The sequence below is a fragment of the Papio anubis genome, chromosome 4 (assembly GCF_008728515.1).
Source record: "Papio anubis isolate 15944 chromosome 4, Panubis1.0, whole genome shotgun sequence".
Taxonomy (NCBI): domain Eukaryota; kingdom Metazoa; phylum Chordata; class Mammalia; order Primates; family Cercopithecidae; genus Papio; species Papio anubis.
In genome coordinates, this window is record NC_044979.1 from 173,714,001 (window position 1) to 173,858,179 (window position 144,179).

General features: G+C 42.1%; 1 protein-coding gene and 1 long non-coding RNA gene across 14 annotated transcripts; one reads left to right on the top strand and one right to left on the bottom strand.

The window, feature by feature from the left end:
- The first annotated feature begins 13,180 nt into the window (after window positions 1–13,180).
- Window positions 13,181–92,555, top strand: KCNJ15 (potassium inwardly rectifying channel subfamily J member 15). 13 transcript variants are annotated; one of them, XM_031665745.1, is made up of 4 exons: window positions 13,181–13,399; window positions 40,443–40,524; window positions 82,288–82,385; window positions 84,609–87,614. In XM_031665745.1, the coding sequence occupies exon 4, from the start codon at window positions 84,627–84,629 to the stop codon at window positions 85,752–85,754; it is 1,128 nt and encodes a 375-aa protein (XP_031521605.1). In that variant the 5' UTR covers window positions 13,181–13,399; window positions 40,443–40,524; window positions 82,288–82,385; window positions 84,609–84,626; the 3' UTR covers window positions 85,755–87,614. The 13 variants fall into 13 exon arrangements, with proteins under 13 accessions (XP_031521605.1, XP_031521606.1, XP_031521604.1 ...); XM_031665744.1 differs by having other exon boundaries at window positions 13,296–13,399; window positions 40,385–40,524; XM_021935511.2 differs by lacking the exon at window positions 13,181–13,399 and adding an exon at window positions 83,505–83,643 and having other exon boundaries at window positions 35,718–40,524.
- A 25,056-nt stretch (window positions 92,556–117,611) lies between these two features.
- Window positions 117,612–126,862, bottom strand: LOC110742769. Its single transcript, XR_002520816.2, has 3 exons — window positions 126,742–126,862; window positions 118,182–118,242; window positions 117,612–117,905 (listed from the first exon to the last, which is right to left on the bottom strand). It is a non-coding gene; the product is annotated as an uncharacterized LOC110742769 (long non-coding RNA).
- Between the last annotated feature and the right edge of the window lie 17,317 nt (window positions 126,863–144,179).

Genomic DNA, 144,179 nt, shown 5'->3' on the forward strand with positions numbered 1-144,179 from the left:
CTATGCAAACAAGTAGGCTTGCTCTAAGTCCAATCATTCTTTCCCACCTTCTATGATGTAGCTATGTAATAGTTTAGTTAAACCTCATTTTAATATTTTTTACTTACTTGGAACTTTTTAATGGTCTCTAAGTCAATTGTAGTTATTTTACATAATCAAATCTTGTTAGATTTACACGTGTTTAATAATTATTTACTACTATTTCTTGTGATATATATTTTCCTCTGTAGGTTTATTTTTTGCTAAAATGCATACTTTTTAAGTTTATGGTTCTTATTCAGGTTTTCTATGAATTAAGATGTTATTATTTCATCCTTATTCTTGAATAACAGCTTCGTTATATATATACTTTTATATTGGTATTTTTCCCTCAGCAATTTAACTTCATTAATTCATTATCTTCTGATCTCTATAATTGTTTTTAAGAACTTTTCTGTGCACTAATTTTTCTTTTGGAGTTGATCTGCTTTGCTCTCTGGTAGTTTTTAATATTTTATCTTTAATATTCTGTGATTCACTGTAATGTGTTCAGGTATGGATTTAAATTCACATCTTCCTGCTCATGACTCAGTATACTCCTTGAATCTGAGGGATCTGTCTTTAAAGACTTCTGAAAAACTCATAGCAATTATTTCCTTAAAATTTGTCTCTTCCTTATTTATTTTAATGTTTTTATGGGATATTTATGAAACACATATGAAAGTTATCCTCTCATATTTTCCAGTTCTGTCTCTATACACTGCATTATTAGTAATTTCCTCATATTCGTCTTTCAATTCACTAATTTTTTCTTTAGTCATATCTCTTCTGTTATTTAAACTGCCAACTGAGTTTTTAATTTCAATGACTGTATTTCATTTTTCAAAAATATTGGTTTTTACCAGTATCTTATATTACTACTTTCTCATGCTGCTATGAAGACATACCCAAGACTGGGTAATTTATAAAGAAAAGAGGCTTAACAGACTCACAGTTCTGCATGGCCGGAGAGGTCTCAGGAAACTTACAGTCATGGCAAAAGGCATGTCTTCACAGGGTAGCAGGAGAGAGAATGAGTGTCAAGCAAAGAGGAAAGCCCCTTATAAAACCATCAGGTCCTGTGAGAACTCACTCACTATCAGGAGAACAGAATGGGGGAAACCACCCCCATGATTCCAATTATCTCCACCTGGTCCCACCCTTGACATGTGGGGATAATTACAATTCAAGGTGATATTTGGGTAGGGACAGAGAGACAAACCATATCATATCTGTTTTTTGCCTATGTCTTTCATCATGTTAAACATTTATTTTATATTCTCTTTCAGATTGGCTTCTTATTAACCCAGGTTACTGAGGTTCTAATTCTATTTATTTTGTTCCTGCTGACTCTTAAGTGGAATATATTGTGTCCAGGTATATTTTTACATACCAGGTTTTATATTTGCTTCTGCTAAGATTCCAAAGAGGCTTATTTGTCTGGGAAAATTTGCAAGTTAATTTCTTAGCTAGGGAATTCCTGAACAAAGAAGGAAGTGAAAATCTGAGCCCTAACTTTGTGTCTGGAAATGGGCTGCACTAATGCATTCTTAAGGACATTCCTGCCTTCACACCTAAACCAGGCAGAAAGGGATAGGCTTACCTGTTACAATCCTGTGCTAATATGCAAGTAATTTTCTGGTCTTACCTTCAGAGTTCTGTCCTAATGGAGGAAATCTCACTTCTCACTCTTGCTTTGTATGGTTCCAAGACCTCAACTTCTGTCCATGTATGGACATTGAAAATTTAGGTTTCTGGCTGGCATGGTGGCTCCATGCTTTGGGAGGTAATCTCACTACTTTCAGAGGATAAGGAAGGAGGATTGCTTGTGGCCAACAGTTTGAGACACAGCTGGGCAACCAAGCAAGACCCCATCTCTACAAAAAATTTAAAGAAATTAGCTGAGCACAGTGGCATATGCCTGTAGTCTCAGCTACTCTGGAGGCTGAGGCAGGAGTATTTATTGAGCTCAGGAGTTTGAGGCTGCAATGAGCTATGATTCAGCCTGGGAAACAGGGTAAGACCCTGTCTCTATAAAAAAAGAAAGAAAAATTAGTCTTACATGTTTCCGAAACCCAAATCCACTCCATTCCCACCTGCAAGCATTTGGTCACATGTTTCCCACACCTTGATTGAAAGCATTGTTTTTAATGCTATACAGCCTTTCTAAACATTTGCAGCATGAACATTTTCAGGTTATCCAGATTGTTGTCACGCTGACCACATACTCTGACATTTCCACATCAGCATTTATAACCTCACCTGGGCTGTTTTTGAAGCTGAACTCAACAATATTTCCTTAGATTCGGCATAAAGAATTGGAGAGCCAAAATATGAAACGTATCATTTTCTAAGAAATACCCCTAAAAGTAAAACTAACGTCTCAGGTGTCCCTCTTGGTGTCCTAAATGATGAATGGCATATCTGTATTTCTTCAATTAGTCCACCAATACCAAGGCCTCCGTTTTCTAGGAGGACTTGGGCACAGAACCATAGTACTGGGGCTTACAGCAGCAAGTGCAGTCCCACTAACAACCAGCAGATGGCGTAAGTATAACCAGTCCCTCGGGAAGGGCCCAGCGCTCCTGAGATCAGGAATAAGAAAGGAGGGAGTCCTTTGTCATTTAAAAGACAGTTTTGAGGACGGGCTTGAGCTGTGTGAAATTTGAGATATTCAGGGAAGCTGATATGTGTTAATCCGTTCCAAGTGACACATGAAAATATATTCTGCCAACCCAACTCTGTTTACTTTTTTAATTTCCTCAAAAGAAAAAAAGAACTGATTGTATCAACAGTGGGACAGGAGGAAAAACAAGGAAAATATCCAAAGTCAGGGACAGAAGTCTGCAGGTTATATTAATGTAACATTTTAAGCAGGTGGGTCTTTCTTTGAAGGCAAAGCACCTTTCATTTGCTTGCCACTCTGAATAAAAATTACCCTCCCCAAAGAAAACAAAATAAACACAACATTTACCATGCCCAGCCAACTTTGACTTTGCATGGAGTTACCATGGACTTTCCTCGTTGTGAAAGGAACTCCAGCCCCTTCTGAACCTTCAACTGCAACTCTAAGCGGGTAAGAGTGCATCCCTACTTTCCCCACTGTTCTGGGATGTGGTAAGACAGGCTTGTCTAAATCCTGTCGATTCCAAGGACTTGTAGAATTCCTTGTGAGACAAGAATGTCTGTGGAGAAGAGTGGTTTGATAAATAATTCTATCGCAAAGACACGTGCAAGTGAATGTTCATTGCAGCCCTATTCACAATAGCAAAGACATGGAGTCAACCTAAATGCCCATCAAGGACAGATTGGATAAATAAAATGTGGTCCACATATACCACGGAATACTGCGCAGCCTTAACAAACTAATGAGATCATATCCTTTGCAAGAACATAGATGAAGCTGGAGACCATTATCCTTAGCAAACTAACCAGGAACAGACATCCAAATACCACGTTTTCAGTTGTAAGTGTGAGCTAAATGTTGAGAATTCATGAACACAAAGAAGCAAAGAACAGACACTGGGGTCTACTTGAGGGTACAGGGAGGGAGGAGGGAGACAAGCAGAAAAGATAACAATTGAGTATTAGGCTTTTAATACCTTGAAGCAGAAGTTAAAAAGAGAAAAACAAGTTTTCCTATACTTGGCTGACTCACTCCAAGGCTAGCAATAGGCAGGGCCCTAGCAGGGCCTTGATAACACTATCTGAAAAGCCAGAGCCCAAAGGAATGAGCTCCAGAGACTCTCCCAACACCCCCCACCCCCAGGCAAGGATAAGAAAAACAGTTTCTTCTTATCAGTTTCCCCCTTTGAAATTCTTTCCCTATACCATTATCCTTTGAGCTGTTCTCACAACTACTTTTGTAACTATTTCTGCAAGTTTGCAAGGATTTTGTAAGTTGCTGTTTTCCAGCTGTGCAGTATGGCGAAGGTCACAAGATAAGCCTGAGTTGTAAAACATGTCGCTGTTTGATACTCTGCCTTTGTTCTGCTTCTGTGAAGCTTGCTTGCCCACCCTGCAGGTTCCATGCCACTAGCTGGCCAACCCCCTTCAGTTGCATGTATAAAAGTCAAGCCCTGTCTTTGTTCAGGGCTCAGCCTTTGAATGTTAATCTGCTGGGCCAGTGGCCACCTAAATAAAATCCTCCTGTTCCACCCATTGGTCTCTCCTGTCCCTTAATTCCCACAACAACCTGAGTGATGAAATAATTTGTACAAGAAATCCCCATGACATGCATTCACCTAAGTAACAAACCTTCACATGTACCCCCAAACCTAAAATAAAAGTTTAAAAAACTTTATGGTTTGGCTGCCTCAATTATCAAGGCTCTCATCCTACCTCACGTGCTCCACATAGCAATAGAGAGGCACCCAGGTACAGGAGCACCCATGCACTCAGGCACCCACACACACTACATGGAGGACTGCTTCAGCCTCTCCTTCCCTCAGCACCAGTGTCCTGGGATTTCCCAGAGGAACAAAACAGAAGCCAGTCTGAGTGGTCAATGTTGAAGCACAGAGGGTTCAGAATGGATGTGCACAACAGGTAGCTCTGTGTCTAGGAACATCCTGGTCTCCTTAACTTATGGCCCAGATCATCTGGCTTTTGGGACAAGGGGCGCTACATGACACACAGGGCAGGATGTCAAGGTGAAAAAGTCCAGTGTAGAATTTAGTATCAGAAGAGAGAAAAAAAAGAAAAAAAAGTGTTCAGATGGGGGTGTGATGACTTTGATGATGACCATTTCTTTGAATTGGGCAGGTTGAAAAAGAAAAATTAGCATTGGGTGGGGCAAGTGCAGGCTAATCTGGGGGAATGTGGAAAGGCACAATACAAAGTAAACGACTGTATATTGATCCCTGGAGATGTTTCTGAGGACACAGGGAATACTTCATTCGCACGTAGGCTCAGTGATAGAAATGATTCATCTATTTTGTTGCAGAGGAAAAGTTCATTGCTATGAGATATCCAATTTTCATAATATGAAAGGAGCATATGACAGTGAGTATTACTACTCAATGATGAGTAATATGTGTTTATGAATATGCATGTGTAAAACTGAGGTTTTTTTTTATCATTATGTTGAAGGTGGTTTTCCTTACTCCCTCTTATTGCTGCAACTCTTTGTGAAAGTGATGCATTTCCCTTTATGAGTTACTGATTCAACACCCTCTTGTCCAATTTGTCACATTTTTCTCATTTCTGGACTCACAGTTCTAATTCAGTTTTCTCCTGGGGTTTCAACATGGTTAATTTTTTTCATTTGTTCCTTATTAACCTTTGTTTTAAATAGTGGTAGAATAAATCACACATCCACTTGCTTTGCTTGAAAATTAACTTTTGCATCTTCCAATCAGTAGAATTTTTGTTTAGGTCTTTGAATACAGATTGAGAAATGTGATGGCTAAGTTACCAAAATCAACTAAATTCAGGTAAAACATTTTTGTTTTAATTCCATTAAATCTTGTTTGGGTTTCTTTTTCTTTTGTATAGGTATTAATAGTACTTATTCTATTTCCAATCTAACATTGATAAAAGATAAATGTACTTTTATTTCTCTGAATACTTTTATTTAGGAAAACCTTCTTCCAAATGTGCAGTGAGTAATTTTAATATTCTATTGAACACTCACTAAAGTTATAGTGCTGAGTATGATACTTACATGGAGACCCAGAGGAGGCCCCATCTGTGGACAGTTATAATAATACTTAGACCATTTTCCTAACTTGGTTCTCCTTTAGCTCCAGGATATAAGCTTAAAGTAACAGTAGTAATCTACTCTTTAGATTTAATGTGAAAAATAAGGGCAAATGTTTAAGCTTCTAGAAATATAAAGTTGTCGAGGTTGTTAATGCTAACTTTGGTCATTTAAGAATAATTTGCAAGACAGAATCCCAAACCAGCTTTCTTACCTAGTGATAGGGCCCCAACTGAAAACTGCTCCCTGCTGAGGCAGAAGCAGACAGGCTCACCCTTTTTGATCGAAGGAGTTTTTTAAATAGCAACCAAACCTCAACCCCCAACTGAAAAATGCTGGAAGATCAGGGATTCCTGGAGGAAAGAGGTCCTGGACTTCAGCAATCGTCCTATTGGTTTAGGCTACAAGGTGCCCAAGACAGCACCAGGCACCAATAGGCAAACTGCTGCAGGCCAGGTCACCTTCACTCAGGATCCCTTTGTGGTTACCAGATGTCAATTGAGGAACATGGTGAGACAAGTCTCAATCATTTTAGGAGGTTTATTCGCCAAAGTTAAGGATGTGTGCCTGTGACACAGCCTCAGGAAGTCCTGACGACATGTGCCCAAGGTGACTGGGGCACAGCTTGGTTTAATACATTTTAGGGAGACATGAGATATTAATCAATAAATGTAAGAAGTACACTGGTTCCTTCCAGAAAGGTGAGGACAACTCAAAGCAGGGAGGGAACTTCCAGGTCACAGGTAGGTGAGAGGCAAAAGGTTGCATTCTTTTGAGTTTCTGATAAGCCTTTCCAAAAGGAGACAATCAGAATATGCATCTATCTCAGCGAGCAGAAGGATGACTTTCAAATAGAATGAGAAGCAGATTTGCCCTGAGCAGTTCCCAATTTGAAGGGGCACAAGATATCTTCCTTTTGCAAAGTCTTAATAGAAGCTGAAGGCTTCAGATTTAACCCAATTACTGCTGTGAAACATTGCATACAATGGTTCCCAACTAGGGGTGATTTTGACCCCCAAAGGACATTTGTCAAAGTCTAGAAACAGTTTGATGATCACAGCTGAGGGAGGGGACGCTGTGAAATCTAGTTGGTAAAGGCCAAGGGTGCAGCATTCTGAAATACACAGAACAGCCTCCTGTCCCACCCAACAAATAATGATTTGGCCCAAAATATCAACAGTGACAACACTGATAAATGCTGCTACATTGAATCATTTTTCTAAAAGTACTAAGAGATTAAAACTTATATCACATGACTAATTTGTGGGGATTAGAACTTTTTTTAACAGCTTTGTTAACATATAATTCACATACCAAACAATTCAGCATTTGAAGTATACAATGGTTTTAGTTTGTTTAGAGTTATGCAATTGCTACATTATGTTTTATATTTTAATGACCCCAAAAATACAACCAGTACATTTTAGTCATCATCTCTCCATCCTCCCTCTGCTCCCCACCCTAAGCCTTAGCAACCATTCATCTACTTTCTATATCTGTAGTTCTGCCTATTCTGTACATTTCACATTGATGAAATTATACAGTGTGTGGTCTTTTGCATCTGGTTTCTTTCACCTTGCATAATGTTTTCAAAGTTCATCCATGTTCTCATCTGTATCAGTATTTCATTCCATTTTATTGCTGAATAATGGGATTTATAACTATACTGCTTGAGAATCAGGAGAATGGAGAGACCGCTGGGTGGAATAGGAGGATTTTATTGAGTGCACTCCAGCCCAGTGGATTAATATCCAAAGGCTGAGCCCTGAACAAAGGCAGGGCTTAACTTTTACACACACTTCTGAAAGGGGGCTGACGTTTGAAACAAGCTTACAGTAGCGCAAAATGCAGTGGCACAAAAGCAGGTAACAAAGGCAGTTTATCAAACAATGACAGGCTTGTAACTCAGGCTTGTTTAAGCACATCATATGACTCCTGCTATGTGACCTAGGTGGCTGTAATTGCTGTAATATAGGTTTGCTGAAGCCTATCTTGTGTCTTTCGCTGTGCTGCCTGGATGGAAAGCAGGAACTTACAGAAACCAGCCACAGAAAATAGGAATTTGCAAACTTATGAAACATGCCAGGGCACAATAGCACACGGGGTGGGGAGGGGGATGGGACTCGAGCTGCCTAAAAGAGAAAAATCAGTTTTTCCTCTTTTTAACTTCTGCTTCATTCCCCTCTTTGATGCTTTTTATAAATAAGGTTTAATGGAAAGCATCAGTATTATTTAATTCTTCATGTGAAGGTAGTAGCTCTTTATTTGGCAAGGGTTGATATTTAGTTACAGCCATTAGTCAAGTGGTAGTTTGTTTATCTACAAGAGCCTCTGTAGCTATTTGGATGTTCTTAACAAGGAGAGGTAGGAGACAAGCGAGTATGAGGCAGACTCCCAGTATGGCTAAAACTATTACTACTAAGGTTTAAAATCCTCCAAGGGATAAAAACCAGCCCCCAAAGAGGGAATCTGAAGACCATCCTTTCCAAGCCTGTACTGGAACATGGGCTAATTTTTGGATTTTTACAGTTATATTCTCGATGACCTTTCCATTGTCATCAATCTCTAGGCAGCAGTTAATTAAATTGAACTTCCCACACATCCCTCCTTCCTGGGCTAGGAGGTAGTTTAGGGCTAATCTATTTTGATAAATAGCATTCCTTATTTTTGTGGCTTGCTGGGCTAGCAGATTTAAGGCCTTTGCTGTATCACTTGCAATAATTTTAAGTACTGCTTGTAACCTTATGATATGGTTGAGCATGTAAATAGCGCTGTGGTATCCCTGCATTCCACCTTCTGCCCAGGTGGCTGGGCCATAATATTGGATTATTCTTTCGGGAGGCCATTCATCGTCCTTCCACTTCCCTATGGTTATGCCCCTTTTATTTCTCCTTTTAGTTTCATCATAGATAGGGTACCCTAAGCCTTCTCCTTGTTTTAAAGGGATTAGAAAGAAGGACCGTCTAATTGTTCCTAATACGCAGGCCCTTGACCATTTAGTTGGCAGTTGCCAATATGCCCACAGTCCACAGATTCAGTAGACGCCTGAGGGTGCCTGCCAGGCATTTGGAGCTTCAAGTTGGTACCAAGAGTAGCATATTTATACCCAGCAAGCAAGGACAAAAGAGGTCTTTACCCAGGGAAGGGGGCTGAGCAAAGTGGCAAAACAGCAGTAAAATAACTAATATTATAAGGAAAGCTACTGGACTTAAGATTTCTAACCATATTGACTTCCCTGATGATGTCTTAAGCTTCAGCCATGCATAGACTAGTCAGCTTCCAGGGTGACTAGAGCAGAGCTGTTGCCTCCTCAAGCTTCGGTCATGCGTCGACTGGTCAGCTTCCAGAGTGACCAGAGCAGGGCTGTCAATGTCTTCAATGGCAATTTGGTCCTGTTGTAGGATTGGCCGGCACAGGTGGTCTGGATCCTGTTGACTGGTCCATTTGTCTAAGGCAGCTGGCTTCAGCTGACTGTGGTGGACCCATGGCACAATTACTGCAACTTTAATGTGTGAGTGGACAAGTGTGAGTGGACAAGATTACAGTATGTGGCCCATCCCATATGGGTCCCAAAGTGGTTGGATTCCATTTTTTGACCCAAATAGCATCCCTGGGTTTGAAGGGGTGTGCCGGGTCTGTCAGGCTTATGGGCATTCTTTCCCGTACCTTGCCATGGACACCCTACATGGCTATCCCTAAAGCCTGTATTTGCCTTCTTAAAGTTAGTTCCCCTCGTTCACGGAGATCACCCTTAACTTGACCTATGATTGGGGTTGCCGGCCAAACAAGATTTCATAGGGTGAATACCTGGTTTGTTTGGTGGGGGTGCACCTTACTCGGAGGAGGACCATGGGCAAGACCTGATATCATCTTAGGTGGGTCTCTTGGCAATATTTTATTTTAGTAGTTGTTTGAGCGTCCAGTTCATGCGCTCTACCTTTTTTGAGCTCTGCAACTGGTAGACTGTGTGTAATTTCCATTTATTTTTAATAGTCATACCAGTTCTTGAACTATTTCAGCTACAAATGCTGGTCCATTGTCTGACCCAAGAGTCAGGGGCAGTCCAACTCTGGGGATAATGTCTCTTAGCATTGCTTTAGTTACCTCCCATGCTTTTTCTCTTTGGGTAGGGAAAGCTTTGACTCATCCTGACAAGGTGCAGACAAGTACTAGCATGTACTAATAGCCCCCTGCTCAGGGCAGCTTTGTGAAGTCCATAAGCAGGTTTTCACAGGGTGTGGCTCCCATTTCCTGAATTCCCAGGGGCCGAGTAGGTTATTATGGGTTATTCTGGGCACATGTTAGACATTGTTCGCAAATGGCTTGGGTGAGGGCGGTGAGCTGTGGCACATAGAAGTGGCATCCCAGTAGTGTTTGTAGTGCCGTTTTCCCCATGTGAGTCTCTTGGTGGAAATGTTTTACACACTTAGGGGCCACCATTTCAGGGATGGCTAGCCTCCCATCAGAGAATTTCCACCATCCTCCTTCAGTGCATTTTCCAGTTTCTCAGGCAAACCAGGCCTTCTCGTTCGGAGAGTAACTTGGGATCTTGGGGAGGGGAGGCTCTGGGAGGACAGGCATAGCTAGGGATTCCTTTTCAAAGCGTGGAGTAGTCATTGCTGCCCGTTTTGCCTCCCTGTCTGCCTTTCTGTTTCCTTTGGTCTCTAGTGTTCTTGCCTTTTGGTGCCCTCTGCAGTGCATAATAGCTACCTTCTTTGGGGCCTATACAGTGCCTAAGAGCTATAAAATCTCCTGTTTGTACTTTATTTCTTTTTTCCCCAGTAATTAAGGGTCCTCTCTCCTTGTATATAGCTCCATGAACATGCAATGTGGCAAAGACACATTTGGAATCAGTGTAAATATTGACCTTTTTGTCTCTCACCAGCAAAAGAGCCCTTGTTAGGGCTATTAGCTCTGCCTTCTGGGCTGATGTTCCGGTGGGCAGAGGCTGAGCCTCTACCACTGAGTCCAATGTTACCACTGCATGACCTGCCCAACAGACCCCTTCCATTGTGAAACTGCTCCCATCTGCAAAGTAACAAGTGGGTCCCTGAGGGGTTGGTTTGTAAGATCTCCCCTGCTCGAGAATACTTCATCTACCATTTTCACAGTCATGTAGGGGGGTTCCTGGTTCAATCGGGAGCAAGGTGGCCGGGTTAAGGGTGTTTACTGTTTCTAAAGTTATGTGGGGATTTTCGCATGGGTGTCCCTGGTACTGAGTCATTCCCGGATTTGATAACCAGTGATGCCCTCTCTGGTTCATTAGAGTTATAACTGAATGCATTAACTGGATGATCAGCTGCTGCCCTAGAGTCAGTTTGTTAGCTTCTTGTGCCAGTAGGGCAGTGGTAGCTAGTGCCTTAAAGCAAGGAGGCTACCTTAGTGCCACTGAGTCTAGTTGCTTGGATAAGTATGCCACCAGGCGATGCCACAATCCTGTGTATTGAGTCAGGATTCCTGTAGCCATTCCCTTTTGTTCATGGAAATATAGAAAGAAAGGCGCAGTTATGTCAGGCAGTCCTAAGTCTGGGGCCTGTGTTAAGGCTTCTTTGATTTGTTTAAATGCTTTCTCCTGGTAGCCACAGGAGGGGTTCCTTTTCTCTCCCCTTGAATCTGGCCATGTTCATCGTAATAGAGGGGTCCCGGAGTTTCCCAGGGATGCATCTGCAAAGCCTGGGCTTGGCCAGGCCGGAGGTAGCTGGCTTGATCATCCTGACTTTCCTCTTGACCTCCTGTGGCAGTGGTTTTTATTTTTCTTTTTGAGCCCAGGCCGGGGTTCGTTACCATTTGAATTTGACTCCTCAGGGGCCAGCCTCGGTAAAGGGGGGTAGATTGGAGTGTAGGGAGGAGGAATTCCTATCTCCTCTGGTGATTCCTGCAGAACTTGTTTTTCCTGTGGCTTTCCCTTTGTTTCTGTAGCTGATAGGGAAGCTGATTTTTCTTTCACTTTAAGTTCGGCTCAAGCCACAGCTATGAGGCAGGGCTGCCACCATGCAGGTCGGTTTTGGACTATATATAAGAAATTGGTCTGGATGCCCTGGCTGTCTGCCCACCCCAGTCACCACCTTAAATACACGGCCAATTGTTTCCCGATCTATAGTTCCTTCTACCAGCCATGTGACACCAAAAGAGGGCCATTCTATTTCACAGAGAGTTCTCAACCTCTTGGGGGTCAACTTGATCCCATAACCCTCTGCATAACCTTTCTTGAAGTTCTTTAACATACATTGTAATGGGGTGGCTTTCGACAGCTTCCCTCCCATTTCCTCCCAGTTGTGACGGAACTTATTCACTCTTTTACTTTCACTTCAGACCGATTAGACCGTCTCCCTCATGGGAGTTTTCAGATGCCACTTAGCTTTAATGGAGGGTTCATATGAGTCCCGAACCTGGACCAACACAATTGCTAAATTGTGAGGTGCCTCCCTCCCTAAACCATATGCAGTAGCCCTGGAGGAAGTTCACCACTAGTCCTGGTTGGTCCCACACTTCACTAGGGGTGTACGGTCTATGCTAATAGACCTGTGGCCCTACACACTTCACTCCCCACATTAGCTCCTTTTAGAATTTAGAACTACCTCTTTCACATGCATTCACACACTTCCCCGCTCCCAGTTCCTTTTCTCTGGGTGGGATGTAGGTTTCATCCGACTTTGTGAGCCACTCTCGCATCCTGGGTTGGACTACTCAGTACACCATGGGTGCAGGTTTCATCCAACTTTGTGAGCCACTCTCACGTCCTGGGTCAGACTACTTGGTGCACCCCTGGAAGTTGATCAGGCTCCCCTTCTGTCTTTGTGGGATGGGTCCTGCCTTGGGCCTCAAACCTTACCGTGGTCCTGTAGCGCACTATCTGTGGAATCATCCTGTAATCCCTTAGGTTCTGTTGTGCTGTCAGGGAGGGGCACTGGATCACAGGAGAGCTGATCCCTTCTCTGGGTTTAAGTTCCCCAATGGCATGCCTGAGGTCATGGTTCTCCCCCAGCTCGGGGCCCCAGACCCACAGGCAAAGGAGACAGCAATCCTTTCATCTCCATTCCTGGCTGGCTCACCAAAATGTTGCAGGAATCAGGAGACTGGAGAGACCACTGAGTGGAACAGGAGGATTTTAGTGAGTGCACTCAAGCCCAGCAGATTAACAACCAAAGGCTGAGCCCCGAACAAAGGCAGGGCTTGACTTTTATACACACTTCTGAAAGGGGGTTGGCTAGTTTGAAACAAGCTTACAGTGGAGTGAAACGCAGTGGCATGAAAACAGGTAACAAAGACAGCTTATCAAACAGTGACAGACCTGTAACTCAGGCTTGTTTAAGCATGTCATGTGACTCCTGCTATGTGGCCCAAGTGGCTGTAATCTAGGCTTGCTCAAGCTTATCTTGTGTCCTTCACTGTGCCACCCAGATAGAAAGCAGGAACTTACAGAAACCAGCCACAGAAAACAGGAATTTGCAAACTTACAAAACTTCCCAGGGTACCATAGCTTACGGGGTTGGGGGAGGGGTGGGGTGGGTCTCGAGCTGCCTAATGGAGAAAAATTTGTTTTTCCTCTTTTTAACTTTTGCTTCAATACAACATTTTGTTTATACACTCAGCAGCTGATGGGCATTTGGGTTGCATCCACTTTTTGACTATTCTGAATAGTGCTACTATGAATATTCATGCACAAATTTTTATGTGGAGGTATGTTTTTATTTCTCTTGGGTATATATCTAAGAATAGAATGATCATATAATAACTCTGTGTTTAACATTTTGAGAAATTGCCAAAATTTTTCTTTTTTTTTATGTTACCTCCCATAATGGATGAACATTCCAATTTCTTTGCATCCTTGCCAACACATGTTATTATCTGTCTTTTCATTGTAACTATCCTCGTGGTTTTGAAGTGGTATCTCATTGTGGTTTTGATTTGCATTTCCCTAGTGGCTAAAGATGTTGAACATCTTTTCATGTTTTTATTGACAAGTTGTTTCTCTTCTTTGGGTAAATGTCTTTTTAGATCCATTATCCTTTTTTAAACTCAGCTATTTATATTTTTATTGTTGAGTTGTTAAGAATTCTTCATGCAGTCTGGATATAAGCCCATTATCAGATATGTAATTTGCAAACATTTTCTCCCATTCTGTGGATTGTCTTCTTTTCACTTTCCTGATTGTATTATTTGCAGCACAAAAATGTTTAATTATACTAATGTCCAAATTATCTATTTTTCTCTCTTGTCCATTTTTGTTTGTTTGTTTATTTTTACTGTCATCTGTAACAGCAGTTCACAAAGTTTGCTTTCATGTTTCCTCTTAAGAGTTTCATAGATTTAGCTCTTCTATTTAGGTTTATGACCTATCTCAAGTTAATGCAATGTCCTTAGTGAATTATCTTGGCACTACTGATTGAAATGAACTAGTTTACTTTTGGACTTTCAATTTTATTCAAATTTATTTATTGATCTATATGTTTATTTTTATGTCCATACCATACTGTCTTGTTTATTGTAGCTTTGAAATAAGTTTTGAAATCAGTGTGAGATCTTCAATTTAGTTCTTTTTCAATATTCTTTTGGCTACTCTGGTTCCTTTGAATTCCCATATAAATTATAGAATCACCATGTCAGTTTCTACAAAATAGCCATTTGGAATTTTGATAGGTATTGCATTGAATGTATAGATCAATTTGATGAATGTTGCCATTTTAACAATACCAATTCTTCCAATCCATGAACATGGGATGTCTTTCCCTTTATTTTGGTCTTTTAAAATTTCTTTCAACAACGTTTTGTAGTGTACAAAGTGTTACATTGCCACATCATAGTTGTTCACTGTACAAGTCTTATAATTTTTCATTAAATTTATTCCCAAGTATCTTATTCTTTTAGGATGTTATAAATAAAATTGTTTTCTTAATTTCTTTTCAGATTCTTCATTGTTAGCATATAACAATGCAATTAATTTGTGTATAGTGATCTTGTATAATGCAACCTTTCTAAATTAATTTATTCTAATTATTAATAGTAGATTACTTAAATTTTCTACATACCAAATCATGTCATATGTAAATATAAGAACTTTTCCTTTTGTTTTTGCAAACTTAATTTTTAAGATTTATCTTGTTTACCCAATTTCCCAAGCCAGAACCTCCAGAATATTGTTAAATAGAAGTAGTGAGAGTGGACATACTTATGCTGTACCTGATCTTTGGGGAAAAGCATTCGGTCTTTCACCATTAAGTATGATATGAGCTGAGATTTTGTATTGTTTGTTTTGTTTTTGTAGATACCCTTCATCAAGTTGAAGAAGTTTTCTTCTATTCCTGGTTTATTGAGCCTTTTTTTAAAAAATCATAAATGAATTTTGGATTTTGTTGCATGCTTTTTCTGCTCTATTGAAATGACCACAATTTTTTTGTCCTTCTTTCTATTGATATGGGGCATTACATTGATCGATTTTTTTGGATGTTAAACCAGCATTATATTTCTGAGATATATCCCACTTTGTCATAGTGAGTGTATAATCCTTTTTGTATGTATCAATATTTAATTTACTTGTATTTTGTTGATGACTTTTGTGTTTTATATTCATAATAGATGTAGGTCTGGTTTTCTTGTGATATCTTTTGTTTTTGTGTCTATATAAAACTGACCTCATAAAATGAGCTAGGAATTGTTTTCTATTTTTTCAAATAATTTTTGAATAATTATAATAATCATTTGAATAAATAATGATTCTTTAAGTAACTGGTAGAATGGGTCTGGGCTTTTCTTCTGGGAAGTTTTAAAATTACTCATTCATTAGAGGTTTTTCTTTAAGATTTTCTATTTCCTTTCGAGTCAGTTGTAGTAGTTTATGTATTTTTAGAAATTTGTCCATTTCATTTATGTCCATGGCATGCAATCTTTCATACTAGTCCCTTATAATATTTTTTATTTCTGTAAGGTTAGTAATAATATTCCCTCTTTAATTCTTGATTTTAATAATTTGAGTCTTCTCTCTTTTTTTCTTAGTCAATCTAGCTGAAATTTGGTCAACTGTGTTGGTTTGGTCAAGGAATTAATCTTTATTGCATCAATTAGTGCTCTATTTTTTATGTATTACTTTCTTTGGCTTACTTTAGAATTCATTTTCTCTCATTTTTCCAGTGTTTTAAGGTCGAAGTTTGGGAAATTGAGATCTTTCTTCTTTTATAATGTAAATATTTATGGCTATACATTTTCCTCTAAACATTGCTTTAAGTGCATCCAATTCACTTTAGTTTGGTGTGTTTTTGTGTTAATTTATCTCAAAGGATTTCTGAATTTCCTATATGACTTCTTATTTAATCACTGGTTATTTATGAATGTATTATTTAATTTCCAAATATTTATACATTTTTAAAATTTTCATCTTTTATTATTTCTGATTTGACTCCAATGTCATTGGAGAATACACTTTGCATTATTCAAACCTTTTAACTGTACTGAGGCTTGTTTTATGGCCTAGCATATGGCCTGTCCTGAAGAAAGCTCCATGTGCACTTGTAAAGAAGATGTGTATTCTACTGTTTGTGGGTGGATGGTCTATAGATGTTTGTTAGTAGTTTGTTTATAGTGTTGTTTGTTTATAATTATATATCCTTTATAATCTTCTTCCCATGCTATACATTGTGGAAAGTGAGGTTTTGAAGTCCCTAACTATTATTGTCGAATTGTCTGTTTCTGTTTCTTCCTTCAATTCCATAAGTTTTTGCTTTATGTACTTTGGGACATTGTTGTTAGGTATTTATATGATTATAATTATTACATTTTTCTCATAGATTGTCCCTTTTATCATTATTATGCGTCTTCCATATCTCCACTAACATTTTCTGGTCTTAAAGTTGATTTTGTTTGATATTAGCATAACCACTCTGGCTCTCTATAGTTACTAGTGGCATGACATATCTTTTTTCATTCTTTTACTTTCAACCTATCATCTGTGGACAATATATAGCTGAATCTTGTTTCTTTTTATCTAATTTAACAACTTACGACTTTTGATTTGACTATTTAATCCATTCACATTGCATAATTATTACTATGATTGGATATATGTCGACAATTTTACTCTTTGCTTTCTGTATGTCTTATATCACATTTTGTTCCTCTGTGCTACCTTTATTACTTTTTTTGTATTAAATTAATGTTTATAATATAATATTTTAATTTTTAGTGATTTTTACTATACTTTTTAGCTGTTTTCTTAGTGGTTGCCCCAGGGCTGACTAAGAAAAAAGTGAGATGACTCAAATTATGAAAATCAAGAATGAAAGAGGGAATATCATTACTAATTTTACAGAAATAAAAAGTATCATAAGGGAATAGTATGAACAATGTATATATTAATTTATCAGAATGATGTGTACTACCTTAATGTGAGTAAAATAGAGACACTTTACTCTTACGTAGCTCTATTCTGTCTTCCTCTTTTTAAATATTATTATTATGCATGTTACCTATATATGTAACAAACCTTGTTATAATTGTTACTTTATATAGTTTTATGTCTTTTAAAGAAGCTGAGAGAAGAAAGGAGAGAAATACATACTTATAGAATTTCTTACATTAATCTTATTTATCCTTTCTGAATCTTTTCATTTTTTGCTATGCATTCAGGTTACCAACAGGTGTCAACTTCCTCCAACACAGCTCTACTCCCTTTCACCTCCTTTGGGCTATTTTTTATAAATATGTTAGATTTATATTTGTTATAAGCCCTAGATTATATTTTGAATGAAAAGTCTGTACCAGGCTTGTCCAACCTGCGGCCTGGGGACCACATGCAGCCCAGGATGGCTTTGAATGTGGCCCAACACAAATTCATAAACTTTCTTAAAACATTGAGGGTTTTTTTTTTCTCATGAGCTATTGTTAGTGTTAGTGTATTTTATGTGGCCCAAGACAATTCTTCTTCCAATGTGGCCCAGGGAAGCCAAAAGGGTGGACAGCCTTGTGTCCAATTATTCTACACAATATAGAAAAATGATTAGTTACTGCAGCCCTGGGTTCCTGGCAGACTAAAGAGAAACACCCAATAGAAACAACTTCCTTCTAGCAAGATTTAGCAATGGTAATTAAGAGACTTCATAACTTTGTGATCTGTTCAAAAGACTGCCCAAAGCTAAGCCTAAAGGAACTCTCCAAGTTATTAAAGAGAGTTTCACAACTCTGGAGCCTTTTGTGAACAGGACAGCAATGCACTGAAACTATCAGAACTGCTTTAATGTCTGATATTCCTATGGTTATAGAGAACCAACATGAATATTGCCATTAGAATTACTAGAGAGCTCCTTTTTCTTATATAAATACTTCAACAAATATGAGTTTATGCATAAAGACATCTTTTTTCAGAAGCTGAATAATGAGCGAATGCTTTTTTACAATGTTTTATATTTTTGACTTTTAAAATTTGTTCAGCATCCTGAGTGAGACAAGTCTAAGAATGAAATCAAATGCAAATCTGGCAACAGAGATGTTTTGTGACTCATGAGTAAGCCATTCAGGTACAGACAATACCTGTCAGGCAGGTTAGGTGTGTTGCTAGATCACTTTCTCCAAGCTCAAACACAGATGTGATGTCTAGACACCCACATAAGGTATTTCATGCTAAAATCAAGAAATACTGGGAGTTCCACTGAGACCTTAACTTTCAGGAAAAAAGAAATCAGTGTGCTCAAAGAAGAGTAGCTATAATCAGTCTTTGAACACAGAAATGTTGCACTCTTTTTGGGGGGTCCTTTCTTGAAGCAGACGTTTCTTTCCATTTCTTTTTTTCTTTGTCAGAAAATCATTTCACAAAGCGCTTTGAGATTTAACTAAATTTTCTTATTTTGTTTAAAAAGTTGAGCTGGGGCCGGGCATGGTGGCTCACTCCTGTAATCCCAGCATTTTGGGAGGCCGAGGTGGGTGGATCAAATGAGGTCAGGAGTTTCAGACCAGCCTGGCCAACATGGTGAATCCCCGTCTCTACTAAAAATACAAAACTTAGCCACGCATTGTGGCATGTGCCTGTAATCCCAGCTACTCAGGAGGCTGAGGCAGGAGAATGGCTTGAACCCGGGAGGTGGAGGTTGCAGTGAGCCAAGGTCGTGCCACTGCACTCCAGTCTGGGCAGTAGAGCGAGATTTCATCTCAAACAAACAAACAAACAAACAAAAAAAGTTAAGTTGGAATTTGAGCTTATTTATTATTCCTTGAAAATAAAGTGTAGATACCCTCAGTTGCTACCGTCGGGAGTGCAAGAGCTCACAGCAAGAGCTCAGTGAGTATAATTTGTCCTCCTGGGTTTTTGTTTGTTTGTTTTGATTGCACATTCACTCTATCAATAATATGAATGTTTCACATTTTGTCTTTGAAATGTGGACTAGCAAAATTACTAAGATACTGAGTACTTAAAGTTACTTATAAAATACTGCTTAAAGATATCAATAATTGTTGGTCTGTAAAGCACTCTAGAAGTTGTTTACAATTTTTACTGACAACTACGTGAAATATAAACATAAAACATTTGGATCTTGGATGAGCTTCAATTAGAGATGGTTTTTTCCAGAATATGTCATTTTTCCAATGATAAATGGTTTAGATTGTGTTAATATTTCTGTTCCACAATTGTAGTATTTCCTCTTGCCCATTGGCTTTTTATTCATTCATTTCTTCAAAAAATAAATATTATATTGTTTCATCCCAATGCTTATATGGAAGCTCAGGAGGCTCTGTATCTCAACCCCTCCGCTTTCTGTCTTACCTGCCAGGTCAGGATGAGAAATGCCATTGGGTTTATTGAGGCAGGGATGGTGAGTCTAGCTTTCAGTTTCCTGTACCTGGCTGACATGATTTTCTTCACCATCACTTGCTCTGGCTGATACTTGTATCCATATAGAAAAATATAGATATAACAAAAGCTTTGAACAAATGAAATCAAATTCTAATTCTACTAGAAGGCACCTGATGTCATTCTCTTAATGACTTTTTAGAGTATTACTGCGCTGATACCCTCCACCAGGGGGTAGGGGAGGAAGCCTATATTCTACTCTGTCTGCATATCTAGTACTTTGCTAGTGGCCGATTTGGTGCTCTGTAAACAGGTCCTTTCTTCCTGATACTTCCATATTCTTAAGCCCATTAACAGCATGAGGTAGACACATATGGGTGGATTCCCAAGTCAGATGCTTGGTTCTGAAACTATCTCTAAAATCTACTGTAGATTGATTTTCAGACCATTTTCCAGTGATGGAAACAGGCTCTCCCTGTGAGTTTATACAGGCTTGTTTCCCCTAATGTTTCACCCAAAATGAGGTTAACCCTGGAAATTCCAGTGCCCCTTAGCTACAGGGGCCCTCCACTGAGAATGGCTTACTCCTAGGTAGGGTACAAATATTATGCTTGTTGCCTGTTCACATCCCAGGAAAAATACTGATTTCTGCTCCTGAAGTCATAAAAGATTATTCAGTCATAAGCCCTATGTTTGAGACTATCTTCAACTATAAGCGGCTGCACACATTCAGCTTGTTCTTCCTGACTGAGGAGGTCCAGAAGCAGACAGTCTGTGGGTGGGAGTGTAACTCACAATGTCATCAGGGACCCAGTTCCTTTTCATTTCTACTCAGTCATCCTTGGCACAGATGTGTTGCTCTGCATTACAAGAGGGATGTTTGGTCCACCAGCAGCAGGAGGAAGGGAAAGAGGCAATGGGCAAAGATAACATATCCATTAACAAACCCTTCTAAAGAGATTTCCCAGAGGCAGGACGAACTTCTCACCCAAAATTTGGTTCAGATGTTGAGACTGATGATACCACACATGCATCCACTAAGAAAGTATGGAAAGGTTTATTACTCACATAATGATCCAAAAATAGCTTTAGAGACCAGAGAAGAGAGACTGACTTGGCATTTATTGTGGGTAGAGGTGAAGCTGGGGTGAAGGCTCTTGCACATGAGTGGAGGCTTGTGGGGTTTAAATTTCCCACCAATTCCAAAGGAGGGAGCACTTGGGCTTTCTTATCAGCTTCCTGGATGTGGAACAAAAGGAGAAGAGGGAGTAATGGGATTTGAATGCAGCCAGACATCAGAAATGTAGTCAGACTCTTTATTGCACTGTCTCAATACCCTTCTCCTGGCATCTTAACGCAGGCTGAGAAATGCGGTGTTTTAGTGGCCACAATGGAGGGCTGTTAGCACAGAAGGAGTGCAGGATGGAGGTGAGCAGAGGGAAGGCAGCAGGCTTTGCCAGCCCAGCCATCTCATCTTTCCTGCTGACCTCCATTCAGAGATGAAAAGTGACCTTGGCTGCCCACCAGGATCAATGGTGTTGAGGCACTTGGCTCACTTTTGTTACATAACCAAATCCAGTGAACTACAGTAATATGGCCTTTTCCAAAGCATGGAGGAGCAAGAGGAAAACCACGAGAAGGAAGAAAAGAGCTACCCTTTGGGACAGAGCAGAGCCCAGTGAGTGTGTTCAGCTATAAATACGGGCATCCTAAAGATCCATCGCAATGGTATGTCCTTCTGATAATTGCAAAGAAAAAGGGAACACACAAGTTAAAAACAACAACAATAACAATAACAATAGAAAGCAAAACAGCCTAATTCTGTCCTCTAGACTGGAGACTGTAATTTCCACCGACCCCTTTGGGACACTATTAAGTTTATTCTAGGGTGAGTGGGTGCGCAAGGGAGGCAGTGAGTATGGCTGAGATCACCTGGTGGCAGGGTGCTCAGGCACGGCCACGGGTTCTACAGGGCCCTACATGGCCTGAGTCTCTAGATAGTTGGGAAGCTCCACCTTCTGCCCCAGCCCAAGGGGGCTGGGGCAGTCATGGATATAGCAATTTTCATAATTCTCAGGGATCAATGATGAGCATTGAGCAGGCTTGATTCTCACACACATACGCAGTGGCCTGGTCTTCCAGTCATCGGAGGGTACTCAGGAAAGGCAGCCAGTGGGATAGGAAGCTCGAGGGGTCCCCATCAGCCAGAATCAGCACCTTGTTAGGAATGTAGACAGGGTGGACACACTGCACCAGAACTTTGGTGTCCTTGGCCTGGCGGTCTCCACAGATCGCGATCTGCCTGAGGGTCTGCTGCTGTACTGAGAGGGCACGGACCATCTCCAGCAATGCCACTGGGACATGGTGCATGTGCTGGGAGAAGGCGGTCAATAGGCACACACACTTGTCCATCCAGTCCTTGTGACCCATGAAGCCGTGCAGCCAGGGCAGGTTGTGGGCTGATCCAGAACTGGCGCTGGACTCTGAAGACTGTAATGTTTTAAACTCTAGGAGGAATGTCCTCTGAAAGATTGTTCAGAAGAGGAAGTATTTTTCCCCACTGGAAGGAAAAGAGGGGAGAAGAGTCAGAATGATTAGATAAAAGTGCTTTCTAATATGTTATTGTTCAGAGTAAAGTGTAGAAAAACAAAAGTATAGTAAAAAATGATTCTCCCTTTCAGTTCTCTCTTTTACCTTTCTCTCTCTCACATTTTTGTACTCAGATGTTGCTCCCTGGTTGAAAATAATTCTGCAGTTGAAAAGCAAGTCACTTGGGAAGATCTGGAAGTTAAAGCCCTATCAATACTTTTCAAATATGACAATAAATATCTGGGCAATGATGAAGGGCGACTTGCAGAAACACCATTTTCCATTGAGAAGGTGGTTATTGGCTTGCTATTAGAGGAGGAAGAAAGATCTATGTTTATGGAGCTGATGGAGAAGCATTCAGAACTAGCTGTTTTTGTGTTTAATATTTCAGTGAGGCAGGTATCCCTGAAGGTATGTTGACACTTACCTCTAAGGATTCAACCAGAAATCTCTTTGATTTGACATTTATTTTACAACTCTGATGGTTGTGACCGCTGCTCAGTTCCCACAGGTTGCTGTTTGACCACCCCAAGGTCACAAAGCCACGAAGTCAAAAAATATGTTCAATTCAGTAGCCAGTTATGGCTCTGGGCTCAGGGACCCCATCTCCCCAAAAACTAGCAGTCTAGAGGACTCCCTTGGCAGAGAATCTGAGCACATGCGTTCTGAGAAGCCTCTTCTGGGGTCCTGATTTATTTTTATTTTTCCCCTTTTTCCCCTTTATTCTCTTGATGAGCTTCAAAAAAAAAAAAAAAAATTCCATTGCAGCTGGAAAGGCAGAAAAGGCACTTAACTTCAACTATATTTTTGATACCCTAGGAAAACTAATTAGAAAGAATACACAGAGAACAAGGTATGGCATAGATGCACAAGATCTTTGCAGGCCAGTGAGTAAACCGAAGACACGATAAATCGTGGGTCTGCCAACCTTATCTTAAAGTGAAAAATTTAGCTACAAACAAAATACAAGTGCCACCACTCCTAATGTGAAGAAGTCGGCTTGGGCCCATATCCCAACTTTAAGTAAAGTAGAAAACATTTCTTTTATGTCTGCTTTGCCGTGACTGCCCTGCAGTGGAAACAGGACATTTTTGCCATGCATTTATCATTTGATGCAGATGTTTGGCTCAAGTTTCCTGATCTTGTCAGCAAAGTTGACGTTAAAACATTAGAACAAGAATTGTGGTTTATTTACGTTTTCTTACGAGGCGCAAATTTGCATATAGGAGCATTGTTTTTATTGCAGCTTCTTAGAGAGCCTCTAGTTTTGGAGTATATGCCCTATTTTTTCTCCATGAATAGTTTGATAGTTATACTTAAATTTATGGATTCTTTCTACCTCTTTCTACCTTTATTTCTCCAAGTACCAGCACATTTTATTACAGTGATTGCTGCTTTCCTGTTTTTTTTTTTAATAGCCATCAAGAAATATAGACTCCCACCATAGCATTGCAGGTGGCTAACCCCATCTTGACCTCTAGACTTTTCTAAGTCTGCAAAGAATAAAAACAAGGAGGAATTTGCAAAGTTCATCAAGTCTAGACCTTCCTTCGAGGCTTAATGACTATATTTGAAGCCACTCTGGCCAGTTTTCCTGATTGGAAATGGTTAAAAAGTAGCTAGGAAGTTCTGAAAAAGCAAAAGTGGTTAAGATAACAAGTTAAGCATTAGCAAGGAAGTTTTTCTTGAGCTCAAGTATTAATACATGGTCTGGGCTTTAGGAGTAATTTTACACCAGTTGTCTGTTTTCCTTTTAGAGTTGGATGGAAAGTTGTTCTCAAAATGCATCTGAGTTGTTGAATATCCATTATGTTACAGGGAAGCCATTCCTCCTTCCAAAACAGTTTTAATTTTTATGGAGTCTAAGTTAAAACAGGAACATTTATTTTCTTATGGGTAAAGTTCCTGGAATGCTCTATTACGTGGATTTAGTACATTTTTTGACCAAATAACACTTGACCAAACATTATTTTCAAAATTGACTTCTCTAAAAAAAAAAAGATTTAAAAATACGATTCCTTTTGCTGATGAGCGTCATACTTTGGCATTTAGTCTGTAAAACCTTGGCGTTTAGTCTGTCTTCCTGGAGCTCAGTTCTTGAAATGCGTGTCTCGCATTCAGGGCTTTCATAGTCAACAGGTGGAACCAGCCACTGGTGTTCTACTTATAATAAAAATTATACATGTGTATTAACATTGCTCTTGAAGTTAATAAACACACCCAAATCTGGTTAATTTGTTCAAGTTATTGACAGATTCTCTGTGATTTACTGGGATTAATGAGTATGCAAATACAAGGAAAAATGCCCAGGATAGAGAACATCATGGAACATATTGTACCTTATTGTAAAATAAAAATAGCCCTGGACAGCCCATGGAATGCGTTCTAACAGCATAATCAGTTCTTTACTGTGGTTTTCCTGCCAGCCGGGGAGCCCTGCGTCACAGAGGGTGGGTGCCAAGTGTCTGGTTTGCGCTTTGGTAAGATTTTTCTTTTTCTTCCTGATAATTTTCAGGTTTGCAGTTTCTCCAAATGCAAAACATCCAAGCCACCTCCCTCTGCAGTGGAGTATTGATTTTGTTCTAGATTTCTCAGCAAAGGTTGGGATATTAGAGTTGAAAACACAAGTGGGTAGGGTGAGCCCACAGTCTCTGTGGCGGGGCCTGCTGGACACTCCCAGTCTGCTGGCGAATGGCAGAGGCCTGGGACAGCATGGTGGAATTTTCGTCTTGTACAAATGAGCTTGGCGTCTTAAATCCAGGTCCTCTGCTACCAACAGCGAATTTGTTACAGTGTGAAGTGTTGAGGCAACTACCTAAATAAATCTGGGCAAAATATACTATCAAATCAATCAGGGATTTCCACCCTTCATGAATTATCTCACATTTTAGTCTAAATTGTTTAAGAATGACTGACTCACAGCTGGGCGCAGAGGCTCATGCCTGTAATCCTAGCACTTTGGGAGGCCGAGGCAGGCAGATTGCCTGAGCTTTGGAGTTCAAGACCAGCCTGGGCAACACAGTGAAATTCAGTCTCCACTAAAATACAAAAAAATTAGCTAGGCATTGTGGCGGGCGCCTGTAATCCCAGCTACTTGGGAGACTGAGGCAGGAGAATTGCTTGAACTAGGGAGGTGGAAGTTGCAGTGAGCCAAGATTGTGCCACTGCCTTCCAGCCTGGGCAACAGTGTGAGACTCCATCTCCAAAAAAAAAAAAAAATGACTTGCTCCCTTGCTCCCTTTTTGCCCTCTATACATATGGCCCTAGAGTCAGTGTTTGAAAAACTGCTTTCCACTGTCCAGAGAGGATTATTCTTAATAGGCTGATTATCCTGCAGCCCATGGCCACCCTTCTGGGCTCTAGTCACCTCTAGTCCACGTCGTGTTAATTGGTCATTTTGTTTTGTGCAGGCAAGACTTGGATGTGCAGTTTTCATGCCATCTCTTGATTGTTTACCCAAACATAAAATGTAACCAGGGAACCAGCAATATGGTAGTTATGCGCTTCCCAAATCAACTTGAAGTTGATCCTAAATGCTGTTTCCACTACTGCTTCTCTCATGCGGGTTCTGCCCCAGTGATAGTGAGCTGGCATTACTGTGAACCAGGATTGCACATGGGGGCTATATGTGGAAACTCCGACCCCATGGTGCCTGCCACACACTAACACACATACTCTTTGAGACCCAACCAAAACAGCACTCAGGGGCAAAGAGTTTAAAGAGACGGGGCTTTATCCAACATTGGAACTATTTTAAATGCCCGAAGTAGCTCCATTTCAAGTTCTTCAGATGGTCTATGAAGCTCTATAGGACACCTTTCCCTAAGCCCTTGCCCTCGCACCTCCCCTGACACGCCCAGCATCTCTCTTCTGGAGGCCTTCCCCGCTAAAGCTTTCTGTGCAACTTCTTGGCTGACTCATCTATCCCCACCAGGCTGTATCTAACAGCAGCCTCATCAGGGACACCTTCCCCTCCTGCCATCACCCTCACCTGCTCTGTGCTCCCCCAGCCCATATCTTCATTACATAAACTATTTATTTGTATGCTCACTTATAAGCTTAAGGGAAAGAGACAGTAAGCTTGTCAGGGTAGGAAGTCTGTTTTGTTTATTGCAGTCTCCATATCCTACGGAAGGGTGCCGGGCCCACTGTAGATGCTAAATTAAAACCTGGTAAATGTTGAACAAATAAAATGATTAAATCAAATGGTGTAGTATGCAAGGAAGAAACAAAGATAGGGATTCAAGTCCCCGCCTCTCTACCTGGCTGTGTGACTTCAGTCCAGTTATTGAACTTCTCTTGCTTTTAATCTTCTTATCATTATAATTATTGAGATTTGGGCCACGTTTTTAGAAAGTTAAGATTTTGGGTGGCTTTTCGAGCTTTACCACTTTAAAATTGTTTATCTTCTTTTCTGAATTTTTTTTTTTTTTTTTCCCTGCTGGGCTGTAATTTTCTTAAGGGCAGGATTATAAAAGATGCATCGTTTTATTTCCTGAAATTCACAGGATAACACTTACACGAAGGTGCTCAATAATCACTTGTTGGAAATAACCTTTTTTTCCCCCCTAGAAAGGCTATTTCAAAATGTGTATTTTATAGTATTTGATTTGCTAGATCGAGGGTTGGCAAACATTTTCTGAAAGAAGTCCAGCTAGTAAATATTTTGAGCTTTGCGGCCATACTTCTTCTTCTTTTTTTTTTTTTTTTGAGGCGGAATCTCACTCTGTTGCCCAGACTGGAGTGCAGTGGTGTGATCTCATGATTTCAGCTCACTGCAACCTCCACCTCCCAGGTTCAAGCGTTTCTACTGCCTCAGCCTCCCAAGTAGCTGGGATTACCTGCCACCACACCCTGCTAATTTTTGTATTTTTCGTAGAGACAGAGTTTTGTCATGTTGGCCAGACTAGTCTCGAGCTCCTTACCTCAGGTGATCTGCCCGCCTCAGACTTCCAAAGTGCTGGGATTACAGGCGTGAGCCACCACGCCCGGCCTATATTTCTTTATCACAACTCTGCAACTCTGCCATTTTAGCCTGAAAACAGCCATAACAATTTGTGAATGAATGGGCATGGCTGTCTTGAAATGAAACTTTATTTGCAAAAAACAAATGGCAGGCTGCGTTTGACCTGTGAGCTATAGTTTGCTCGCCTGGCACTAGAGAGTTATTGTCATAAAATAACCATTTTCTAAAAACAAACTCTTTGGTTCCACTATGTTTCCGAGTAAGTTACATGAGATCATTTAAGTTTCACTTCTATTGTTGGGAATTTGTTATTTGAATAAAGATTTTCTGAGTGACCCTCAAGCTTGGGTCTTTATTTCATTTTTAGGTTATGTAAGGCTTGACCCACTTAAGAAATGTAACCGTCTTTTTTTTTTTCTCCTATTAAAAAAGTTGTGGTTTTTTTTGTCTTTGTGACTATCTTGTTTACACAAACTGAACCTGAGACAAAGCCTCTAGTGACTGCTTTTTGTGGTTAAACTGGTTTCTTACCCACCAAAGTCTAGAAGAGGGAAAGAAAGAATTGTACCAGTTTGATGTGTTTTGTGTAACAAAAGCCAGATTGTATCTCCTTCTCTCTCCCCAGGTCTGTATACAACTTAGGACCAAGAGGTGGACTTTGGTTTCTTAGTTCAAGCTAAAAAAACAATACCAGGGGAGCAGGAACCATGGGACATCCCAGGCTTGGTGCAGAAACCTGACCTGAACTGGACCTTAAGATCAGAATATAGACCTATTGTCTTTCCTCACCTGACTATTACCAAACTAACTTCCGCATCTCCTGGGAGTGCTTTCTATTTCATCCATGCAGTGCCCTTATCTGATCTGGAGTGGGTTTATCTCTGGGAGAGCTATTGATGTGCCTGACAGGAGAGGACACTGAGAGTACCTCCAGTCTCCAACTGCCCCCTCCGGCAGAACTGAGCAAGCCCTAACCATGCCCAAACCATCATTATCTCTGGTTCCATCTTAGTCCCTGCACACCCTAGGATTCAACAACTCAAGTAAGTGGGGGAGGGGAACATCTTTTCTCCCCTGGGAAACCTTGTCTCCTCCCAAGCCCTGGGAGGAGAGGACTGCTGCTAATGAGACAGTGATGGTTAGTCTTACAATTTTTACAGTATTATCTGCAGAACAAATGACTGCCAGCAGGTACTCTGAATCTCTTTTCTTTCTAATAAGATGTAATCAACGAAACAGACTGTGGTCTGGGAGCTGACCAAAGGATCAGCTAAAGGAACTGGACACATCCTGAGTTAGTTAACACGTCAGTGTTGTCGGTCTAAGATGCTCTTTAGGGGCTGGTGACTCATTCATGATGTGCAGGAAACAGCAGAGACACCTCCATGACCACAGAAGGTTTCTACAGGCGCCGTCATCACAGGGTCTACAAACAGAAGGAAGTCAGAGAGAGAGACTCAGGGGAAGGCAAGGCGGGGCTGGAGACCTGGATTCTGCATCAGAGTTTACCTCATCCTGGTTCTATTCCCAAAGTCCTCTCTGTGTGGCCATATCCCTGATTCTCAACCTGGCTTCATTCCAGTCATCTCAGGATCTCACAGACAACATTGATGTCCAGGCCCTACCACAGACGAATGAAATCAGAATCTCTTGGACATTTAAAAAATGAGTGATTCTTTCTTGGTGATTCTAATGTGTAGTCAGGGTTGGGGCCACTGCTTTACTTCATGACATCATGACACTAAAAATAGTACTGGAAAGAAAGAAGGAAGGCTACCATGTGCCTTCCAATATCTTCAGCTGGGAACCTCTTCATAAGACTGTATCTGAAACCAGGATATGAGATCCTTATAAGTAATTCCATTTAAAAGAAAGAAAGAGAGAGAGAGAAGGAAGGAAGGAAGGAAGGAAGGAAGGAAGGAAGGAAGGAAGGAAGGAAGGAAGGAAGGAAGGAGGGAGGGAGGGAGGGAGGGAGGGAGGAAGGAAGGAAGGAAGGGAAAGAGGAAGGAAGGGAAGGGACAGGAAGGGAAGGGAAGGAAAAGAGAGAGAGAGAAAGGAAAGAAAAAGAAAAGAAAGAGAAAAAGGAAGGAAGAGAGAAAGAGAAAGAGAAGGGAGAAGGAAGAAAGAAAGGAAAGAAAAAGAAAGGATGAAAGGGGTGTTTACAGCTGGAAATCAAGCAGAACTTTGCCTGACACGTGTTCATTTTTGGCCATTTTAGCCTTTTCTTTTGTGGTGTGAACCATTACTTCAGCCCAGTTAACCCTGAGATCACCCACAAAGACTGAATTCACAGTTGGCTGTCCAGTACAGCGATTCAAGGTGAGGACTGTGAAGTGAGATCAGGATTTGAATTTCTGCTTCTCAAATCACCAACTATTTGACCTTGGGCAAGTGACTTAAGACTTAGTTTTATCATTTATAAAGTAAGAATAATACCTATCTCACATACTCTGAAGTATGATAGTCAATGTGCTATAAAAATGAATTCATAATTAAATGACATGGTAGACATAAGGCATTTAAATCAAATTCCTGATCTATAGCAAACCTTCAACATATAGCAGCTGTTGTCATTAGAGCTAAAACGAATCATGTATCTAGGCTAGGGTCTGGTTTCTTTGCTGTTTTGGATAACGGCTCAAGAATGAGAATAAAGCCCACTGAAGAAGTCTTGATTTTCCTTAAAGCTGTAAGCTCACTAGAGTTTTTTGTGTGTTGCCAATTTCAATCAGGTCCAGGAGTATTGGTTACTGTTGGCCTATATGTTGAAGATTAACTTTGAGGAATCTTTCTGTGGAATTCAGGCCAAAAAAAAAAAAAAAAAAAAAATTCTGAGACTGCTTTTGATTTGCTTTGAGTTCATTGCAGCTCATGTGAAGGATGCAAATATTTCCATATTCCCTGCTATCTGCTAGGGGTCTTCAAGAGATGAGTCATAGTGACCTGGAGGTAACATTTTTAGAATGCTAGTTAAGATTAGTGTTAAGAACATAGACAAAGTCTGAATCTCTCCAATGCTTGATTTTAATTAAAAAGAAGAGGAAACATATTATAAAGCAAGCAGAATTTCAACATGATCTTTAGATGGTAAATTATGCTTTACCTTAGTCTGCATTATTACCACAATACTTGCACCTGGCTAGTATGTGGGGTGTGTGTGTGTGGGTTAAAGGGACCTGTTATTTACCTGCTTATCTATCAGATTGGTAATACCAATCCTACTCTGCAAATTTAACATCAGGGATTTACTGTTCATAATAGAATAAATGCATATTGAGAACCACACTTGAACTTAGCTCTTATGACAGGAAACTTTCAAAGTTAGAAGTTACACTGAGCTTGAATTTTAAGAGAGAGGCAAAGTCATTTAATAAAAGTAAAAAGTGAAGGGTGGATGGCTGTATAAGTGGATGGATGGATGGATGGATGGATAGATGCATGGATGCATAGGTATATGGATGGATGGATGGATGAATGGATGGATGGATGCATAGGTGGATGGATGATGGATGGATGGATGGATGGATGGATGGATGGATGGATGAATAAATGGATGGATGGATGGATGGATGGATGGATGGATGGATGGATGGACGGATGGATACATGGATGGATGGATGGATGGATGATGGATAAATGGATGGATGGATGGATGGATGGATAAATGGATGGATGGATGAATAATTGGATGTATGAATAAACGGATGGATGGATGGGTGGATGGATGGATCCATAGGTAGATGAATGGATGGATAAATGGATGTATGGATAAACGGATGGATGGATAGATGCATAGGTGGGTGGATGGATGGATGGATGGAATGATGGATGGATGGATAAATGGATGTATGGATAAATGGATAGATGAATAAATGGATGGATGGATAAATGGATGGATGGTAGATGCATAGGTAGATGGAGGGATGGATAGATGGATGGATGGATGGATGGATGCATGCATGCATAGGTAGATAGATAGATGAATGGATATATAGGTAGATGGATTGACTGATTAAATAAAATGCTGAAGTTAATAGAATTCTCTGTTACTCTGTATGCCCATATGTTCTTCATGGCCACAGTAAGGTTAGCCTTATGATGGAAGATTGGCATTAGTATTGTTATTTTTATTTCAGCTTGTGCCTAGGTTCTGTGTTCTCACATGTTCCCCATAAACATTCACATGGTCCAGTGTGCAACTATGAAAGAAGCTTCCCATCACCTGTGCCTCCCAACCTCACCCCACTCACTGCAATCTGAGGAAGAAATCCAACACCAAACAAACACTAGAAAGTACCTTGCTGGCATGGGCTTCCCTGTTAACTGAACTAAAATTCCATCTCTAGGACTCAGTGAACTGACAAGTGTTATTGTTTCCAAACTTGAGCTATGTTCACCCCGTCCAGGTGCATTTCTACCAGCAATAAACTTATTGCTAGTAAGAGCACACCACATCACAAGGAACAGCAAATAGCAGACATATCTTTGCACCTTCACACAGCAGCACAGAAATTATATCTGGTACTCGATTCAGTGTCAGGTGGTGTAAGCACTTCATCAACAAATGAATAACAGAAGGGGTAACCGAGCAGCGACAAATATTTCGTTAAGTTCTGTAACCAAGATAGGAGATAGATTCTCACACTTGATTGCTGGGAATACATACATCCTATAAAAGCCAAGAGAGTTAACTAAGTGGCACAAACCTTATAGCTTATCAGTACAATGCAAGGCACTTCAGGAAAACTGGCCTGATAAAACTTGGTTTCCTAGGAACAAACTAATTAAATTATATTTATTCAAGTAATCTAAACTATTTGACTACCCAAGTGGTTGGACAATAAAATAACTAGAATAAGATTCAGAAAAGCCTAGTGCCTACATTGCTCTCCCTGGGAGGTGCAGCAGCACTTCGAGGGCATGCAAATTGTTTAAGATATTTTAAGGCAGCTCAGGATCTCTGCATACGTTCTAGTGAAAACAGCAGATCTTGAAGGAACTGAAGTGCATGGCTTCTGTGTCCCACAATTCAAACATGAGAGGAGATGAGAACTCCCGTATTATACGATGACTTTGCACATGATCCTTCCTAGAGGTGAGTTTTCAGGTAAAACAGAGGGAGCTCCCTGTCGGAGTGCAACCATCAGGAAGAGGACCTTGATGTGGGCCACCTTGGCCCCTCACCATGGAACTTCATTCCCTGATATCTTCTGACAGAACACACGTGGTGCATGTGTGTTCCTCCCTTCTCCAAACTGTGTAAGGACCCTGGGAGGTAAACTGTTTTTCTCAGTTCACTGGTGCAAAACCATCTCAGATAAGTCAATCCGCTTGCCTTAGGTCATTGAATTAGTAAGTAGCAGCTCTAGAATTTGAATCCACAGCTAAGACTAAACCTACTTTTCTCCCTCACACCCCCAATGGACTTTACTCCTTGCCAGGAAGAAAGAATGTAACAATTCAGTGTCCCAAGGCAAGAATTACAACTTCAGTTCAATTTTGCTGTTGGTGTCCACACTGTAAAATGAGATTTGACTGGCAAGATAAGACATACCAATTTGAAAAACTAAGCAATTTGAAAAACAAAACATAATGACGTTTGCCCAAGAGATTGCAATGATTGTTTAAATTGATAACCCAAGTATTCTTTCTGATGTGTGTACTAGTTGATACATGTTATTTACTGATTGATACATGGTAAGGCTGCACCTTTAGATTTACTGCTGCCTACTAAGTACACACAGATTTCAGAAGGGAAGTGAGCAGAGGTGAGTTTTCAGTCATAACTTTCACTCTGAGTTAGGGTAACCACAAGGGCAAACCAAAGCCAGTGGAACAGAATGAATGACAGACAGGAAATATTCTCCAGCATGTGATCAGGAATAAATCCATGGGGGTGAAACAACTCCAGGAATTTTTCTTAATGAAGAAGGAAAGAAAATACAGTCGCTGCATGTCTAGTCCATATAGGTGTGATCACACACCGAGGAAACTGAAGCCTGACCTTGGCTCAGTCATAATTCTCTAGCTTTTATTCTTCAGGTCAGACCGTCAAGGAGAAGAAAAATAAGAAAAACCAGTACCCTGTTATTAGGCACTCTTTATCATCTCTTTTTCAGCTGGAGTCTCTGTCATCTCTACGTGCGCATTTGATAAGCTGAAGCGCAATGATAGAATAAGATGATCTTGGACAGCTTTCTCTTCGAATTCATTTTTAGCTTAATATATTTGCTGTGGCTTCTCTAGGAAATGTTTGTTGAATTAGCCCCTGTGCCTTGCTAGGGCTGATAAGGAATAGGTGAGATTTAGTAGTCGAGAGTTTGAGTTCACAACACCCTCTTTCTATACTCCTGCTAGTCCTTCAGTGTGAAGTCTCTTAGATTTTTATGACAACTCAGCTGAGATCTTTCACTTTACATAACTTAGCCAATTTGCATTGCTCAGTTTTTCCACAATAACTAGAATATTTGGCAAAAGGGTACAATTTTGCAAAGGGAAACCTTCCAAAGTGAAAAACCTAGTTGTTTACCCAGTTCTCCTGCTAATAATAAATACCAAAGATGAGACCTGGGACTTCTCCTAGGCCCTCTTGCATTGATGCCAGGTAGAAAGAGGGGTATTGGTGCAGAATTAGGGTTTGAATGACATTCTTCTGTGTGGATATTAGAGGGATAAACTATATGGATTGATAAGGAAGTGGTTCAGGATGTTACAAATGAGGACGTTGTAGCCTAATAATATCACTACATGCTGGAGCAAATAAAGGGCCGTAAAACATGCAGTGTGCACCCAGCTAGCTCTTCCAGAGGCCAAGAACTAAACTTGGAAAAGGGTGAAAGAGGCCTGATCTATGCTCAGGAATTGAAATGTCATAGCAAGAAATCTCAGGACAGGAGAGATCTGGAGGCTCACATTCTTCAGACAGTTTGATGGAACTTGGTGATGAAGGACATGCCTGAATCCAGCAGGTAGAATCAAACACCTGGCCTGTCCACTGATATTGTCAACTTGAAGGGCAGATATTCCATTGGCTCGGTGATTTGTTTTTAAAGCTGAAATGTGTGATTGATCATCAATCAAGCACCAATTGCTAAAATATGAAAATGGAAAGAAATGTAGAATGAATCACTACTTTTGTTTTCCCCAATTGATCTTTGAAATTATTCAGGGTGATAATCACATTTTCTGTAATATTCTATTTCAAATATTGTAAAGTGGGTCTTGGAGTGTTGGGTTCAAAGTCAATCTGTTGTATGTAAGACAATGTGTCTGGTCATCTGGTAGAGATAGGGTCCACGGCACACATACCTCACCGTCTGGCCTAGGAGGCTTAAACCACAATAAGACAACAATAGAAGAGGTGGGGGTAATACAAGCCAGCACGCCACACATTGCCTGATGAATGATCCGGTGAGGCTTTCAAAGCAAGGCGGGATTTCTCTGGTTGCAGTGGGCTGGAGAAGGTAACTATACTTAGCAGATATTGCTTTTCTATTTGCCAGCCCACACTGTCAACGGTGGCAAACAGTCATTATCATATCCCTTCTTTGACGGGAATTGCCACAAAATAGTTCACTTGGTAAAAGCCTGTCTGAGGTGAACCAGGCACAAACGGTGTGTATTTAACATGTGGTGTAAGGTTGCACCAACAACAGTAAAGGAATAAAGTTCAATTTGAATAAGGCAAGAGGAAACCGGATCACCCTTGGGTTCATCTCAGGGTTGCTTCACAGTTTCTCAATTCTGAAGCCATGCTGCTGATAGGGACCTAGAATCACCAACTAACTCCAGTAGAAGTTTAAAGGACACTTCCATACGGAGCCCCTATAGAGTGAGGCGGGCACTTCATGCACCCAACTTTTAAGTATATACATTCCCACCTGACAAAGTTAGATTTTACAGATGCCGAGGCACATGTGCACTCAGTGCTAACAAATTAGGATATCAGGCCTGTATTAATGCTTTCATTTTCCAATTATTTTTTATTACATTTAACAGCCAACTTCAAAAGAGCTGAGGACACACAGAGGAATAGGGTGACCCAGCATCGCAATTTGCCAGCGAGTAGGGGATTTCTTAGGATGCGGGACTTTAAGTGTTAAAACCAGGGCAGTCAGTGGAAAACCAGGATCGTTGGTCACCTTACACAGGGATGACTTGAAGGTAACATTTTTATTAAGTAAGTTTTGCACTTTTGGATAATTTTTGAACCATCTCATTTAAGGAGAACTTCGGTAAAATAATTTCCATGTCTTCCTGAGGAGGAACGCTTTGTGTTGAGGACGGTGGGTGGTGGGAAGATGGGGAAGCCTCCAGTGGGAGGCTGGAGGTTGCTTTCAGCCCCATTTGCTTCTCCCAAGGGAAAGCTAAGGGACAAGGGGAGACAGGCGATTCTATAACCAAAGCCATTTTTCTTGTGATTTCTGGCTGTTTAAACTCCATGAGGCTAAGGCTAGAGTTACATTGCTAAGCTGTCCCAGAGGTCAGATCACTTGGCTCTTTTAATCTTTACTTAAATAATCTTTAATTATTTGCTCTTCATTTTTCCTGGAATGTCAACAACCCTACTTTGTCTCCACCTATGGAAATCTTGTGGCCTGCACTCAATTGTTCCCACCCCTGGAAGGCTACCTTCAAACTCCCAGGTAGAGTCAATTCCCCTTCCTGTGGGCTTCTAGAATATTATGGTCCTATAACACTTATCACACTATATCGTGGTTAGCTATTTGTCCATCTTTCTGCTGAACTATACAATTTACTCCAGTTTAGGAACTGGAGGGTCTTTGGAACTCAGCAAAGAGGAGGCATCTGATTTAGTTACTAATCAAACTAAATTGACATGATACCAATAACAAAAGTTTCTATTAGTAACAAGAAAGCCCTGCTAGGATTCTCCTGGCATTTTGAGGAAAAGACCATATGCATAATAAAATCTCGTGCATCTTAAATGGAATTCCACATTTTAGTGCTGAAATTCATGATTTCCCAATCACAACTGGGAACCTGACAGAGTGGAGGAGGATGGGAATATTGAGGGAGTGGGGAGCGATGGTTAGGGATAGTGACAGCACCCGCACCATGGATTGGAAAACACTCACAGGATTAGCCATCGTAGCCAGTGCTGCTGGGAGTCTGGCCCAAGCCCTGTGAATGTTCTGCATTGCTTCTGAGAGCCCATTCCGGTGCTTCTGTGTGTGTTTTAATTTTAACAGCCTGCTGCCCCTACCACCATCTTCATAAGATTGCCCTTGGGCTATGGGAGCCGCTTCCACTTCCGTTGCGGATGCAGGAAGCCAGAGCCCTTGGGAAATTGCATGTTTCCTTTCTACTCTCAGTCAAAGACTGATGGGCAGCATCACGGAAGCCCAGCTCTCTTACCAAGGATGCTATTTTCACTCCAGAACTCCCTCCCCAGGATTAGGCAGGGACTGAGTCTTGTCCTTGTCCTAAAATTGTACCCTGGCTTCTTCCCTTGCTGACTTGCTTTCCCCACACCACTTTGGGTTCCTCCTGGGAGTACTACTTTAACAAATTGCGTGTGCATTTTTGTTTCAACGTCTACTTCCATATAATCTAACCCCAGACAAGATTTTAATTTTGTGGCTTCCTAGGGCAAGCTTCTTGCTAGAAAGACCCAAAGGCAAGTAGGTCCTCACTTCTGGCCTGTGAAGTCTGGCAATGGGTACACGTTATTCTTCAAGACTCACCTATATTTCAAGGGATCATTTTCAATACCTCCAGGATAAGGATGGTGAGAACAAACTGGAGACAGCTGGCCATATCATGCTGCACCTGTGGAGGGCTCTTTAAGCTGCTAGATTCACGGGAGAGTCTGATGAAGTTTTAAGAACTATTGTAAGCTTCCATAAATAGCTCCATATCTAACCCAACTTAAATAGAATTTATTCCAAGGTAAAAATATTTTTTTCCCTCTCATCACACTTTAAGGTTTTTTATGTCTTGATTCAAGCCAAGATGAGGATTGGAAACATTATAGCAATTTTTTTTTTCTTTTTTGGAAATTATTCTTGGGAAACAGTTCTCTTGAAAAAGTTGGTTCTTATGAACTCTTCTGCCCGGTATTCAGATGTTTTTTCAGATCTTTGTAGAAAGATTTAGACTTCTATGTATTTTCTATGCAAATTTGACACATGTAAGAGTATTTCTTTCAGTTAACTGTGGAGATGGGGGTAGGGGAGCAGAAAGAAAGAAACACAATTTGCTGAACAGTCATTTATATTTGTTTTTATTTTCGGCTAAAAGGTCAGTAAAATTAACCATGTTCAATTGTGAAATGATTAGCTATGTTATTTCATGTAATCTTATACAGTCGATTTCCCGCTCTACTCCTTAGAACCAGATTGTGAAACAGATTTTACTCATTGGATGAGAGAGCGATTGGATGGTAGAAAATATTATTTTGTCAGGATTAACAGTTTGTCATATTTCCCTTAGTCAGCTTCAGAAATTTCCAGAAATACTTAGATCATTCAGTTGTTAAAGCATGCTAAACAAAGCCTGGCCTTTATGACAGAAGTCACATAGACCCACATTTTAGAATTTCCCCACTCACCGCTCAACCCTGCAGTCATACATTTATAATGTCTCATCTCCTTTGGTAAACTGTCAGATCTGCAGACTCAAAATCTAATTGTTGACATATCACCAAATGAAAAGTAACAAAAAGAGGTAAACATCACCAAAATCAAGAACATTGTCTTAGCATTTAAACTTTAAAATGTATTTATACTACTCTGGACTCATTTTCTCCTTCCATCATCTTTAAGATTGTTATGAGTATCTGCTCTACTGCTTATGGTCCTGCAAGAACTAAAACTTCCAGGAGTATTAAACTATGGTTATAATCCATGCGGTGTGTAACTCAATGCTGAGAAGAAGCTACGCATGCATATGTATGCTCAAAATGTAAGAATTTAAGAAAAATGTATGATGATGAAAAATGCATGGACTGAAAGTGAAAAGAGCTCAAAACAGCTCTGTAGCTGTGTGACTTTGCACAAATCACTTACATTCTTTGGCTTCCATCTCCTTGCCCTTAAAATACAACTAATCAAGCCTACATTTTGGTCTGAGCATGGAATTAACAACATTTCTGGCAGTGTTTTACAAATTGAAAAAAGGTGTTCAAATGTTAGTTTATTAAGTAAAGCTGAGGCTGGAAATACAGATTAAATATAAGGAGATAGCTAAAGTTCCATGGTAACAAATCATATCTTCCATATGTAATCTTTTATCAACCCACTTGACAAATATGCATATTTTTTGAGGGACTATGATGTGCCAGATATTGCTGGAAAGATGTTTGGTGAAAGAGACAGGTACCATTGAGCTCTAGACTGGAACACAGACGGTAAACGGAAAAGCTTTAGGGCCGCTTCAGGCAGTGGTAAGTGAGATACACAACAAAAGGGAGTCTTGGGGCACGGAGTTGGATCGGGACCAGATCAGGTAAGGACCTCCCACAGGAGGTGCCATTCGGGCTAGGACCTGAACAATGAGTCAGCTCGGTGAATGAAGGCCAGAGGGGACCATTCCAGGCTGAGGAAACAGCCCCTGCAAATCATCCCACCAGAGCAGCTGGTATATACTCAGATCCTTTACTTCTCAGTTTTCCCTCTTTCGTCGTTCTTCACCTCTGTGCTTACCCATTTTCTATGAGACTTTTAGCATATCCTCGCGGAAGAACTGATTCTAGACTGCTGGAGTAAAGCTGCACCAGCTTTAAGAAGTCCAAATCTTGTGTGGCTTCTTCATCCTCCTGCCCTAAATCCCTGGGAGCCCAGTGTCTGCTTTCCAGGGCCACCATTTAAGCTCCCAGGCTGAAAAGGAATCTCTTGCTTCCAGGGAAAGGGCAAAAGAGAAGGAGACTGAGGCATACCATCTCCACTGGGAAAACAGAAATGGAATGATTAGGGGGAGAAAATGAGGAGGTCTCAGCCCTTCCTTCCTGAAGGCAGAATGACACCCCATCCCTTCCAGCTCCCATTTAGTTCAAGCACCCAGAGCAGCAGCAGCTGCACTTGGGGTGAATTGAGGAGCCCAGTACTCTGGTGAGAGGAAGTATCATTCATTTCCAACAGAAGCAAGGCGTTCCTCACCCTGTCTGCTCTATGTCAAACCAGATGCAGTGGCCTGGCCCCACCGAGGTGCCTGGGCAGGGGACGTGTGGGTGTATCATTGTCTCCCATGGGAAAGAAACCCTTTGTGTCTCTTGGCATTGCCTTTGGACCAGTGTAGAGGGCTCTCTCTAGGGGAAGTACTTGTGAAAAATCCATTCCATCTCTTAGGATTGAACACTGTCCCCATGCACTCTGGCCGTGAGAAGGCCAGGAGAGCACATGAGCCTTGGGCTGGCCTCCCTTGATGTGGTGGCTGCAAGAGTCACTTTGCGTAGGATGGACATATAACCCCATTCCCGAAAGAAGCTTCCTGCTTCTGCTTCCAGAGATCTTCCATTAGAAGCCTGCTTCAAGGATGGAATTCTGACCATTTCTCATAAAGATGTCAGACTATGCAAGAATGCTGGAACCCAGATTCCAACACATATCCCCAAGCCCAATTTCCACGATCCAGAAGAACCAATTTTGCCCGTGTCTATTCAACTTCTTCATATATACACACACACACACACACACACGCACACATATATATATAATATATTTATCAGGGAAAATAGGGGTGATGGAAGAAAAATCAGCTCAATAAGGGGGTTGAGCTAAAAACATGAGTTTCCCTCTGTGGCACTTTGCTTAAGTATGTTTAATATAGGTATAGTCTATATGGGTTCGTTCTGATTCCCCCAGGAGGCAAGAGGTTTTGTTAATATTCATTTGGGGAGGAGAGAGGAAAGAGAAAAAGAAAACATGGGATAAAGGAGAGATTGTTAGAAAAGGTAATCTGGTTATTTATTTATAGTTTACTTAGCCAAAGGGACCTTAAAAAAGCTTTGATAAGAATGGCCCAAGTTTCTTCAAAGATTAACTGGCATTCTTTAAAAAGGCATCAGTTTTCTTTCGCACAGGTGTTTGGAGAGCCTGGACTGGATGCCCACTAGAATCCTGTGCTGGTCTGCAGATTTCCTGAAGACCTTAAGACATGCTGACATCATGGTCTCCTTTCTCAGATTCCTTCTCTCTCTCTTTCTCCCCCACTCTCTCTCTCTCTCTGTCTCTCACTTTCTCTCCTTTCCTCCCTCCCTCCCTCCTTCCCTGTCCCTCCCTCCTCTGCCCAATGTCTCCCAATCTCTTTCTTTCTCTCTTTAGTTCCTCCAGGTAATTCTTACTTAAACTTGTACCAACTTGTTTTTGACTGACAGTGAACAGTGAGAGAGTTTTCTTCATTTTGAGGAACCCTAAACACCTATCTTTCCCAAGGCAACCTGTCTGGACTGAGCATTTCTGTGACTTGACATAACTCCCCATCCAGCCAGGAGTCTGCACTCTTCCGTCTTTGCAGGTAAGAGGTACACGGTGCTTATGTCAACTCTGGGGCATGTGGCATGCTGGAGGTAGTTTTGAAAAACTTTACTTCTAAAGGTAATGAAAACATTTGATTCTTTTAAAACTTATTTAAATCATTCAAGACGCCTGTGCTTATCTGGGGGAATTTACAAGTGCTGTTTGCATGTGGAAAATGGGATTTTACTTAATGATGGGACAAAAAAAGTGTTTTATTCTTGCTCGTGAAACAATATCCAGATGTTGTCTTGTTTGCTGTGGGTCTATGGGGGTCTAGCTCGCGGGAGAATTACTCCGACTTCCCTTTGCAAGGGTCTGTCAGAGCAAGTTTGTTATTGATTTTCAGCGATTGCATAGTTCTTTGGCTAATTCTGAAGCAGTTACTTTCCTTTGTCAGTGGGGAAATCAGTTTGGATTGCCGTAAGGCGAAACCTCGCTGGAATATTTTAAAATCTGTTACCTATCCTTATAAGAAAAGTTATGTAAGTTTTCTGTGGTAGGTGTATGGAATGTAAACAATCCTGACTTTGGAAACATTATGAACTGTGTTCACGACCCATGATTAATCTGTTTTTTAATCTGTGTGTAATTTCGTGAGAGTTTAGACTATCCTCAGCTAATAAATGTTATACTGGGTGAAATTTCCACATTGCTCCTGTAACGCCAACGTTTGTCTCCTCTGTACTTCCGCATTTAGTCGCTTGAAGGAAATAAGAATTTATTGTTCAATAGACGTTTATTGACCTCATAATTTCTTTAACCCACAGGTTAGAAAACTTACAACGAATGTAGTATTTAACTGTGGAAAACTAAAGACCAAAAATGTGTACCATTAATTCAAATGTTTAGATTTATTTTTATCTGAACATATCTTAATCTTTTTCCCTTTAACCTGTAAGAGGGATTTTGAAAAAAAAATCCAAGTGATTCTTAATATCCATTTTTTTTGCAACCTCAGGATCACATGCACACACTCACACTCATGCATGATCAACTGTTATCCCCAATCCTATCTTATTTTGTCCTCTCATGAATGTTTAAACAAATATGAAACAATCAGTAGTAATAGCCTTAGGTGACAAATTCTGTCCTATTTAAAATTGTCCTAAAAATCAAAAGAAAAGTGTCCCATAAAGGTATAATACATTTTTAAATACCATCATTTTGTGAAAACTAAATACAGTATCAGAGACACTTCCAGCCGAGTAATTAAGTAAGTCAGCACTTACCTCACACACAGCTTTCCCGGGCGCTGTTCTTTCTTTCCATACCTTCTAGGATTTTACTTTTTAGCAGTTTTTCTCCTTCTCTAACTGTTAATATAATAAATGACCATCCACCCAGAGGTAACAAGGCAAGTCTTCCCAAAATACTGAAGAGTAGAAGAGTTTAACCAAATTGTCGGTAGCAGCATGTCAGAAACGCTCATCAAATAACGGAACAGACTTTTCTTCACTGAATTAAATAAACGTATAAATAGTCTGGGGATTTTAGAGAAATTGCCTTAGTTGAACTTTGTGATTCTGGTTGCTTAAGGAAAACACATTTTTCTAAAACGTCCCTTCTCCATCTTTCCACTCCTTCCTCCCACTAACAGTTGTGGTCATTTTACAGAAAGTCTTATTTCCCCAATTTCCTCTCCTCACACTTCTCAACAGTGCAGACAGCCAGTGTTTTGGGGGGAAAGAGAGCAAGACCCCAGGCTGCATATGCCAGCAAACCTGAGAAGCCAACAAAAGCAGGTCTCCGGGCTCTTTCCCACAAGGCTCAGCACAACCTCACTCTGCTTCTGCCTCGAGGAAATCTCGAAAGGGCTGTGCTTTCTTGGGGCGTGTGTGTGTGTGTGTGTGTGTGTGTGTGTGTGTGTAGTGTGCGCATTTATATACCTGAATAACAATGACATACTCGGTACAAGAAAACCCACCAATATGTGACTTTAGACATGGAATAGAGAGGCAAAGTTATTCGGATTTAATCAGTACATGCCAAATCCTTGAAATATCCTTTCCTGTCCAATCTCCTCTCATCTGTTTAGAGACTCGAAGCAACCCACGAACTTTTTTGCATACTTTACCTCAGAGTTCAGGGTTGCTTATGAAATGTAGTTGCATGGTGGATGCGTCAGAGTCTTAGAGCCAACCTAACAGTCCAGAGACTGAGCTGTAAGCATGACAAAGCTGTAAATGACTGGTCCTTGGGAATGCGTGTTGAGGGCATATACACCTCCCTAATCATTTTCTTCAGTCTTTAATATGTAAGTCATACAGTTATCGTTACTTTTTTCCCTGCAACAATTCAACCATTGCACCACAGATTAAATCGTGTATCTCTAAATGTGTTGTTTTAATTCTTTAATTCTTTCAATCTCACACTGAAAATTGTCAGAAAGCTATTACATGAGTTAATATTAACTTTTATATCCGCAAAGATGAGTTTGTTGCTTATTCATGGACAAATACAAGAGGCAAGTCAGTCAGAGGTTATTGTCTATCTTCTCTCTTTTCTGTCCTTTACCTTTATCTCATAAAAGCCACCTCAGGAGTGGGACTTTTGGTGCAGTTGATGGTGGGATAAGGCCGGGCAGGTCTGGATCTAGAACAAAGTGAACCAAGGGTGGGCCTTACTCTGTGCTCCTCAAGGATGCAGTGCCCTGGAGGGAGACAGGTCTGACCCAACACACCTGGCTCAGGTAACTTCCTGGTGCCAGTTTTGCAGACAGGTGAAGGAGCAGTGTGACCCAGTAGTAGCTCCAGAGACAAGCAATCTAAGAAGTGCTAAATCTTCCCCAAAGGAACACAAGGAGCCTGCTCCCACCTTTAAAAGGAGAACTAAGGACAGAGAGGGAGAGAAACTAAGTTATAATTTATAAATAAGGGTTTATAAACATTTAGGAAATGCAAATTCTTTCTTGGAACCTTTATTTATAAGTTATAACTTAGTTTCTCTCCCTCTATGTCCTTGATTCTCCATTTAAGAAGTTTTATTTGCTAAATATTACTCTGTTGAAATGAAAGAAGAAAAATGAGAGAACAGATATTTCTGATAAAAAGGCCAAGCAAGAAAGTTGAACTTGACAAGTGTAGCCTCTGGAACACATCTCTGGATTAATTCAGATGATAGTAGGGGGATCTCCACTCGTCGTAATGCAGCCGAAATACACATAGTGAATTCTGTCACATTCCCAGGGAGAATTTCAGTCAGAAACACCTGTGCTGTTCTCACAAGGGAAAGGTCAGAGCTCCATGAGGAGTTTGTGTATCTGCATTTGTCTTGATGGGCATTGTGCCTTAACTAGAGAAGAGATCAATAAACCAATGCCACCACCATCCAATTTGAATCCAGAAGTTCACAGTTGACCTAATTCCAGAATACAGTTCGTGCTTCTAGAAGTAAAATTCTAAAGCACACAATTCCAGATATTTTAGCCACTATACAAAGATGAATCAGGGTCACATGATCATGCTCACATCAGAACATGCAGGAGAAGGACAAAGGTTTGCATTTTGATACAAAACACGCACGTGCCAGCCACCCGATCGTTTACAGTAGGGAGCAGTTGAGTGGAAGGGTATGTCTGTACTACCTTAGGACTGAGGACCTACAGAGAGAACACTGGAAAGAATTAGCAACAGAATAACCCAGGTTTTGTTTGATTCCGTCTCTACCACCCCACAGCTCGAATTCAGAGCAGTCAATGTGTAGGGATCCACATTGAACCAGCCAAGCAGGCCCTCTCGTAGTAGCCTGGCCAGAAGTCACAGCAGCTGTGTTGGCCGCTGATTCCCTCATTCAGAGTTCAGACATCCTGAGCCTGTCCACGTCCCTGGGATTACAGATAACAGGGATCCTCAGAGTCACCGCTGGGCCATCAAACAAAAACGAGGGTGATGCAGAGAAGGAACACTGCAGCGAGGAGTGCAATTCTTAGGATGCCTGGGTTTTGGTTTCACTCGCATCCTGCTTCAGTCGGAGCTGCCCTGGTGTCAGGCGGATGGCTATGGAACTCGTGTGCATTTTCTCTAGTGTCTGTACTGGAGGCTGGTGAAGATTTTACGGACCCTTAACACTGCACAATTTGGGGGCTTTCTTTAGAGAAAAAAATGCAAAATTAGGACTGTACTATTAGGTACAAAGATTTGGATACGACCTGAGCAAGTGAGGAACCCTGAAACTGAAGTTTCATTAACTTCTTGATAAATTCACTCTGTGTCATACATAGCAAAGGCCTGATACTTGTCTCTTGAATGAATGGTTGAATTAATTTATGTAAATTTTAGCTGCTGGCTGCCCTCTCAATAACTGAAAAATGATAAGCAAAAAATACCAATCATGCTTATCCATATCTAGTGATCAGTGATATATGGAAAACTGATCTCAATGCTGTCTAGAATGTTTCTCGCTTCATTGGTACCTTACCATGAAAGGTAGATCCTTGTACTTGAATCTTTAGGTCATATCTCAGCCCAAGGGTAAGATGCTATCAAAGCCGCATTTCCTGTGGTAGAGTATGTGAGTACTGAAATTAACTGTGCACTTTTTCCACTTGAGGAGCCCCCAACTTAAAACTTAAAGAACGTTATGCTAGTTGTGCCACTAGACCCTAGAATGGTATTGAATGCATGAATAATAAGCATCTTCTCGAGCAGACTTGAGGGCTTGCCCCAGTGGAATATCTGTGTCTCTGGTGAGAAGCCTTCCTCTTTATTCCTTAGTTTCTATTAACGCTGTTTCCAATTTTTGATAGCAGTTAATTGTGTCATTTCTTGGTAGAAATGCTGGCTAAACCCATGCTTACCAGGACAAATAATGTTCTCACTCAGTGATGTTTACATTTTCAAATATTTGCAGATTGATATCTTGCTTCATCTTAGACCTCTTTGCCAAAAAATGCAAGGTCAGCTCCCTGAATCTTGCTTTCTTATTTCCTAAGTTATCCTTCATATCTATTCCAACCTTTAAAGGACAAATTTGAAAAGTTTATCCTTTGCTTTGAAAGTTCACGAAATTTGGCATCATGTGTACTCTTCCTACCAATGCCATTCCCACATGTCTGCTAGGAGGTAAAGAAAATGTAATGAACCCTGGAGCACCTGGCTGCTGCAACCAGCATACTCTGAATACTAAGAAATGGGAACCCTGCCCTGTCTTTTTTATATTGTCAGAAGTTCGTGGAAAGAATTTATATATGGACAGTGAGCTGTATTACATATGGACATACACATACAAGTGACAAAGGCAGTGTGGGTGTGTATTTAGCTAGGACATTAATAACAAAACTGACTGTGTAGGTATAGAGAGGCTATCCCAATGTCAACAACATCAGAATACAATGGTGCTGTATTTTGAACATCTTGTTTAACATATTTCAAGTCTATGATTTTGACTTATAGCCCATATTAAAGGTTAAGTGCAGGCCGGGCGCGGTGGCTCATGCCTGTAATCCCAGCACTTTGGGAGGTCGAGGCGGGTGGATCACGAGGTCAGGAGATCGAGACCATCCTGGCTAATATGGTGAAACCCCATCTCTACTAAAAATCCAAAAAATTAGCCGGGCGTGGTGGCGGATGCCTGTAGTCCCAGTTACTCAGGAGGCTAAGGCAGGAGAACAGCTTGAACCTGGGAGGAGGAGGTTGCAGTGAGCTGAGATCACACCACTGCACTCTAGCCTGGGCAACAGAGCAAGACTCCGTCAAAAAAAAACACAAAATTACGTGCACACAAAACAATTGTCCTCTAAACAGTGTTTTTAAAAAGTGATGTTGTAGTGACACTGATATCTGACATTTTTTTTTTTTTTTTTTTTTTTGAGATGGAGTCTTGGTCTGTCACCCAGGCTGAAGTGCAGTGACATGACCTTGGTTCACTGCAACCTCCACCTCCCAAATTCAAGCGATTCTCCTGTCTTAGTCTCCCAAATAGCTGGAATTACAGGCACCTGCCACCACACCTGCCTAATTTTTATATTTTCAGTAGAGATGGAGTTTCACCATGTTGGCCAGGAGGATCTTGAACTCCTGACCTCAAGTGATCCACCCACCTGAACCTCCCAAAGTGCTGGGATTACAGGCATGAGCTACTGTGCCTGGCCGACATTGACATCTTAACGTCACTCCTTAAAAAGAGTTTGATGTAATGTCACATGACTTGATTCTTATCAACAGGAATGCTGTGATAGTCCGATTAAGAAATACTCAGTGTCTTGGTTCCTGGGCCCTATGAACAGAAGAAGGCTAGCTTCTCCCAGGCAGGCCAAAGCTGCTTTGAGGAGGGAAAGGGGAGGTGAAGTCTCCACTCCATAGCCACCAGGATACAGCTGCCTGGGAAGTGGGGAGGACTCTCAGAGGCTGACCCTATACTTCCTGTCTCAGGAGTCGGGGGACAGGGGTGATTCTGCTGGTGAGAAGGCAGGAGGGAGTGTCCTGAAACACAGTTGAATTTGACAGCAAAGCACTGTCTTTCTATCCTGGGAAGTTCTGTGGTGAGCGGAGTCCTGTGAGGGTCCTGGTAACTCCATCCCTGCAAGAAATAAGAAGGTCTGCACTCAAATACGTTCAGAAAACCCTTCCTAGTTTAGGCCCCTCTTGAACCTTCAAAGCAATCATTAACATTTAAAAAACCCCAAGAAGTTCTGCAGCAAAGACGTTCTTTAACTTTGAATCTGAGTTGTACATCCATTTTGGACCACAGAACTGTCCACCACTTCCTCCCTGACCACAACTATGATTCCCTGCTCTGACTAACGTTTCACACAACCCCGCTGGGGATGCTTTGGCCAAGTGTGATGGGTGTGGGGTGGCAAGGCATCATGCGATCCAAGAAAGAACATGTGTGATGTCCACGTTCCATTTAGGTGTAAGTTGTACTACCGGGGCCTGACTACCCCTGCATGTGACTGGCCAGCCTTCAGGTTTGCAAAGTGGCTGCTTACAGTCAGCCCCAAAGAATTTTTTTTTTTTACTTTCTTTCTCTTCATTTCTTCATATCCACCTTATTCCTAAAAGAATTTAAGTGAATTTACAAAGATACACACACACACATCATGAAATAAAAGAAAAGAAAAAAAAGAGTAAATCTCAAAAAGGCCATTTGATTAAATCATTTACTTACAAATCCGATCTATTTTTAAAAATCACAATTAAATGCACACAGATCCACAGTGGCAGAATCTTACTTTTGAGCTCAACATTAAATAGAGATCTTAACTACGTTTGAACTTAACTTAGCTTCCTACTTGAACCTAGGAATCAACTGGGCACTCACTGAATGTCATTTTACGTGCACTATATTTTACAATTCTTTTGAAAGACAATGTCCATTTTCCTCTGTGGATCTTTTAAATTTTATTTCACCTTTTACACCCCTTTATGTATAATTTGTTTATGCTGAGTTTGTAAACTTTCTTCACTGGCTTAGACTCAGGTCTGGCACTAGCCTAAGGGAATAATCTCTGGTCCATCAGGCCTGGGCTGGGAACCCTCTGTGGGATTCCTTCCCCATTCCTGGAGATAGCTGGTTCGCCCTGCTTGGCCCCGCTTTACAACGGCCTGCTTACTTGTCCCTTTTCCCTACAGGGCTACAAACTCTTTGACAATGGAGATTTTACGTAATTATTTCTTTGTGCTTTCAGTGCATGGCCCAAGGTATTCCTCAAGCAATATGTATTGAATCCACATGCACTGACATGAAAGGCATAATTTTTGCTATAATTACGTCTTCACTTTCACCATGAACTTACATCTACCTCGTCCTGCAAATGCACAGCAGAGACCTTTTTATCTGAAGTCTTTTGAAAATATGTGTGTGTGAAAACGGCTAACTGGTGTGTTCTCTCCCTTGGTGAACATTACAAAGTGACAGATTGGCTGCTAGAATTGTGTAAGTGAGGTTATTAAGGAGGGAGACATCTTATTAAGGAGTGAAAAGAAACAGGGAACCATGTGCTTAAGATATAGTAGTTGTGTAAACCCAATAGAGGAAAAATAGAAAACATGCAGGTCATTTTGGAAAGAAGAAAATGAAGAAACTTGAAATAAAACAGAAAAGTAAATACAGAGCCAGCAGGGTTCAGCCTGGGAGTGTGGGCTGGAAGTTTGATTCTGAGGAAGAAAACAAGGAGAAAAAATAAAAGGAAGAATATACTGCAATCCCAGACTACAAAGGGGTAATTTGATCTATGGAGCAGCAAATGCAGAAAACAACAAAATTAGCATCAATTCAGTCTCCTTCAAACACTATGTCTAGATCTGGCTTGTGTTAGCATACCTGTGGCAATAAAGGTATTTGGCTCTGAATGTGTTTTACATTTTAAATTGAGAGAATTTTCTAACATTTGCCCATTTAAAAGATGAAATATTATAGGACTAAAACTTGTAAGGGCCACTTTTCTGTGATTACGGTCAAGTGCATTTCGTTGCAGCTGGGAGCAGCTTATGCCAGTATATGACATTCAGAGTCTAGGGCTGCATGAGGATATGTACATTTAAACATGAATTTTATAATTATGAATATTAACCTATCTAGTCCAATATCCTGGGAATGTTCCCTAAACGATACTTTCTGCACAGCACTTTGTTTAGTTTTCAGTATCTGAAGAAATGGTCTGACTTGCTAGCCCTGTGGTTGGTAGAAATGTATATTTAATGAGTTTTTAAATCAACTCTCACTCAGATTTTGGATAGTCAGGCTTTAACCCTCAGTGATCTTCACCAAGCACATTCTTGCCAAGGGCTTACTCTGCAGGAGGCTGGGAGGTCAGTCTTATGTCGATTTAGAAGATATAAGCGGAGAAGACTTAGTCCTTGATCTCAAGGAGCCTCCAGGCTGCTGCTGGACAGAGGTGTGGATAGGAAGACATGGAAGTAGAGAAACTGTAAAGAAAAACACCCAAAGCACAAAAAGTCTCCAGTGCCCAGCAGAATGTGATGACATTGACATGAGAGACCCTGATAAAGTTCCAGCGAAAGTCAGAGAGGGAAAGACCAGATCCCTTTGGGATGATTGTAAGAGGCACTGGGACATTTGAGACGTGCCTTGCAGAACAAGAGGACTTCCAGGGTCAGGACGGGGAGAAGCCGTCAGAGCAGGAGGGTGACGGGAGTTAACGTGCACCAGCAGAAGGGTGTGGGAGGCCAGCAGTGTGCACAGGGGCTGAGCTTACTGCAAGGAAGGAATGGGAGAGTGAGGGCCACAGTCAGGACAAAGCTGGCAGCCAACAGCCAACAGTGCTGAGCACTCCTGAAAGGCCAGGCAGGGCTCTAAGTATTTCTTTTTGTTTGTTTGTTTATTATACTTTAAGTTCTGGGATACATGTGCAGAATGTGCAGGTTTGTTACATAGGTATACACGCGCCATGGTGGTTTGCTGCACCCATCAACCCATCATCTATATTAGATGTTTCTCCTAATGCTATCCCTCCCCTAGTCCCCGACCCCCCTGACAGTCCCCAGTGTGTGATGTTCCCCTCCTTGTGCCCATGTGTTCTCATTGTTCAACTCCCACTAATGAATGAGAGTATGCAGTATTTGGTTTTCTGTTCTTGTGTTAGTTTGCTGAGAATGATGGTTTCCAGCTTCATTCATGTCCCTGCAAAGGACATAAACTTATTCTTTTTTATGACTGCATAGTATTCCATGGTGTATATGTGCCATATTTTCTTTATCCAGTCTATCATTGATGTGCATTAGGGTTGGTTCCAAGTAATTGCTATTGTGAACAGTGCTGCAATAAATATGCGTGCATGTGTCTTTATAGTAGAATGATTTATAATCCTTTGGGTATATACCCAGTAATGGGATTGCTGGGTCAAATGGTATTTCTGGTTCTAGATCCTTGAGGAATCACCACACTGTCTTCCATGGCTCTAAGTATTTCTTAATCCTCGTACAGGCAGACTTTCTTACTAATCTCTTTAGAGATGAGGAAAGCAGGGTGCAGAGGTTAAGAACATGCCGGGGCCACAGGCTTCAGAGAGGGGTGAAACTGGCCTTTGAAGCTAGGTCATCCATCTCTAGAAGCCACACCCTTAAGCCTCTGCTGCAGGAGATGAAAGTTAAGCATAGGCAATGAGGAGTCACTGAAGATTTTGGTTTTCTGACTCCTGAGCTGCACTTCAGAAAAAACAGTCTGGTAGTGATGACCAAGTGACTAATTCAGAGGGCATTTTGAGAGACTCAGTGAAAGGAATGAAAACCTGGACCAGTGTGGTGGCTGTGGGAAGGGGCAGGAGAGACACCTGTGCAAGGAGGATTCAGCAGGTGGAATCTGGGGCTTGCACTGATTGGATACAGGAGTAAAGTTGCTTAAAGAGGGAGAGGTGAGAATGAGGACACCATTGTTAGGAAACAAAAATCAGGATATGTAGCTGGATTTAGGGAGAATTATATGCCTTCAGTTTTGGATGGGTCAGTTCTGGACTGCTCTCATTCCAGGGGATGTTGGAAACAGAGACTGGATCCCTGAGGAGATGCTGTTGGTGAGCATTCATTAACATCATGGGACTCTGAATGGGCAGTAGGGTAACTCAGAGGATGCCGAGAGAGAATAGAAAGATATGATAAAAGAGGATGAGCACAAGACCTTGGGGAACATAATTACAAAGGATGGGGAAGAACAAAAACCCACCACACTGCAGGAGAATGAACTCTCAGAGAGGCAGATAGATGACCAATGAATCTGCTGACCCACTAGCAACCAACAGGAGGAATTTTCTGAGGGAGACACAGTTAATGGCACCACCCTTGATTCATATATCAGAGAAGGGGAAATGGAGGGTGTTGAGGGGAAGAACCAATGAAAGAGGAAGGCTTGGTATCACCCTGCCAACTCAGTTCAGATGAAAAGTGTGAGAGGAACTGAGAGATTATCATTTGGCTGGCAGAGCAGAGTTCTCAGGGTCCTGGAAGCTGGCTGCCTTCAAGCCTATTAATGGTGAATGTTTCTTATGCTGTTTTTTGCTAAATTTGACAAACCCATTCACCTTCCTCCTCAAAGTCAACTGAGTTATTCACTCAGTTAAATCCATCATGACTTAAGAAGTATATGCTTAGCTTGGAGAGGGGGTTACATCTGTTCCTGTAGTCACATAATTACTGGAGACATGAAGGAAGATTCCAGCAACTCAGGCCCCTTCTGAACAGGTTGAATACCTGGTTTTTACGAGCAACCAGCTTCAGTTTTCTGAGAAGCTCTGAGTAACTACAAGTAAACTACAAGTCTGTTCTTGAATATGTTTATAATAAAAAAGGAAAGATAATGCAGTTATTTGCTAATTGCTGCAATGATTAAAGCAAGATTTTTCAAGTTTATCCTTTCATAAGACCGGCAACCTTTTGAACACAAACAGGATCTGACAAAAATAGTAATAACGAAAGCGGGAGAACAAGGAAGCAATGCCAGTTTTCTTCAGAACAATCAGTTGCCACCGACTTCGAACCTACCTGCAGTTTAAAGTTTCTTTGGCTGGGACTATCTTCTGTTTTTTCAGTGCTGTACTGTGATTCAGCCAAACTTCAGCAAAAAAGGAAGTGCTGCGTTATACTAGTATTGAAAGTTATGTAGGTGGATTTTTAAAAAAAAAAACTACAGCCTAAATTTTCTTAGCAAAAGTCAAATGAGTAACAACACACAGTTTGGAAACATTTGGATAGGAGAAAACAAATATCTGATAAGAGTACTTAAAATCTGACAAAAAAAAAAAAAAAAGTGGGAGGAGAGTGAGAAAAAGCCCCTGACAGGTAATGGTAGAAACGTGACAAATGGAAGGTCATTCTAATGAGAGAGGCAGCCTGGTCTCATGGAAAGAGACTTTGGCCTTTGGAATCTGACCTTCCCGGATGTGAATTCCAGGTGTGCAGACTCCTGGCCGCAGTGCTTTTGGGAAAGGTGCACTAATGTTCTGAGCTTCAGTTTCTTAGCACATTATGAGGCATATGGCAAATAGACAGGTGGGTTACTTCTCTCTCCACGCCAGGTTTCGGAGGTTTCAGAGAAGCTGGTCTGACCCCATCTCCCAGTGTCATTGAGAAAACTGAAGCTCGGAGGGGCTGGGTCACTTGCCTGAGGTTTTGCAGCACATAGAAGAGCTCGTTCTCCTAATGTGGTTTGGAACTCCTCACCAGGCCTCCTCCTATCCCAGGTGGAAACTAAATCCCACTGATTCTCCACCCTCCTTCTTCCCCAGGACAAGGCTGAGCTCAAGGCTTGTCCCTAAGGCAGCTGGTGAAGGAAAGGTTCATCTTGGAGGTAGAAGCGCTGGACTGGAGTCCCCACCTGTGGGCTGAGGGATCCTCCACACGTGATTCAACCTCTTAGTTTCTCATTTGCAAAAGGCAGGGTAATTCCTACCACAGGACAACAAGGAAGTTAAATGGCATAATTTTTTGTGAAAGTGTTGTGGAAAGCACTTCCGTCTTCTATCTCATGAATCAGTAGGGAATGAGAATTCTCAAAATGACCAGAACGATTCCTAATTTCCTTCCTAAGGACCTGATTCCCTTTTCATACGTTCTTTTTGTTCTAAAAACAAAACAAAACTTACTTTATAAAGAAAGCCTGAATTCCAGAGCCAGAGTCTATCCTTTAAAAACTTTCAAGCTTTTTAAAAAAAAAAAAAAAAAACTTATAAAAGGCATTATACCCTATAAGCCACTCACACTTTCATAAGCAAGAGTTGCAATGTGAAAAAACAGTGGTCAACAGTGAAAAAACTCACTTGCTGGGTTTGCCTGTATGAACACATATTGTTAATACAAATTGAATCAGAAATTACCCTTGTCATTGTTTTCTTCTGGAGTTTCTTCTTTCATTTCTGTTTAAAAATACACAGACACATTTTAAAAAGTAACTATCTTCTATGTTTTATAAGGAGGAGAAGGTGATAAAGAAGAAGAAAATGAACTTGGCATGCAAGTGGGCCTGGCTCTGGAATTCGGGTGGGTCTAGGAAAAAGTACAGACCTCAGTGGAAAACATATACGGGTGTGTGGGAAATCCCTGTAAACTATAAATTGACTACACAGTGCTTAAGCTGGTGTGGAGAGAAACCACAATGCTCTCTGAAACCAGAGAGGAGGGGACAGAGAGTAAGTTTTGCATGAAGAGAGCACAAACTGTCCCTGGGAGATGGAGCTGCTAGTAATTTTTGGCAGGCTTAACTGGATCTATTGAAAGTTACCACTGTAAAACCCCACTGTTGCACCCTGGGGTTCTCTGTGGGATGCCCCTACTTGTATCATCCAGGAACCCTATGGCCTGACTCTGCTTCACCCACACTTCTTCCCACTGCTCCCCAATAAGGCCCCCCCGTTCAGTTGTTCCTGTATGCTTCCCCACTTCACTGCCATTGCCTGTGCTGTTCCATTTCCTGGAAAGCATTCTTTCCCTGTTCTATTAGAATCTCATTATGAAGTTTGAAGCCCTTCAAGGACTGTCAAGACTCAGCTTTCCCTTCCCCATGGGGCCTTACCTCTTCTACACTTTCTAAATGTTATCTTCTCCAGGCTGAACAAAACCTAGTATGTCTCTGTGCCGCCAAGGACTAATCAGATGCTGTGTCCTCATTCATTTGGTGTTGGTGCCTCCCATATCTCCCATCAGATTACCAGCCCCTGGAGGGCTGAGAGCACGTTAGACTTGGCTGAGCTAGAATCAGCTCCCTTTTGCACCCTGAGCTGAGTGCATGCAGGTCTGCATTTGTAATCTAGCCTAATGCAACATGAAATTTATTATCTCTCTTTTTACAAATGAGGAAACTGAAGATCAGGGAGACAGCGTCACTCGTCCAAAGCTACCAGCCCAGGTGCCTTTCAGAAGGCATCTCACTCCATCTTCAGGATGATCCCAGGGGGCAGGCTTTCAGACTTTGACTCCTCCTATAAGGTCATCACTTGAAGATCTGAGATTTGAACCCAAGTCTGTCTGGCTCCTACCCTGTACCTTTCCCACTATAGCATATTGTGTCCCTGTCACCAAACTGCCCAACACGAAGTTGAACATGGAATCATATCAAATGAACTTGTGATCATCCCATTTTGTCAAAACTAAGAGAACATTTAAAAAATCAGCAAATTTGACCAGAGCAGTGTATTTATGGCAAGACCAAGGCAAAACTTGATTCCTTATTCTCTGCTTTATCATAACGACTGAAAAGGTTCACAGGTATATTCATATTTAAGGGAGTGTGTAACTGTTCTAATTCCCTATACGTTGCATGCATCATCAGGAATTTCATATGCAGCAGATAGGCATACAGCAAGATTTCTGCAACAGCCAAAGGCATTTCTGAGTGGTAACACCACTCTGATCTGGTGGAGCCATGTCCATCTGGACACTGGGGAGCCCCAGGCCAGCAGGGTTTCTGCTAAGTGGACCTTTCCAAATCCTCTCTGGGACAAAACCAGGTTGGGCATCTTCAAGAAAAGGTGCTCTTGTAAAGTTGTTGTAGCTGCTTAAATAAGCCCCAAATAGAATCTAGTCAGTCTCTCTGTGCTTTTCTTTACATTTCCCTTCATAGAAAGCTAAAACTTAAAGAGATTTCAGAGAAGCTAGTCTGACCCCATCTCCCAGTGTCATTGAGAAAACTGAAGCCCGGAGGGGCTGGGTCACTTGCCTGAGGTTTTGCAGCACATTCTCCTAATGTGGCCTAGAACTCCTCACCAGGCCTCCTCCTATCGCAGGTGGAAACTAAAGAGGAAAAGATGAAGCCGAACTCAGAGGGAAGCAACATAATTAAACTGGTTTATCGTTTGGCAACAGAGATCAGAGGAGTGAGTGGAAAGAAACTGAAAATCGGTTAAACACTCGCAGTTTGAAAGAGGCATGCGATTCCTGCTTTTCCTAAGCAGCTGAAATGTGTTTATAGATCCTTCCTGGAGCTCTCTCATTGCTATTGTCCTATAAGGGGAATTCCTGGAGACTGAGCTGGGTGGTATTTGAGTATTCTTCTCAATGGAAAGCAATGAGCCTGTGTGCTACACTGCTTAGGCCACACGATCCCCCAAGCCTGGGCTGCCAGACGTGGTCATCATTGTTCCAGCAGATCATACCCATCCTGTGCAGAAGGTCACTGTAGGAACACATGGCACAGGGAAGAACACGCCCATAAAAATTCACATGGTGCTTGTCTAAACCGAAGGCAGGTGAGATCCATCCACTGTCATGGGCAGCTGCTAGCATGCTCCCATGTGTTTACAATAATTTCTCCACCAAAAGAGGCTGCTTTAAAAACAAACTGCCAAAACCTGTGACCCAGCGCCACATTAAGACAGAAAGCATGGGACTGTGACCGTTTTAAGAATTACTAAAGTATGAGGCTTGACCAGATCATTTTTCTAAGGATCCAGAGCCCTTTAGAGAGAATTCAAGAGAATTTCTGGTGACTTCTACCACCTCTGAAGAATTAAAAAACTCACGTGTGCTGCTTTCTCAGCCTCTGTGGTAGTTAATTCTGCTTGGCAGTTTTTGTTGTCAAATAGTTTTTTAAAAATCTGGAGCTATCTCAGATATAAATACCTTATGATGCCAAAGGACTGTCTTTCACCCATAAAAACTGAAGCCATGTGCCAGAAGCCCTCGTGGCTCAAGGGCTCTGTCCTTGGACACGGATGAGGGCAGCTGGGCGGTGGGACCGAGGCTCTGCCTGAATGCTCAGCTTCTGCAGGCTAGGGTGGAGAGTGTGCTCCCGCCTACTGGCTCGGCCAGCACAGGAGCACGTATCCTGCAGGTTTGGGTTGCACACAGGCTTTCCCCTGCGGAGTCAGTTCCCCAGACCTCTTCATCACTTCCCCAGATCTCTGGGATCTTCAGCTGAGATTGGGCCCCAGCACCTGGACTCAAGGTAAGGCCCCTTAGGGTGCTTCTAGCTGAGCAGTCAGGGTAGTGCAAAGGAAGAGGGGAAAAAGCCACCCAGAACTCAAAGGAGATTTCTGGAAGATCCAATCAAAGTGATTCACCTTAACCTCAGGCATGATTTTTCCCATTATCCACTCTTTTTAATTTCAAGTAGTATAAATCTTACTGATCTGAAGAAGACTTCTGCTTCTGAAACTACCAGCGCTTAACAATGATTGAGCCCTACTCTATGAGATTGCAAATAAAAATAAATTAACCTTGGCAGGAAATCAACTCATTAATACTTACACCCTACACTGTAAAGACTGGAACCTCAATTTATCTGCATAAACAGAGGCTTTGGGTAAAAAACTAACATGTAGTCAGTTATGTCAAAGACTGCTTTCAATAGTAATGTACCAAATATGCTTTTGAAAATAGCAATAAGCTATTCATTTAGATTAAATATACAAATAAGTAACTTTCAGAGTTAGTACTACGTTTTAAGCCTCAAAGACCTTGATTTCTGTGACAATATGTGTAACAAATGCAGCTGTTAGAAAAAGCACACATACTAAGGTTTGTTTCTTTCAAGATTATATATAGTATTATTCAAAAGTCTTATTGTATTTGAAAAGTGACAAGATTTTTGCAATACGAAACAATAGTAGCTAGCTAATACTCTAGTTACTTTTACAGATTGTCTAGTTGGTCACATACCTTAATTTTTCAGGATCTAACCAAGGCCTGGTTAACTCTTACTGGCAATGTTTGAAAGGAATGAAAGAGGTCCTATGTATATTACTCTAAATTAATCTTAGTGCAGGAAGACAAGTTATATCTGAATAACTTTATTTTGTATCCCTAGCTACTATCCTAGTATTTGAAAAGCTCCTTTTCTCCCAGTGTTCACAAAGTCATTTTCCAAACTTGCAAATATTAAAACCTATTCATGTCTAATACTTTTCTACTTGGTCTATTTCCATGTCCTGTTCAATGACCTATCAACTACCCTATTCAATTACCCATGTCACTTGAGATTTCTCCCACCAGAATTCAGGTTGCATATTTTCACAGGACAATTTATTTTAAAATCAGAATGGTCCATAAAACTAACAGCTTTGTGTGCAGAGACCTAAAAGATTTGTAGTAGCTCTGCAGCTGCATTTTTGAACATCAATAGTTAAACAATCAACGTAAATGTTAAAGAAGCAAATTAACTTTCAGAATTTCACGTGTGCTCTAGCATTCACCACTGACCATGCTGGAAGAAGACTTTGAGGTCATTTTGTCCAACCCTCTCATTTTACAGATGAGGAAAACAGGACTAATTGATAGCTAGTGATACTAAATTATAGCTCTTCTAAAACTAGACAGCGGAGTCAGTAGGCTTCTTAATGTGCTCAATTACTATATGGATTCCACGAGCTGATGAGCGTGCTGTGACCTTGAGCATTTACATTCTGTGGTTTTCAAATGTTTATGTTTCTAATGTGGTATTTATAAACCTGGACCCCAGTAACCTTTACCACTGAGGCTTTGCCAATCCCAACTCTGGGCAGCCCACCTCTTCCATATGCAGCAGGGCTTCGAGGCTGTTCCGCCTGGGCAAAGTCATGTTAGGTGTAAGCAAAGATGTGAACTTAGTGTTCATGCTTGAAAACCTCACAGGGACCTGCCTGCTGGCTGAATCCTTTCTTCATTTCTTGTTGCCTCTCCTACATGTGACTCAAAAGCTAGCCAAGTTTGTTCCACATCCTTCAGCTTGTTCCTCTAACACCAGAGTACCATACCATCATCCCCTTTACTAAGATCACACTTCTCCAATTTCTATCCTCCTCTACTCCTCAATAAACAGGAAGATGCTGTCTGTAGAAATGCACGTGGAGCTCATGCACACGTTTTCTGTAACTTGTCTTCTAGAATATAAGCCTCATGAGAGCAAATGCCTTGTCTGGACTGTTATATCCCCTGTGTCTAGTATAGTCAAAAACAGTAGGTGATGGTGTGCAATAAATATATCCTTTCATCTTTCCTTCCTATCTTAGGGAAACCAATGTCCCTTTCTTTTCTGTCTTACCTCCCTAATAATATCAGTGCTTCTTTGTCCCCCCTCCAATATTTGACCTCTGAATCATGTCCTCTTTCTTGCAATCTTGCCTTCTTAATTGTCTGCTTTTATGAATTTACATAGGTGTTCAGCCATCCAGCTGGCCTTTCTCCAGTTCTTTTGCTGGAAAATCCTCTCCTCTTCTCTTCAATACAGGCAGTCTCTAAGATTGTCCCTTCAGTTGCTTTCTTCCCTTGGTACTTTTCTTTTTTTTTTCTTTTCTTTTTTTTTTTTGCAGTTCTCATTGACTCATATCTGGTCAACTTTTACTTCTAGGTACAATGATTCTTCAATTTGCACCTCCACCCCAAATTTAATTCCTAGATATGGACATACTTGGAGCCAACCCCACCCCAATACCGTCTGCTTTTCATCCAAATCTTCCTTTCCATCCAGGCAGCAAACTCCAGAGTCCTTTCCACTAATGTTCAACCCTCTCTACTTCACATGTGATAGGTGCATGAATTTTACCTGGTGGCAAACCAACGCGGTGATTCACTTGAATTCATGTATTACTTAGACAAATTCAACAGCCTCCTAAATGATCTCCTTATAGCTGCTCTCCTCAATCTCCATCAGTCTTGCTAGATGAGCCTGGCTTCTTTTTTCCTGCCGAAAGATCAAACTTTTCAGCTTAACCTCCATCACCTTTTAAAATTCATTGCCAGTGTAGTTCCCAATATGGCCTCATACGAACGACAGATACCCCAGTGTATCTGAAGAAAGTAGTCCCAGCTACTGGGGAGGCTGAGGCATGAGAATTGCTTGAACTCAGGAGGCAGAGGTTGCAGTGAGCCAAGATCATGCCACTGCACTCCAGCCTGGGCGACAGACCAAAACTCTGTCAAAAAAAAAAAAAACAAAACACAAATGGGAAACTTTTTTTTTGAACAGAGCAGAGACTCCTTTTTTAAAAGAGCAGAACTCAGGTTCTTACTTATATCCCTGTGCCCCACCAAAATATTCTGATTCAATTGTCCTGCATCAGAGCCAAGGCATTGGTTCATTTTAAAATCCCCCCAGGTGAATCTCATAGGCAACCATGGTTGAAAATCGCTGATATTTGATAAACCCTATGGTCTAATCAACTGGGAGGACTTGAAACATACTTTGCCACCCCATAGTTTTGCCTGGGCAATTCCTCTTGCATGCGATCTTCTTTCTCCTATTTCTTTTTTTTTCCCTACAGAAAACACATGATAACTTCTTTGATTTTTCCAGTTAGAAGGAATCAGTCCTCCTCCTGGAAATCCTTAATACTTTTTAATATATCATATTTATTCATGTGATCTAGGCAGATGCTGTGTTAGATATGGACAAAATGGAGATAAATAAGGCAAGGTTCTTGTCTTTAAGCAGCTTACAGTCTTGCCAGCTCACTGGTTACACATGAACCAGTGAGTATCAACTTTTATGATAGAAATGCCCATGGGATACTGTTTAGGCATGAAGGAGTCTATTCTGCTTGGCATAATAACAATTTATGTATATGTCATCTCTCCTATCAAATGGTATACTTTTGAGGGCTAAGATCATGCATATTTCACCTTTACGTATTTCAAAGACCACGGTAGTGTAAAATGACTGAATAAATGAGTGAATGAATGATGTTTTGGTAATTAGGAGTCACTGGGGAATAATGGCAGCTCTTAGGAAATGGTACCATAGTTCCATTCTTGGGATAGGGCTGGGTGTGTCCCCGTGTAGTTCACAGAACCATGTCATAATTTCAGTACTAAATTATGTGTGTTTTACAGTTTCTCTCAACCACCCGTTCTATGGTTTATTTAAAATGATAATAGAAATAGCATGTTAGAAACTAGGTCCTGTACTCATTAACAAAAAGAAGGGAACAACAGACATTGGGGTCTACTTGAGGGTGGAGGGTGAGAGGAAGGAGAAGCAGAAAAGAGAATTATTGGGCACTGGGCTTAATACCTGGGTGATGAAATAACCTGTACAACCAACCCCGATGACACAAGTTTATCAATGTAACAAACCTTCATACCCCTTTTTCGGTACCCCCGAACCTAAAATAAAAGTTTAAGAAATTAGATTTTAGAATATATTCAAAAAGTAGGACATTATTTCTCAATTAAAGAAAACATCTGAATTCATATTTTAAAAATATTTTTTAAAATGTTAAGTTTGATCAAGGCATTTACATCCTAGAAAACGAAAACAATCATTTCAATATGCATTCTAGATTTATCAACTTTGCATACATATTTTAAAAAGATTTTGATAGACTTCAATATAATATCTAAAAATGACTACTTAATTTTAGTAAAAAGAGACTCCCACCTTCTGGTAATTGACAAGTACTATGGTCTGAGAGTGTTTAGATTAAAAAATTGTGTGTGTGTGTTTGTGTGTATGTGTGTGTGTGTAAAGTTATCACAGGAAAATCAATACATCAATAGTAGCACCAAAAAAGAAAGAAACTATGTCCTATTTCTCATGACAAAGAAGTTGACAATGGTCTTTCCAAATTAAGACTCGGCATCTTTGATTTTTATAAGCATAACCTAGAGATTCAATGTGAGCATTTGATGGCTGATGGGAAGAATTGAGGAGGAATAGGGGAGACACCTGACTTTGCCATGATTCTCAAGTTAAATCCTTGGGCCTCTTACAGATGTTGTTGATAAAGCTGCTAAAATGGTCACCAGATGAATATGAACAAGTAGGACCCTCAGTAATTTCCAGGCTAATTTTGTGCACATGTGTTTAGGGGCGAGGCAAATTAAATGAACGAGGAGCTGATGTTCATGTGAAAGTAATTACTCTCCTCTAGTAGAAATCCTGATCCTACAAGTAACTGCAGAAATAATTAATCATAACTAAGAAGCAAACCACTCTCAGGGAGAAAAGCCGTATCTGAACTTCCACCTGCTCTTGGAGGATATGGGTGATTCACAGCATAAGAGTCATCTACCAAGTGATCTGCAAGAGTGAGTGCAGCTTCCAAGAGGGTCTGAGTCAGAAAAGATAAAAGGAAGTGCTTCTTAACTCAGAGGATTTCAACACTGGGGAAACTCATTTCCCACAGAGATAGAACAATGTGTACTATAAATCACTCCCAAAAAGCAATTTAGAAAACTACACAGGTAATGATAAATGCATGGAGAACACTCACATATTTTGGATTGTGTTTTTGACATTCATTCATTCTTTATAGATTGTTAATCCACTGACTAAGTCATGGATTAATCCACTCATTTATCGTCATGAGTCATTAAAACTTTTCTGGAGCGTCTACCACATGCCAGCAACTGCTCTACTGAGGGTACAAAGGTGGACATGGCCCAACCCCTGCCCTCAAAGAACTTCTAGGGAACACTGACTTTGCAGGCATGATTCCGTCTACATCATGCATTAGTAAACAGCTGTGTGTACTGTAGGGGATTGAGACACAATGACGTTCTCTCTGTTCACCTCATCACCACAACCAATGTGTAGGAGCTTGCTTTTTGAGACCCAGCGGTGCTTTTCTATAACTGGAAGATTCCAAGTTTCCTTTGCTTCCATGTATGCATTCAGCAGACATTAAGGCCCTGCTAGAATCTAGGCATTGGCATGTATGAGATGAGATATGGCAGCTTGCATTCCAGTGGGAGGTGGTGGGGTGTGATGGATGAAGAGCTGACTTTTGAGTCAGACCACAATCTTAAGCACTATCACCACTACTAACTAGTTGTGTGACCCTAGGCAAATGCTTTAACTTATCTAACCTCCATTTACTTATTTTTACCAGCATTACTCTGAAGTTTGGAGTTATACATGCATGAGCTGCTGACACAGCACTAGTTATGTATTCATTCTCAACTAGTGGCAGTTGTTGGTTGGATCATTATTATAATTAGATATACACAAGCAAAACAGATATCTCCAATACACTGAGATAAATATTCTGGGAGACAGAAACACAGGTGATCATGTAGAGAAAACCCTGAACCCATGGGAACAGGTGGAGAAAGCACCTACCTAGAAAGGGTAACACCCCAAAGGATAGACTAAGAATGCTGGCCAAGACAAGAGGTGGGCTTTCAGGCAGATGGCATGGCATCAAGTCAATCAGTAGAGGACTAATCCATCTGGCCAACTGCAAAGTCATTCTGCATGACTTGACCAGGTAACAACCTGAGGAGTGGCTGGCACCAAGGCAGGTGGGGCCAGTTTCTGAAGGGTCAGTTTCAGGAGCTGAGGCTTTGGTTTGTAGACAGTGGGGCCGTTAAGCTGGGTGGCAGAGTGCTTTAGGGACACCACCGAGGTTGCACTATGAAAGATGCTATAGAGAGAGGACAACTTGAAATGGGGACCTCAATTATGAGCCTGTGCTGTCATGCAAGAAATAAAGTATGTGTGTCTAAACCAAGGCAGTGTCATGCAAGAAAGAAAGTGTGTGGATCTAAACCAACACAGTGACAGTCAGAAGGGAGAAAATAGGCAGCTTCAAGGGATGTTGGGGTAGACTTGGGGTGCTATTTTTTAGTGCCTGAGGGTCTACAGGAGGAAGGGAGTTGCCCTGGGTAATGGATAATGAAGCTAGGCTGGGTTTAATTCGGAGTGTTTGTGGGCAATCAAAGGGAGGAACCACACATAGTTGACTGTTGTTCTGGCAATGACAAGAGCAATCTGGAACACACAAAGTCTAGACCTCTTGAACTGCAAAGGTAACATCTGAAACCATGGGAGCGGATGCAGGAATGTGTCTTTAGTGAAAATAAAATAGTTTGAGCACAGAGCCTTGGAGAAAATGCCACTTCAAAGATTGGCAGAAGAGGAAGAACCTACAGATGGAACTGAGAAGGCATCAGAAAAGTAGAGGGCAAATTGAGAGAAGACAGTAGCAGCAGACTGAAATGTTATGGAAATGTCAAGGAAGATGAGGAATGAAATGTATTCGCCAGCTGAGTTGTAAGTGGCTCTGACCAAGTGGAGTGGTGAGTTGAGAGGTTACTCCCTTGGTTGAAGAGTAATCACCCAGCCCTCAAGGAAGTGGAAGCAAAGTATCACTTCTGTCCTCTTTAAAGCTCTTCTCCATATCCATTGACTCTGCTCCCCAAAGCTTGGCTTTTAGTGAAAGCCATTCTCTTTAGACAAACTCATTGTCTCTCCTCTCAAACCCAAGACAAGCATTTTGGCCTTTTTCACCGCATGGATTTTATCACCAATGAATGAAATAGGAGACGGCACACAGAGCAGACAGAAGGGCATTGCCAAGGTCTTTCAACCACGGTCCAACTCCCAATTTTACTTCCTGAAAGTTCAATGTCTTGGCCGAAAATAGGGCTGAAGATAGATCCAAGGAAGACCACTGGGAATTGGCCAACTAGGTTTAAACTGGGGAACAACTCCCTTCAAGTGGCAAATTTAAGGATCTTCATCCTGCCTCATTGACTTTAATCCCTCTTGAACATATCAAAGTGGTTGGAAGACTGAGTCCTGGTGGGCCACATTGTGTTTCTGTGGACTGCGGACTAGTTTCAGAGGAAGCACCTGTCTAACTTAACCAGAGATCCCTTAGGATGAACACCAGTTACACAGTATAGAAGACAGAAATATTTGAAAATTTATTTGCAACCGCTGTTGCATAGTGCAAACTGACTCAGAAATTAAGGCATATATATATATATGGCTCAAATGGGACCAAAGTAGTCTTTTGGAAGTCATAATAGGGCATACATACATGAATTGTTGAGCAGACCTTGTAATTTAAGAGATTCATTGTATTCATTCAATAGTGTGTGTGTGTGTGTGTGTGTTTTCTTCTCTTTCTTTGGGAAAACAGCGTTTGTAAGCCACTCACTCCCAATACCAGGGGCACATCAGGGTGAGGGTATATAGAGGTAGCTGTTATTAGTCAGAATATAAGCGACGCCTGACTTAGTACTCTGTTACTGTTAGCACTACAGAATCTTTGATGACTAGGTGTGGTCAAAATCTTGGTTTCCAGCTATGTTTCCCATAAATGAAGTTTCCAGATATAAGCCAAATGCTTAAAAAAATTGCTGACTACAGGATCATTTTGTAATACCGTATGGGTGATTTATAAGCTGTGTTTTTTTAAAGAATGAAGTCATCTAGTGACTTTGAACTTTCTCCCCATAGGTGAAGTTATAAGTACAGCAAGCTCCTCAGAGGTTCCTTTCTCAACAGTCATGTGAGAGGAGCCAGCCTGAATTAAGCCCCATGGCATTCACTGATGGAATGAATTACCTTCTATTTTATGTGTCTAGAGTGATGCTTGCTATGACTTTCCATGGGAGAAATGAGAAAACAGTCACTCAGACCATTTTCTGGGTTTGGTACTGTGTCGTCCAGATGAGGAACAGTGGCTGCAAAAGGCTGTCTGCTATGCAGAGTGTGAGCTTTCACCTCCAGCCTCAGCCTCGCCTGGGAGCTGGTTAGAAATGCAAATTCTCAGACCTACCCCAGACCTTCTGAATAATAATTTGCGTTTAAATGAGCTCTCAGGGGAATTCGTATGCAAGTTTAATCAGTATTGGTGTAAAGCAATGGATTCAAAAATTATAGCCTCTCACAGCACACACAAGGATACTTAGGGACATACATGTATAATATATACATTTTGTCATCCTGTTCTAACGTATTACATATATTTTATTTATTTTTTTTGACTTTTATTATAGGTACAGGGGTACATGTGCAGGTTTATTAAATGAGAATATTGCATGATGCTGAGGTTTGGTGTAAAATCCTGTCATGCAGGTAGTGAGCACAGTACCTGACAGGTAGTTTTTAAAACCACCCCACAGCCCTCTAGTAGTCTGCAGTGTCTGCTGTTCCAACATTTATCTCCATGTGTGCTCAATGTTTAGATCCTGCTATTATGAGTGAGAACATGTGGTATTTGTTTTTCTGTTCCTGCATTAATTTGCTTAGGATAATGGTCTCCAGCTCCATCCATGTTGCTGCAAAGAACATGATTTAATTCTTTCTTATGGCTGCATAGTATTCTGTGGTGTATTTGTACCACATTTTCTTTATCCATTCTACATTTATGGGCACCTGCCTTGTCTTTGCTATGGTGAATAGTGCAGAGGTGAACATACAAATGCATATGTCTTTTGGTAGAATGACATAGTTTCCTTTGGGAGTATACCCAGTAATGGGATTGCTGGGTCAAATGACAGCTCTGTTTTAAGTTCTTTTGGAAATCTCCAGACTGCTTTCCACAATGGCTGGACTAATTTACATTTCCATCAACAGTGTAGAAACTTTCCATTTCTTTGCAGCCTTGGCCAGCATCTACTTTTTGACTTTTAAGTAATAGCCATTCTGACTGGTGTGAGATGATATCTCTTTGCGGTTTTAATATGCATTTCTCTAATGATTAGTGATGCTGAGCGTTTTTTCATGTTTGTTGACAGTTTGTATGTTTTCTTTTGAGAAGTGTCTGTTCATGTCCTTTGCCCATTTTTTTTTAAATGGAGCGATGTGTTTTTTGCTTGTCGATTTATTTAAGTTCCCCATGGATTCATTTTAAAATATGTATCAGATATAAACATTTAAAAGGATGAAGTGGAAGCTACATTTGAATACTTCTGTCATTTTGTCACTGTCCCTGCTTGGGTTACCGGTGTACCCCACATTGGAGACATCTGCTGTAAAGAAGCAAACAGAGCCAAAAGGAATCTTGGAACTCTTTGTCTATGATGGTCGGCGTACTGGGGAACATGAAGTATACAGAGGAAGTAATTTGTTGGATGAAATTGAATACACTTATGTTTGTCCACAGTTTTTATCGGTTTTGTCATTTTGAGAAATGGACAACTAATTTTCTCTTCAAGACGGAACACTGTGGCATATTCTTTGTCCTACGAATCAGAATAGGAAGACGAAATCCTTATTTCTAATTGAATTGTTCAAATCAGTGAAGTATCCTCCACCTCAACAATGTGCCTAGCTGTGGACTGGATTCCTCTCTGGGTTTCTTCTCTGACCTAGAACATTGAGCACCATATCCTCAGGCGAGTGACGTTGCTTACTAAATCGAACTCTGAGTCCCCTTGCATGGCATCTCTGCCCACCCCGTGCCTCCCTCAAACATTAAGTTCCTACCGCATGCCAGGCCTTGTGTTTGCCACTCAGGATGAACTACTGAGCCCAGTCTACGGGGAATGGTAAGCTCCAAGACTGATCATTACAGCAGCACAGTATTATCATGAGGTGTGGACAATGACAAGGCAGAAGAGAGGAGCAAGATGAACTCTACCTGCATGCTGGAGGAGATGACATTTGAGTGGGGCCTCAATGGGTGTGTAGGAGTTTACCAGGCATAGGGCAAAGAAGAAATATGGAATAAAGGGGTCAGCCTGAGCAAAGATACAGGGCAGGAAATCTGCTTTATCAGCAGTATCTCTGGGTAAAGTGCAAACTCTTCTAATTCAGTCGATGAAATGAAACCTTAAGATGACATGAAATAATAGTTCTAAACTCTTAGTGAAAACTAGGTTATTGGATTTTGCAATAGATATTTGGAAATATCTCTGAGAGTAAATGATTTCATAAGGTTTGGCCACAACAGTGTGTGGAAAGTTTCTTTGTGTAATACAACACAGTAAGTACTTCTCATTTACAGTAAAATCTGGAAAGCTTGGAAATGGTCTGTGCTAGGGAAATTGAATTTTCAGATTAACTGCATAAAAATGGAAAATCTGGTTGAAAAACCTTTCTAATTTTGTTTTCCTTTAGAGAGATAACTGCTGTTAACATCTTAGAGGTGTTTTATTTTGATCTTACCTAGAGAGAGAAACAGAGAGATTACACTGCATATTTAGCTGTATCAATTGCCTTTTAAAAAACATATTTAGAATTTTGTCATGACTTTTAAACACTGCATAATATTTCAGCCTGTAAATGTTTTATAAATTTAAAACCATTTCTATGTTGTTGGTGACTCAGGTTTCTTCTAATGTTTTAGTATCATAACTAATATAGAGAACACTCTTGTACATTATCCGATCATACATTTCCTATTAAGTCTTAGAAGTAGACTTACTGAGTCAAGCAGGCTAACATAAATAGTTTAAAACTTTGAGTATACATTGTCAAATTACTGCCTCCCTCAAAAAAGTTATGCCAGATGACTCTATCAGACACAGAACTTCTTTCTATGAAGGAAGCTCATTTCTGCAAACTTGTCAATGTGGAATGTTGCAATGTCTTTTAAATTTTTCAATAATTTGATAAGTGAAAAGTGAGTCCCTGGTGCCTTTGTGTTTCTTGGACTGATGGTCCCTCCTCAGTCTCCTTTGCCCTTATCTCTGACTCTGCCTGGTCTTAAGCCTGCCCAGACTCAGGCTCAGTCTGGGTTGCTCCTTCCACACTACTGTCTAAGGGGGAAGCTCCTGCACTTTCATGGTTCAAATTCCACTTGTCGGCTTATGTGCTAAAGGCATCCCTCCTGTCCACGTCTCTCTGTTGAAGGCCAGGCCCATCTGCACAGATCCTAGTGCTTACTTCTCTTTAGGTGTCTCCAAGCAGCCTCCAGTGCACACCTTCAAACCTGTACCCCAGGCATGAGATCCTCCTCCTGAATCAGGATTCTGCACAAGCGTGAGCTCCATGCTGGTATAATACCAAAACATTCAATCTAGGTGTCCCATAACATGTGCATAATGTTAAAATTACAGAGGAAGATCCAGTGTCTTATGAATCAGTAAGATAGCCTCCACCCACCCCACCACACCTTATTTCTGTGCCAGGAAGCCTGGGGTCATTGGTGAGACCTTGTCTTCTCCCTGCCTTGTCTACTTAACATCCACCTGTTGGAGATGCCTGTTGACTCCATCTGGGACCTGTCACCCAGAGCTCCTGGCTAGTAGCTCTCAAGCTACTAACACCGCCCTTGTCTATGTGTCAGTAATTTCAACTCAGATTACTGAAAGTGTCAATTAAACAGACTCTCAGCATCTATGTTTGACTCTTTCCAATCCATTCTCCATGCTGCGTTTAACATGATCACTTTTAAAAGCAAGTTTGATCCTTTCTCTTCCTTGAATAAAACCCCAAGATACTCCTTGTGCTCCTAGGGTGGGGGTGACAGTCCTCAAGGAGCCCCCAAAACCCTGCATGGTGTGGCTCTGCCCTCGCTCCTACCTGACCCTGCTCCCCTCTCCCCTACTCAACATCCTCCTTGTTTCCTGGAAGGTGCCAAGCTCCATGCTCCAACTCCGGACTGGGACATGTTATATACCCCATGTGCTAGTCTCTCATCCATCCTTGACTTTCTCCCCAGTTCTTCCCACAAATGTCTTTAAATCACTCATCTAATGATCTATTTAATGCCTCTCTTCCCCGTTTTCTTGCAAACTACCCAAGAGCAAGGACCAAGTCACTCTCACTGCTTCATCAGCAACACCCTGTGCCATGCCTAGCACGTAGTTGGTGCTCAATAAATTCTTGCCACACAAACCAATAAATAAATGTTAAAGTGTTGAAATGTCTTTTCACCTTTTGAACATTTTTTGAATTGTGTTTCTACACACGTTGCCCACTTAGGAGGATGAGGGCTCTTGCTGATTTGTGAAAATTTTATATGAACCCTCTGCTGTTCATCTGTGGTAAATGTGATTTCTTTTGATAAGTCGTATTTTATGTTTTATTCATGGTATGCATATGATGATAACAGTTAACACTTGTATAATGATTAATACTAATCATTATACTAACCATATGAGCAGGCAGAGTTTTATGGCGCTTTATATGTTTTTACTTCACACGACCCCATGAAGCATAGAAATTATCATCATCGTCATTCTGCATATGAGGAAACCGAGTCTCAAAGGGGTTAAGAAAGTTGTCCAAAGTCACACAGCTGGTGTTAACAGAATCAGGGTCCCGTGCTCTTAATCTTTATACTATACTGCCTCTGAAGAATTATTTTTTTTAAGTACAGAAGAGATAATGTTCAACCTGACTTTTGAAGGACAGGGGGGAGTTAACCAAGAAAGGGAGAAAATGAAGAAACTTCAGGAAGGAATTGCATGTGCCAGATGTGGGCTGAGAGGGCACCCAGCTGCTCAGGAAGGGGCAAGTATACACCCAGGCTCTGTTCTGAGGTGAATAAAGCCGGAGAGGGAGTGAGAGCCAGGGCTTAGGAGTCTTTTTGGTTTTCCAAGGTGTTCAGGATTTGTCTTGTCAGCAGTGGGAGATACCGGAGGATTTATGAAAGGGAGTATTGTCTCAATTAATACTCTAGGTGGGTACGCTTTCTCTTTCCTGGTAAGAGTTATGATGAAACCATGGCAATATAAAGTTACATGTAACTGAGTGATATATTAGCTGTAAAAATCCTCCTTCCTACTTCTGAGAAGTGCTACAGTAAGGCTATGAAGACCAAGCATTACGTATGTATCTGAGCTGTTTTCTGTTATTTCCCCCTCTGTTTTTAATATCAGAAGAAACTGCACCATTACTTCTAGAGTAGAAGATGTTGGAATGTCTCCTCATTGGTCTTACTGTTCCAGTCACATGAGCACCAATGTGATGTTCATTACTAACATTAGTGCCTGCAAGGATATCCTACTGGAAAGGGGATTAGCTGTGATTTTGTTAAGCGTGCAGCCAATGTTTATAAAAGATGCAGTATCTGAGATGGCTGTTAAACATGTCAAGAGATTGTGTACAAGTGGAATAAATCAAGGAAAATTCTATAGGTTGGTCTGATTCTGTGGTATTACCAGAATTACTGGTAATATCTACAGCATTTAGAAACTTCATCCACAGTCAGATTTAATCCCAGGGCTATGAAGCCTGGAGAATATATGGGTAGAACTCAGGAGAATCCACGATCTCACATGAGGGGAAAAGAACAGCAGTTTATTTTAAATGGCCTCTAACTAAAATTTGTATTGAGTGTGTGCAACAAACCACAGATGTACTAGCTACAACTGTGACTTTGTCATAGTGGAAATCACAGACATTTCAATATCACATTCCAGCCATTTCAGAGACCTTGAAATAACATTGCTGCTCACCACACCTTCAGAACATTAGCTCTGATTTAATGCTTGGAAACGTATAATTTTGTTTTTTCAGTACCATAATAGGTGCATTTTAATATCATTGGTGTCTTCTGTAATCTTTGTGACTTTGCTTTTATCTGTTTGAACAGTTCATTCTGAGAAGGCAGGCATGTGTCTCACTAGTCCACCAAAAAAAGACCATAACATAAAATGTTAAGAGCCCCTAAGCTAATATCTTAAAAACGAGACAAACTTCTTAGCTTTTCTGACACCTCTGCTAAGCCATGCATGAAAAGGCTATGCCCCCATCCCACAATGGTTAGATTTGTTTTCAGAGTTTTTAGTACTGGGAAAATCTGGATTGCTTTTTTTCCTCCAAGAAGAATGTCTTTACGTTAAACCCTGTCTTTAAGTTTCTTGGCCTTAGGAATGACTCTTGAGCACAAGTTTGCATTTCCCTAGGGATGCCAGATTTAGCAGATTTAGCAAATACAAATGTACGGCCACTCTGTACTATGTATATCTATAGATACATGTATGTAAATAGTACATATATATCTCTGAATTTCAAATAAACAATAATTTTAGTATAAGCATATAGCAAATAATGCATGTGACAGACTTACACTAAGTTATTTGCCGTCCATCTGAAATTCAAATTTAATTGGGCATCTTGTATTTTATCTGGCAACTCTAAAAACACCAAATTTGGGCCAATAGTCCTCCGGCTAATTAACTACAGATGGTTAGAATGTGTTTTCTTACACTGTACAGTGATGGAAATTAGTTAACTGCCAAATGTCTTAATTTTTTATTGAATGTGAAGATATTTTTAAGTTCTACATTTCTTATTATCACTCAATGGTCACAGAATCTGTTTTCAACTTTGCGACAAGCAAACAACTGAGAAATACTACCAGTCTTTAAAGCAGATTTTGGTATAAACTGTGTTTCACCAAGATACAATTTCTGTATCAGAGAAATGTGGTCAAAATGTAGACTGATAGTGAGACTGAATTTCAAAACTTTTTGACATTCATCCCATTGTTAAATAACTTGGTTTTAAATCAAGCACAAGTCATAATTTCCATTGCCTGGGATGAGATTCATGCTAATAACTAATATGAATGCCAATAAAGATAAGAAGTTTACCTTTGCATGCAGGTGAATTACATCAAAGCCCATTAGTCATCAATTTACAGAGACTGACAACTCCACATTTATTTCAAATAAAAGAAAATGTAATAGTCAGCATGAGGCCAGAAAACAAGCCAGCCTGAAATTGGTACCCATATTTATAACGTGCTTTCTATGTTTCCATGCCTTCATCACAGTGCAAAATATTATAAATGTGAAGCAAAGAAAGATAAATGTGAGTGGTAAAAAGTGGCAGACTCAATATCTTAGTGAGAGATTGAGGTTTATTTAAGGGAAAATCAATTTGGAAGTATTGCAAATTATATGATGATGCGGCCTAAAAAGGCATGATCCAGTCTCAAGCAGCTTCTCATGTTTTACAGAAACAGGATTTAAGAAAACCAGCATCACTACTTACTTCCCATGTGTCATCTCCTGTGAATGTTCCAACCATGTCCACTTTGAAGTGTCATTAAATAAAACAACACATTAAGCCAGGCATGGTGGCTCACGCTTGTAATCTCAGCACTTTGGGAGGCCGAGGTGGGCAGATCACTTGAGGTCAGGAATTCGAGACCAGCCTGGCCAACATGGTTAAACCCCATCTGTACTACAAATACAGAAATTAGCCAGGTATGGTGGTGCATGCCTCTAATCACAGCTACTTGGGAGGTTGAGGCGCAAGAATCATTTGAGCCCAGGAAGTGGAGGCTGCAGTGCGCCCAGATCACAACATTGCACTCTCCAGCCTGGGCAACAGAGCAAGACTGTCGAAAATAAATAAATAAAATAAAATACTTGCTTCTCAACCAGTATTGTCTGCAAAAACAGAAGCCTTCCACTCTGACTTACGCCACAGTCAGACAAACCCAAATGCTGTGGATTTCCTTCTCCTTAACCAAATGGTACTGTTTTGAGCCATCTTCTCCTCTGTTTTAGGTTTGGACTAATCCAGACAAAAATAGTGAAATTCCATGAGTCTATTGAAGAAATCTCTTTCCTAAAGAGAAAATTGGGGCTAGGCACGGTGGCTCACACCTGTAATCCCAGCACTTTGGGAGGTCGAGGCAGATGGATCACTTGAGGTCAGGATCACTTGAGGTCAAGACCAGCCTGGCCAACATGGTAAAACCCCATCTCTACTAAAAATACAAAAATTAGCTGGGTGTGGTGGTGCACACCTGTAATTCCAGCTACTTGGGAGGCTAAGGAAGGAGAATCGCTTGAATCTGGGAGGTGGAAGTTGCAGGGAGCCGGATCATGCCACTCCCCTGCAGCCTGGGTGACAGAGACAGACTCTATCTCAAAAAAAAAAAAAAAAAAAAGAAAAAGAAAAAAAGAAAAAATTGAGCAGTGCATTATGGAGGCTGACACAGTACAATTCGCCTCCTCACCCCCTCCCCACTTACTTCCAGACATCAGTGTTCCTGTTTTGCCAGTCATCTCACAACAATGCATGCCCAAGCCACGCTGTGATTAGAGGGAGAATATGCTTATTACCCAAGTTCTTCACATGTTGGAGCAGGGAGAGGCCGAGGGTGGTAAACCACAGGAAATTTCCATTTGCCCTCCGCTGTGGCACTCTCACTCTACAGGGAAGTTAGTTGTTATTAAGTAATAATGTTCAGCTGAGGTTGGTCACTCGTAACAACAGACAGATGTGTAATGTTTTATTTGGGTTAGCCAGCTCTCTCACAAATAAAGGGCCTGAAATTAAACTGTCTTTATGAAAATATTCAGCAAATGATGCCTCTGGCTTATTCCAGTGTTCAGATTCTTTGCCATGGAAAATGGAAAATGAGTCCCCTGTTGAGCCCAGTATCTGTTTAAACTTGTCTTTGTCGAGTAGAGAAGGGTTGATGTTCTATGAGATTTAAAAAAAGTTTTTAAAGAATTCGCATCGAGGAGTAAAGGGAACAACTATGCAAACCACATTTAGAGATGGAAAACAATTGGTTTTTTTTTTTTAGTACTTATGGAATTTCAAACAACAATAATGGAATAGAAACATAGGAAAAAAGCTACATATCTGACCGCAGAGGCAAATTGCATTATTACACGCTCACATGCAGTGCAAATGTGGATTGGTCTGTAAAGGAACACTTGTTGCTTTTCTAATGCATCGTAGGGTGAGAGGGGCACCTCTCCAATTTGCCAAGGCATCACTGGCAAACTCCAGCTACTGAACGGCTTGGGGAAATGGAGTTCTTTGGAAGACAGGTTCTTGGGAACTGCACCGCCAGAAATTCTGGTTCAGTAGCTCAAGTGTGGAGCCTGAGAACCTGAATATCTGATGATAGGGGTGCTGCGGTTGGATGAGGGGAGAGGGGTCACACTATTCTATGCCACCCTGTCTTCAGTAGCCGGTGAGATGGATAACTCATCTCAACATATAGCATGACCACGAAGAGAGATACCTACCCACAAAATGGACAAAGATTCACAAAAGCTTGTTTCCAGTTCTAACCTTGTTACTGGCTCAGTAACCTTGAACAAGTTACTCAAGCTTTTTGATCCTTTTATCTCACCAGATATAAAGTGTAGAGTTTAGACCAGATCAGCACTCCTCAAAGTGTTCTCAAATGTCACAAAAAGGCTAAACACATACACACACACACACACACACACACACACGTATATATAGCTACAGTCAAGCAAGTTTTATAACTGTAGGACATCTCAGAAACTGTAGTAAACACATGTGCAATGTGGCTCTCCAAAGAGTGAAAACAATGGGGTGTTTGGGGGCTCAGCTCCAGCTCCGGTAGGCAAATCCTTCCAAAATTATTTAACCACAAATCCCTTTATGTGTGTGGAACACCTGAATCACACACTTCAGCAAGAGAACGCCTAATGTCCTCCAGCCTTAACTTTCCCAGCCTAGAATCTAGGTTCTCTCCACAGTCCTCCAATGTTCCCAGCCAGGCCAATGCTAAACGCTTCCCTTAATGATACCCATTATCCAAGGAAGAAACCTGAGAGCAATTTTCTACTGATTGTTTGCTTTTTTCCAGCAATTCTCAACTTTTCGCCAAGACATTACACCCGAACTTCTATCCCCAAGGAAATATTTTCTAACTAAAAACTCCACCTGGCAACTGCAGTGCTTATAGATTTAACCCCAGTGACTCTCCATTCCTTTGTTTGAAAGTAATGAGAATAAATTTTAGACAATCGAATTTCTTGGCTTATTCATGTCCTCCATATTCCAGACAACTTTTAAGTGTTGAAAAGTATAGTGGTTTTCCAAGTGTAGTCTGAGGTCTAACAGCATCGGGGATATCTGGGAAACTGTCAGAACTACAGACCCTCTGGCTGCACCCCAAACCTGCTGAATCGGAAATTCTGAGGTGGGGCCCAGTAATTTGCATTTTTATCAACCCCTCCAGGTGATTCTAAAGGGCATTGAAGTTAGAGATCCAGTGTTGAGATCAGAAGCATGGACTATGGATTCCAACATACCTTGTGCTATATCACAGTTCCTTTGTCTGGAATATGGGAATAATAGTAGTACCTACTTCAGAGTCTATGTGAGAATTAAATTAATATATAATGCCTAATATCAGGCCTGGCACAGGGTGAGCAATGAGTCAATTAATTATAGCTGCTTAATCTATAATGGATGCTGACGCGTAGTGAGCAGGAACTTAGCTTTGTCACACTGCACCATGAGACTCCTTTGCAAGCTAATGCCGATGATGGTGGTTAGATGGGAGTGCAGCCATGGGAACAGACAGAGCTGGTTTGCTCACCAGGTGCTCCATTTGTTAACTTTGTGAATGCATGTAAATTATTTAATTTCTCTAAGCTTAGTTTCCTCACCTAGAAAATAGAGAAAATAATTTCTTCCCAAAGTAAAGAGAGGGATTCAATAAGATAATATCTATAACTGCTTTGAAAAGTGCCTGGACCTTTTTAAGTTGTCCCTTCCCAAATGAAAGCTATCAATGACCTAATGATAGTGGTACCTGGGCAGCCCAGTGTGTCTATGTGATTACAGATCCTGAGGCCACTAGGTCCTTAAACTGGGGCTTCTTGCTCCACAAATTATTAGAATGATAGGATATGATGCCCTTACAACTTTCCCTAAAAAGTTATCTTGTCATGATACATGTAAATATTGACTCAGAAGTAATCAAAAGAGAATTAGTCACCTTTTCTATGTTGTTCTTAGGGTTAAGGCAAGCCATTCTTTCCATTACAATCTTGTTCAATTTGGGTTCTTTTTGTATTCAGTGTTTAGTCATAGACCAACATTCAGAGTTTACATTAAGACTATTTCAGAACTCAGTTGGGTGCAGTGGCTCTCAACTGTAATCCCAGCTGTTTGGGAGGCTGAGGTGAGCGGATCACCTGAGGTCAGGAGTTCCAGAACAAGCTGGCCAACATGGTGAAACCCCCTCTCTACTAAAAATACAAAAATTAGCCAGGCATAGTGGCGGGTGCCTGTAATCCCAGCTACTTGGAAGGCTGAGGCAGGAGAGTCGCTTGAACCCAGGAGGCAGAGGTTGCAGTGAGCCGAGATCGTGCCACTGCACAATCTTGTGACAGAGTGCTGTCTCAAAAAAAAAGAGGATATTTCGGAACTTTACATCTTTCCTTTAAATGCAGTACCTTTTAGGTCAGGCGTATAATCCTAAGATAAAAAAATATGTGTTAATAGTGAGTGTCTCTGTGGTTAGGTTTCACTAGGTTTTGCCTTGCTAACAACTCTAGGAACTGTGTGGCTTACAGCAACAAGAATTTTTCTCACCTGTGTTTCAAGTCAGCTGTAGTTGAATTATGGCTCAGTTCCAAGTTTCCTTCTTCCCACTTCACCAGAAGGAAGGAACAGCCCAATCCATGACCCACCCACATGCAAGGCAAGCCATGTGATGAGCCCGACACCTCTCTTCAGGCATGGTGTGGGTCACTGCTGCTCACACTCCATTGGCCAAAGCAGGTGACAGGGCCACACCTGACACAATGGAGCAGGAAACACACACCCCATTCCCACTACACCCCAGCAGGGACAGGCCCAGGGAAGGATCCTTTGTGGATGGACTCAGCCGAGAGGCACAGCAAATAGTTGCGAGCAACATACATCAACCACAACCTCCCAAATTGTCACAGCTTTACCAATAGTTTCCAAGTTCAAACATATCTTCCAAACACAGGCCACTGACAGGAAACTAGCTTATAAGTGTGCTGTCATCTCAACTGGTGCTTCCCCTGAAATCCTGATAATTCCCCTGGAGGAGAATGAGTGATTCTGGAGCCTCCAAGGAGCTGTCATTCTTTCTGGGCCATCCTCAGTCCTCAGTAGTCTAAGGAAAAAGTGCTTTTGCAGAAGCAAAGTAGAATTTCCCCAGGAGATACAAACCAAAGGATTGCCTTCTGGAATCTGCTGAGAATCCATTTTGTCCACTTTGCTCTTTTTCAGTGAACATGTCTGTTTCTGAGGCCACTTGGCAAAGCCATCTGTGCCCTTGGTTGGCATGGATGAGTTAAAAGCTGGACTTAGAACAGTCAGACCAGCTTTTAAAGTGGATCCTTCACTGCTCTGTAGTGTAGGGAGGAAAATAGCCCAAGGCCAAGGCCAAAGGTCATGGTGCATGTGCTCCTGTGACCACAGTCGAGGGAGCCCAAGGAGGAGAGCGAAGCCTTTATTCTCAATTGTTTTAAACCTCCTGAGCTCACTGAACCCCAAGTAGATTCTCGTCAAGCATTTTTTTTTTCTACTTAATATTTAAAACTGTGATACTTAAAGTCAAATTTAATCCAGGCATTTTTTATTTCTGGACAAAGAGATCATTGAAAAATTAATTTAACAGAAACATTTGACATGCAAAAAAGCAAAAAAGCTTTTTAAGCAACTTTTCTTACAAACAGGACGTTATGTCTTTTCAGAGCTTAAAAGTGAGATCCACCACATGTTAATTTTAGTCTGGAAATCCAAAGTTACGATATGATTTAGATTTCACTAACTCAAATCCAAAGTTACGATTTGATTTAGATTTCACTCTTTATACCTCATCACCCTGGTTAATGGGCATGGAATGAGGTCACTGAAGGCCTGGTTGAGGAACCCTGGTTTTGGGGAGCCACTGTCTCCCCATTTTTCTGTAAGTGAGAAATGTTTTTTCTGTGGGGCCTTTGCTTTGTTAGTTCACTCTGAAACACAGAATGAAGTTTCCTCGAGATGGGCAAATTGAAAACCTCCAAAATCTGGCTTAACAGAGCTCTAAGTTTTAAAGACATCAATGTTGTACTTACTAGGAATTAAAAAAAAAAAAAATCATTCTTAAACTGAATTTATTTTCCCTAACAAAGCATCCATGTGACAGCTTGACCATCCCCATTTTATGCATACTTTTGAAAAAAAAATCTTTTTATTGAGGTACAATATACATATATAGTTTACTATCTTTAGCATTTCAAGTATACAGTTCAGTGATAATAAGCCCGTTTCAATTCTTTTTTTCCCTTTCACCCCGCTTCAAAGTCTCTAGTAACTATGAAACTCCTCTCTATTTTCATGAGATCCACTTTTTTTTTCCCCCCTGAGATGGAGTCTCAGAGTTTCACTCTGTCGCCCAGGCTTGTGTGCAGTAGCACGATCTCGGCTCACTGCAACCTCTGCCTCCTGGGTTCAAGTGATTCTCCTGCCTCAGCCTCCTGAGTAGATGAGATTACAGGCACCTGCCACTACGCCCAGCTAATTTTTGTATTTTTAGTAGAGACCATGTTGGTTAAACTGACCATGTTGGTCAAACTGGTCTCGAACTCCTGACCTCGTTATCTGCCCACCTCGGCCTCCCAAAGTGTTGGGATTACAGGCATGAGCTACCGTGCCCAGCCGAGATCCACTTTTTTAGCTCCCACATATGCATGAGAACATGTAATATGAGTCTTTCTGTGCCTGGCTTATTTCACTTAACATGATGGCCTCCTATTCCATCCATGTTGCTGCAAATGGCAGGATTTCATTCTTTCTTATGGCTAAATAATATTCCATTGTGTATATACCACATATTCTTTATCCATTCATCCATTGTTAGACACTGGGTGGATTCCATATCTTGGCTGTTGGAAATAGTGCTACAATGAACATGGGAGGGCAGGTATGTCTTCAAGACACTGATTTCATTTCCTCTGGATCTGTATCTAGTAGTGGGATTGCTGGAGCTTATGGAAATTCTAATTTTAGTTTGTTGAGGAACCTCCATACTGTTCTCCATAGTGACTGCACTAATTTACATTCCCACCAGCAGTGTAGGAGGGTTCCCCTTTCTCCAATCTGGAGGAGCTCATTTTTGAGACTTAGAGAAAAGTGATAGCATGTACACAAGGTTGACTAGCATAAATGATGGCTGAAAATCTCTTATGGGAATTAAAGATTTATCTGAACTTATTTTTAGCTAATGTTTTTACTAGAATTATTTATATATATTTCCTAAAGCTATAAATGTTACAATACATGCTTATATATTCTACAACATATACTATTTATATAACATTTATAATAATACTTGTTAGTAATATGTTACAGTTTTGATCAGATTCTCCATATATTCCTGCTTTAAAACATCCATGGCCTTGAGTCCCTGGGTAGTTGGCATTCAACTATGAGGATGGCAGAGGTTGTACATTCCTGGAGTGGATACACAGCTGTTCTCAGTGCCTCTGTGAAATGATGTTATTTTAGGATGCTAAAGGAAAGTTGAGCCATAAGGCTCTTTGTCAAGGGGAAACCGTATATCACGTGTGGTTCCCAGTGTGTGTTCCTGGAGCACCAGAGACACCATCACCTGAGGACTCGTTAGACGTGCACATTCTCAGGCTTCACCCCAAACCCGCTGAATCAGCACCTCCGAGCCTTCCAGGTGATTCTGATACGGCTAAGCTTGAGCCCCTGCGTCAGGGCGGTTGCAGGCATGGGCACAAGAGCCTTGCTGTGGAATGTACCACTGCCCTGTGTCTGCTGTTGGGAACTTGGGCGAGTCGTTTACCCTCTCTGTGCCTCAGTTTCCTAATCGTGGGGATAATGATGGTGCCTACCTCTCAGGGTTGGCGTGAGGGTTAAATAAGTTTCCATGTGGAAAGCACTTAGAACAGTGGCAGGCATGTGGTGGTTTAAGTGTTATCTATTTATGATGATGATGATTGTCATTATCGATTTGAACTTTTATTGCTATCATAACTTCTCTGAATATTTATCACATTATCTTATTATTGCTATAGTTACTATTTATCTGCATCTTTCCCAGTGTGGGCCACTCTGGCTCCATTCTTGTCTATTATTTGCTCATGTATTTCTTCCAACCGGTCAGTAGCTTTCCGGTCATTTCCAGGTTGATTTCTCTGATGGAACAGTGTGTTCCAGCTTGCTGTGGTGGGTTTTTGGATTGTTCATCCTTTTAAGAGCCTCTGTCTTTGATGGAATTTTTTTCCTCCCTCGAGATGGCAATGGGTACTACCCTTCCATTTCCCATTCTCCTTGCTGTGTCCCCAACACTGGAAGTGTAGTTCTCCATATAGCTAAGTACCTTCTGTTTCATTCTGTTTCAGAGTGTGTTTATTTTCTTTCCTTTAACTTCAGAAAACAAATGCTCACAGCATAAGCACTCAGTGACCTCAGATCGTAAATCTTTTACTGGTTTGAAGTAGGAGAAAGTGATACTGACCTATCCATTCAATAGTTGTAAGAACTTCACTTAGGTAGATATCACCATTCAAAGAATTGCAACCCCAACCCACAAACTGAAACGATACAACAAAAACTGCAGAAATAAACATTACTTCCAGAAATTAAAGAAAACAGATAATGGTTTATGTGAAGTATTGCTTAGCTGGGAGGATTAACCCTTTCCCATTTGCCTTGAGAATGCTCACTGGCATCGCTTGAGGCTGCAGCATTTACCTGGAGATGATTTTGCTACACAGTATATTTCTTTTATTATTATTTTCATGTCACTCTAGTATATCAACTTTGGAAACAAAAGACATCATTTTCTTTATAACATTCTGTTTTTAGTAGTGGTATTTTTATTCACCAAATATAGTAATTCTCGATTGCTGAAAATGTCAAATCCTGGAAAACACAGCATTCCTATACACGATGTTAACATCGGTCTCCAACAGTTGTTGGCCAAAGATTCATTTGATGAATCCGATTTTTCTGAAATAGTAGATTCCGATGATTCAGATGATTCTGATGTTAGTTCTGTTTAGAAATAACTCCAAGAACGATTTTTATGTTTTATTTTCACATTGAAAATCAATCAGATTTGCTTCAGCCTGGAAAAACATGTTTATGTAAAGTTAAATGAGCACTGGTGGCAAGTTGCGCTTTTTTTTTTTTTTAAATGGGAAAAAGGTTAAGATAGGGGAAATTAGAAGAAAATATTCTTGTCTCATTCTTTATGTTTTTATCTTTTGGTAAACTGTTATTGTTGCTTACCATGTTAGAAGTTAAGCCAGGTCTATTGAAGAATCACTAAGGGAAAATAACCTAAGGCAGTAACATAAAATTATATGAAATAAGAGTATGTATCAACAATGGTTTAAATTTCATGAAAGAAGTCTGCTGAGGAATAAAATTCTGTAAATTAAGAGCCTATGAGGAAGTGCAATTCCTAAAGCCTATGGGTAAGATTGATGGGCACAAGGAAGATTCTGGGTCTTCATAGAGCACTGACAAAGAGGTCCATTGCCAAACATGCTGTGGCCACACTGGCAGGATCCAGCCTGTAAGAAGCTGCACAGGTTAATCTGGAATACTTCAACTATAAGAGAGTAATAACTGTAAGTAATTGGTGGATCAGAAGAAATGTAGGAAGTGTAAGTGTGCCTATGTGTGTGTGAGGCATAAAAACATATGGGTGGAGACAGATGGATGACAGATAGATAGAGATGATAGATAATTGATAGGTAATAGATCAATAATTGATAGATGATTGATAATAGGTAGGTAGATATTTAAACCGGTAATAAATAGATAATAGATTGATAGGTGATAGATAATAGATGATAGATTAGATAGATAGATAATTGATAGATAATAGATTGATAGAAGATAGATAAAGGCAGATAGCTTAGGAAGAATTATTTTCAAAAAGTAGATGCAAAAGAACCTCTTGAATTTAGAGGAGATTACATGAAACTGTGAATGTTTAAGGGGATTTTGTGGTGGACTGACAGGAACCCTGGGCTAGCTTCCAAAGACTTTGGACCTCGTTCTTTCTGCCAGGACCCAGCTGTGTCAAGTGGGATGGTTCTGACAATCTTTTCCACTCTAATGTCCTATGACTCAACAGTAGCAATGCATTTCCACAGGCGGTAAAAATATTCTAGACTCTTCCCTTCCAGCGCTCACTGTTTACTTCCTCTGCATTTCCCCTTCCTGCCTCCCCGTGTGCTGGTCAGTTCATAGCGGGCCTCAATGAGGGTGGGTTAACCCTCTCTTTCCAGGGTGTTTTGCTACGGAGCTCCCTCCAGGGGCTGGGAACTGTGTGGTGAGGGCTGTGGTTGGGGTTCAGCTTCCTTCTTAAATCGTTCCTTGAGCCTTTACCCTATTCTGTGCAACTGCGCCAGATTTCCAGGGATTGGAAGGTAAATGCCACGACGTAACTCTTAGAAAATCATCGGGGCTCAGTCTTACTGGGGTGCACTTGGTAACCACCTATGAACCCATGTGTCCCTCTTTCTTTCAGGCAGTAGCAGAATCCCATGGTAGCCAGGTGGGTGAAGGGGAGCGCGGACGTTCTGCCTGCCTTGAAGAAGACACCTGACCTGCGGAGTGAGTGACCAGGTAGTAGAGGGTTCTGAAGGCATCACACACTTGAGGGAGGGAGGAGGACAGAGAGGGCTATGGCACCCTTTGACTGCTGACTGCCAGCTGCTGTCTTTCCCACTGAGAAATGCTGCCCCCAACACACCCAGAAGCTCTAGGTCTTGTCCTGTGATTTCTGTCCACCAAGCCTTGAGAGGAGGTATGATAGATGCCATGAAGTCCAGCACTAGATACAAAGGACTGCAGCAAAAGTGCTCTCAGCAGAAAGAGGAAACAGGTCCAGTTCATCCCAAGCCTGGCTTGCTGCCCCTTTGAAAGAGAGTTTAAAACAGAAGCTTCATGGTGCTGCCTTCATAAAAACAGAGCCAAGCTTTCCAGAATCTGGCAGAGGGCTGAGTGCCCGCAGGACACTTGTGTATCACTCACACTGGAAAACTTAAGCCTCTGTTTTTATTTCAGTGGATTGAATGGCATGCAGTTTCCTCAGCAGTTTAAAAAAAAATGCATGCAGTCACTTGCAGACAGGCTGCATTTGTCTCTGCTGGTGCTCACGTTACAAGCTTGTCTGTGCATTTGGGCATGCCAGCATAGTGTTTCATTTCCAACCTTTACTGTGGTCACTTTCCTCTTCGTTGTACTGAGAAGTGTTGCTGAGGGTATAGTAAGGCCCTAGTTTATCAATTATATCCTGTACTTTTCTTCTAACTTGATCCCAAGAACAGTGGGATTTGCTTCCAGGTAAACAAATTTTGAATAATTTATGGCCCTTCTTTGCAACAAAAATGAAAACGTGACTTTCTAAGGAAAAATCAATTTCAAGGGGGCATTTAGTAAATAACACAGTCTTAATAATGTAACAGGAAAATTAAAATGCCCAGCAGACCTTTTGCATCCTGAACAGGTGTTTGCTGCTAATGGATACAGTTTCCATTTCCTTGAAGGGATTTGCCCAGAGGATTACTTTCAAAACTTCTATTGAGATAATACTGCTCTAACAGAAAGAGCATTGCATGAATCTGTATATCAGTTCCTTAATAAAAGGGAAGTTTTTTAAATTCTTAAAATACCAATGAGGTGAAGAAAAACATGCCACCCAGGTAAAGTTACTCTGTCATCACCCACATTATCTTTTTCAAGGAATGTGGGGGAAATGTATGTCAGTCACCAGGCAGGTACTATAAGACGCTAGAGGCCTCCCAGACAGCTTGTTTCCGGCTGTTAACATGGAGCAGAGCGTTCCCTGGGGCTGAGCATGGAAGCCCAGCACTTCTTATAGGTATGTCTTTCCTACTACAATGTTAGATGCCTACATTTACTGACTTTTTCATTTGCTCTTTAAAATAGATTTCTCCTGCTTGTTCTGCTTAGTTCTACGGAGTAAGGTAGAATTTTGGTGCCACATCTAAATATCATGTCTAAAATGACATTGGAAGCACTTTTCCAAGAATAACCAGCATATTGATCAAGTCATTAATAAAGCCTAATTATTTGCTATAAGAATGTTTTAGGTTGTTTCATAACTGAGTTTTTTCCAAAGTCATAACAAAACTAGGAGCGGTTGTAGATTCTTAATTATTCATTAGATTAGGGGGAAAATGAATTGTTATTACAAAGAATATCATGCAAAAAATAGGTTTTAAAAAATGCATTACTACTAACTGAGTTTTAAAAACATATACTAATATTCTCCATATCAAGAACTGTTTCATGGGTGGTAGATTTTAGTTATAGCAGTACTGGACTAACACTCAGTCAATAATTTTAAATTTTCTATAATTGAGAATACATAGTAGCGGAATATAAGTAAACATATTACTCTGTGAGATATATGCATAAGAGTTTGTTATCACAAAAAACAGCATAACATTATTTTTTTGAAATACGAGGCTCTGTTTTAACACTTTACCTTATTTAATAGTAACAAAATCCCTGAGGAATAGGTTGTATTGCCATTTAAAACATTGGAGAGTGGAGGTCCAGAGAGGTTAAGTAGCCTTCTCCAGGTCACACAGCTGATGAATTGCAGGGTCAGCATTTAACTCCAGTTTGCCTTTCTGCAAAGTCTCTGCTCCTCACTCTACCCTACTGACCACCTAAGTACAGATCAGTTAGTCTTGCCTTCAGAATTCTCCTTTCTTGTATACTTCCATGTACATTCACACTTACTTCACATGATGATCCTGTTTTCTGGAAGTTCCACCATATAGGGCGATAATGAAACGTCCTTGTCATTTCTCTAAGTATTTCCAGAGCCTGGCCATGGATGCCATTCACATCAGCATGTCCAGCACCCCCCTGGTGAAGCACACTGCTGGGGCTGGGCTCAAGGCCAACAGACCCCGCGTCATGTCCAAGAGTGGGCACAGCAACGTGAGAATTGACAAAGTGGATGGCATATACCTACTCTACCTGCAAGACCTGTGGACCACAGTTATCGACATGAAGTGGAGATACAAACTCACCCTGTTCGCTGCCACTTTTGTGATGACCTGGTTCCTTTTTGGAGTCATCTACTACGCCATCGCGTTTATTCACGGGGACTTAGAACCTGGTGAGCCTATTTCAAATCATACCCCCTGCATCATGAAAGTGGACTCTCTCACTGGGGCATTTCTCTTTTCCCTGGAATCCCAGACAACCATTGGCTATGGAGTCCGTTCCATCACAGAGGAATGTCCTCATGCCATCTTCCTGTTGGTTGCTCAGTTGGTCATCACGACCTTGATTGAGATCTTCATCACCGGAACCTTCCTGGCCAAAATTGCAAGACCCAAAAAGCGGGCTGAGACCATCAAGTTCAGTCACTGTGCAGTCATCACCAAGCAGAATGGGAAGCTGTGCTTGGTGATTCAGGTAGCCAACATGAGGAAGAGCCTCTTGATTCAGTGCCAGCTCTCTGGCAAGCTCCTGCAGACCCATGTCACCAAGGAGGGGGAGCGGATTCTGCTCAACCAAGCCACTGTCAAATTCCACGTGGACTCCTCCTCTGAGAGCCCCTTCCTCATTCTGCCCATGACCTTCTACCATGTGCTGGATGAGACGAGCCCCCTGAGAGACCTCACACCCCAAAACCTAAAGGAGAAGGAGTTTGAGCTTGTGGTCCTCCTCAATGCCACTGTGGAATCCACCAGCGCTGTCTGCCAGAGCCGAACATCTTATATCCCAGAGGAAATCTACTGGGGTTTTGAGTTTGTGCCTGTGGTATCTCTCTCCAAAAATGGAAAATATGTGGCTGATTTCAGTCAGTTTGAACAGATTCGGAAGAGCCCAGATTGCACCTTTTACTGTGCAGATTCTGAGAAACAGAAACTTGAGGAGAAGTACAGGCAGGAGGATCAGAGGGAAAGAGAACTGAGGACACTTTTATTACAACAGAGCAATGTCTGATCATAGGAGTGCCATCCAGGTTTAACCCTGCAAGCTGTTTCCACATCAGAACTCCCATCAAACACAAAGATTGCTGTGAAAACGAAAATGTGTAGATGCACTCTCAAAAACTGCACAGACATACAAAATCAATCTTTCCCTTTGATCTTGTGGCTAAACCAGCATTTCTGTGTTTGAGAGATTTCCTTTTAAGTGCTTCGAATGAAAGTGAACTCTCACAATTCAAATTATATAAAATAAAGCTACATTTCTAAGAGCTTGGTGTAGGGCAATTGGAATAGTGTCCTGTTAGATAAACAGACATTTAGCAATGCTGACATTAAAAGGAAGTGTATTTCTGTACAAGATTATTAGCTCTAATATAAGATATTTATTTAACCAATAACCTTATGGCCGAGAGTTGATTTGTGGTTCAGTATTCATTGATCTCACTGCTTTAAAACATGCTGTTTTTGTTCAAGCAGGAAAAATATTATATCTAATGATGTCTATTTGGTAATACCTAAAAAGAGGTAGAGCGACTCTCTATTCACAAAATACAGTAATTTCATTTTTACCTTTCTTCAGTGGACTGAATTGTATGGAAGGAAATCGATCAGATCTGTCATTCACAACTGTGGAAACCTACACAAATGGGGCTGATGCCATTGTTTCCTCTATTTTTGTATTTTATTTTTATGTTTTGGAATTTACTATCCTCTTTCCATTCAAAATGTTTCCATTCAAAATGTGGTTCACAGACCCACCGCATCAGCACCATCTGAGCGCTTATTCGTAACGTGTAGATTCTCAGGCCCCAGCCAGACTTACAGAATTGGGGTGTCTGTATCTTAACAAGAACCCCAGATGATTTGTATACAGATAAAAGTTTGAAAGCTCTGCTCTGGACAATGTTTTCGAAGCAACTTTCTGAAGCCATGTGGAAAACTGACTCTGTGGGTCCCGTATCCCCATGGCATTCAGACCTGGCCCCTCTCCATTTCATTATTATTGGCCAATATTTCTTTCAACCATTTCATTTCTTGTCTATTAAAATGCCTTGCCCATAAAGGAACTGCATAGAATTATCCCCTGACATTCCAAGAGCAAAATAAAGCTCTTGAGAGTAATTGCTGTCTCAGTCATGCTTGCTGATTACAGTTAGCACAAAAGAAAAATTCAGCTGCCTGACAATACAGGAAATGTTCTCAGATGCTGAAGTTTGTAAGGTCCGGTGGGGCCATGAGAAAGAAGAGGAGCTGAAGGTAAGGAACTCATAAACAAGATGACTCTTTGACGCATGAACAAGATTTGAAAATCTCAAACCTGTAAAGAATACCCCCGCTCTTTAAATAAAGCTCATACCAAGAGGTAACATTTTGCCCCGGGCAAAATTCAGGGGTTGAGTGCCCTGCATTCCTTTGAGGCAAAAAATAACTGGTCTATGACTGGTTAAATGTCCAAAAGGTGAATTCTCATTTCATTCAAACAAAGACAGATTTGCACATTCACTCAAGCAGAATGTGGCCATGAATATTCCGTCCCTGCATACGTACAAAGATGTACACATGATTCCCGCCACCACACACACATACACTCACACACACGTACACACACACACACAGGCCCTGGCTCTTCAAGCATAATCCTGATAGTCATCAGTGAAAGACATTTGCGATTAAGACAGCAAGTCCTTGACAAATATATTCATGTCTATTTGGTTCTATAAAAATATGAACATTGAGACTCAGAGAAAATGGGGAAAATAAAGTGGATTCAGATAATCAGTGAAATGATGGTATAGATTACAGTAGATCTACTATATATTGATGTTACTGCATTTGCAAATGTCCTCCCATTAAACAGAAAATGTGGCTAAAACCCCTGGCCTGGAACTGAACTAGTTTAAGGTGTGTGTAAGGATAATGGGAGTAAAGTTTGTGAAAGTTTAAAGAACAACCTCAATCCATGAACAAGAGGGAGGATGTTGTCTTTAATTATTTAGAAGGTTTTTTTTTCCTTGTCTGTTGATAAATTTATGGAAGGTTGCTTTAGATCTCCATTCCTTAAAAAATATTACATGGCAGTGTAGTTAGATATTATCTCTTTTAGTTATTATACTTGCTATTTTTACTGTATACTGTGGTATAATCAACAAAAAATAATTCCATGGGCATGTTTACACCTTTTCTGTTGCACTATTAAATTCTTTTCACAGTATTTATATCAATGCTAATTTAAATGTGATGCTGATTAAAAATCTTGCTCATTTATATTGTATCTGGTACAAGGACATAGCATAAGATTCAGAAAAATTTTTGTATTGTCATTTAGCGTATCAATTTCAGCCAAATTTGGAAGACTTGATCATCTTACCTTTTGCTCTACACACTCAAAACAAATATTGGAGTAGAAATATCACCTTAAAATATATCTTAATTTACATTTAGATAATATTGAAATCACATTCTATTAAAATTGGAAATTTAATTCAAATAAAAATCAAACAAAATAGTTGTTTCAATTTATCTAAATATCTGGTCTTAAAAGTGCCTTAAGAGTATCTGGTTTATGGCCGGGCACGGTGGCTCACCCCTGTAATCCCAGCACTTTGGGAGGCCGAGGTGGGCGGATCACGAGGTCAGGAGATCGAGACCATCCTGGCTAATACGGTGAAACCCCGTCTCTACTAAAAATACAAAAACTAGCCGGGTGTGGTGGCGGCGCCTGTAGTCCCAGCTACTCGGGAGGCTGAGGCAGGAGAATGGCGGGAACCCGGGAGGCGGAGCTTGCAGTGAGCCGAGATCGCGGCACCGCACTCAGTCTGGGCGACAGAGCCAGACTCCGTCTCAAAAAAACAAAAAGAGCGTCTGGTTTTTAAGAATGTCTTAAAAACCAATATATGTATAAGTCAACAAATCATGTAATATTCAATAAATAGGGCTGAAGTTGTATCTGGTTTGAAACTTACCATTTTCCTCGAACCTTAACTATTATTACTTTGTACATAATACTTTCATGTTACTATGCTAACAAAGGATTTAGGTAGCAAACTTAATTTATTATATCTGGTCAGTCTTCTGCTTAAAACAGATTCACACTCAACACCCAGCTAAGGAGGAGCCAAAGTAGTGGAGTATTCCTGACCCAAAAAGGCATTTGAATTTTGAAACATTTCTAACGTGTTAGGTTTTCTCAATGAGTCCATTAAAAAACGTTGTGTTCCATTTGAGAAACCACAGAGTCAACAGCAGTAAATCAGTGTGCCCCACAAGCCGTGTCTTATTCAGCAATAAAATAGACGGTGCTCACATGGTGCCTGGCAGACAGTGGCTCTGGACAGCAAAACACTGAGTCACCCAACCCTACTCCTTTGGGATGGGGTGGGGAGTCATGCATTGGCTCCCTTTTCCATCCTGGGGAAATTACAACACAAAGCAGAGTGTCTAGAAATCTAAAGAGCTGGTTTAAGGTGAAAAAAATGCCATGAATTAATGAACCAGATATTTAATAAATCAAAACAACTGTTTTGTTGGATTTTTATTTGCATTAAATTTCCCAATTTTTAATAGACTGTGATTTCAATATTATCGAAATGTAAATGAAGATATATTTTTAAGGTGGCATTTCTACTCCAGCATGAAAAAATAGTGTCACTCACACTCTAGTATTATTCTGTCTCCTTTATTTGAGTCTTCAATATATATACCCCAGCTGGAGGGAGAAGAAGAGAAGAGAAAAATGAAAGCACTGGGGCCTTTGACGAGGTTTGGTTCTGTATGCTCTCAGGATGTTCAGAAGGTCAGACATTTGACCACACGGCACAGTGAAGACTCAGGCTCTCAATTTTGGCTTTCCTTCTTGCTAGACTTTTCTTCGCCTATTAAATTTCTGAAATAACTAGTTTTATCATAGCTTTCCATGATGCAATTTTTTTTAAGTGAAAGGTACTAGCATTTCCAGTGGTGATTTCCAGGTTCTGTGGCGTGCACTCGAAGTCTAGTCTCTGACTGTTAAACTCTGGCTAGGTACAAGATGATCTTAATTTTCTTCCTCTGGGGAAGACTTACTTACATTTGAAGCTCAAAAGCTTAACATTCACTTTTAAATGATTAACTTCATACACTTTACCCTTTGTGAATTTCAATTTATTTTTTTGTTTTTCTTTTTTCCTTTTTTTTTTTTTTTTTGAGACGGGGTCTCGCTCTGTTGCCCAGGCTGGAGTGCAGTGGCGCAATCTCGGCTCACTGCAAGCTCTGCCTCCCGGGTTCACGCCATTCTCCACCTCTGCCTCCCGAGTAGCTGAGACTACAGGCGCCCACCACCATGCCCGGCTAAGTTTGTTTTTGTATTTTTAGTAGAAACGGGGTTTCACCGTGTTAACGAGGATGTCTCGATTTCCTCACCTCGTGACCTGCCCGCCTCGGCCTCCCAAAGTGTTGGGATTACAGGCGTGAGCCACCGCGTCCGGCCGAACTTCAATTTATCTTTAATCAAAGTGACTTCCAGTCAATCCCCGGACCTGCGGACAGCAATGAGTGGTTTTCTACTCTCAAAACCAGTGTGACTTCTGAGTAGTAGTAGACTCTCCAGAGTTGGAATTTGCAATAAAATTGCATGATTAGAAATTAATTGGGATTTTAAAGAATAAGGAATTATTTGCCTTCTTAAGCTACTAGTATTTGTCAGTAAACTCTATTCTAATTGGTTCTGTTTTGTTTTGTTTTGTTTCGGAAAGGACAAAGCCTTTGTCTTCAGAGCAAGAAGAGGAATTTGTGGACATTCAGATAGCCACATATTGAGGGCAGGAACTTTTTACTTTTCAATTGGTATGTTGACAGTGTGTAAAAATAGAAGACCAAGAGAAGGCAGTTGATTGGAGTTGATAGTTAATAGCTAGTAAAAATTACAAGAATGGATGATGGAAGTCAAAGGACAGAACTGATACATGAGTATAAAAGCCAAGGATGTCATGTATGTAGGTCAAGGCTTTGTAATCTGAATATAATGCCCGCGAGCTAGGACTGCCAGGCACTCTGTATGTGCAGAATATGTCCTATATGGAGTAATTTTTGATTTGTGTGGACTTTTGAAGATTACCTTAAATGTCTTATATGCAACCTTTTTTCCCCTGTATATTACAAAATTGCCTTGGAAATTAGACAAATCTTCAAACTTAACTGAAACTCCTGTCCTGAATAGTTATTTGCCAAATCTGACAAACTTACAAAGAGTGTTCGCATAATCCCAAACTATGCCCACTTCCAGAAGAGAAATACATGCTTCTTTATTTGGAGTTTATGATATTCATACAACTAGTAGTAGAGTCAGGGAGTATTCCAGAAACGTATTTCCCTGGCTTGCCCAATTATCAAGGGAAAATTTCAGCTGAACACAGGGAACCCAGTCAACGCAGTCTTTGACACTCCTGTGTGCAGTGTGGAGCAGCGTGCACTGTCTGAGCCTCCATAGTGAGGAATGGTCTTCCCTGGGGCTTCACCCTAGAAGGATGGGCTCAAAGTCGCCCTCCACGTGGGTGCACAGGAGCCCAGATTCTCAAGCCCCAGTTGCAGAATTAGGCTCATGGTTTTACAAAAGAGTCCTCCTAAAAGTCCATCATCAAGTTTTGTTTGGTTAGCAATGCTTGCCACATGATGTAGTACTTAGCTATAATTTTATCTTTATTCAAGGCCAAATCTTACCTAGTGTCCATGCCCTCCTACCTACTTAAAATTTCTAATTTCACCCTCAAAAATATTTAAGTAAATAAAAATTAGATCTACTCAAAATTAGACTCCAAGGGAATTACTATCATTGATTATAGAGTATCTATTTCCTTAAAACAAAAAATCAGAAGTTGTTGACTCTGAGCTAGGAAATGCGTGATCTCTCAGCTGACTGTTACTTTATGCAAATTTACTTAATATTATCGAAAAGTAAAGAGCTTCCAAGAAGGCGATTGGAGGAAAGTTCAAAGGAAAGATTTTTTTCATTTGCTGTAGTTTTAGCTGTATTCTTTCATCTGCAATCAAATCTCAGGATTAAGGATGTCGTATTAAATCAAATCATTACAGGAAGTATGACTGTATCAGCGGCTTTTTACACAAACAAACCTCCAGATCACAAAAGGAAGCCGTGTTTGTGTGCTGACGCGAAGTGTTACATAGCAGCCAGGAGAGGAAGGATAGCAGCCGACTTGGATCCATTTTTGAGGAATGATTTCTGTAAGGTGTCATGGAATAGTAAGTTACAGAAAGGAGGCTTTTGTAAACAGAATCTCCATTCCAGAAAGACGGACTCCAAAATACTACTTAATGAAATTCATGGGAACGTTATGGTAATGGAAATCCCAAATGACGTGCAGATTTTATATGCAAACAAACCCACTACTTGTAACTCCCGGTAGTGTCTACTTACCAAAATCTTGATCACACTTCGGTCTCTTCCTATATATAGAACCACATCTGATCCTTATACAGTGTTGCAATATTTATATCCTTGCTTTCCCATGGTTCTTAAGCGAGTCTTAAGCTTGGATTTGCTCCAGCAAAATGGTGGTTCGTGTTTCTCAAGGCTGAGCTACTATTTGGTGCATGTCGGAAATCTCACACTAACTGTGGATACTCTGTCATCACTGAATCCAATCATACAATGACCAGACAGCTTTAAATACCTACTTTTGTATGCTATGAATTCATTCCTTTATTTGTCAAATCCTTTATTCCCATATGTGGCTCTGTCACCTTTTTTTTCTCTTCCAATAAATGGAATTACTGTAACTTGTGAAACAATGGCAAACACCATAAAGCTAATTTTACAGTCTTGGGGTTTTTTTTTTGTTTCACTGGAATGGTAATGGTGTTATAGTGGTGCTGTGACAGACAAAAATCCAATATGTCCTTAGAAAGTTCAGAGGTGGACTTACTTGAAATAACCTTTTCCAGTGATGGCAATCACAATAATGTGGGATGAATGGGTCCTAAAAACTTATCAAGGTGTTACTATATATCAGTACCTAAAGAAATGTATTTTGCTTCTTTCCAATCACTGAATAGAAAAAGAAATCCCTGCCTCATTGCTCCTTTTTTTTTTTTTTTTTTTTTTTTGGAGACAGTCTCACTCCATCACTCAGGTTGGAGAGCAGTGGCTCACTGCAATCTCCTCTTCCAGGATTCAAGTGATTCTCCTGCCTCAGCCTCCCAAGTAGCTGGAATTACAGGTGTGTGTCACCATGCCTGGCTAATTTTTTTATTTTTAGTAGAGATAGGGTTTTACCATGTTGGCCAAGTGGGTCTCAAACTCCTGACCTCAAGTGATCCGCCCACCTTAGCCTCTTGAGTAGCTGTGATTACAGGCATGAGCCAGTGAGCGCAACCTCATCTCTCTTTTTTTGCCTAATGCTCTCCTGCTCCAGAATGATTATCTCATTTTAGTCAATGATTAAAAATCAAGCAACCATTTAATAACAAACATCCTTTCGGCACTGCAACCCTTACCAAAGTGCCTTTTGTGCTATTGCTCCTTTACTTGGATGGATGAAAAGAAAGAAAACACTTAATTACATAAGTCCTACAGGCATTAGTATGGGTGTGACTCTAAAGCGGCACACCTAATTAAAACCCAGGTAGCCAAGGTATGCATCCAAATGGCAGTAGTTATCCTCCAAGCAGTTTCCTGGGAAAACTACACACACATGCAACAAGATAGTTGCCACAGCTCTGAACATTCCAGAGTGTCTCTCTTAGAGCCCTCTCCTTTGGAGTCTTGGCTCATTCTTTGTAACATTCTCAGGGGTGGCCAGGCTTTGTTCTTGGAGGGAGCATGTGACAGCTGGAAATAAACAAGGCTGGTGCAGATAGTAGGAGGTCAACTTTGGGGATACCGTTTGAACAAAAAGGCAAAATGTTTTCTAGAAAGTGCACAGTCATCTGGAACACAGTCATGAAGCTAGCCAGTGGGATACATTTCATTTTATTAATTTTAATTTGCATGGAAGTTTTCAGACACATATTATTTTCTACCCCATTATCTCAAGCATTGTTTGTCCTTCCAGGGTGGCCTTGGCTGAGAACTGAGCTAACCACATCCAAGCCATAAGGCAGCATTGCTTTCACCACACCATGTCCTTGAGGCAGAGAATAAGGGAATTTGTCATAGCAACGTGGGAAGCTTTGGTTCTGGTCTGGATATACAACATCCCGGCAGGCATCATTTCCCTTCTCAGAAATCCTGTCTTCAGAAATGTTAGACAAACAACTTTCATGGTTTAATTTTTCATGAAAAAGTTCATATTCTCCCCCCCAGAAACTCTTACATTGTTCAAGTGATTATTTTCTAAATTAGTCTATTCCTTTATTGGAATTTAACACTTGCATGATAATGTTAGCTGACAAGGTATTTGTGTGACCCAAATGTGTTTTCACCCATCCTAAGGGCTGCTTTCTGCATCTTTCTTAGTTTGCCTCTATTGAGTCTGCCAGAAACTCTTACTCTTTTTAAGATTTTGTTCACATTTTTATTTATTTTTTTTATTTTTTGAGATGGAATTTCCCTCTTGTTGCCCAAGCTGGAGTGCAGTGGCACGATCTCAGCTCACTCAACCCAACTCCACCTCTTGGGTTCAAGCAATTCTCCAGTCACAACCTCCCAAGTAGCTGGGATCAGAGGCACCTGCCACCACACCCAGCTAATTTTTGTATTTTTAGTAGAGACAGGGTTTCGCCATGTTGGCCAGGCTGGTCTCGAACTCCTGACCTCAGATGATACGCCCACCTCAGCCTCCCAAAGTGCTGGGATTACAGGTGTGAGCCACCACGCCCAGCCCACATATATTTTTAATTAACAAATAATAACTATATATAGTTAGGGATTACAATGTGATGTTTTAATATATGTATACATTTTGGAGTATTTATATCAAGCTAATGACATATCTATCACCTCATATATTTTCTTTTTTGTAGTGAGAGCATCTAAAATCTACTCTATTAGCAGTTGTACTTTCTCTTGACAGTGTACTTCTCTGTAAACTCTGTTTAACGTGCCCACTCAGCATGTGATTTAAAGATCTACAATAAAGAAGTCCACTACAACCAACAGACTCACAGCTTCACAGCAGCCCAGAACAGTGTGCTTCTCCTTACCCCTGCCCCCATAGTAAGTCTGGCTGACCTGCTACATGTTCAAATGTGTTGTGGCATATTTTGTTGCCAGCGTGCCTCTTCTGCTCACACAAGCCACACACACACACACACACACACACAAGTCTCATGACATCTGGTCACATCTTAGATATCCAGAGAGCAAACAATATTCATATTTGTAGGACTCTGATTGCTAAAAACAACTTCAAATATTCAATAGTCCATATTATACCCAATGAAAGGGTAGAAGAAGGACATATGCAGTTATCTACACTTTGCAGAAGACACACTAAATTAATCACTGATACTTAGTGTGGATTCAGTATTAATTGTAGTCATCTTTTCTTTTTCTTCTTTTCTCTTTCTTTCTCTTTTCTCTTCTCTTCTCTTTTCTTTTTCTTTCTTTTTCTTTCTTTCTTCTTTTTCTTTTCTTTCTTTTTCTTTCTTCTTTTTCTTTCTTTTTCTTCTGAGGATCTTACTTTGTCACCTGTTGATATGCAGTGGCATGACTGGCTGTCACACACAACGACTTCCTGGCCTTACATAATCCACCACCATCCTGAGTATATTGGGATCAGGTATAGGAAAATATCATATCTGATAATTTAATTTTTCGAGGTTCCATGAGTTGCTCAGGCTGGTGTCGAACTCCTGAGCTCAAGTGATCTTCACCTTGGCCTCCCAAAGTGTTGGGATTACAGATGTGAGCCACTATGCTCAGTCTGGATCTTTTCCTTCTGGCCTAGTGTTTTATCTCCTAAATTTACAACATGGAAATCTCATGGTGGAGCAGATTTCCATGTGAAATGGATCAAAATCAGGGAAAAAGTGATAGCAGAATAGATAACCCAGGTGAAAGCATGAGGCTGGGAGGCTGGATATATTGCCTAAAGGCCTAACATGCTTCAAAGGGTCTGTTATTTAGAGGCTGGGAACATGGGATAAATATCTTGAAGGTAGAGAAGATATGAAGTGATCAATCGAAAAGGAAAGGGCAGAGGAGTAAGAATGCCACTCATCGAGATGAAAACAGAATCCACATCCTGCTGTTCATGTAAGCATACACAAACGGTTGACCAAAGACTAGACGTGGGGTGACTAAGATTAAGAAATCCTACAGAAAAATCGAGATGAACAAGCATTCAGTTCTAGAGTCCTCACATTCATTATGATTGCATCATATGAGGCTCAGAAAAGTTGAGTAATTTGTCCAGTTACCCACCTACCGAGGCGTAAAGCCAGGAGTGGCCAATATAAAAACCTGGCTTTGTCTCCGTGTTTTGTCCTGCCTCCCAAGTGGACCATTATAGGGTGCATCCAAAAAAGCATAGGTGATTTGGTGGTTGATACTCTTGGAGCCAAAGCAGCATTTACTTGGTGCTCAAGTGTTTCCATCAAGTGAAAACAAAGGCATGGTTGAATTGCGGTGTCACCACAGACGACTGGTGGGCGTTGAATTCATGCTGAAGAGCAGCGATGCAAATAATAAGGGATTTCGCCAGTGTGCTGCCTGTTGTGAATAGAGCAGTGAGCTTTCAACTGAATGTTTTGCTGAGTTCTAAAAACCTGATTTGTAAGGATTTATACTGAGCTTCTCAGAGAAACTTTAAGGTAGGTAATCATTTTAAGGTCTTGGCTGATTGAGTCAAGGGACAAAGAGAGCTTTGTAGAGACAAGCAAACACTGCAGAATCAGTGGAGCTGGCTGGAATCCGACACTGAGCTTACAGGGCCTAAAGGGAGCAGGTGAGTGGCCCCAGCACAAGGAGTCACTGCGATTACAATCACCAGGCCTGGGGCAGGAAGGCTCAAGACCTAGACACCAAGAAAAGCTAGAAACGCAGGGCAAGAGAACAAGGGGGCCCTTAGAATCTGACTCTAGAAAGATGTTCTGACAGATTGCTCTTGGCACTAGGGAAGACCTGCCTACAAATCTCTCAATTTCACAAGCAGATAAATAAAGAGGTGCAAATAGGAGAGAAGTGGAGTATGAACCCACAACACATGATGGAGATCAAGGAAGTAGAGCTTCAGGAGCAGAGACCCGGACCCAGGACCTTCAAATCAAGGGCAGGACTCTGCCCTTAATAGGAGTCAGGAAGAAGGGAAGCAAGACAAAAATCCTATTGCCGGGACAGAAAAATGAAGGCTGGAACTCAAGTGCAAAGAGGCTGTCCAACACAGGAATGGAACTGGATAAAATACTGGGGCTTCCTCACTGGAATGAAGGATTTGTGGCGAGCTGGACCTGGACAAGGTACACTTGCTAAGGAGTCAATGGCTCGTAACATCTTCATCTCTCCTCAGTAGGAATCAGAGCTGGAAACCACAATTTCTATTTCAGTGCTTCCCAGGGCAGGAATTGGCAGCCAGGAGGCAAGCACATCATCACAGCCTTAAGTGCATATTTCATCATCAGATGAAGCGGTTTCTCGCATCATTTAGTATTTACCCAGACACTTTAACGATCACCTGATCTCCAAGACAGGTCGATGGAGTGTTGTGGTCTCCATGTTAATATTTATTTGGCAATGGACATTGTACTGGGAAATAAAAGCAGATTCCTAAAAGAGCTATGATATTTGTATTTTTCTAGGACAGCCGTAACAAATAACTGCAAACTGGGTGGTTTAGAACAATTCATTGAATCACATTTCTGGAGGTGAAAAGTCTGAAGGAGGACCATGCTCCCTCTGACACCTATAAGGGAGGTATTTTGCCTGGCCTTTCCCAGCTCCCAAGCTCAGGAGCTCCTTGGTTTGTAGGAGCATAATTCTAATCTCTGTCTTCATGTGCACATGTTGTTCTCGCAGCAGCTTCCCTTTGCGCCTGTCTCTGTGTCCAAATTGCCCTCTTTTTGTAAGGACACCAGTCATATTGGATTAGGGACCAACCTAGTGACCTCATGTTAATTTGACTACCTTTCTAAAGATCTTTTTCCAAATAAGGTCACATTCCGAGGTACTGGGGGGTTAGCGTTTCAACATATCTTTTTGGGAGGATAGAATTCAACCCATAACATTATTCTTTCCCATCCATTTCATCACCAATTGATCTACCTTCAACCTTCCTTCTAATCAGAATCATATTCATATAAATAAACCCGAATAAGATTCTTTGCTTTGGAAGAGACAGAAGCTTTCTCTGGGTTACTGTAACTGTCCTGAGTTTCCTATTTCTGCAAAATAGACAGAAAAAGCTGACTTCTAGCAGACATTCTGTTACGGTTTGACCATAGCTACATGGGAAGTTATATTAGTGGACACTCCTTTGGAGACAGTTTCTGGTTCTCAGTGCAGAGAACAAAGAACATTCTTCCTTGGAAATTGCCTCCACTATTTTGTAAACAGGAGAGGACTTTTCAAACCTGGTTTTCAAATAGCCAGAGGCTAATTGTGCCCTCTCCAAGTTAATCATATACTGGGCTTCCTCTCTCAACTGCTCTCACAAAGCTTGCTGATTTCTCAATAGCACTGAGACACTTGAAAATAAATGATTTCTAGATGCCTTTCATAATTCTGGGTCTGCCACTGTTGTCATTTTGTGTCTCCTACTATAAAGGTTAGGGAAAACCCTTGCTTGGCGAGCCAGCAACTCAGGTATATTGCCTCAAGGTGATTCTCTATCCATCACTGGACCGTAAGCTGAGGTCCCCACACTTGCTTTGTTTTGCTGAGTCAACAGTCACACCCCATTGTTTTGAGAATAATGCTCTTAAGTGTTATGTTTCTCCCCAAACCTCTCCTCATTCAGTGCTGGAAACGTGAGAGCTACCCTTGCCTTCTCCCACTCCCTCACCACCCGTATCTAATTCATCACAAATCCTCATCCACACTACCTCTGGCATTGCTCTCAAGTCAGTTTCTTCTCTTCCATTCTAATCTCCCAGTGCTTAGTTCTGGCCATCATCATCATCATCATCATCATAATATATGTTTTTAAAAAGGCACATTTCACACTGGCTACCCTGTTTCTAGTCTTTCCCCTTCCCAATCTATTCTCCACACTGTACCCAGTGTGGTCGTTCTAAAATAGAAGTCCGATCTTATTACTCTTTCACTCAAAACCTAACCTCCAGATAAAGGGCAAGTGTCCAGACATGGGACTCATGCCTCTCCTTGATCTGGCTCCTGGTAGCCTCATCCTTTGTCATCTCTTTCCCTTGCACTCTACCTTCAAACATCCTGAACTCTTTGCAGTCCCCCAGTCCTGAAGGTTTTTCCTCCTTTTGCAGCCTCTGGGACATTGGTTATGCTTCTCCTTCTGTCTGGGATGCTACTCCTCCAACCCTGGCCAACTCCTGCTTGGTCTGCTGGCTGTCTGAACAGCTTTCTTGATGGTGCCTTTGTGATTCTAGAGGAAGGGATCCTGCCACTCTGCTGACTTCCCCATGGTGCACAGGACCTGATATGGGATGGGGGGGCAGGGAAGTGCTGGGCAGAGAAGAGCAGAGACCCTGGTGAGGGCTTTGCCCTCGGGCCTGTGCCCACAGACCTAAATGAGGATAGGCATTTCTGGTTTTGAGTTCAAAAAGTTGCCTTTTGGCCTGCCACACCCCTCCCCCCATCCTGTGCCCACAAAAATCTAGGACCATAGCAGGCACAGACACGAGTTGTTAGACGTTGAGAGGAGCAGAAGAACACGCTGGCAAACACCAGCAGACACCGGCAGGCCAGTGACAGTGGAATGACATAGACACTGAAGAGAATTCAGTAAGGGGTGGTCAGAGGAGAGTCCAGCAGCTGGACAGCCCGTCTCCAGGGGAAGATCGCCTTCCCACTCCATCCCTCTTCGACTCCCCATCCATCTTGCTGAGAGCTACCTCCACCACTCAATAAAACCTTGCACTCATCCTCCAAGTCCACGTGTGATCTGATTCTTCCAGTACAGTAGAACAAGAACCCGGGATACAGAAAGCCCTCTGTACTTGTGATGGGGAGTTGTAAACACAAACCCCTAGACACTGCCGTGGGGTTGGTTGGAACCCAAACATGCTCCTCACAACCTCTGCACCTACTTGTCTGCGTGCTCCCCCTAAGGGGCTGAACATTGGGGCCCCAAAGAAGTGAGCCACACCCCTGTCACATGCCCTGCAAGGGGGATAAGAGAACTTCTCCGTTTCACATTCACCTCTCAGAAGGCTTTCCTGACATCATGACCTAGCCTGCCATGCCTCTGGGTAGCATTCCATTTCTAGAGCCAGGCCTTCCGACTGGGCTGCTCCCAGGCCCTTGCCCATTCTGGTAAGTGGCTCCCCACTGGTTCTTCTGATAAGACTGGGGTGTGGTGCGTGAGATAGGGAGACTCTTGCCTCAGGGACAATATTTGAGGGTTGCTGAAAAACTCAGTAATCAAGATTCTATTTTAATGGATCAGTAAGAGTGCTTAAAGGAATATTTATAGTTTCGGGTGTTTGAGAAGGAAAAAAAGGTTTCTTCTCCAGCCTTAAGGAGTCAGAAAAAGAAGAATAAATGGAACCCAAAATAGAAGGAAGAAATCAAGGAAATAGGAAATACACCAACAAGAGTTCTGTTTCTGGCAAAAAAAAAAATTATCCTCCCACAGATAACAACTATAAGTGCTGGAAAAATACATAAAACTAACTAACCAAGGACCTAGAGAGTGAACCAAAGCAAGCACACTTCACAGGAGAGTTGAAGTTCACAGAAAGCAGTCAGCATGGGGGAAATTCTCATTTTTTCCAGCTTTACCCTAAGGATAGCTGCAGTTGGGTTGTGTCATAGGTCAACTAAAGCTCCTGTGAATAGGTCATGATTTTTCTGGCTCATGAAAAAAAGAGAAGCTCCCAAGGGCAACCAGGGCTATGGGAGGTGAAAGAAATCCAAGAAAGAAGAGCGCATGAAATGGGAATCCCTAACTCTGTACATAAGCTCTGGACAAGTCAGTGGGTGACCACTGAACCATGCAGAGAGAGGGCAGACTGCACCAGTCCAAACTAAGATCATAACTACTATGTAACCACTGGCAAGACCAAGTTTGAAGTTTAACTCTAACCAAGTTTAACTCTAACTAGCCCGCTAAATGAACATCCACATACTTTGTAAAAAGAGAACAAAATTCAGAATCTCTACAACATATCTTTAACAATGGTCAGGATACAATTCAAAATTAAAAGACATACGAAGAACCAGGAAAATGTGGCTTACTCTCAAGAGAAAAGGTAGTCAAGAGAGCCTAACCCTGGGGTGACCCTGATGTTGGAATTATTACATAAAGGTTGTAAAATAGCTGTTAAAACTATGCTCAGTGATGTAAAGAAAATAGGCAATAAATGAAAACTTAAGAAATCTCACTAAATACATAGAATATATGAAAAGAACCAAACTAAAATTTTAGAACTGAAAAATAAAATACCCGAAATAAAACTTTTACTGGATGAGTTGAACGACATAATGGAGGTGAAACAGGAAAGGATAGGTAAGTTTTAATATAAATCAGTAGAATTTGACTTGACAAACTAAAGTCAAGAAAGAAAAAAAGACTAAAAAAAGTTTATCGAACACCAGGAACCTGTGGTATAATGTCAAAGGTACTGGCAAAAAAATCCCAGAAAGAGAATGGGGCAAAAAAAAAAAAAAAAAATTGCAAAATAATGACGGGAAGTGACCCTCATTTGGTGAAAGACAAAGATGTACAGATTCCAGAAACTCAGAGGACCCCAAACAGGAGATATTGTATTATATCAATATATATAGATTATATATGCAGAAAACCATGTTTAAAATATTCAAATAAAACTGCTATAAACCAACAATAAAGAGAAACCTTTGAGGAGAGCAAGAAAAAAATTCTACATTGCATACAGGAGAACAATGATTCTAATGATCACAGAATCTGATAAGAAACCATAGGGTGCAGAAGATAGTAGAACAATATTTTAAAGTGCTAAGAGGGGAAAAGAAAACTTGTCAATTTAGATTCTATTTCCAGATATATATAAGTTTGTTTCCAGATATATATATCTTGAAATATATATATATTTCAAGAATGAAGACAAAATAAAAACATTTTCCAAATAACGGAAAGCTAAGAAAAATTGCCTCTACAGACCCATAGCACAATAACTATTAAAGGAAGATTTTCAGGCTAAAGGGAAATAAAATGTCAGATGGTAACTTTCATCTTCAAGCAGGAAGACAGAGTATCAGAAATGGCAAATATCTAGGGAAAATAACTGTTTTCTTTTAATTTATTTAAAACACATATGGATATATTTACAATTCTAAAAGTATCTTGTGGATTATACATCTATATGTATGTGGATTATACATATATATGTGTGTATACACACATAAATAATAGCATAAAGATGGTGGGGTAATGAATGGATATACACACTTGTAAGATACTTATATTCATATAAAATGATACAGTTTAACTCGAACTAGACTGAAAAGAATGAGCCTGAGATCTTTAGAGGAAACCAATAGAACTGATAAATTAGTTTAATAATGTCACATGGTAAAAGATTATTATATAAAATCAATTGTAGTTTTAAATACCAGTAGCACAAATTTGGAAAAATAAAAGCTAAAAATATATTTACAATAGCATCAAAAAATAAATACTTGCGAATATATTTGACAAGATATATGTACAACCTACAACTGAAAACTATAAAACATTACAGAGAGAAACTAAAGAGCACCTAAATACATGGAGAGATAAATCATGCTCATAGGTTGGAAGACTCAATGTGGTTAAAATGTCAATTTCCTCAAATTGATTAATAGATATATTACAATCCCAACCAAAATTTCAGCCAGCTGTTTTGGAGAAATTATCAAACAGATTCTGAAATTGATATCACAATACAAAAGACTCAGAATAGCCTAAGATTTTCTTAAAAGAATCAGTTTAGAGGATTTATACTAATTATGTCAACACCTATTGTGAAGGTATAGTAATCAAGATGGTATGTAATTACAAAAGGGTAGACATTTATGAATGGATTAGAATAGAGTCCAGAAGTAGACCTGCACATACAATGCCAACTGAATTTTGGTGAACATGCCAGAAAAAAGTTCAACGGGGAAAGGAGAGCCTTTTCAGCAATGGTGCTAGAATAACCAAATCTTCATATGGAAGAAAAAAACACTACACAGAACCTCACACCACACACAAATATTAAAACGGAACGTAGACCTAAATGTATAAGCTAAAAGCATAAAACTTCTATTATGTTTTGTTATTATGTAATAGCTAGAAGTACAAAACTTCTCGGGAAAACATATAAACACATTTTTGTGACTTTGGGGTAGGCAAACATTTATTAGATAGGACGTAAGTAGTATAAACAAGGAGAAAAATGATCATTGGATTTAATCAAAATTTTTAAAAATTTCCTAAGGGAAACAAGAAAGTAAAGACAAACCTCAACATTGAGCAAAACTATATATGTATATATATGACAAAGCACTTATATTCAGAATATATAAAGAAGCCTTGTAACTCAATAAGAAGAAGACAAAAAAGTCAATTAAATTGTGGGCAGAAGATTTGAACAGATTATTCACAAAAAGAAGATATATGAATGGCCAGTAAACATATGAATACATTATTCTACATTATTCATTGTAGAAATGCAAATTAAAACCACAATGAGATGTCACGATACACCCATTAGAATGAATAGAAAATAAAAAGACTAGCCCAGTTGTTCATAGGTACATGGAGCAAACAGAACTCTCATATACTGCTGAACAGAATACAAAATAGCACAACCGCTGTGGAAGACTGACAGTTTCTTAAAAAGTTAAACATATATATATAAGACTCAGACGTTCCATTCTTAAGCATTACCCAAGTGAAAAGAGAAGATCTGTCCACTCAAGGACTTGGACAGTCATCCCCTGGCATCTGAAAGGGTTGGTTCCAGGATCTCCCTCAGATACCAAAATCCAAGGATGCTCAAATTCCTTGTATCAAATTGTATAATATTTGCATATAACCTACACTTATTCTCTCGTATCCATCTCTAGATTATTTATAATACATAATACAATGTAAATGCTATGTAAATAGTTGTTTACTATATTTGATTTTGAAACCTATTATTTTTATTGTTGTATTCTAGTTTTTATTGTTTTGCTATTTATATTTTTGATCCATGGTTGGTTGAACCCACAGAGACACAGAGGGCCAACTGTACAATATTGTTCACGGAAGCCTTCATAATAGCCAGAATATCTGTAAACCACCTAAGTATTTACCAATTGGTGGCTGGGCACGGTGGCTCATGCCTGTAATCCCAGAACTTTGGGAGGCCAAGATGGGCTGATCACACGGTCAGGAGTTCAAGACCAGCCTGACCAACATGGTGAAACCCCATCTCTACTAAAAGTACAAAAAAAAAAATACAAAAAAAAAACCAAACAAACAAACAGCTGGGCCTGGTGGTAGGCACCTGTAATCCCAGCTACTGGGAAGGCTGAAGCAGGAAAAATACTTGAACCTGGGAAGCAGAGGTTGCAGTGAGCCAGATCGCGGCACTACACTCCAACCTGGGCAACAGAGCGAGACTCCGTCTCCAAATATATATATATATATGATATATGAGATATATGTATATATCTTATATATAAGATATTTTTATCCATTTACCGATTGAGATATATATATAATATATATATGATATATATATTAAAACCACATATATATTAAAACCACATGTTATATATCTTATATATAAATATCAATCGGTAAATGGGTAAAAAAATGTAGTCTGCCCGTACAATGGAATACAAGAAAAATCAATGATCTACTGATGAGAAAAACAATATGATGAACCTCAAAGCCATTCTGCTGAGCAAAATGAGCCAGAAGTACATACTGTATGATTTCATGTATACAAATTCTTAAACATTGAAAATAACCTATAGGCACAGAAAGTTAATCAGAAGTTGCCTGGGGTCGGGGGTGGAGGGAGAAATGGACTGAAAGGACCATGAGCAAACTCTGGGAGCGATGAATATGTTCTGAATCTTGGTTGCAATGGTGATTCACAGGTTTATACATCACTCAAAGCACAACAACCAGGACAATTTAAATAGATCTTTATCTTACTTTTACCACAATAAATTGGATTTTACAGTTAATGTGCATGCTAATCACTGGGCAGCTAGTTGAAATGGAATTCTGATCCATCAGATTTGGGATGGTTCCTAAGATTCCACATTAATTACAAGCTGCCAAGTGATACCCATGCTGATGGTCTGAGTTCCACCCTTAAGAGAAGCTTGAGACTACAATTATTCAATCCCCAAATGATGAAGCTGAGGAGCATTTTATGAATCCTCTTCTCAGGTGTGATTAACATTACCTCTCTTATTCTTTTAGAGCTGTGTCACGTCCCAGAACTTCCCCTGACACGACATTAATACTCTGTAAGGTTGCTAATAACAATCACATCTGGTATTTACAAAGCACACACTAAGTGTTGGGTACCATTCTTACAGCTGTACATGAATTGACACATTTAATCCTTAATGCAAAAGCAGGTACTATTACTATCTCATATTGACAAATGTCAAAACAAAAGCCCAGAAAGTTTATGGGACTTGTCCAAGGTCACCCAGCTGATGAGCAGACGAGGTGGATTCAAAGCTAAGCGTCCCAAACTCTTAAGCACCGTTCTCTGTGGCTTCTCCTCAGAGGAATTATAATCCTCTGAGTGAGGAAATCTTCCTGCTTTGCCACACTTTATGGAGGGCTTTACTGGTTCAACATCAAATATTGATTGCGCACTTACCATGTGTCAGGGCTTACCAAGGAGTTGGTGGTCAGCTCTGTGCATACTTCCCTGAAAACACATAATCCTTTGCCTACTAATCCAGCATTGGTGGTGCCCACTCTGTATATTGTTTGCTGAGAATGCTGACTGTCGTTACTTTGCCACCTCCCTCCATTCTCCCACTGGGGGAGTCACAGGTGAGCAGAAGCAGCCTCATACATTTCTCTAGTGTCAGAGCCAGAGCTATGAGAGAACCAGGCTATGAGCATCTAGGGATTTGTTCTGCTTTTTTGATCTCTGACTATCAGAAATATGGAGCATTGTTCAGATATCCCTGCAACTCGAGGAAATTCATTTAAACTAAAGCATGACGGCTGTCAGTGGGATGTAAGGTAGAGTTGACTCTGGAGTTCCTTCCTGCAGGCCTGTCGTATTAGTCCATTCTCATCCTGCTATAAAGAACTACTGGAGACTGGGTAATTTATAAAGAAAAGAGGTTTAATTGGCCCACAGTTCTGCAGGCTGGACAGGTAGCATGGCTGGGAGGCCTCAGGAAAATTTCAATCATGGCAGAAGGTGAAGGGGAAGCAGGCACGTCCTACATGGCTGGAGCAGGAGGAAGAGAGCAAAAAGAGAAGTGCTACACACTTTTAAACAACCAGGTCTAGTGAGAACTCACTCGCTAGCACGAGAACAGCAAGGGGGAAACCTGCCCCCATGATCCAGTTAATCCCACTAGGCCTCTCCTCCAACACTGGGAATTACAATTCCACATGAGATTTGGGCAAGGACACAAAGCCAAACCATATCACCTGTCAACATTTCCATCTCCTTGACCAAGTGGGAGTGAGAGACTCCTGACCCCTCTCCTGGGATAAGGATAACACAACCCAGGGCTTCAGAATTGTGAGCTCCACGTGCTAGCTTGTTGCAGCAAGTCTTGCAGAAGTTGAGTGATGGGGACAGAGACGCAGTGAAGGCTCTACTAGGAGAGCTGCACGATGCATTAACAGTGTCCACTACGGTACAGGAGGCTTTCAGGAGAGATATAAGGAGGAGTTAGTTTCCTGAGCGGGAAAGTTGTAGATCACAAGAGCAGATGAGCAATGAAGACAAAACTAAACTCGAATCACAAGGACTCGGATATAAATCTGCCCTGAGGCAGGGGATTGGACCCACTGACCTGCCAGAACCCTTATGTATATAAGTTAGCCTCAGAGAGTTTCAAATCTGATAGGACTTTGTGAGTACCATGTAGAAGATAAAGGAGCTGATCCAAGAGAACGTTGGCCAAGCCCACTTCCCAGTTGAGAAAAACATGGCTTAAAAACAGCCTGCACAGCTTCCTGGTCGTCCCATCACTCTTGCCGAATAGCATTTTTCTGAGCTGGGGGATCAATGAATGAGAAACAGATGGATTTAATTTCCCTTGAAATTAGGGATGGGTGAGCCCAGCCACAGTGTGGAGTTGCTGAATGTCTCAAACTATTTTTTTCAAGTGCTTTTGGTTCAGCAAAACCAAAACCATGGTTTCACAAAGCACGTTTCCCCTCATTCATAGGAGGGTTCATGTATTTTAAGGGAAAGTTGATCTGCATATTTCAACTTCTTTACACTTCACTTATCAAAATGCTAAATAAAATTTCCAGGAAGTCTGAGAAATATTTTATAACTTTTTTTCCAAATTCTTTTATTTAGGAAAGGAAACAGTGGGGAAGGTTGGAAAATCCTATGAAAGAAAAGGTGGGTTCAGGTGGAAGTTCACACTTTTAGGGAGTTCTATGTCCCAGAATTATACACATGTTAGGTATACAGTCACAATATTCTCAATGAATATATTTGAAAATCTCTTGAAAAGTGAGGGGAAGGGTGGGAAAGTTCAATAAGGACAAGTTCGAGGAAAGGCTGAAAAATACAACACAATTTAAAATAGCTTCTGATCTCTAATAGTCAGGCAGTGTATTCCTAGTAGCCATAAAACCAATGATGCAGAACTATAGCATCCTTGTGTCATCCACCAGCATGAACTCCACCATTCTTCAGGTGTCTTTTCTCTTTATAAGGCATGTGATAAAGGTGCTTATAGGATGCTTATGAGTGGAGGGATGGCCAGAGGAGAGGGTGGAAGAAATGCACCACAGAGGGTGGGTGGGAGCAGGTGGTGGAGCAAGTGCCCAGTGCCATCTTTGTTTTAGAGAATGACTCAGACCACAGACTTATGTGTGAGCTCTGAAGAGCTATTTCTACTTAAAGCTTAGCTTTCAGTTCCAGGGGACCAAGCAAGACACAAGGGGGAGAGACGCAGTCATCCCACCTCTCAGGGAGCTCAGTCTCTTTGTATTGCGCTGGAAGTACAGTGCTTGCTCATCACTGACAGGTGGACTTCTGCTGATAGTGGCAGAGAGTGCAGCAATGGACACTGCCCAAAAGGAGAGAAGAAGGAAAAGGCAGCCCCTTGTAGTATCTGATTACATTTGTCTCAAATGCCCAGGAGACATTCCCTGGGGGTTCCCGGAAAAGCAATTTGAGATGGGAATTTTCTACAGGCAGCCATAATAATTATTGATAAAATATGGAGAATAATGTTTATTATGATTCATATACTTCTTGTTTTAATCCCCAGGCTGGTGTAGGAAGCGCAAACATGGATTACATATCTCTTTAAAGCCATGTATTTTCTGGCTTTTAAATTATAAAATTCAAATAGGGTTGTGTGGCAGTGACAATAGGAGTTGTCAAATATTCCTGGGACTCCCCTACATTTCCCAGCAGCCTTCCAGGTAGTTAGGTTGGTGGCAGTAATTGATTTGGAACAACAGGGCGTGAGCATGGATGATGTGTGTCCTTTTCTGACAAAGATGGTCAATTCTTCCATTCCTCCCCCTCCTCCCTCAGTGATCTTGGTCTATAATCTGCCCAGATGTTTTAGCTACACTGGACTTCTCACAAAGGAGAACTGAACCTTTATTCTGTTAAACCACTGTGATTTGGTGGGGGAGTGGGGAGGGTCTTGTTTGTTACAGTAGCTAGTGTTAACCAACCTGATTAACACAGCTGTTAACTAGACTAATACAAGTTGTAAACTTACAACCTGTCGTTATGATACCCTGATAGTAATAAAGCTGGTGGTTTGGGGTAAGATTCTTAGAAGTTTTTGAGAATATAATAGTGCCTTATATTAGTAATCTAGTGGTATATCAAAAACCATCTTAAGAGGTAGTAGTTTAAAACAACAAACATTGATTATCTCAAAGTTTTTGATGCTCAGGAATTTTGGAGTGGCTTAGGTCGGTGGCTCTGACTCAAAGTCTGTCATGAAGTGCCATCAAAATGTTGGCAGGAGCTGCAGTCATCCAAAGGCTTGATTGGGGCTGGAGAATGCATTGTTCATAGGAGCCCTCAATTTATTGCTGGTTTCTGGCTGGAGTTCTCATTTCCTCATCAGATGCTCCTCTTTGTAGAGATTCTCAGGCAAAGGAAGCTAGCATCATTCAGAGAGAGTAATCCAAGAGAGAAAGCAAACAGGAAACCACAGAATCTTTTATTGCCCAGTGTCTCATGTTGCTTCCTCCCCCCACCCATTCATTAACAGTAAGTCACTAAGTCCAGCCACACTCAAGAAGAGGAGAATAGGTTCCACCTTTTCAAGAGGGTTTCAAAGAATTTGTGAACAGATTTTAAACTATATACACCCCATTACCCCAGAGTGGGTTTGTAGGTAACTAAGGGGGTAGAATGGTGGGTGGCACCTAAGTTGGGGGGTTCAGTGATCCAACATAAATCAGGCTAATAGAGTGTAATGGTGTGACTGCTCCTATCTTACATTATTCCTTAATCTCATCAGCAGACGAAGGGAGCCCAGCCAATTCTATTCAAGCAACCTTGACTGGGCCCCTGACAAGCATCTGCATATGGAGATGCCAAGGTAATCTGAGATGGGGATTTTCTACAGGGAGCACAGAGAAATTCCTGTTTACTTACCTCTGTGCATAGACATGATGCAGAGGAAATGAATTCCCATGAAACAGGACATTGTGCCGGAACCAGCCTGGCCCTGGCTTTATAGGGAGGTGGAGTTCCGGCATTGTCCTCTGACGTGGCCCCCTCCTGCCAACCTCCCAGCTTGCCCGGTGCTACATAGTGTGCTAATTGCTGATACAAACCCTGGGAATTTGCAGAGTAGGATAAGATAGATCCTACAGAAAGAGAAGTTCTTCCCTTTGCATAAAACATGTGCAAATGAAGCTGATCTTGATCTTAGCCCATGGCAGGGAATGGCAGTAACACTGGAAATATTGGCTCTGTGAAGGCTGGAATTTTCCATCTTTCGTCCTATATTCATAGTGCTATATAAGTGTGCACTAAATAAAAAGCACCTTGCTGGTATTTTTTAAACTAATTGAATGTGCTAGCATTTACCATGGCAGAAGGTGTGGTGATAAGAGGGTGACAGGAGTTCTGAGTCTCGTAGGTCTCTGACACCTGAAAATTCACCAGCCCAGCCATACTGATGGCAGCCTTGCACCCTGGGGAAATGGTTGTGTGAGTTCCTATAAAACAATAACATTGGGGTCTAATCCAATTATGATATGACCCACTCTTGGCTGAGCCCAAAGTGGAATCTGCACCATGGGGCAAGGCAAGGACCAGAGATAAAGGCTCAGTTTATGCCACCCCTTCTCAGGCTGATGGCATTTACTTGCATAGCCATAAAAAGCAGCCACCGGGGACTGTGGCAGAGTGTGGTAAAGCTGGCCATGTTGCAGTAGCCTGCCAATCACTATTAGCAGCAGTGAGAATGGGACATTTCCTTAGACTCCCTGGATTTGGACAGCAACAACAGGCTCTGGGGCCACAGTGGTGGTACAACAGAGCTCCACTGAGCTGCCAGTGTCCAGAATGTGAAGGCCTCTAGGCTAAGGGGAACATAGCTTCTCCTACTAGGAACTGATAAGGAGGAACCACAGCTCAGCCATGGGAAGGGCAGACTTCTTTCTCATCTTGGCATGAGCTTCCCTGGTTGAGACACCAGACTGGTGAAGTATGACATACTGGTTTTAGTTAATTTTATTGTAACTTTAAGGAGACTTTTAACTGGACCATCACCCCCAGGAAATGTTTCATGTAAAGAATAGCCAAGAAGGCCATAGATTCCATCCCACCAATGACACACAGCAACTGACTCTTCACCCCTATATCCTGCGCTGGATTTTCCATATGGCCAATTCAAGTACACATATTGCTTTACCAAGTGATGTTCATCTTTGTCTGCAATTACCACCGTGATTACATTTCTCCTCATTAGCCTAGATGGGAGGGTGCAGGGAAAGATGGTTGGATCAGGACATCTAGTTTCCATACTGTGAACTGAATTTGCTTGGTGGCTCTGGTCAAGTCCATTGACCCATCTGTGCCTCCTCTTGTGGCCCTTGTTCAGATATGCAGTGATTCCATGACTAATTTTCAGTGCTGGTCTCAAGCATGTAGCTGCCATTTGGTGCAAAGCATTAGCATATCTTTATAATTGCTAATGAGGGAAAGAAAATTCCAGAAAAGCTCTTTGGAGGAATCTAAGAATAACACTATGAGCTAAGCATTCTGTCCAAACAAATTTCATTAAAAGAAAACCAAATTATTATCCTTTTGCAAAATAATAACAATAATGGCCTTAACTAACATTTGCCAGGTTCTAAATACGTATCTTGCAGTGTCTAAATATTTTACACATTGTTTTCGTTGCCCCTGTTCACCCCATTGGTGAGGGAGGCATTCCACACTAGAATTACGAGGATGACCAAACACATTACACTCGACGCTTAGCAGATGTGACTGACAGCAGTTATTATTCACATACACTCTCAGCTTCAGAGGTGAACACAGCATGGGATGCTGGCCACACAGGGGTTGCCCTCAGGAGCAGGGTGAACAGGCAGGGGCTGTGGGTGGCAAGCTTTGTAGCAACAAGAGGGTGAGGTGCCCCCGGTTCCTGCAGGAGAATCTGATGGGCTTTGAACAATTCTGAGCCTAGCAGGAAACTGACACCCACTACTCAGGGATAAGTAGGAGCTGTGCCTGGTCCACTTGATAAGGTGGGTTGCTTGATAGGAACCTTATCTGCAAGAGTAGAATGGAGAGAGGCTCTTGTGAGTAGGTCAGTAGAGGCCCTGCTGATTTGACCAGATTTGAAGGCAGCACACTATACCAAGCCTTAATTTCAGCCTTTACATGACACACACATATTGTTTCATCATTGCAACACTCCTATGAAATATCATTACGCCTTTTTACAGATCATGAAATTGAGGCTTAAATGAGGCTAAGCAAATTGCCCAGTGTTTCCTAGCTGGCCAGTGGCTGAGCTGGTATTCAAAGCCAGGTTTGTTAGTCTCAGAGTCTGACACCATAAGCGACTGTGAACAGGTAGATGTAACAACCCATCTTAGACATGAATCAAGAAAAAAGAAGGACAAGGGGAGAACACCCTACCCCAAATAACCAGAGAGCTCAAGTTAAACACACGCAGTCCTTTGTTCTGTCCACCATTTGACCTTCTGAGTCCCATGCTACCTTCTGCAAGGCAACTGGGTTCACAAAGCCATCTCAGTGACCACTAACAGCAGCAGCTCTGCCTCACACTTTAATCAGTGGTCTCTGAAGTGTTTACAAGCCCAACTCCTCGGGACACACTTTTGATTTTACACCCTGGGGGACGAGAAACAGTCCAAGCAGATCAACCAGCTTCCAGGTGCTTCAAATTCCCAAGGCCAGGGATGGCACCAATCAGTCATCCTTTTGCATGTGGATGTTGGGTATATCAAAGGGACTTGACGGTCTAGAATAAATTCTTCTACACTGAAAAGAGGCTTTAGATCTCTTTCAGTCCAAATCCCTCATTATGCGGTTAAAGAAAGTGAAGTGGCCTCCCCAAGGTCACAAAGTTGGTTAGGGCAGAACCTGCTTGCATCCCTTCCCTAAACCCTTTCCCAACTCCCTCCTCCCGTACACACCTCCCACTCTCAAGTAGAAGAAGGGAGAAACTCTCTTCCTCAGCACCCTTTGCAGTTAGGCTGACCATGTGACCTGTTCCAGGCTTTGTGCCAAGAGGGAATCTGCCAGGGGGAGTCTGGGAGTGGTGTTTCTTCCCTGATAGAAAGAAAGCATGGAGAAAGAGCTCTCTCACCATTCTCTCCAAACTCTACCTTCTGTAAGAGCCAGTGGAGGACCTGAGGCTTGAAACCAGAGGTGTCTTTTAGCCATGAGGGAAAGTTCAGAGATGCAGACATAGCAACTCAGCCTCAGGTGTGTGCTAAATCAGTCCCCAAACTGCCCTTCCTGACTCTTCATTTCAGTAACAATTAATCCAAGTTTAAACCACTGTTAGTCATGTTTTCTCTTCTTTGCCGCCAAACACCCTCCTCTGAGCAGCAGTCACTAGAGTCAGGCAGTAGGTGAAGACCCAGCAGTGTCACCCACTAGCGATGAGACCCAGGGCAAGGAACTTTTCTCTGTCTCAGTTTCATTTTTTGGAAATGGGCATATATTTTTACAGAGGTGCTGTAAAGTAGTGCTTCCCAGCCTTTTTGGAACCAGGGACTGGATTCGTGGAAGACAATTTTCCCACAGACCAGGGGTGTGGGGATGGGGGATGGTTTCAGGATGACTCAAGTGCATTACTTTTATTGTGTACTTTATTTCTATTATTACATTGTAATATATAATGAAATAATTATACAACTCACCAAAATGTAGAATCAGTGGGAGCCCTGAGCTTGTTTTCCTGCAACTAATCAGTCACATCTAGGGGTGATGGGAGACAGTGACAGATCACAAGGCATAAGATTCTCATTAGCAGCATGTAAACTAGATCCCTTGCATGTACAGTTCTAGAGTTTGCTATGAGAATCTAATGCTGCCACTGATTTGACAGGAGGTGGAGCTCAGGCAGTAATGTGAGCAAGGGGGTGGGGGGTGACTGTAAATAGAGATAAAGCTTCCCTCGCTCACCCATCACGCAGCTCCTTCTGTGTGGCCCAGTTACTAAGAGTCCAGGACTGGTACTCACCTGTGACCTGGCATGGGGGAGTGGTTGGGGACCCTTGCTGTAAAGCTTAAAATCTTTATAAAGAGTGTATAATATTTTCTAGCTCACAATTGACTGTTAGCTAGGATTATTTCATTGTTCTCTCAGCCTACCTTCACAGAGGCTATCCCACACAGAGCTCCTCAAAACTTTTGACGATACAGATGAATTACCCAGCAATCCTGTTTAAATTCAATTTTTGATTTAAAAAGTCTGCCTTGGGACTAAGACTGCATTTGTAAGATCTTTTAGGGTATGTCTGTGCTGCTGGTGCTCAGATCACACTTTGAGAAGCAAGACTGTGGGACCCTGTGGGTCTTTTTCCTGCTAGTTCAGCCTTCTAGCTGGTGGATCTGCACTAATAGCATGTCCCGACCTTCTCACTATACTCACGGTAGTTCGTTCCTACAGTCAGACTGTCCTTGCATCCAGCAGCATCTTCATCAAATTCCAATTCCTGGGCTGAGCCCAGGACTTGGTGACTCAGACCCTGCTTCTCCAGGTCTAAGGGTTGTCATTGTCAATCACAATGTCACCCTCAATGGCCCATGGTCTAGCCTAGTCACAGGGAGCTGGATGTACAGTAAGACAGGTATATGGAAGAAATCTGGGGCTTTTTGAGGATTTCATTCAAAGCAGGATGCAACGGTTCATATACTTCAAAACTGGAGCCACTTGGGGACCAGGATGATGTATGTTATGATAACCCCCAGAACTAGAATCCATGAATTTCCTTGATCCAGCACTGTGCTCCAACCCTGGGACAGGCTTAAAGTTTGTCCTGACCAGTTCATCTCATCTGCCTGCCTGCACTTCTGTCAGCTGCCTGTGCCAGGTGTCTCATTCCCCTCCTTCCACCTGTGAAGAAGCTCAAAATCTGCAAGCTCTACTTCCTTCCAAGGCCAGTCTTGCCTTCACATACTCCTTCCCCTTCTTCTCCCTGTACTCTCTCCACTGGCTCTCCCCACACTCCTGCTCCCCAGTCCTGTGCTTTGCTCTCCATCCTGCTGAAGTTCACCTTCGTTCCTTCCAGATTGTGCCCTCAATTCCTCTCAGTCCATTTTGTGTTGCATGACTACCATAGACTAGGTAATTCATAAAGAAAATATCTTTATAAATTTATTCTCACAGCTCTGAAGTCTGGGAAGTCCAGTGTCAAGGTGCTGGCCTCTGGTGAGGGCCTTCATGCTGTGTCATCCCCAGGCAGAGGACAAGAGAGCAAAAGAGAGCGGGAGATGGCCAAACTTGCTTTTATAACAAGCCCACTCTCATGATAACAAACCTACTCCTGCAATAATGACACTATTCTATTCATGATGGTGAAATCTTCATGGCTTAATCACTTCTTAATGGTCCTACCTCTTAATACCATCACAATGGCCATTAAATTTTAACACAAGTTTTGGAAGTGCTGTGTTTTGATTAATTTTCCCCTCCAAAAAGTATGTTGAAAAGTCTCAATGTAGCAGTATTAATAGGTGGGGCCTTTAAGAGGTGAGTGAGTCATGAGGGCTCTGCCTTCATAAGAATATTAATCCATACATGGATTAATGGACTATCACAGGAATGAGTCTGCTTAAAAGCCAGCGTGGCTCTCATTTTCACACCCTTGCCATGTGATGTCTTGAGCCATATTGAGATTCTCCAGAGAGTCCCCACCAGCAAGAAGGCCCTCACCAGATGTGGCCACTCGACCTTGGATTTCCTCAGAGCTGTAAGAAATGAATTTATTTTCTTTATAAATTATCCAGTCTCAGTTATTCAATTTTAGCAACAGAAAACAGAGTAAGGCAGGAGGGGACATTCAAACCACAGCATTCCAACCACAGCCACCCAAACTAATGTTTTTCTGGCATACAAAATGCATTCATTCTATCTTGATGCCCCAAAAGTCTTAACTCATTTCAGCATCAACTCAAAAGTCCAAAGCCCAAAGTCCCATCTGAATTAGAAATAGGGGGGACTCAAGGCATGATTCATCATGAGGCAAATTCCTCTCCAGCTATAACATGGGAAATTAACAAGTTACATGCTTCCAAAATGAAATGCTGGGACAGACATAAAGTAGACATTCCCATTCCAAAAGGGCAGAATAGGCAAGAAGAAAGAGATAACTGGTCCCAGGTATTAATAAATCTAAAACCCAACAGAGAGAACAACCCGAAGCTCCAGAATAATCTGCTTTGACTCCATGTCCTGGGCACTCTGGGGCAGGAGTTGGGCTCCCAGGAACTCAGGCATCCTTGCTCCTATGGTTTTGCTGAGTTCAGTCTACCTAGCAGGTCTCATGGGTTGGAGTGTGGCACCAGCAGCTCTCCCAGGTTAATATTTCAAGCTGGCAGCTCTACAGTTCTGGGGTATCAGAAGTGACCCTGGCTCCACTAGGCACTGCACAGCCCCTGCAGCAGATCCAACTCCACATTTCAACTCAGCATTGCCCAAATAGAGCTCTCTGTGATGGCTCTGCCTCCATGACAAGTCTTTGCCTGGGCCCCCAGGTTGACTGTGACAGCCTTTAAAATCTAGGTGGAGGTCACTGTGCCCCACAGCCCTTGCATTCTACATGCCTGCAGAATTAACACCATGTAGATGCTGCCAATGTCTACAGCTTGTACCTTTTGGAGCAGTTGATTGAGCCACAACTGGGGCCACTTGAACCACAGCTGGAGCAGCAGAGAATCGCTGTACCAGGATGTAAAAACAGAGATCCAAGGTGGTCCTGGACAGGGAGCCCTTACAGGGCATCCAGGCCCATCCCCCAAAATTATTCTGTCCTCTGAGAGCTCTGGATCTGTGATTGAGGGCGGCTTTGAAGATTTCTGAAATGCCTTTGGGGTCATTCTTCCACTGTCTTGATGACCCCTTCCATCTGTACAGGTCTCCTTACCCAACGGTTTGTTGACCACATCCTTGGTTTCCTCATGTGAACACATTTTCATTCTTTAAATGGTCAGGCTGAATATTTAAAAAAATTTTCTGTTCTGCTTTTGTTTTAAATTATAAATTTCATCTTTAAGTCATTTTTTCCCTCTTGGATCTTACTATATGCAGTTAAAAGTAGCTGCACAACTCCTCCAATATTTTGCTTAGAAGTTTCTTCTGCTAGATATTCTAGTCAGACACTCTTAAATTCCACCTTCTATAAATCCCTCGGGCATGGACACAATTTGACCAAGTTCCTTGCCATTTCATAACAAGGATGCTCTTTACTCCAGTGTCCAAAAAGATATCCTGTTTTTCCACCTGAGACCTCATCAGAATGACCTTTACTGTCAGCATTTCTATCAACATTCTGACCATGGCCACTCAGGTAATCTGTAAGAAGTTTCATACTCTCCCTACAGCTCTCCTCTTCTTCTGAGCCCTCTCCAGAATTGTCTTACTACTCTGTTTATAGAAATCTAGGCTTTTTCTAGCCTACTCTTCCAAATTTTTTCAACCTTTATCGATTACCCAGTTCCAAAGCTACTTTCACATTTTCAGGTATTTGTTACAATAACAGCCTCAATTCTCAGTACCAATTTTCTATCCATTTTGTGTTTCTATAAACACAGGTTGGGTAATTTATAAAGACAAGAAATGTATGCTCACTGTTCTGAAGACTAGGAAGTCCAATATCAAGATGCTGGCATCTGGTAAGGGCCTTTGTGGTATATCATCCCATGGCAGAAGGTGGAAGGCAAGACAGCACGAGAGAGCAAGAGAGCAAGAGGGGGCCAAACTCACTAGTATAAGCAGCCTACTCTCATGATAACTAACCCACTCCTGCAATAACAACATTTTTCAATTCTTGAGGATGGTGCCCGCGTGGCCTCATCACCTCTAAATACTGTCACACTGGCAATTAAATTTTAACATGAATTTTGGAGGGGACATTCAAACCATAGCACTCTCCAATCCTCTCTTAGCATCTTCTATAAGCCTCTAGTTTGCAATATGCCAAATGCTACTACGGCCCCTTGTTTGAAACATGTTTGTCTCCCTAGTCACTGAGCTTTCTGAAGGCAGCAACAGCCTTTCATCCTGGTCCTCTTTCTGGCTGGACCCTTCCCCTGGCCCTACCCCAACCTAACATGCCTTCCAGGCACCTGTGTCACTCTGGAGGTCGAAGAGCACAGGCACTTACCTGTGTGATGTGTTTTTCCATCTTTGTTTCATTGCCTTCATCAACCTTCTGATCCAGGTAGCCAGAAGCTGCTGTATGATCAAGTAAGAAAAGAAAATCTCAGAATTATTAATCACTTCTACTGTGCTGGACACCCTGATAAGAAATTTATGTATGCCCATTTAATTACAACTATTATCGCTATTGGATTTCTATCATCTCCACTTTACAGATGCGGAAATGGAAGCTGAGGGCAGGTAACAGGAATATTGCCTGAGGTTGCACAGCCAGGAAGAGAAGCAGTGGAGCCAGGAGCCCAGCCTCTGTTAACTTCTAGCAAAATGGCTCAAGGAAATATAGGCACAAACCTGATTCTTGGCTGGCTTCTTTCCACTGGTGGAAAGCTGGTGGAAAAGTGGAGGGTCCTGTCTAAAAGAGAGTAGATTAGTTAAATCACTGAGTTTTGTTTCCTCCCACCAAACTATGAGTTGTTATTGCAAGATCCCTGAGTCAATGCCAATCTTTTACCGTCCTGGGAGCTTAAATACATTTGGCAAGCAACACCAAGTTATATGGTTTCCAATACTTAGAGGTATCTGTGAATGCAGATCTTAATGCAGTATATTCTTCTGGGGCTGCATTTTCTGTCTGAAACTGAGAATGTATTTTAGATGATGTGGTTAGCATAGAACATGCTTCATCTCAGGACTCAGCTAGGATAAAAACAAGGCAGGCACATTGGCCAGTGTCAAGTGTGAAGGCCCAATTTAGGCCCTTACTGTGTTGAAGGCTGCTGGGCAGATGCGAGGACAGACACAGAGGCCAGGCTCCAGTACAGCCTCAGGGGAAGTCCATGCCAGGGTGTACTTGATCTGGTCTCCCACATAACGTAAATGATCCTGGAGATGAAGGTCCTGCCAAGAGACCTCCAGGTGACTCCAGGAGTCTTTGAGGCTGTGAATCTTTGCACCATACTTTAAACTAAATTTCTACAGAGCCCCAAATGCCTGTCGCCTCCTCAGCTCCTTTTGTAAAGGAACATGGGTAAACCATGGACCATTAAGAGTAGACAAAGTTTTGCCAAGTCCTTGGTGCTATGTAGGGAAGAGCTTCTCAGAATGTTCTACTGGGTCCCTCTAGCTGCAGAGGAGGGCAAATGAGCACCGGGGGTCTGGAGGGATAGCCCGAAGCAGCCCCATAACTTGCATGGAATGTTTTTGAAGTCTTGTATTTATCTTAATAATTCATGAGAATTTTACATTTCTTTCCATGCTATACCCATATCTATTTTATATTAAATGTAGCATTAATAATTGCCCGAAACCTGAAAAAAATGGTGCCCCAGAAAGCTGCACCCACAGTTCTCCTGTAGCCACCCTGAGGGGACATATGTCCCGGTTCGAAAGCACAGATGTACGGTGTTAATCTCACTGGTTATTCCAGAACCTTCTCTTGCCCACACTTAGAAAAACCACAGGCAGCCAGAGGCTTGAACCTAAGTAACATGCACACAAGTTCAGACCCAACAAAGGGAAGAATTTCCAGGAGATATTTGCGCACAGACTCAAGAAGCCTTTTAGAAAATGAACAAGCAAAATACCTCACCAAAAGGCAGGGACTCCTAATATTTTGGATTCTCTGAACACTGATGTAGTATACAGAGATCCTCCCCAGAAAACAAAACAAAACAAAACAAAACAAAAACATTTCTTAGGTCTATGTGTTCTTTAGAGATTTCCAGAGACCCGAGGCCATCCGTGGACCCCTAAGAATATAAAGATTCCCACTGAGATCCTTTGTGCAAAGGCCCTTTGTAGAGGGCATACATTTTCTTTAAATGTTTTGAGCCAGCGTCTAAACATTGAGAAAGTTCACACTGATGTCTGGATCCTGGAGACTTGACAGCTTCGGACCTGCACGATCTCATGGCTCCATGGAGGGGAGGAGCAGCCGCTGCCCCTGCAGCTGGGATTCCTCGTCCCCTCTGCCACACCACCCCCATTCCTCCTTCACAGAACCCGCCAGCCCCTGTGGCACCTTAACTGGTGACTCTTGTCATGCCATTAGGCCATCATCGGGGACATCAGGCCCTGACAGTGGACAAGAGCCATCTGGAGTCCATGCCGGTCATCACCTGCCCCAGCTGACCTTCCACCCAGACCTGCTGCTGGGCTGTGGTTGGAGAGAAGCTGGGTCAAAGAAGCGGAAAAATCTGCAGATACATCCAGTACTGGCAGCATTGGTTGTAGTGAAGGAGTTCAATCCTCTATACGGGGAGGATTCTCCCCACTCCACTTGGAATGGAGCCATGAGGGTGAGTGGAGGGTCAGAGCCTGCCGCAGTCATGGGGCAGAAACAGCTTCCCGTACAACATCGGCACCCTCTCTTGGGACGGTGCTGGCTGCAGCAACAAATTAACACAAATAGGCTGACTTAAAACAACAGAAATGTATTCTCTCACAGTTCTGGAGGCCAGCAATCTGAAGTCAAAGTGTCCACAGGGCCATGGCACCCTCTGGAGACTCAAGAGGAGAATCTATCATTTGCCTCCTCCAGCTTCTAGTCTCTCCAGGCATCCATTGGCTTGTGGCTGTGTCACTCCAATCCCTTCTTTATGTCTGTGTTTTCTCTTCTGAAGACTCCTGTCATTGGATTTGAGGCCCACCTAATCAATCCAGGATGATCTCATCTGGAGATCCTTCCCTTAATTATGTCTGAAAAGATGTTTTTTTCCAAATGAAGTCACATTCACAGGTACTGGGGATTAGGACTTGGACGTATCTTTTGGGGGTCACCATTCAACCCACTACCCAGCTTCTTCTCAGCCATTGGCATATGTCATAGGCAACAGCAGCCCCTAATAACAAGGGTCAGTCATGGAGGTGGCTTTGCCGGTGTTCATGGTAAAAAGTGCCCTCCATGAGCAAGACCTGACTGTGGAGGAGAATACAGAACCACATCGCAACTTACTTACTCGGATGCCCTTTAACCACAGTGGAGCAGGAGAGAGAGAGAGACAAGGGGAAAGTGCACACACTTTTAAATGATCAGATCTCATGAGAACTCACTATCACGAGAACAACAAAAGGGGAAGTCCGCCCCCCATGATCCAATCACCTCCCACCAGGCCCCTCTCTCAACACTGGAGATTACAATTCAACGTGCGATTTGGATGGGGACACAGAGCCAAACCAGATCAGAGTAGAAACAAAAAATACTGGACCAATAAACAGATGGAACATTTCCCCAGATCAGGCAATTTTCCCCAGGTCAGGGAGGTATTCTGTTGGGGTGTGGGGAGGAGACTGGGATAGGTCAGCAAGATCCCAGGAAGGGGGCAGCTGCCTGGTCCTCTTAAGTACTTGAAAAACGTATCTTCACCCCAAGTGGAGCTTTGAACCTCAGGCCTGATTGCCCCGAGGGCCAGCCAATGGACTGTAATGTATATGGACTGATGATGAGGCCCAATGAGGACCAGAGGATCCACTCCTGCCCCCACCCCTCTCAGCAGTTCCACAACCTACATATGTCCCTGAGACCATGATCTGGTCACAGAGTAAGGAGAGTGCCTTGGTTTGCTAGGGCTGCCCCGACAATCCACAGATTGTTCAAAGGTGGCTTCAACAACAGACCTTTTTTGTAGCAGTTCTAGAGGTCAGAAATCCAAGATCAAGGTGGCACTGGGCTATTTCTGAGGCCTCTCTCCTTGGCTTGTGGATGGCTGTCTTCTGCCTGTGTCTTCACACGGTCTTCCCTCTGTGCCTGTCTGTGTCCTCGTATCCTCATTACAACACTTATCATATGGATTTAGGGCCCACTCTAATGATCTCATGGTAACTGATTGCCTCTTTAGTGGTCCTGTCTCCAAATACCATCACACTCTGAGGTACTGCAAGTTAGAACTTCAACAGAAGAATTTTAGGAGGTCATAGTTCAGCCCTTTACAAAGAGGAACTTTCAGAAAATGATCCAGCTTGGTGAAGAAATTGTTCTTTTGAAATAAAATTTAAGTCAATAAAAAACACAGATTTCTCTTTTGTATACACCTCGGGACGTGGACTGATTCATGTCTACTGGCCCCCACAGGTGCCTTTTCCCCAGGCAGGAAGGTACAGATCCTGGGTGGGGCACAGTTGTGTGTGTGTGTGTGTGTGTGTGTGTGTGTGTGTTTAAAGAAAATCTCCAGGTGATTCTCAGTCCCTCCCACAGAGGCCCACTGCTGTGCCAAGTGGGCACAGGGCAAATCCCAAATCTCTTGCTCAGTTATAAGACAAATAGTCACTAGGTGCCTTCTATAGGCGAAGCATTGTGCAAGGCACCTGGAAGAAAACTAAAGTATGTGGCCTGCCCTTACCTGTTATGTACAGCAAGGCGCTCGGTCAAAGCAAAGAGAGCCCAAAGGCATTCCCATGCTTGGTGCTCCAGACCTCCTTGTGCGCTCACATGCCCGCGCTCTTTACTCTCATCCAGGTTCTTTCTCCGTCCCTAGATTTGCTAAGAAGTATACTATGGATGGGTCAATTTTTTACAAAGAAGAGTGGGAACTTCCTCCCCTCAAGGGAAATAAGTGTCCTGTGGTGTCAAGGAATAAGGGGAGTGAGGAATAGGACTTTGTGGTAAATGCTTTAACTCGGATGTAAGAGCTCAAGTCTGGCATGGCTGCAATTGAATGGATACTATTGTCCCAACTTTGCAGAAGACTCTGTATATCCTAGTTTGGGATCCCCTAAAAGTGGACCTTGAGACAAAGATTTTCTATGCAAGCAGTTTCTTGGGCAGGGATCCAAGAAGCACGGTGAGGAAGAGGGGAAGAGGGGCTGGGAAGGGGAAGGGATCAGTACAGGACACCTAGTGAGTGGGCTACTGCTGCAGGCATATGGTGCTCAGTCCTACTGGGGACTCTGAAGCCTAGGGCCATGAGCTCAAGTAAGCATGCACTGGAATAAGGAGAATCCCCAGATCTTGTAAGATTGTTGTCCACAGAGTCTGAATTGACATTGTTAGCTGGGGACATTACGGAAGCCAGGTAATACATGGAGTCCTGGCCCATGTCTAGCTTACAGTGGATTTGTTTGACTCATAGACCACTGAGTGGTTGTTTTCCTAATTACTCAACAGAGAATTGGAATGAAAATGCTTGGTGGTTGTCAGAAGTCTCACATTGGAACCTTGACCTGTAGCATAGGAGTTTTAATACTGGGGAAAGCCAAATAGAAATCCAATCCCTGTCCTTGGCCAAAATAATTTTTAAAAAAGCAAAATGCATTCCCAGAAGAACAATGGAGCTTAGTGGTACCACCAGAAATTTGAAGAAGGCAGGGGTGGTATCACTGCTATATCCCAATTTAATCTGTTAGGGAGGCAGGAGCCCAGGTGAGCCAATGCGACACCATTTTAAAATCAATTCCATCTTAAAACTGGCAAGGCACATTCCTTGCCAGTCACGACCCGTGGTCCTGAGATGTTTACAGCTAAGGAAGCAGCTCAGTGATGCTACAAGGACACACTCCTATAACAACGAAAAGTCCAGATGTCCCAATACTCATATATGTTTTCAAGATAATTATAGTTACACTTTGATGTACTTACACACTAAAATGTCAAGGATAGTTTTCTTTAAATCAATAGAATAATTTTGTCATGCTGTCAGCCCACCCGTATGTGGGCACAACTTAGTTTAGTCTCTACATAGACAAAACCCCTATATAAAAAATTAAACTTAAAATAAAGATGATACATTCCTCTGCTTGCTTCCTGAGAACACCCTACTCTGTAATGGAGTAGTTTCTAATAAACTTGCTTCTTTCACTGTGCTCTGTGACTTGTCTTGAATTCCTTCCTGCATGACATACAAGAGTCCTCTTTTGCGATCTAGATTGGGACCCCATTTTCCAGCAACAAATCCATCAGTATGGCCACTACAGAAATCAGAGGGTCATGGAGATGACAACGGACTATCACATACTCAAGCAAGTAGTAGCCTCCATTGTAGCAACTGTGCCGTACATGGCAAAGAGAGATTAACGCAGCCTTTAGACTATGGTGTGCACAGGGGTGCTGCCCTTGACCTGGAAATGTGTACTTTGCCCTCTGTGTCAGCAAAAAAGACCAGAAGTAGTTCCCCTTCATGTGGGACTGATATAGATTTCTCCTGAGGCCTCTTTCCTTGGCTTGCAGACAACCACCTTTTCATTGTTTCCTCACTTGGTCTTTCCTTCGTGTGCACAGATCCCTGGTGCATCGCCCCCTTCTTATAAGGACGTCAGTCATACTGGATTAGTGTGCTACTCTTATAACCTCATTTAATCTTAATTACCTCTTTAAAGGCCCTATCTTCAAGTACAATCATATTGGAGGTTAAGGCTTCAACCCCTGAATTTGAAAGGGGAGGGACAAAATTTAGTCCATAAGAGGCACCATGTCACAGATAGAATGACTCAGCCAGTTATGATCAGCCACCTCAATTCTGGCACAAGTTACTCACAGAGTAGCCAAGGTGACAGAGAAGGAGGTTGAGGTTGTGCCTGGACCCAACAGCAGGGGCTCCCGCTCATCAAGGCTGATCTAGCTACGGCTGCTGCTGCACGTCCAACCCATCAGCACCAGAGACCAACAGTGACACAGAGACCTGCCTAGCCCAAGTGTGTGCCCCCTCCCAGGGGACGAGTGTCACCAGTGACTGGCTTCTGCATGGGTATTTAGGTTCAGCCCCTTTTCTTCATTCTGGGATAACTCTGATGGATCATTCCAGTTATGCAGCTCCTGTGGAAGCAACTGAGGTCTCAGTCATAGCACCATCACAGGTCAGCTTCTCTCTCTGCCCACTTCTGCCAGCCTCACTTCCTTACATGTGTATCTCCCAAGAACACTCCCCAGTAAACCTTGGCACCCAGCTCTCAGAGTCTGCTTCCAAAGCACCTATGATAAAACAGTAACCTTTCTAAAACTGATCTGAGAGTGGGCCTGCTTTCAGAATAGTCCTTTCCCCACTATAGAACAATGGTGCCCCTCACCTACTTTAAATATTTCTGTGGCTCATTAACCTAGTTGAAATACACACCTGGCGTTCTACAAAAGGAATCGAAGTATTGTCTCAAAAGACTATCTTCATGATTAATCAAGGTGCATTGAGCCATGGGACCTCCAAACTTTCCCTTACTGAGAGATACTTCTGCTAATGGTGAAGCTTGGTATTAAAAATAATGTTTAGACCTGTTTTGTGACATTCTGAATGTAGAACAGCCAAAGCCATTTAGATTAGTGTCATTTGTCCTCATAAATGTGAATAGAATGCTTTGTGGGACTACCAAATTCTTTAAGACACATTATATAAAATGTGCAGATAATCTTAAGAGATTTCTTTTAGAGTTGGTGTGTTTCATTCAATAAACCTGTTTTATCAAATCACATAATATTTATTTAATTGTCACCAATCATTCTTTTATTTCATCATATAGAATATTGCATATGTGTCTTATTTTTTACCAAGAAATGAACTTTCTAAAACTTATGAAAACATTTAGATGTTAACTTACAAAAATACACAGCGATAGATAGATTTTTTCCTTATTCTCTTAAGGTGTATGTGGAAAATAAAGTATAAAGATCAATGGAAAAACTAATACCCTCCTGCCTGCCCATGTTTTCAGGCAATTAATAAATAAGAGAAAAGAGGAAGCAAAGAGACAACAAAAATATATAATGACATCTTTTCACATGGGGTGGGGGAGAAGCACCACCTCCCCTCCAACAGGGTACCCACACCTTCCAGATTACCTGGGTAGATCTCAAATTCCAATACTCTGATCTGCCATCCTCAGAAGATCACGTAGGACCGTCAGATACCTTGTCTGTTTGGGGAAAGGGTATGGAACACAGAGTCCCAATAATCACACACCTTCTTACCCAGCCTACAATGGCTTCAGAGCACAGAGGCTGTGGTCCCCTTGGCTTCCTGACCAGGTGCTCCTGGTTGGCCTTCCCCCAGCACTTCCCAGCAGACCTGGTTCCTGGCAGTGACGCCTTTGCTTTTCTTCCAGGTCTATTTTTGCCCAGAGTCGCCAATTCCCCACCACAAGTCTTCGTTCTTTTCCCCCAAGGACCTTCACTGGTTTTCCCTAAAGGGGTTTTCCCCTGCCCAATCCTGGTGCCTTTGAGTCACAGCCAGCGTCCTTGCCAGGGGGCCACCAGCCCACTCTGCTAGCTGACCAACAATCCTGTTTTTGGGTCTAAGGAAAAGTGCCTCATGTGATCATCAGAGCTTGAGCCAGAGGACATATACGGGCAGGGCTTAGACCAAGGGCCAAAGGCAACAGGCCCCAAGTGAGGGCAGAGATGGGAAGTCATCGGTAGTCACTGCTGCTCCAGGCACCCACCTGGGAGGGCCTGCATTGCCCCATGAGTGACCCAGTAGTCCCATTCCTCTGGATATAGCAAAATTAAGAACCTTAGCCTTGAAGAGGTCAGGAGGCTTAAAGGGACATTTCCGAAGTTGGGGTCTTTGCACTTGAAGTTATGCAAGTAGTTGAGCATTAGATGTCTTACTCTTAAACCTTGTATGTTCTCCACCAAAAGGTTTGAAGCCTGGTAAAACTCTCGAAAAAATGCACATCATTGTGGTAGCCACGTCTTCAATTAGCCCCTATCCATAGAGCAACATTTTAGCTCAGTGACTGCAAAGACACCCTCTCTTCTTATTTTATCCCTAATGCTTAGGTTGCTGCTGGCACCTGAGAAGTATTAAATATTGATGGCATGAATGATCATTCTGACTTGAAAGGGCATTTATTGAACTTTTTACTCCATCACACACAGTAAGCCCTTGATTTTTATTTCTTCCGCTCTAATTTCTCAGAGCTTGCAAAGATTTCCTTGCAGGGCATCATTGCCACCTGAGTAAGAAAGGAAAGCTGCCCTCACCCCACTCACCTGTTCTCCTTTTGATCGTATACTCTCGTGTTCTCCAGTGCATCAAAGTGGTGACCTTCTTCTAATCACAGACAAGTACAATAGGATTGGAAAGTGTCATGTTTTGGCAGATGAACCTGTTTCTATAAGGATCCTGAAAAGACCGAGGTATATTTATTACCCTCAGTTTCTTTCCCTGACTTGCTCTTCACTCTCTGATGGCCCAGCCTTGGCATATCTCCAAGAGCAGCTGTTGGCAGGTCTTTTGCCCCAGGAAAAAAATTTCAGCTCCGTATTACTCAAGTTGTGCCTAAAGATGTTGGTCATTAGCCACTTCACTCTCTCTCACCTGCTTGTGAAATATGGGTTGGATTCCTTCCGACATGTTACATCCCCAGTTGAACTCCTAACGCAAATAGGAATCTATGGAGAGATTTGACCCAGGAGTTTATGACCTGGCTGGGAGGGAAAATCTTCTCCACAAACATCTTCTCTAATTGTTTTGTATCTTTCCCATCTCAACATTCCCACTTCCTAAAGACTTTCATGAAATAGAAGCACAATTTTTGATTGAGCATCCAGTCTGTCTACTCTCTGGATCCCTTGTTACCAATATACTTATAATCCCATTTATAACTAAGGAGTTTAGTTATAAACTAAACTCCTGCATTTCCTCAGGAGGTGTTGGCCTCATAAATGACCCGCAAACAAGGAAAGTAGATCTTCCAGGAATGGCAGGAATCACGCATGAGAAGACTGAAGGGTCAGCTCTTTAATTGGACCGTCTCAATTGTTTGGACTGTTAAACAATCTTTTTGCTCAGTCTTTCCCGCTTTATAGTAATTAAATAGTTCCTCCCACATCCTCAACAAAGTCAGACACAGCAGCTTCACTGGGGGAAAAAGACCACTCTTGACTTGGGTGAGAAATGTTCTTCCCCACCCATGAGGAAGGCCCAGCAGCGAATCCTCCCACTGCTGAGATTCGAGCAGTTATTTCTGCTAACACTGCCATCCCGTCTCTCTCCAGAACCCCTTCTCTGTTATCAAGTTGAGCAAAGCCAGGAAAAAGTAAGCCGGTCAAGTGTTTACTTGGTTGGTGAGTGTTGATAAAATGTTGGCCTCTGTGTGGTTCTGGACGAGACATGCACCCCCCGACCCAGCCAGCCTCGGGCTACAATGAGAACCAAGGAGCAGGTGATAGCTCTGAAACAACACCCAGTCCCAGGTTTTCAGCCCAGTGTTTGCTCACTTATCCCAGATGCTTGACTCACGAGGGACCGTGTTTATACTGGGTCTGTCCCAGGGTCACTTTGGTTGAGTGGTATTCATTGGTGCGGGTCCTACAGCAAGAGACCAGGTCCTGATGCCAAGACAGATTAGGAGTTTGCTAACGGGAAAGAAGAGGAAGAAACAAAAAGAGTGGCTCCAAGTCACGTAAGTTGCCAGGTTGCTGAGCTGACTTGAGCTTGTTTCTACTTGCGGAAAACTGAAATCAATCTCTGGTCCGGTTGAAATAATCTTCAGACTGTTTGAAAACCATAGTTGGTGGCACGGATTTACAGACGTCTCAGCAGATTGGAGTGCAGGAGAGCAGAGAGTAAGTGGGTTAAGATATGAGCCAGCTTAAAACTTCACTCAGTGGAAACTGGAGCCCCGTCTTTCCAGAGAGGCAAAAAATGAAAAATAATAATTGTGATGATGATTGTGATGATGATGATACGTTAAATAAACCTTCTTGGAGCTTTCTGCTGACTTCTTCTGCTGGTGCCTGCACTTTCTGCCTCCCTGGAGGTTCCAACAAACATTCTGACTCTAAAAGGAAACCCTCTGACTCCAAAAGGATAGCCAATTATCTCAAGTTTTACAGCATGAATAATCTACTTGGACAATAAGAGGACTCCAGATATTTGCACAAAAATTAAACCACCACACAGAAGGGTATCATCCCTCTGCCTGGCCTCCTTCTCCCTAAAAGCCTGAACAGTGAACAGACTTGAGTGTTGAACGATCCCTGTTTCCTCCTGTTCCACCATGAGTGGGTACCAAGGTCTCAGGCATGGATGGGACCAGCCTCTCCATGTCCTCTCAGTTTGAGGAGGGAGGTGCTATCTGTTGTGCCTCCCTCGATAGGAGAAATCAAGCATGCGCTGAAACCCCTGACAAAGAAAAAGTTGCTGAAAAGAAGCAAGGTCTGTGGGTCCTACTGCTGCTGCACATTTTGCAAAGATAAATATTACATAGTCACTCAGTTTGGTAGGAACTTTGCTCACAAGAATAGGAACTGGAGGGGTTGGAAAACAAAACCTCCAATGGAAAAGGCTAAATTCCTTTTATCTTCATTCTTTATTGTTAACTACTTAAGCCACATAATCCCCTTAGTGTCAGGTATCCCAGGCCAAGAATCCTATATACCCAGGCACATCACCACCCCTGCACCATCAGGCCACGTAATACTAGAGACTCATTCAGATAAAACTCTTTCCAGACTGATTAATTGGTGATCGAATAAGTGGGGGAAGGGATAGGGGAAAGGGCAGAATCAGTAAATGAGAAGAGAATTCAGGAAGCCAAAATTAGCATGGCAGGTACAATGGCACCTGCCCAGATCCCCTCACGATGAAGGACAGATGGCCGCAGCTGCCAGAAGGTGTATTATCCCCTTCAGCAAATGGCTGCAGTTGCACAGAGATGCCTGACTAGGCCATCCCACAACGGACAGATCCAGGCAGGTGTATAAAGGTAGCACTGGGTCATTTTAACCCAATGCTGAACAATGCTGCTAAGCCTTTTTACCTCCTGAGCTTCCTTGGCGTCCGCTGAGGCTGTCTCCTCTGCATCACTGCCCTCTTTTTGCAAGTTAACAAACAAGGAGAGTAATGACTCTACCTGACATGTGAGTCATCGTGAGGATTTCTTATGACTGTGGATGCAAATGTGCATGGGAGATGGTAACATCCCATCTGCTAGTGACATTTCCGTCTTCTCCAGCCAAAGCTTGGAAAGACAGCAGGACCTTGAAAACAGCAGCCAGAAAGGCAGCCGCTTCCACCCTGACCTTCAATCCCTAGGTTGAGGAAGTCCTTGCAGGGAGGAGTTAGCTGCTAGAAGTCATGGGAGAGGGGAGGGTACTATTTCATGAAACTCTCATGCCATAGATCATATTGAGCACCTACCACCTATGTGTTAAACTCCAGGCCAGTGCACACACACAGGGGGATGGAAATTAACTAACAAGTCCTGCAAACAAATAAAAACCTCCCACAGGGACATGAGCCAAGTAACAGGAGTTACAGAAGGCCTCCCTGAGGAAGTCACACTTGAACTGAGAACTGAATGACAAGAAGGACGTATATTGACAAAGAAGGGAGAGAAGGTGATTGCAATCTGAGATGAATGAGTCCCAAGAAGTCCTCGTGGTGAGGGGAGCAGAGAGCAGAAGGCCTGGAACACGAGGGTGAAGCCAGGAGAAGTTGGGAGGCAAGAGGTGAAAAGGGGCTGGGGAGAGGATGAGGGCCACGTTGAGCAAGTCCTGGCAGGTCAAAGACTATTCGCTTTATCCTGAATACGGTGAGGAGTTGTGGAAGGGCCTTAAGCAGCAGGCAGATGGTTATACTGGCTGCAGAGGGAAGGATGGATGGCAGGGAGGTCAGAGTGGGTAGCATTAATGACCATGATCTTTGGTTGATTTACTACGTGCTTGGCAGAGTTCTAAGTGTTTAAATGAAGCACAGGCACCCAATAAAATAGGTACCATTGGCCAGGTGCAGTGGATCACGCATGTAATCCCAGTACTTTGGGAGGCCAAGGTGGGTGGATCGCCTGAGGTCAGGAGTTCGAGACCAGCCTGGCCAATATGGTGAAACCCTGTCTCTACTAAAAATACAAAAATTAGCCAGGCATGGTGGTGGGTGCCTGTAATCCCAGCTACTCAGGAGGCATAGGCAGGAGAATCACTTGAACCCAGGAGGCAGAGGTTGCAGTGAGTCGAGATCGTGCCATTGCACTCCAGCCTGGGTGCAGAGCGGGACTCCGTCTCAAAAAATAAAAGGTACTATTATGATTCCCATTTTAAAGATGAAGACATGAATATACACAGAGAATAAACAAACAAGATGCCAAACAAGCTGTCTGGCTGCAAAGCCACACACGTAACTACACAATACTACATGGTGGGTAGACCAGATGGACGGCTATTTCAGTGATCCAGATTTGAGTGACAGCAATGGAATTGGAAAGAAGTGGATGGATTTTCAAGCGTGTAGGAGATCAAAAGAAAAGACAGAACTCAATTACACTTTGGCCACAGGGATGTGGGGAGATGGTCTCTGGGAGAGTGATGGGGTGGCAGTGGGAGACACTCACTGAGATATAGGGGTCCAGAAGAAAACCAGGGTTGCAGTATCAGGACAGGGGCAGGAGGTCGGGGACAGCATGAGTCCACTGGGACCTGCAGAGATCTGAGATGTCCTGGTGACATATTTAGTAGTGTCATATTCTTTTAAGGAGACCTGGTTTTATTCTCCTACAAGATTCTGGCTCTTTCTAGTTGACTACGATCCATCTGGAATAGTTATCTGTTTAATATAATCTGGCTCCTGTGCACACAGGGAAAGGAGCCACTGTCTCCCTTAAAATCCCCTTCCAGAAGCAAGAGCATCCTTGCCCTTCCTCAGCCCAGCACATCATCATGCAAAATCATCATGGGAAGCAGGACAGTCCCTGCTATGCAAGAGGAGGAGAGTTGAGCATGAGGGCTGGTTCAGAGCAGAGATTTCTGAGTCTGACTCCAAGCCCTACCATTTATGAGTTGTGAGATTATGTCTTTGCCCAATTTATTAATCTGTCTAAACCTCAGTTTTTCTATCTATAAAATATGGTTCTTCAGAGGCTGCAATGAGATGATATACCTAAGATAAAGCCCAGAGCCTGACAGGCAGTAGCCAAGCGAAGGTAGCAGTTATCATCCCTATCTCAGTGCATGAGCACTCTTGGACTGTTGTTTGTTTCACAGCTCGAGTCTCTGGAACTGGAGGAATCCCTTCCAGTTACCTCCTGTTCTCGCTTTTCGGATGCCGGGAGCCTCTCTTGCCAGAACAGCGGTCATGAGCCATGAGGGCAGTTTCTACACATCTTCCTAAACAGATGGCTCAGCTCATGATCTGGAAGATGTTTTGCCACTGTTCAGCCACAAGAAGGCTTGTCATTTGCTCCCTTGCTTGTAAAGGAAGTCCCATCTATGGCGTTTGCTTAGTGAGAGCAGCAGTTCAGAGGATAAGGAAAGAAGTTTATTTGAAGAGAGTCTCAGAAAGTGAAAGGCAATTGTTTTACACAGATGATGGATGAAGCGACTTCTTTGCAATAAGCCCTTATCTTTCCTTAAAGCTTGTTCTAAGGCGGAAAGGCTATCACCTGGCCTACTGTGATTCTTGGAGTCTCCTCTGGCAAAAGAGGTGGCAGCTGTGGCTTGACTCCATCTCGTTTTCTTTGCTGAGGCCTCCAGAAAGTCAACCTGCCTCCGAAGGGGCAGGTCCCATGGGTTGTGGCCCCTCGTGGGATGGTTACAAGGCAGGCAACTGAGTCACACATTTTGTTGCTTCCCAGAACACTGGAGACTTCTCACCTTGAGGGTGGGAGAGGTCTGACAGTTGGAAGGAAAGAGGGATTCCCAGATACTGCAGGTCTTGGTGGGGAAAATGTCTTTGTTTATGAATCCTTGCGGAGCACAGTCATGAGTGATGTGGGGGAGGATTTCCTGGGGAATGGAGACTCTATGAAACAGACAGGTCTCACCTCATTTCTCTCTAGTCCCTGGCAGCAGCTGCCCACAGGAAAGAGTGCAGGGTCTTTGCTAAGATTCACCGGGGTTCCAGCACTGCATAGAAACAAGTAGCTAAGTATCCCAGCAATTGTCATCATCTGTACCTAAGAGAAAGGAAAACCTCATGTGTGATCAGTTTTTTTCTTTGTTTAAGCAATCATTTCTTGAGAGAATAAAGTGGAAAAACCTGAACTTACCCTTTGCATGTACTAGGAGAAAGAGAAAACACAACAAAACACACACACCTGACCCCTAGCTAACCTTTCTCGGGATGGGGATGGGAGGGTCCTGTCTGGAATCTCAGAAGCTGGGGCTTCCTAAGGCACCCCTACACCCCTGTTTCCTGGAATCTGCTAAAAGAAAATGGAAAACCAGCCGAGATATTTGACTGAGGTTTCTTAAGAAAACATATTCTCGGTTTGGGTTGTTTTCTGAGGGGAGGGTTGGAGCGATGTGGTTTAAGTAAGAAAATTGCTTATGAACGGTGATGGAAATAATGACTCTCTTCACTGTTCCACATGTCTCTGGCTATAGTTACAGGAAACAAAGTGGAACAGTGTTTGCAAATTATCTGGGGAACGCGGGCAGAGTGGACAACTGATCTAAAAGGCTGGAGCCAAAAAAACATCACCGCGTCAGTGATCAGGGTAATTCTATGGCCGGAGCATGTGTTTAGTTACTTAAGTGGAAGGTGGGGACAATCTTATTTCTGGAGCCTGGCTAGACTCCAAGATGAAATAAGAGAAGCTACATCATCTAATTTGTTGCCCACACTCCCTAGAGACTAACGCATCTCAGGTCTCTCTGACATCTATCCTGGTGAATCTCAAAAGATTTATTTTCATGCTCTTTTAATAAGGTCAGTCAACCAAAATCTAAACTACTTGACTTGACTTTGAAAATGGTTTTAGAGAATTACAGTTCATTGTATAAGAGCATGAACAGTTGCCATTATCTTTGAATAAACCCAGTATTCATAAATGCTAAGACACAGACAATTTTAGTTGTTCAACCAGCAGAATCCGTTTTTCTCTGGTGTATCTTTGTGGTTACCCTTTATGATGTCACTTGTCTGCTACCATCTATCTATTCAGGGAAAGATAAACAGAGGGCAAACCATATTTGTTTTTACCTTTTGCGTTAAAGACACAAAAATTGTGCTTAACTGCCTTCACCAATCAGTAGAACATCCTGAATTCCTGGAGATCATGGAGCTCAAATGGTTAGGATGGGTCGTGTGCACAGAGTCATTCATTCAATAATTCATTCACTCTCTCAGCCAGTCAACAGGTATTACACATCTGCAAAGTGCCCGGCACTGGGCTAGGCTCTGGACATTTCAAAATGAATAAGACCCCACTTTTGAATGATGCAAAGAGCTTTCCAGCTACACAGTAACATTCGTAATGTCACAGGCAGTCCGAGGCGGGAGTGGCTACTTCGCAGAAGTCACTAGAGAAAAAGAGTATTTATGCAGGGCCTACAAGGATGGGAAAAATTTTGGCAGGGAGAAACAGAGGGCTAAGGAGCTCTAGGAAGATGAGTTTCCAAGTATAAGCAAACTGAGGAAATTGCAAATGAGGAAAATGGGGTGGCCACCGTGGCTGCAGCGTGGGAAATGCGGAACGGAGTGGTGGCAAATGAGCCACCGACAAATCGCCGAGTTTCTTCAGAAGCAACGAGTGGGGGCTTTTCTCTGTAGGAGCTGGGAACCAAAGAAAATGTGTGCATGGAGGCAGAGGCAGTCAGGGATTTGATCAGAAAGTTCAGTGTCCTGTCAGGTGAGGAATGCATTACACAGGTGGGTTGGAAATACTGGGATAGGAGGCAAGAGATACAGACTTGAGCAAATGTCTGAGAGGAAAGCAGTAGGTTGCTGAGTGGGGCATTGCCCAGGGCAAGAGGAGAAGGAGGTGGCTGTGCAGTGGGGGCAGGCCACCCATCTGGACTCTGTCCTGGCCCCACTCTTGGCAGCTATGGGACCAGCTATGGGATTCTTAACTCCAGTCCTCCTGTGACACATCTTTTTTTCTTTTCCTTTGTTTCACACTTAAGCTTTGAAGATGTAAAGTAGGAGCAGCGGGTGGGAAATTCAGGAACCTTGAAATAAAAGACCTTTCTGTTTGCTTTTCATTTCCTAAAAAGGAAGTCCTCACTGACTGTTCCTGTAAGGGATATTAAGCTGCGCGGATTATAGGCGATTGTCACACAGCAATTTGGAGCAGGAAGCACACGAAACCCTAGAGCTAGCCTGCACGCAACTAACTGAAGCCCTTGATTAATCGGATGGCTTCCACCTTCAGGAGAAAAGCAAATACTAAGAAAACAAATTAGCACCTGGAATTTAACAGCTTCCCTTTTTTGGTGTGGGGGCGGGTTATATTCAGAGCACACTGATGACTGATGGCTTATCCCATAGGCAGAGACATCTTCACAGTCCTCTGAGGCAGAGTGGTGTGGTGGAAATGGAGCTGGCAGAGGCATCAGACCTGCCCGGGTTTCCATCCCAGCTCTAGCATGCATGGGCCGTGTCGCTTGGCAAGCAATCTCACCACTCAGAGCCTTGATTTCAGGATTAAAAAAATAATAACCTATTCAACAGAATCCTTGTCGAGAAGATTAGGGGTTTGTGCAACGGCTCACCTGGTGGATACTCAACAGGAATGAGTTCTCTTTCTCAGTTCCTGCCTACAGATCTACAGACACTTAGCTTAAAACACTTTGATTATGGCCAGTTGCCTCATCTACCTCACACCAGCAGAGGAGTGTATTTTCCCTACTGTGGAGGAACAGAGGCAAAGGTTTTCCAGGTTTGAAGCAAACATACAAACAAAATAGGAGCCCAGAGACTTCTGGGGAGCTTTGGAATGAGAGGCACCCATTCCGGTTTCAGAAACGCCAGCGCCATCTCTTGGAGGAGCATGAAATTGGCTCCACGGGCTGAAGAAGCCTCCATTGGGCCCCACGTTGGTTCAGCTGGTCCTCTCCTCCCTTCAAGTGTAGTTTCAGATGGGAACCCCAGGGCTTCTTCCCAGGGAAACAGTCTTAATTATTTCTTTATAAAGGTCCTGCATACCTTTGTTCATCTCTCTTCCAATCAAACCCTTCTTTTTCTCTAATTTCATTGGGTCCAGTATTTCCAAATTTCAGTCCCAGTTTGTAAATCTACAATTCAGCCCAAACCTTCAAAGACGGAATTTTCTAAGTGGTTAGTTATCCTTCTAACACAGAGGGTCTTCATTCTAACACCCTAGCAGAGGTGGGGTAGCCTAGCACTCAAGATCCTGGACTCTGAAGCTAGACCACTGGGGTTAGCATCCCACCTCCACTCAGCCTTCCAGCTGTGCGACCTTGGAAAGTTACTTGACCGCTCTGTGCCTCAGTTTCCCCACCCACAAAATGAGGCGACAGCAGACACCACCTAGAAAGGTTGTTGCAGCATTATAGGAGTTTACACCTGCAGCACTCAGTGCAGGCCTGTGATGTATCATGAGCTAAGTGTTTGCCATCATCTTGGTTTTCAGTGGCTGTTCCCTTACACAACATGTACAATGTTGGGCTAGGATTTCACTTGACTTGTCTAGTTATCCACCAGGCAGTGCTTCTGTAGCATGGGCAGTAAAGGCAGCATAGATCTGGGCCACACTCAGAAACGCACATTGTTAACACACAAACCCCGTGATTCAGAGGCAGGTGGTCTGGAAGCCTCATTTTTAGAGCTGCTGCACTGTTTTGAGCTCCTAGGGGGCTGGGACTAGCTCTATCCGTCTCAGACCCCAGCCTGCGTGCAGCGAGCACCTGGCCCCGCGAAAGTGCTCAGCTCACATCGCTTTCCTTCTCCGTCTTCTTTAATAAATGATCTTGGAGTGAACAAATGGGAGGCTGACAATATTACACTAAAACAACAGGAGTTTCTGGGCACCTGAGAAGCACAATGGTCTCTTATCTTCTCTTTACTCCATTAGGAGTTAATGTGCCTACATTTTCCTTATTAAATCTGAGGTGCTTTTCTGAACTCTATCTGAGAAGGAGATGAAATAATCAACGAGTGTCTCAGACACAAACACATGGAAACAGGTTCTCAGTGAGAGTGGTGGGGACTCTGACTCCAAATTTGATGATTTTTCACTAGAAAGGAATGACTTTTCCCTTCATTAGAAAGCAATGATGTCTTTGGTGGTTGCATCAACGACCAAACATGTATAACAAACTGCTTCTTTGGACTTGAGGACATCTGATTAAGAGATAGAAAGCAAAACAAGCCTTCACAGATGGTAATAGCGCTGGGACACAGCACCTTTTGTGACAAACTAAAGAGCGTATATTAATAACAGCAATCACATCGGTGTGCCCTTACTGAGGATCGACAAAGGAGAACACGTCTGTTTTTTGTGGAAATATGACTGAAGCCTTCATCCAACGATGTTGGCCGGCCCTGCTCTCCTCGTGACATCAAACACCTCTACGCTGACTCAGTAGAGCAGCACAGCCCCTGTGTGGAGAGATTCCCATGCACTGTGGGAAGAGGGACCAAGCCTGGGCCCTGGAGGGCACAGCCGGTGCAGTCTGCAGGAGGCTCGTGTTTCAGTGACTGTGATGACCCCACACCCCAAGGGCCATCTATAGATCTGCTGCTCCAAAGTTTCTCACAGTGGCTCTTCTTTGGGGGTTATTCTCCAGTTAAGAGGGGGACCAAGTGCAAACTTCTCCCATCAATATGAACTGCAATATGATATTGCAGCAAACAAAACACACACACACACACACTCATCCAGCAGCATTTGAAAACAGAAGTGTGTACCCGCACGTTTAGTCCCAAGATCTCTTTCCAGGCCCTGTCCAGGTTCGTGGTGGAAGCCTGTCCTCTGCACACTGGCTTCCCCAAATCTTGCCATATTTCAGAGCAGGGGAGTCCTTTCTCCAACTTTTGGCTCAGATCTACTGTGGAGTGTGAGAGAAATATTAAAAGTAATGATCCTTGATGGTTAAAGCTGCCTCATCAAGTTCTTGCCCCTGGGTTTAAATAAAGTTTCCTTTTAGATAAGGATGGAGGGCGAGAGAAACAGAGAGACAGAAAGAGAGAGAGAGAGAAGAAGGGAAAGAGGCAGAGAGGCAAGGACTCTGTAGGGAAAGAAAGAGCTTGGACATTAAATTGTTTTATGAGTATTTGTTCTATTCTTTCTAAGCACAAGGTTTGTCCCAGGTACCTTGGGGGCAAGAGAGAATTTAAGGGGTGGCAAGGGGCCACTGTCCCGCATCTTGGGGACGTTGTAGGCAGGCAGGTAGAGATGTGCTAAGGTTCCCGGGTCCTGGAGATGCCAGGCAAGTTGGAAAATGCTGAAGAGAGGCCGCAGTGGAGAGGGGTCATTTTGGCTGAAGCTGGTTATGAATGAGAGGCTTAGAAGGTGAAAGTGTCTGTTGTACCAGACCCTGAAACGGTCCAGTACAAGACTGTTCAAGAGGTCCTCGAACAGTCTGAGTGACAACACCTAGGCTGTTCAGCCCCAGAGGCCAAAACCAAGACATGTTTGTCCCAGGGGTTGGGCTGGGGGCTGGAGCTGTGCATGCTGACCCTTTCATGGGCATGGGGACAGGTGAAGAGCAGGAGAGAGGCAGGCAGGAGTGGGTGCCAGCAGCAGCCCACAGCCATGAGGCCCGTGCCAGGCCAGCCTGTGGGGACACTGGACCCCTGAGAGAGACATGAAAGCTACCGCCAGCAGGAGACTTGAAGATGGTCAATTCTGAAGTCCTCTTCTTCTTAGGCCTGGACCTGGGGACACAGGCTCCAGCCAACAGCAGGGGGCCACGAAACTCATTGGTCCCAATCTTCTTTCCAAGTCCCAACAGCTTTCAGGGGGTTCTGTGACTGGTCCCCCACTTCCAGCTCCACAGCCAGCCCTACACTGACTCTGACAGATGAAAGGCCTCAGAATCCCCATCTTCAATTGCACTGCACCCAACTTGTGCAAAGCAAAACAATATTAAAAATGCTTTTTATGAAACTCTAGAATATATTGTCATCAAGGTGATCACGTTCTGCTTATTTTTGGTCATCGGAACCCCTTTTACCGGAGGGGCTCCAATTACCAAAAATAATGAGTCCCCTTTGCCCTGACCCTAGCAGGATGTGAGTCTCAGAGTCCATAAAACGAGGCTATGGCCCTTGGGGAGTTCCGTGTGGTGCCACAATTGGCCTCTGAGTTATAGAGTGATACCTGCAGCTTGGCAGTAAAATACCAGAGAGGTAACATGTGCGGACTCCGCGCTCCCTCCGCAGGGGCAGGTGCGTGAGGCTCTAGCGCCACCTCGTGGGCCGTGGGATTCGTGCCCATCGCCTCCCTGGCCAGCAGCTCCTGTGGAGCCAGGAACTCTTTGGGCTCAGGGTGTCTTTTTAGAAACGCTTCTGACATTGGTTCTTCTTTAGTGGACCTTCTCCAGTAAAAAGGGATGAACAACTCCAAACTTTTCCCCACCTACAGGGATTGAAGGGCTGTTTCAAAGGAATTAGAGCTCTGAGACTGCAACCCACAAAACACATAAGAGCATACACACAGAGATGCACACAGAAACATATGCACACAGGGACACACACACACACACATACACACGGACAGACACCTGGCCACACACACACACACAGAGATGCACACAGAAACATATGCATACAGGGACACACACACACACACATACACACGGACAGGCAGACACCTGGCCACACACACACAGAGATGCACACAAACATATACACACAGGGACACACACCAGAGATACACACGCACACACGGACAGGCAGACACATGGTCACAAACACACACACAGAGATGCACACAGAAACATATACACACAGGGACACACACCAGAGATACACACGCGCACACACACACACACACGGACAGGCACACACATGGTCACAAACACACACACACATAGTGATATTCAGCAAGGGAAGGGTGCACCCACAGGCTCAGTCTTGAGACCTCTCTCCAGGCTCCTGGGGGGATTGGGGAAGCTGAGCCTCCTTGCCTGCTCACAGCACACATCCCCCACAAATCTTGTTCTATTCCAGAGTGGGAGAGGAACGTGAAATCTGATGATCCCCGACGGCCAAGGCTGCCTTATCAAGATCCTGTTCACGATTCAGTAAGAAAAGATGCCTCTTGTGCCAGCAGCAGATAAGGCTGCAGCCCTGGGCGTTCCTGGGAGAGTGAACAATGGAAGCTCCCAGGATGCCTCTATGGGAGGTAGGATGGTTACTTGCCCAGTCCCTGCCTGCCAGGCCCTTATCTGGGAGGCACTGGGTCGGGTCGCACCCTCCTGTTTTCCTAGCTGGGGCTGCCGCCCACGGGCCTCTGAAGGCCTTCCTGGTGGGGGTTGGTGGAATGGCGGCAGTGGCAGGGGGATGTTGACGGTGCATCCTGAGGTACTCACTGCACCTTTCCCAGAGAAAGAAAAGGACGTCATGAAAACATTTCACCCTAGACATGGTTTACCCTCGGGAAGGCTGACGTGAAGGAAGTTCCAGGGGGCCAGGGATAGAAAAGGATTTAGAAAGATGAAGGCAACAGACAAGCAACACTTACAAAGTGCCCAACGTCTGCAAGTCCTGATAGTCACAGGGAAGGACGCTGGCTGGCAGGAAACCTCACCTTTTAGGCCTGCGTGTCAATCTTGCACTGCGGAGCTGTGTGACCTTAGGCAGGCTACTCAACCTCTCTGCACCCTGGCATCTCCATCTACAAAATAAAGCTTCTAACAGCACAGGCCTCACACACCTGTAGTGGAGACCCCATGAGTCAACAACATGTTTTTACCTGAGAAAATAAATGTGGGTGCCCCTTTAGGCCTGTCCCACAGAGTTATACACCCGAAAGACCTCAGAGTGGGTCCACACCGCTTACACTAAGTCATGCAGGCCTTGATTCATCGCCACTTGAAGGGAGATGGGAAGAAAGAGCCCCACCACATCACAGCTCAATTTACTAAGAAAGAAACTCTTTGCCCACTTATCTTTGGAAAGTGCCTCACAGCAGAGGCAGACCCAAGGCAGGTGCAAGACTGGGTGATGGGAGCTTGGGCTCCATGTGAGCCTTCACTTGCTCCTCAGCTGTGCACCTCTCTGCAGTGCCCGGTCTGCACAGAACCATTTGTTCTCTTTCAGGACTCAGCAATTTCGTGGTGTCAAAGTCCTTTTATTTTTATTTTTATTTATTTTTTAAATTTTTTAAAATTTTACTTTAAGTTCTGGGATATATGTGCAGAACGTGCAGGTTTGTTACCTAGGTATACATGTGCCGTGGTGGTTTGCTGCACCTATCAACCTGTCATCTAGGTTTTAAGCCCTGCATGCATTAGGTATTTGTCCTAATGCTTTCCCTCCCATTGCCCCCCACCCCAGACAAGCCCTGGTGTGTGATGTTCCCCTCCATGTGTCCGTGTGTTCTCATTGTTCAACTGCCACTTATGAGTGAGAACATGCACTGTTTGGTTTTCTGTTCCTGTGTTAGTTTGCTGAGAATGATGGCTTCCATCTTCATCCATGTCCCTGCAAAGGACAAGAACTCATTCCTTTTTATGGCTGCATAGTATTCCATTGTGTATATGTGCCGCATTTTCTTTATCCAGTCTATCATTGATGGGTATTTGGGTTGTTCCAAGTCTTCGCTATTGTAAATAGTGCGGCAATAAACAAACGTGTGCATGCATCTTTATAATAGAATGTTTTATAATCTTTTGGGTATATACCCAGTAACGGGATTGCTGCGTCAAATGGTATTTCTGGCTCTAGATCCTTGAGAAATTGCCACCCTGCCTTCCACAGTGGTTGAACTAACTTACATTCCCAGCAACAGTGTAAAAGCATTCTTATTTCTCCACTGCCTTGCCAGCATCTAGGAGTCAAAGTCCTTCATACCAAATGTCTGTCTCGTGCCCCAGCCAGGAAATAAAATGCTATCTGAAGGCAGAATCCTGCATGTTTTCTCTTTAAGATCGGAAATGCTCTCTCCTATACTGTTACCTACATAGCAATCCCAGAGGGGTTCTGAACTTGAGATTTTGTGAAGACACTGCAAGGATTTGATGACCGTGACTGCAGCCACACTCTTTCAGGAGCGCCAAGTATCATGTACTTTACATTTTCATATACCATGGACCACAATGCATGCACACAGAGGATGTTCTGTTGTTGATTTCCAGTTTCCTCCTCATCTAAATTAGCCTCTGTATGCAATCCGCCATTCCCAGTTCTATTTTCTTTATTTATTTGTGTTATTTGTTTCTCATTATCATCGCTGTTGGTGTAACTCAATGAAAGTAAGAGTCCTGGTACCTGGCAGCCACCTAACGAACATGTGTTGTTGAATGAACAGAAGGCTGAATCAGGAAGCAATTACTTGTAAATGATACAGTTTTGTAAAGTCCAGGGCTCAACTTCAGATGGAGATGCATCCCAGATCTCAAAGGACATCTTCATGACTTGCTCTTCCTCCATTTCTCAGCTTTATCTCCTTTCAGTTGGCCTCAGTCTTGGGCAGGCTCATTTTAAGCAACACCAAAATAGTTGCTCAAACTCCAAGCTTACAGAAGGGTTTCTCAACCTCTGCATTATTGGCATTTGGGGCAGAATAATTCTTTGTTGGGGATGGTTGTCCCATGCATTTGTAGGAGGTTCAACTGCATCCCTGGTTTCTACCCAATACATGTCAGCAGCACATCCCTAGAAGAGACAACCAAAAATGTCTCCAGCTGTTCCCAAATGTCCCATGGGAGGTGAAATCACCACTGGTTGAGAATCCCTGGCTTACATCATGGCCTCTCAACCACTCCAATAGAAATAGCATTTGTTTTTCCCAGTAGTCTCAAGAGAGTCCTGGAATTGAGTCTCACTCCCTGACTTTGGTCATATGTCCATCCCCAAACCCATCACCGTAGCCAAATAAATGGAAGGTTCCAACTGACCAGACCTAAGTTTTTGGAGTTAGGGTTTGGTTCAACCACATGCAAACTGCAGATGGTTAGGGTGGAGTTGTTACACAAAGAGGAAAAAGGGACTTGCGACCATAGGGAAGAAGTGTCGTGCTGGCCTGGAGGAAGTCTCTTCTCACATATGTAGTCTGCACTGGGCCCGTTTCAAGCCCATGTCATGGTAGCCTTCAGGCACTAAGAAAATGCATATTGGGGCCGGGTATGATGGCTCACACCTGTAATCCCAGCACTTTGGGAGGCTGAGGTGGGTGGATCACTTGAAGCCAGGAGTTCAAGACCAGCCTGGCCAACATGGTGAAATCCTGTCTCTACTAAATATACAAAACTTAGCTGAGCGTATTGGCACATGCTTGTAATCCCAGCTACATGGCAGGCTGAGCCATGAGAATTGTTTGAACCTGAGAGGCAGAGGCTGCAGTGAGTCAAGATCTTGCCATTGCACTCCAGCCTGTGCAAGAAAGTGAGATTCTGTCTCAAAATAAATAAATAAATAAATGCGTACTATTTTAGTTATTTTAGAATTTTAATCAATAGAGCAGAGATTCTTAGCTAGGGCTGGGTACCCTCTAAATTGCATAGAAAAAATGTTTGTATGTGTGAATTTTTATGAGGGAGATTTGGGCGGGGACATAGATCCAACCTGTATCAGACTTTTTTTTTTTAACTTTGAGTTCAGGGGTACAAGAGCAGGTTTATTACATAGATAAACTTGTGTCATGGGTGTTTTTTGTCCAGACTATTTCGTCACCCAGGTATTAAGCCTAGTACCCATAAGTTATTTTTCCTGATCTTCTCCCTCCTCCCACCCTCCCCACTCTGAAAGGCCCCACTGTGTGTTGTTCCCCTCTATGTGTCCATGTATTCTCATCATTTAGCTCACACTTATAAGTGAGAACATATGGTATTTGGTTTTCTGTTCTTGTATTAGTTTGTGAAGGATAATGACCTCCAGCTCCATCCATGTCCCTGCAAAGGACATGATCTCATTCTTTTTATGGTTGCATAGTATTTCATATGTACATAGTACTATTTCTTTTTTTTTTTAATTTAAAAATTTTTTATTCATATATTTATTATTTCTGGTATTTTTTTTAAATTTATTTATTATTATTATACTTTAAGTTGTAGGGTACACGTGCATAACGTGCAGGTTTGTTACATATGTATACTTGTGCCATGTTGCTGTGCTGCACCCATCAACTCGTCATTTACATCAGGTATAACTCCCAATGCAATCCCTCCCCCCTCCCCCCTCCCCATGATAGGCCCCGGTGTGTGATGTTCCCCTTCCTGAGTCCAAGTGATCTCATTGTTCAGTTCCCACCTATGAGTGAGAACATGCGGTGTTTGGTTTTCTGTTCTTGTGATAGTTTGCTAAGAATGATGGTTTCCAGCTGCATCCATGTCCCTACAAAGGACACAAACTCATCCTTTTTTATGGCTGCATAGTATTCCATGGTGTATATGTGCCACATTTTCTTAATCCAATCTGTCACTGATGGACATTTGGGTTGATTCCAAGTCTTTGCTATTGTGAATAGTGCTGCAATAAACATACGTGTGCATGTGTCTTTATAGCAGCATAATTTATAATCCTTTGGGTATATACCCAGTAATGGGATGGCTGGGTCATATGGTACATCTAGTTCAAGATC

Excerpts from the sequence above, each read along its gene's own strand:
- KCNJ15 (XM_021935508.2), top strand. The coding sequence starts at position 84,582 with ATGAAACGTCCTTGTCATTTCTCTAAGTATTTCCAGAGCCTGGCCATG.